Source organism: Thermobia domestica, chromosome 6, assembly GCF_964235325.1.
Source record: "Thermobia domestica chromosome 6, izTheDome1.hap1.1, whole genome shotgun sequence".
Lineage (NCBI taxonomy): Eukaryota > Metazoa > Arthropoda > Insecta > Zygentoma > Lepismatidae > Thermobia > Thermobia domestica.
This window is the reverse complement of record NC_137459.1, coordinates 189,154,900-189,299,078: the sequence shown is the minus strand read 5'-3', so window position 1 is coordinate 189,299,078 and position 144,179 is coordinate 189,154,900. Positions and strand designations below refer to the sequence as shown.

General features: G+C 36.5%; 1 protein-coding gene across 1 annotated transcript; it reads left to right on the top strand.

Annotated features, from left to right (window-relative positions):
- The first annotated feature begins 26,092 nt into the window (after positions 1-26,092).
- Positions 26,093-115,317, top strand: LOC145687746 (uncharacterized). Its single transcript, XM_081761194.1, has 3 exons — positions 26,093-26,285; positions 103,906-104,056; positions 112,705-115,317. The coding sequence occupies exons 1-3, from the start codon at positions 26,250-26,252 to the stop codon at positions 113,445-113,447; spliced, it is 930 nt and encodes a 309-aa protein (XP_081617320.1). The 5' UTR covers positions 26,093-26,249; the 3' UTR covers positions 113,448-115,317.
- The last annotated feature ends 28,862 nt before the right edge of the window (positions 115,318-144,179 follow it).

Below are 144,179 nucleotides of genomic sequence, written 5' to 3'. Positions count from 1 at the left end.
GCAGTAGCTGTGTAGCATATGGATAAAGTACGCTCCGTACAGATTTCCTTAGTAAACATAACGAATCCTTGTATTTGTACAATATACCGCTGTCCGGATAATGGATTTTTCCCAGTGTATTGTGGCAAAAGTTGAACAAAATTGGCAAATATGTAGTCATAACATCACCAATCACCTAAACATCTACCACCAAACAGTGTTAATCTATTTGGAGAAAGCTGATTACAAAAAAGCTCGACGTTTGGGTGCCACATGGTATGACTCAAAACCATTTGCTCGATCGAATTTCTATCTGCGAATCTCTACTAAAACGTAATGAATTCGAACCACTTCTGAAGAAGTTGATCACGAATGGTGAAAAGTGGATAACCTAAAACAGAAAAAGTGTTGAAAAAGATCGTGGTCGAAGCGAGGAGAAGCACCACAGTCTATGGCAAAGCCCACAGAGATGTCCAGGAAGGTTATGCTGCGCGTTTGGTAAGATTTGAAGGGCATCACGAATTGCCGTCGCCGTACAGAACGATGGACGCGGACTTGTACTATTGGCAATTAATGCACCTAACAATTAAAATCAAACGTCCGGTACCACGCTGACAACGCCATATTGCAGCGTTTCCCAACCGGTGTGCCGCGGCACACTAGTGTGCCGCGAGGAATCGAAACAAAATTATTAATTTTATAGTAATCAAATTGCAAAACGTAGGGAAAAATGTATATTTGTATTTCACATTACCATGAACATCTACTATGAATCTACACTTTTAAATTTCATACCAGGTTACTGTTCTGTATATTTCTAATGTTGAACAAAATGGTTATCATTGTTATTACCATTATTGCTTCTTCATTATTGCAGACTATTTCGTAACTTGAAAATTTAAAATATCATTCAATCCTTTCGACAAATTACCTACATTTGTGTTTTAAAAGTAAAAGAGATTTGTTTGTTCGTTCGTTATTTAGTGATCTCCCTTCTTAGTAAAAGGATGGATACAGTTTTTAAAAAGAGAGCGTATTTTTAAAAACCTGAGTCCAATATTTCATTGCAATTGTTTTCTATTTTTAAATTAGAATGAAAAATAAGCATAATAATCACGGGGAAAAACCAGTGATAGAGCTTTGTTCTCTGTGAGGAGATCAATAATCACAAAAAAATACCACTGTGTTTTATATTTACAAATAATAATATCTATAAGTGTGCCACGAGAATCCAAGTAACACCCATAGTGTGCCACAATTTGAAAAAGGTTGGGAAATGCTGCCATATTGCATACAACCCATAAGAAATTGAGAGAATCGCTAGAAGGCTTTTATGCATCAACCTATAACATGGAGCTCGCACCATCAGAATATCAGTTGTTTTGCCCTCTGTAGAACTCTCTAAATAGGGTTAAATTATTTTCAGTATGCAGAAAGCACATAAATTCTACCGACACGGGCTTATGGTGTTATCGGAAAAATGGAAGTATGTCATCAAACAAAGGGGTTCATATGTGGTTTCATAACGTTCTTTCAAATCATAATTCTATACATATATATTCTCAATTTTGATCTCCAAAGACTCAATACTTTCTAGACATCTTGGGGCTATGTGGTAGCGTAGAGTTGAAACAAAATTTGAGTTAGTAAATGAAGGGAAAAAATAATAAAAAATACTAAACGAAATCATTCCTACGAGATGCCCCAGCCTCACTCCATAAGCAAGAAACTATAGAGGTAAGGGACAGATAGAAAGTAACATGAAGAAATGAGAATAGAAATGGGGGAATACGTGTCTGCTAGTAAGTCGCCAAGGACAATGTAACGGCAACGAAGAGGCTTGTAAAAAGAGAATAAACATTTCTTCTGATAGGTTTCTGTGATTCACAGGAGTGAGGTACCGGCCCCCTCCTTATCCAAATATTTTAATTGCACCAATACTAATAATTACTTTGCACTTCTGGAATTTGAACTAAAAGATATGACTACGTTTTCTGATTATGTAGTGTACATGAGCTCCTTCGTGGTTATGTGGTTAGAATCATAGCTTTGGAGTGGGATATCAGAGGTCGATTACCAGTAAGGACTAGGGATAGTGCCAAGTGAAATTTCAAGAAGAGACAGAGATCGAGACAGACACTTGTAATTGGAGGCAACACTAAGCCCAGTCTCCAAAATCTCGGTCTGCTCTCGAATATTGACAAAAAAGTACTGGAAATACCTTCACTCAAAATTTGTTGCATTGTTAATGAAACAATTGCTTTTTGATGGCCGCAGTCATATGCGTATATTCTGGAGAAAATGGTTGCATATGTTTTAAACCTCACACAACCCTGAGTTGGAACTCAGTATATTTTATTCTCTTTCTTGTAATTTGAATTGCTTACTAGCTGAACCTGCGCTATTTATACAGCACACACTTCTAATATGAGCGTGAATCTCCTTCCCACTTTTCACTAAATATGTGCAAGTCCCTTTACGAACACCAGTAAAGAACAGGACGACTCACAATGTGATGGGGGGAGTTTGTGGTAAATTTGAATAAGAGATAGATGACACCAAATGCAAACATCTTTTTAATGATAATGTAAATAACTTTTCAGGATTTTGATTTTCCTTTATATCAAGTTTGAGTTATCATTTCGTTTGCTTGTAAAGATCTGTGATGGATATGCTAAAAGTTGTGATTATTTTCTTTATTCCCTCTTTTTCTTTTCTTTTCTTACTTTTTTGAGACAAAAGATGCAGCTATTAATCACTTCGGGTAAACTAGTAGTAATATCTTATTACCGAGACTAGCTTTGACTTCGAGTTCGGAGATAAAGATATCCGCATGGGAATTGTGCTTGGATTCTAAGATCTGTAATATATACTTAAGATAACTCTCAAAGCACATTTATTACGATCTTCAGAAGTGTAGTTTCGCATCGCATGTTCTCTAATGCTCAGCCAGACATTTGTTGTTTTTTAAACGGTAAAATTTACAACAGATTATATAAGTTTGTACAGTCGAAAACAAAAGTTGTTTCCTTCAAGTATAACATATAATATTCATTTCTATAGCTGTCAACTACTTGTAGTATTTCGTATAGCGGTCTCGAGCTACTATTTACTGTAATTTTGACGACTATTTTGGTAAATGCATTCGACTTTCGATCCTATACGAGTTTTCACATTTTACTTTCGAGCGGCGATATAAATGAAGGAATTCTCTCAATAATGAGAGAAAGAGAACTCGAGATTTTGAAAACTTTACACTATAAAATTGTCTTGCTAAGGTGGTAGGTAGAGCAATTAGTACACGGGATTTTTGAACTTTCTCCCACAACCCTCTGTTATCAAAAATCCTGTTATACACGAATATAGTACAAATCATTATAGCTGTGGGCCTGAGACCAAAACAATGTTCTCTATAGGCTTTACTAGTAAATTGATGGTCACTGGGCTTAGACAACCAAAGGAAAGGGTACTCCAGAGCTCCATGCAAACTAAGGAGTTGTGGTTAAGAATTCGCGGTGCTTCAGGCGAGCTAAGAGGCTAGGACTAGAGTAAGTCTCTTAGCACCAAGCAAGCTAAGAGAGAGGAGTGGCTAGTCGAAACTGATGCCGTTGGAGATCTTTTGTACGGTACCCTCTTTGTGGATGTAGGCGGTGCTGGTGTTCCTTTTCGGTTGCGTGTTCTCTCGGTGATGATGATATTTGTTGTTTGCTTGCTAGTGAAGGTAGTAGCGAAACAAACAGTAAAAAGGAGGTTGAGGTATAGGCTAGGGATAATCCTTTAAATACTAATGGTGCGTTCGTTTCACAGATAACGGAGGATGGTAAAACATGGATATTTAGGTAGAGAGCATACTAATTCCTGTGTAATTCCTTAAACCACTTGGTATGGGTCCTATAGTTTCTAAGTCAGGGATTTTTGAAATGTGATTTTTCGAATATTCGGCGGTTCATCTCTGAAAGGAGACGTTTTTCTACCCATGTTTATTTGAGACTTTTTTTCTTTAATTTCATATAAGGAATCACCTCCTAAAGTTTTTCGGTGGAGTTACCTTCCACCCTGTATAATTTCATGGGCGCTGAAATGAGATATGAAAATCAATAAGCTCTGAAAGTAACTTCAAATGGCAGTGAAATAATTGCTAATCGAAATCCCTCAAATCTAAATATTCCTTTTTGTGAAGACACAAAGTGCGAGAAGCGCATTAGACAGAATGAGATGGTAATTTTGAAGTTTCATAAACGTAAAACTGAGGACTTTAATACATTGCAAATATAATAAAGCTGAAGGTACTAAAAAGCGAAAATGACAGAAAAATATCATATGCGGGAATGCATAAACGGTGTAATATTGTATTTTTAAATGTTTACTTTAACTTACATGCAGTCTTTAATACATGTCAATGAACTTACAGCTAGGATGGGATTTTACTGTAAATTGAACATCTAATTCATGTTGAATTGTGGAGATAGCTACAGAACTATATTGTTTAACTACAACGAAATATGGACATTTCGTTGTATCATTTTCTTGTAATAAGCTTGTGATTTTTCTTGGGTGATATTTGATTTTTATATGCACTAGCCTGCTATTCCGATAGAAGAAGAAGACGATAAAAATATTTTTGTAATATAGATAATGGAATGTTTTTTTGTATCCATGACGACGAATTACTTGTTGATTCTTCTGATAAAGACATAAGTTATACTGCTTTAAGTTGTTCCACGTTAAATATTTGAAATATTTGGAATAAACGACATATTGCGTGAAATGGTAAGTGAATTATTTGATTTATTCTTAATGGCTCAATAACATTTTAAGGATCAGGAGTGATGTTATATAATATAAAAATGGTGCCGAAACGCCAGGAATTGTGATCTCGATTAGAAGTATAGTATAACGATTTCATTATTTGAGCCCAACGTGAATTATACCATATTGCGAAATGGGACTAAAATAAATAGAAACATTAAGATGAGTGTTCCAGGAGATGAAGTTAATGAAGGTAGGGAAGCTGTAATGGATACATCTGGAAGTATAGTGGAACTCATAAAACAGCAATTCAACCAGTTCCAACAGCGAAATGACGACAAATTCAACCAGTTTCAATATCAATTGGAGCTAGTGAATCAACAAATCAACAATAAATTGGACAGTAAATTCGATCAGCTACAACAGCAAAATGGTAACAAGTTGGATCAGCTACAACAGCGTTTGAACGAGTATATCAGCGCAAAATTCGAATAGAGTGACCGTAAGGTAAAACAGATATTGCGTAGGTTCACGGAAATACAGGAAACAGTGGAAGTCATTGAAACCGTTATCAATGAACATTCGAATTAAATTAGGAAGTTACAGGAAGATTTGTCAGTTCCCGAAGAAATTTCATCACAAGACAACATGAATGCGTAAAGTGAACCTGAACCTTCTATAGAAACTGCAGAGAATATAGATCCTAAATTTTCATCGACGAAGAAATATGACATTATTGATTTAAATGTACGGATGGAATTAGCTGAATGTTCGCAAAAGCATACTGCGTTATTGGTTGGATCAAATTTTCCCAACTTCTCTCTTCATTCTAATGTTTTTGATTGCCTTACTGATATTGCGTGTAATGAAGATTTTGGTGTGTATCAATGTGCGAAATGTTACGGTCATCTACGTCTAGCGAATGGTATTGACTGCATGTATTCAATATATATTCAACATGAAGATGAAGTAATGATAATAGAAACGTTTAATGATATGTACACGACATTGGTTCATGTAGCAGAAAGAAAGTTGATTCCAGTATTTGTGAAATTCAGAAAGAAAACGTGTATTCTCACCAATGTTTGTGGTGATTGGCAGATTGAGTTGGAGCTATTGAAATGTTTATTCAATGAAAAGACTAAAATGTTAGTAGCGAACAATCAGATGGCGCTTTTACAGAATGTGATGCAGTGCGTTGACTTCAATCGTCCAGGTATGACATTACAAAGTTTTGAAAATCCATCAATGGTGCAATACAGTACTAACCTGCACCAAACTAACCTTAATCGAAACCAAATTCGATACATTAATGTGAGATTAAAATGTGATCCTAATGTACAAAATGATGTTAAATTCACGTGTACCGGTAATGTAACCGAACCTAATTACAGTAGAAACAGAAATTGTGGTAGGACAGATTACCGTGAATATTGTAGAAAGAATAGGTACAGACACGACATCTTGTCACCAGTAAAACGAATGAAAACTGAACCTAATTTTACAGGTAAGATAACCGAACCTAACCTTTGTAGTAATAGTAATAGTAATCGCGTAACTGAACCTAATCCTCGTGTAGTACGATTACGTACACCTAAGAAGCATGTACTCATTAGATCTAATTTCGTTCGGATTGGATTTCGTAGAAATTTCATAGATGGTACAAATTCTCAAAATAAGTAACAAAGAACTGTAGAAGTAAGTAACATGCAAGACTGTATTCCGATTTGTGACTTTCAATGTAACTTGAATGAATTCGTTGGTCATGTAACTTAAGCTAAAGTTACATCGTCCGAGAAAACCATACTCAATTGATTTTTGCTTTATTTCCCTTGAAATATCATTATGATTTCGTTTGTTATTCGTACCTTATTTGAATTCTATAAAGATAATTTAATGAATCGACGAATGGAACAATTCGTACTTTTATGATTTTAATAAGAAGTTAATTATTATGTTATGTGCTGATTATTATCAATATTTCAATCTTAATCTATAGTTTGTATAACCATATCTTGAATGATATCGATCCGTTCTTGTACAAAAGAACAACCATATGGATATCATACATACATCTTTTTTTTTCAAAATCTTCTTCATTATGCCCAAGTAAATAATTATTAACTTGCAACAAGCATTTAATGGACCCGAAAAGGGACTTAGAATTAAATAATTTGTAAATCAAATTTAGAATGTGACTTATCGTCGTTGAAACGTATAAATAAATTAAATTAATGATAAAATTTAAAATAAATATGATAATAATATTGTATAAAATTAAATATGATATATATGTATATGTATATGAATTGTAATTTTCAAGCCCAGATAGCACGAGTACTTGCGGCAAATTTTTGCTTCGTTTAGTGGGGCAAACAATCTGAAAGTTTGCGAAGGCAAAATTTCTTAATATTTATTAAAAGCTTTCAATATGATCTGCAAATTTTCGCTGATAAATTCACCACTGCAATTAACTTGCATCTTTTTTGAAAATATAAAGTTGAAAGTTTGCCGTCGCAAACAGTTTGCTACTCTGTAAAAAAAACTTGTTTCGAAAAACTTACTGAAAGCAAATATGTGATGATATTACCGAGTGCACGCGCATCGTACCCAGAATTCACTGCGCTACATCAACTGTGACAAAACAAGCGGGAAGTGAGAATCGAGAAAAACTAATGCACCAGAGGACTCCAGAATAAACTCACTGGTCTCTTATCACATGTTTTTATTGACCCAGGCAGCCTGACGTTATTTTGTGAATGTGTGTGAGATATATGATCGTTGAGTAAGTAGATAAATTGAAATATCCTTTATCTGTGCGTTTATCGTTTGTAAGTTTCTTATCTTTGGCAAGTAGCTAAAGATGTTTAATGCTTGCCACTAAGAAAAGACGGATCCACATTATAAAAATTTTGATGTTTCATAAAGTTAGATTTCACTTTATAATTTTGTAGCAAACATTACCTGATACATTTGCAGCAAACATGATCTTCCGATCGTGAAAACACTTTCTGCAATGTTGCTGCAAACTATTTAATATTTTCACCAAATTTATCAGCTTATTTTCGGAAATTTTGTCAAAGAAAATTTGCACAAAATATTTGCAGCAAAGTCCTGGCAAACTTTCTTGCTGTGCAGTCGCAAACATTTGGTTTGTATTGGCAGGTGTTTTCATTTTCTGAGGCAACTTTGCTGCAAACTCAGCCAGCGTCAACTTCGTTATTTGCACTGAACTTTCGGCAAATTTTCTCATTTGAAAAGGGAAGTCTTTTGCAAACTTTTTAGTTTGCCTTTGCAAATTTTTAAACATTTTAAAAAAATTTCTGTTCTATCTGGGAGTATACGAGGTGCATTCGAAAACTCGAATGATTAACATGTAAAAGTTAACGCTCCAGGATTCTTTTTCTTTTAATTGGTAGCCCAAATAAAAGAAAAGTCCGTATGTTCATTGCGCCATTTACAACGAAATGTGGGCATTTCGTTATATCATTTTCTTGTAATAAGCTTGTGATTTTTCTTGGGCGATACTTGATTTTTATATGCACTAGCCTGCTATTCCGATAGAAGAAGAAGAGAATAAGAATATTTTTGTAATATAGATAATGGAATATTTTTGGTACCCATGACGACGAATTACTTGTTGATTCTTCTGATAAAGATGTAAGTTATACTGCTTTAAGTTGTTCCAGGTTAAATATTTGAAATATTTGGAATAAACGACATATTGCGTGAAATGGTAAGTGAATTATTTGATTTATTCTTAATGGCTCAATAACATTTTAAGGATCAGAGAGAAAATGTTGTTATATAACTGGAGGAAAGCAACGTAGTGTTTGTATCTTTGAGTTTACCGTCTTGTAATTATGCTTTTAAGGCACTTATTGAATAACTGTCGAATGAATAGAGATGTTTTCATGTACATCAGAGAAGTTGTGCTTTAGAAATAAAATTTAATTGGAGTGTGGTTTTTACCAGCTAGGCTATTGCACGCATGGACTTAATAGTAATGTGGAATCGTACCAGGAATTGAAATCGAGTTCCCAACGCCATGAGTCAGCGCTAACCATATAATTGGTGGACCTGAAATGTATTAAAATATGAATTGCATGAAGTTTATTCCTTTGTATGACAGCACCGAAGATAAACGAAACAGATCCCAATCACATGAGCTCCACCGAGATTCGAACTGAGGTTCTTCCACGCTGAAAGTACATACACCAAATGACTATAGATATACTTGATTACGACTTGTTTAGACTTTTAACGTCTCGTTTCAACACTGAAGTTATGCAAGAGAGAGGATTCCAATCACATGAACCCCACCGGGAATCCAAACCCGTATACTAAAGGCGCTCATAGGAGCCAGTAAATCAGCACAACAGATAAAACAGTATGAGAAACAGGAATTAGTACCGTGAATATAAACTTACATAAAAGCGTGAAGCACAAACTGAGAAGTGTTTTAAAATAACAATATTAATAAAAATAAGATTACTGTGCTTTTTGTATTATGTAAGAAAATATAGTGGCGGGGAAAAAGGACAGACAAAATGCTGCTTAATAGAAAACACAATATGGATGAAATGAAGACATTTCGTATTAAAATTGACTTATTTTAATGGTATCATTATTTTACCGTAGCACTAAATCATGGACAGGAATCAAATGAACTGTACGGGTAGAGAAAAATCGGAAACACTAATTTCAAGAAATTGGTATCTTAGTTTATTTTTTGATTATTCGTTTATTGACGTTTAGCGTCTTTTTCAGCTGCATAGCAATGGTAGACGCAAACTTATTTGTAAGATAGATCACAGAATAAACTTCAAGATTCGAAAATTGAAATTTAGAGAAGGAAAGATACAAGTGTTAACTACTAGACTGGCAGAGTTACATATATTTATGTTCAATTCATGTATTGTCCGCAAGCGAGCAATGTAGGTAACGACATCTAATAGTGTGATAGGTTATTATTACGATTAGGGTTATATACAGCTTAACTCATGCAGTGTGTTAACTAATACTTATGTTCAAAGTTTGTAGTTTGCTCGTAAACTGCACTAATAAAATTGCGTTCTCCGGACAGCGGCATAGCCTCCTCAGTCCTTGAAAATATGTTTTGTCTCAAATTTCTAATTTTCCTTTACATATATTTAGTATAGATCCTAAATGATCGTAAAATGACCCCAAAATTTTAATGCTTAAGGTGGGTTACGAGAAATAACATGTCCCCTCCTGTAGGGAACATTCAAGTTTACAGGTTTACTGTACTATCCACGAAAGCACAACTGACGTATTACTCTTACTATGTCTTCCATATTTTTTATGATTAATTAAACTTATCTTCAGTCTTCAAGGAACAACTCTAACTAAAAATAAAGGTACTTACCTACACCTGCTCGCTGAAATTCCATTCTTTTCGACTACGACATATTTTCAACACATTTAAGAAGAGACGTACAAAATTTTGGCGCGAAAAATACATCACATTACGTACTGACATCTATTAACAATATTTAGAGATGTTGCAAACTCAAATCATTGCTCACTAGACTTCTTTAAAAACACGGTTATTTCATGTCCCCTATAGGGGACGTTAGGACCGAAGAGAATATTGTACAAATATACGGAATCCTCTTGCTTACTACAGAAATCAGTACGAAGCATACGTTACCTGTATGCTACATGGACACTGCTCTTAAATGTTACATCATGCCATTGCAGGATGTCAATATCTAACAGTCTTCCTTATATTACATACATATATGTCTGTTACCTTCGTCAGCTATATGTTATATACTGTACGTCCATTTGTATGTGAGATCCTGACCGCCTATATTGTTTCATACAGAAAGTACGTACAGATGGAACACTTATATAGAACGTTTTATAAAACATGAGTTTTCAGTCATACGTTTGCTGTACGTTAAGTTCAAAAACTTCAGGATTTACAAATGTAGCATACGATCTTACGTACGCCACATACAGTTTTTCTCACAAGAGAACATCTTATATTGATAGTAGCATTGCCCAATGAAACAATGCGCAATCGATAGAGGTGTGAAGAAAAGTGACAAATCCAAAGTTTTACGGGCCAACACCCAGAAACGCAGGAGATACAGGGGAAAGAAGGATCTAGAATCGTGTTAAGCTGGATCGCTAGTCACATTTAGGGTAAAACTTTCTCACTAGATGGCAGAGCACATTACGACACATGCGATGTTGCCACATGAGTTACTAATAGAAAAGTGTTTAGACACGATCACATTTTATACATGATTTACTACGAAGAGAAGTGAAAATTTTCATTTCCATTTTACTCGATACTACCTGCTTTAAAATATGTATTAATTATATTCGCTCATCAAAAGTGATTTTTCAACTCACGAAACGTTATGCGTATATTTCTCTCAAACTAGATGTCTTTACGGTGCAGATTAAGAATACGTATACTAATACAAAATCATTACATAAATTTCATCTTTTGGACAAAGCAGACTCTAAGTATGCTCAAAAACGGTATTTTATAATCGTAGTTGCAATCCTTGGTGTAGTTCTACTTTAGTGGCTTAATTATCATGGCTAACATTCCAGCGTTTTCTGGTCAAAGTGCAACTCAATTTGCGTTTAGGGAAAAATTATATAATTTTTATGGTAACAGTTTCTCAGAAAACGGCAGTGAAACGTTATACATTTATTTATAACTAGATGCCTCTACGGTGCAGATTAAGAATACGTGTACAAATACAAAATCATTACCTAGGTAGATAACACAAAACAAATTCTTATTACGTTCAAAAATGTTATTTTATAAGCGAAGTTACAATCCTTGGAGCAGCTTTACTTTAGGGGCTGAAATATCATGGATAACATTCCAGCGTTTTCTGGGCAAAATTCAACTCAAACTGTATTTAGGAGTAACTAAAACTACTTTTATTGTAAAATTTTCTCAGCAAATGACAGATATATTATACGTTTATCTATAGCTAGATGTCTCATCTATCTATAGCTAGATAGAAGAATAAGCATACAAATAGAAAACTATTACACAAATCAGATCTTTTCAACAAGACAGACTTAGTTCCTTCAAGCGTGGTATTGTGTAAGTTGTATTCCCGTGCAGGTATTTTGTATGTTCCCCAGTGCATGTATTTTGTAAGTTGAATGTTTTAGTGCAACTTTACTTTAGATGGCGTAATCATTATGGCTAAAATTTCAGCGTTTTCTGGACCAAACACGACTGCGTTAAATGAAAACTATTAACAACTTTTTTAAGTTGCTTACTTACACAGAGATTTGTTCGACAATCCAGGTGAAATGAGGAATCTGAGATAGCAATGAAAATCGTACACTGACATAGAAAGAACTTCAAAATGATTAAAGTAATCAAAATGACATTTACACAACAGTACAGTAAGCAAACTTTGTACCCCCAGACATTCTTAATAACATCATATGTAATGCAGTGTTGCCAACTGAGCACAAAATGAAGTTTTGTTAGATGGCACGAAACACACATCTAGAAAATCTAATTATGAGTAGAACGTACTGTGCCGTCTTGATGTATGCCAACGTTTGAAGATAGACCAACTAAAACGAACTATTTGCAATTATGAAGAATATATATTTTGTTTATGATTTTGAAACTTATAACACGTAAATAATACAAAATTGTAATGAAAATCACAATATATTTAATGTATCTTTTGTTGTAAGAAAAAAATAATTACCACATTTCTTCGCTTACTATCCTACAGCAATATGTAATTGGGATATATAAAAAGCATGGTTGATTGCATAAAATTTGAAGAGCACTATTTCTGTTGATTTCTTTATTGTTTATTTACATTTTGTATATCGGTACTATCGGTTGTATTACAGATAACCCACTTTTGATACTTGTCCAGCAATGGTAGTGATAACGCGAAATAGAAAAAAGGCAAAGATAAGAATGACAAGGAAGGAATTAGCAGAAATAAAAGTCTATTTGCAGATCATTGAATAAAGAGTTGAGAAAGGATAATAAATTGCTTCGTGAGGGTAGATATATGAACGTTAAATAATTGCGATGCAAACTAATACAAGGTTGAAAATGTCGGTGTGGAGAATAATGGTTAGAATTAGATAGGTAGAACGAAAAAAGGAATCAAGAACTTTGGGAAATTGTAGGGAGAAAAAAGAACTTATATTTTATATGTGGAGGAGAAAATACTTGGGACATTGGTTCAGAAGAAATTGTATCGTGAAGAGGACGAATGAAAAAGAAAGGAATTTCATTTGACGACCTGTCTTAAAAATGAAGAGGATAGTTAGCTCAGAGCGGTAGCGCATGCAAAACTTCTATGACCTATAATAATGATAGAATAGTTATGATGACAGTAATATATTTTAGTATTATACCTTTCATACAACCCATGATTCTAGCTTCATCATGTCTGTCATGACCCATGCTGTAGTAAGGTTGGATACTATAGATATAGTGATATTATTATTATTATTATTATTATTATATGTACGTACTATGTACCGTGAGTTGTTAATGCATTAATATTAAAAAAGGACTTTCGTTTTGTATTTAATATGTTGAAAGTCAGCCCCAGAAAATAGTTTTGCGCCCCACCTACTACACTTGCTAATTACACCCCTAGTTCTAAGATACTAATATTGCTCCGAAGAAGGTCGAGTCGAATATTCCAACAATTTTACCTGCAGTTTGAGTTTTCAAAGACACGTCTACTTGATCTGTTTGTGATTAAGAGCGGAGTCTATAGGTAAAAGACTAATGAACAGGCTGAAGGTGAAATAGAAGGATAACAAAAGATCCGAGAGAAGTAGGTAATAACAATCCTGACTTAGTTGGCTTTATGCAAGACGGTCTAATGGCTGAATTTTGTTTCTGAGGCGTCGAACCTTAAGCTTTCTTTGGCCATAGATTTAGTTTAGCTCAAAGGTCTTGTAATGTATGCAATATTAATTAATTTATTTATTTAAGAAGAACACAACATGTAATTCTACCCAATTATAGTGTTCATTTCAGGGTTACATTGAACAGCTGTAATATATTTGCGAAATCTACCATGACTCATACCGTGTATATCCATAACATTTTTACATTTACTCAGTTTATTGTACACTGCACCCATCCTCCACATTGGTGACTGTTTTATTGGATTTGTTCGAGATTTCTAACAATGAAAGAAATTTCTATTGCCCACACGTATGTTTCCATTGGGTACCCTGAAAGGCAGAGACCAAATCCTTACTATTTAATTTGTTATTTAATATTTTGTATATACAATAATATTGTAAGGATTCTCAGTTTCAGTGCAAGCACATGTTACCACAACACGTACTATACTACTATTTACAAACAATACAAGCAGACGAGACACTACAACTAGGAGACACGAAACTAAGACGACGGAGCCCGAGGAGGAATGAGCCACCAAGAGTCCATCTATAAAAGCGAAGCCTGAAGAGGACACCTACCAGTTTGACCGCTGATCAAATAACCTACACCTGCTCCCGAGGTCCCCTTGGACTCAGGAGTTCATCTATACCTAAACCCGAGGTCGCTTTGGACTAGGGATCCTAACCACAACTAAACCTTGTGAAGCTGCTTTGGGGTGAGGAGGTTTTCCTGCAAGTATTCACCTAAAACCCTGCAGATGTTCTGGAGGCTGCTATGAGCAATCTGGGGATCGTGCAAAGCACCTTTCTCCTTCATCTTGGTCACTTATAAGGAAAGACATTATTAGATTGCTCTTTCTAAATTCAAAGATAACTGTATCTAGATTTTATAATAAAATTGGTGAAAGGAAAACACCCGGACCGTTATTAACTCTGCCTCAAAGACATTACAATATCATGTCATTTAACACTCTTCTGTAATTGAAATTGTTAAAATTTTCATTAAGAGAAGTACTATTCTCATAACTGGGGAAGATACATGTTCTCTTGTATGCCAGAAACCGCAGAAATTTATTCTTAACTCTTTCTATTCTAATGGAGACTTTCTTCGTGTGGGAGTTTCATATAATAGACGCATATTCTAATTTTGATCTAACAAATGAAAAATATAATTCCAGTAAAGCATTCGACTTATTAAATTCCTTTCCCATTCTCAAAATGAATCCAAGATATCTGTTTGCGTCATTTACAATTTGATTTATATGATGCTCGACCGATAGTTTGCTATCATATATTACACCTAGATCTTTGACAGTTTGTCCCCCCTTTAATTGCTTACCATCTATCTTATATAGAAATTTAACAACATTCCATTTCTTAGTGAAGGATACGGTTTTGCATTTATCTGTATTTAGGTTTAACAAATTGCGCTTGCACCATTCATTTACTCTGTTTAGATCTTCCTGCAAACTGACAAAATCCTGTGCTGTTACAATTCTCCTGCATAATTTTAGATCATCTGTATAGAGTAGTTTATGTGAAATTTTAATACAATTAGGAAGGTCATTAATGAATATTATAAACAGTAAAGGCCCTAAATTAGGTCGTTGTGGGACTCCAGAAAATTGAATGTATTCGAATGATCTACAGGATTTATAAACCACATACTGTTTTCTGTCCATCAAATATGACTTCTTAAGAGCAATTAACTGATCAGAAAAGTTGAGAAATTTAAGTTTATTCACCTGTGGTTTACCTTATCAAACGCTTTCGCAATATCTGTATAAACTACATCTTTTTTATTATTACTCTCCAATGTATCAACTAGATGATCAGTGAAGACAGTGAGGTTTGTTACGGTGGATCTGTCAGGAACAAATCCATGTTTATAATCCTATATTACTGGTATAATGTGATTTTCAATGCGCCTATAAACTTGATACTAGTAGGATGAGGATGACGAGGTTCATATGATACACTCAAACACTATTAAAACCATAGCAGGAGGTGTGAGTGTAGTTTAAAAAAAAACATTTTCAAAAATGAAACATATAAAAATGAAAAATCACATCAATTAAATTGTCCTTGTCCTCATTCTCACTTCCTGAGTTCAATTAACTTCTCTCGAACGTGTTCCTCAACTGATTCTCCGAGAGAAAAGAAGAAAAACTGCCTCCCAACTTCGGTTTAAGATCCTTCGCCTCCATCGCCTCTGCCTCCGTGATCTATCAGACAATTTATCCTAAACTTTCCTCCACTTTATCACTTGTGTGCCGGTGCTGTGTCATCAGTTATAGCTCAGAATATGAAATAAATAAATACAACCAAATGGGGATGGAACTGATGCACAACACGGTACTTAACTGTAAAATTGTGGTTGAATTTAAATAAAATTCAAATGCTTCTAATTTAGAAAATGACTAGTTGGGGGAAAGGGTGAGAGAAAGAAAAAGGTTATAATTAAGGAATAGGAATGAGCACTAGCCTGACATATCCAACGAAGCTGGTGTCGTCCTGGTCATCTGGAATGAATATCTGGAGAAGTCTGGATTAGCTGGTGACAGTCAACATCTGGATCTTAATCCTGTTGAACTGCAAGGGGCGTCGATGATGCGTCTTTGCGATGTTGTCCTCCTACACCTTCATTCTACTACTCTGGTGACAAACTTAAAGGTGTCTGCGGCGATGAACCGTCAGAATGGTACTCTTTGACTTGTGGAGTCGGTGGTCCTCCAATGGTGGGATCCGTTTCTCTCCGATGATCCTGCACCTCTCTTGATCGCGTGTCGAATACCCCTTGTTGTTCTGTTCCTCGTGGTTTTGATCAATTCAAGAATGATGACCTAATCGGGAAGTATCAGGCTGTGCTCGAAGGTATGCGGAAAGGAAAGAAGGAAGCTAGTCGAGTTTATTTAACAAATATGCATTTGCAACAAGTGTCTGAGAATGTACACTTCTAGTCAAAGTTTTCTTTCATATGTTTTCAAAAGTTCATGCTTCTTTATATCAAATACACAGTCATTTCATTTCCAATAGACAGATACTTCACACTTGGATCTCCTGTTCTCTCCAAAGTTAAAGGACTCCTTCTTGGTACAACTATTTTTCTGGACATCAAATAAACTTACCCGTGAATACAGAATATAATCATCCCCAAGATATCAAATTCTTTTGTGTCACAGAAGAAAAAAAACAAAATCTTTCCCGATCTTTTCTTCCCGATTGTATGTATTTGCAATTGGACTCTGTCTCTCTGGAAGAAAAAGCACTTTCTTCTTCTCGCCTGTTTTCTTACTCCTGAACTTAATTAGTACAGGACTTCTACTCTTATCTAGAAAAACCGGCATCCGCACAGCACACCGAACCACTGCTCAATACGACTCAATCTTTACAGCAATTACATTTGCCAGAGAATTAAACTTTTATGATGACGTAAGAGTGGTTCCTCAATTTCAGAGATTTCACCTTTCCTGGATCCAATCCGGGGACGTGTTAACTTATGTGATCAATATTTCTTTTTATATGTTGAGCGGATACATAAACGATAACAGACATTCGAATAATTGGCCGACTGTTTTCACTCTGATCTATGCTATTTATTCTGTTTTCGAAGAACTTTTGCTGATGAAGCTGTACAATGTTTCGACATTAGAGTACGGTAACATACATCAATATTGTGATGAAAGGATTCTCCAGTCACAGTTGATCTTCTTCCGTTATGCCGATGATGGATACTTTTATTTAGGTTTTTGAGATCAACGACATGATAGAGTTGGAATGATCGACTCGTATGGTATGGCAGATAACACATGCATCGAAAGATTGAAACAACTAATTCACAAATTGTGTCATAGAGCAAGACCTGGAGTACCTGTCCCTCAACTCAGTGAGCTCTTATACAAACGTAGATGGCAATATAACGCAATAGATTGTGGGATATATTGTGTCCTATTCGCAACTTTTTAAGGTACTGGTCGCAAAATACCTTTCTCACTAAATGATAACCAGATGTATCAGTATCGTCTCCAAATAATGACTCAAATTCGTAGTGGTACGATACAACTGTTAGAGTGATGCTTTTACATTAATTAGTGGTTATATATAATATTTGTTAACTTGAAATTCATCCATTGTCTTTATGCTGTTGTAAACCATTATTAATATTTGGCACTAAATAATAAATAAAAACTTTTTCGAGCACAAATAGTGATGTCCTACAAAAAATAATTTTCCTACGCTTCAATGTGACCCATCGGTGTTTCTATTTTGTGCAGGTAAGTGTTCGTCATCTGCTTACATAGGGGGTCTATCCTTTTGAAGTTCACTGGAATATATAATTCTCTTTCTACAGATTTTAGAAAAGTTTTCAATAATTTGACCTTTGACTTTGAGAGTGCCCTAGATGACTGGCTCGGTTATTGGATCTTGGTATCGACCTAAGGTACATATATACCAAATTTGATCCCCCTAGCTGTTACAAGTAAAAAGTTATCTTGTTTATAGAGAAACGTATTTCACCCCATTGGCGAATTTGTATAGCTCGTACCTCGCCATATTATGCTCTCAAATATGTTTGCAAACGAGGTAAGAACAGAAACCGACCTACAATTTTGAATTTTATTACTGTCATTATTCTTAGGAATAGGGCAAACTTTTGTAAGTTTCCATTTTGCTGGAAACGTGCTGGTTTGGAATATTAGGTTAACTAGCATGTGTAAAGGTAATAAGAAACTCTTGTTTACAACTTTTTATTATATATGACGGTACATCATCGATGCCTATCAAATACCTTGATTTTAGTTTCCTGATTGTCATTCGAATCTCGTCCACTTCTATTACCGCTATTAGTAACATATCATTTTTTTCATACATTTCAACTAATGCCGGATCATCTGTTTCAACTAGCAGTGGTGCTTCATCTGTATACACTGATTCAAAGTACAAGTTACAAATGCGTTTTCTGTATCTTTATCACATGTTAACTCTTTACCTTCATAACACAATACATTACCATTTAAACGCTTTGTTTTACTCTTAATAAAGTTCCAAAACGTAGATGGGTCAGCTTGGATTGAATATTCCGCTCCCTTAATGAAGTTTGTGTATGCGACTTGTATATCTTTATCGTTTTCGAAGTTTATTAAATTCGCGTTTGTGTAAATCTATATTTGATTTTCTGAGTCTTATCGCTTTGCCGTGAGGTGCTTTCATTTTATTTTTATTTAGAATGTCTAGCGTGAACCAACTAGGATAGTTTCCCGTGCTCTACTTCTTTTTCGGAATACATTTGTCAAATATATTACGTAGAGTAGAATAAAACTTTTCGACAGCGCCATGAACGTCAGTATAGTCACCCAGTACCTCCCACTCTGCCTTTCCCAATTCATGATATAGTTGATCGTAGTTTGCCTTACTGAAATTATAACCCATTACTTTACTTTGACTTTTTATCTTTATCTTATTGTTCTGTTTGATTTTAATTAATAACGCAGGGTGGTGTTTTATGTACGGGGTGTTCTTCTCTCTCAACCACTACATTATCTAAAGTTGTTACTACCAAATCTAATGCTCTACCTAAACTATTCTGAACAGCATTGAATGATTTCAAGTCGTATAATGACATGAAGTTATTAGGCATGTGTACTGCCCCGGGGCACTCATGAAATCGAAACCCGTACCTTTACTGTCTGATAAATTAAAGTCACCAAGTACAAGAAGGGTGCAGCCTGCTTGACATTTCGATTCAATGTACTGAAATATTTCCTCAAATTTACAATTGACAGAATTAGGAGGAAAATACACAACATATACATTGTTACCCTCTCCCCACTTACTTTTACCAAAAGACAATCTACGTCATTATTTAGGTCATCATTATATATCAAGCACACTTTATTTTTTAGTACTGCAAGCATTACCTCAGTACTCTTGCCGGTTTTTCTGTCACTGCGGATTAGTGAATATCTGGCATCAAAGAGTATATGCTTCGAAGGACAACCGTGTTTTTTTGTTATGATACCGAACATTAAACTTTATACATGCAGTTATTGTGAAAAGTATGAGCAAACTATTGGTTTTTCAGAATTTTCTAAATAAAAGACAATGGGCCTTATGCATAGTCGTTTTGACGTATGATTATCGTCATACTAAAGGCCTGACTACTGCAGACAACATGTTAGTCGAACTCTTTAGTATGGCACTAATCACGCGTCAGAACGAATCTGTATAAGACCCATTGTGTCCATACAAATTCATGTTTACTGGACTCGTTTTGAAGAGAAACGTTGTTCATATAAAGATACGACAATTCATGGTCTTTTTGACATCGAGATAAATTTATTGAGTAAAGCTGCTTGCTAATAAACAGATAAGCTAATGAACAGATATCTAACGTCACACTGTTTGATGATGCATCATTTCAACGACACTTAGTGGTGTGTGTATATGAATCATTGACAGTCGTTGTTTCTTTACTTCAACGGACAGCTCTATGTGCGCTATTCAACCGTGTCGTAATATGAGCAAAATTGAATGCAAATCTTAACATGCGATCTTACTGTTTTCATTCTCGTGAACCAGTTAAATAGTGTGGAGAACGTGCGAATACAATAAAATGTGTAAGAAAACTGTTAACTAACAGTCGAAGTAAGTGTCCAAGTGGTTATTTGGAGAGAAGAGAGTCATTCTCTGCGAAAAATCTCTCAGTGGTCGGCCGGAGCAATGGTTCGAACTCTTGAAAGATAGCCACAAAGTGGTGTAAATATTATCTGGAAAATCAATGATCTTCCAAAAATAACAACTTCTCTTAAGGACAAGTTCATTGAGTAAACAAGTAAACAGAATAGAGGTTAACCGTTCCGGAAGAACTTACAAATCTATAAAGAGCAATCTTCAATCGGTATCAAGTAGGACGGTGATCCAGTGCCTTCAGATCTGTGGTCTTTGGGGTAATCTTGCGGAACTATTCTTTCAAGCAGGAAACATTACAAAAAGGATACTTCTGGGACAATAAAATGAAATGAAATAAAGTCTGGAATGATGAACAACGGAAGAGGGCACTCTGGATCGATGAATCTAAATTCCAATATTTCGCCTTCCAATGTTAGAAGTTTGTGCATCGTCGTCCCGAAGAGCGCTTTCATCCCGACCATGTAATACCTATAGCAAGGCACGGATAAGGTAGCGTCACCGTTTAGGGATGCTTTAGAGAGCGCCAAGTTGATAATTTGGTTCAAATTAACGGAATAATGAAAAAAAAATGTGTTTCACAACATTTAATTGAGGCATGAGATTCCATGAGGAATATGGATTTGGGGCAGTAACTTTGTATTATAGCAGGATTACCATCCCAAATATTCTTCCAAGCTATGCAGTGATCATTTGCAATACAAAGAAGACGCTTACCTCACCAACAAATGGAGTATTCGCCCCAGTCACCGGATTTGCTACCCATCGAGCTCTAAGAAGGCAAACTTGACAGGATATTCCTTAAATAGATACCTGAAGGTCTCTTGAGTCGCGTAGCTTTACAGAAGTTGAATAAATTAATCAAACTAATGCCTGGAATCTCTAAAGATCTTACCAAGGTTAAGGGTTGGCATTTCATTAATCACAAACATACTCAAACATAAATTTGTCCCAGTGGAAACAGGATCATATGTTTTAATTTCATTATATGAGCAATGATGTTTATTTTACAGAACAAGTCAAACAACTTTTTTTTTTTTTTTTTGGTAAATTCTGAAAAATCATTAGTGTACTCAGACTTTTGGCAATATTTCGCAACATGTTATCACCTGCAGGTATACATTGTCTGCCATACCCTGTGATACTCCAAGGTAACATAACAGTGGTGCCAACCCAACATAAAGATGTAACTTTACAATGAGACTATCTCAGGCTATTACACATTTCAAATCTACATATTAAACGATAACTTACAATATTACCTTTATCACCCAGTCTCTCAAGCTAAGGACGCTCCAGTATCACAGACATCCAAAATTTCATGGCCTCTACAGAAGTAATAACGCAAATGAATTACGGACCAATGCACGTCCTAAGTACTGTGATTGTGATATGACGAGTTATGAATGAATACGAACAAAGTTACAAGGGGTTGGAAATTAGAATTTTTAGAAAGCCTTTGTTAAAAAAAAACGACTTAGACAAATACTTCACCAAATTACAGATGACTTTCAGTACATGTGAAGTTCATAATGCCATTTACAGCAATATAATGTTCTAGAGATATGATAAAAACTATTAAAATTTTCAACACTGCTTAAAAGCATGTAATTCCTGGCACTTATTGTAATTACAACTACCAAACAATTTGGGTACTTGTATAGAGGCAACATAAATAAAGAGATATTTTTTTCAAAAATCCCGCAAATACGCCATTTTAAGCAATATAGATCAAATTTTACATTTTTTATATGTAAAATTTCAAATATCAAATTGCTGTAAACGGCATTATAATATTTATATCTATTGAAAACCAGGTATGTAGTTCAATGTGATACCTACCTAAACACTTTTTCAAAACGAAGTCCTTTTAAAAAAATCAAGTTTTTAATTCCTTGTAATTCCTATCTAGTTGTTCAAAATAGGTCAAATGATTACCGTTGTATTCGACATTAAGTTATTTTGGATGCACATTACTCTATCCGTCTCAATTGCGTTATTACTGTTGTAGAACCCTCCAAACTTTTTTTTTTATGTTTGTGATAGTGTAGCGTTCTTAGTTTGCAACGCTACACTAGGACAAGTGTGGTACGGCAAGAAAACGATTTACAAACTTAATTAGCAAAGAGATTAATCTTTATATCCCTGTATTCAATATGTTGGGCCACCTTAGAAGGACTGCTTTAGTATTTGTTATGTTACTGATACTATTATTAATATTGATACATATTAGCAAAATGTATCAATTTTAAATATAAGTTTAGCTATGACAACATCGCGTCCCATCGACACCATACTCGTGCTGATTAGTGTTATTCATGAATGAGGTTAGGGTAAATTTTGTGCTAGAGTACAAAGGAAACCGCTATTTGAACGTGGCAAGTAGTCTATATCAGATGGTGTACCAAACATTGTCCCTCTGCCAATATTTGTATGGCACAAAATTTCATCTTTTTTTTTTTTTTTTTTTTTTTGTCTATTAGTTTAAAAGTTACAAGGATGGACTATTTACCTTGATACACCTTTGTAATTTTTAAACAAAGACAAACAACTTTGAAATCTTATACCATACAAATATCGGGAGGAGACGTTGTTTGACATACTCAGTGACACCATCAGGTTAATAGTGCTGCCAACGCAACATAAAGTTTATCTTTTTTCAAACAGCATTACGTCATATTATTACATATTTCAAATCTACATGCTAAACGAAAACTTACAATATAACATTTGTTATTCAGTGTTGCAAACTGAAGATGCTACAGTAGCACAAACATACAAACGTTGGGCCTCTACAACAGTAACAACGCAAATGAGACGGACGAGGTAATTTACACTCAAAGTACTTTAGTGTCTAATATTATGGTCATCATATGACGGATTTCAAATGAATAGGAGCAAAAATATAAGAGATTGAAAATTTGACTTATTTCAAAAGCCTTGTTCGCAAAACTGTCTAAATACGTACCTCATCCAATTGCATAGATGGCATTCAATAGAGGCGAAAATTATAATGCGTTTACAGCAACCTGATATATCAAACCGTTCTGAAGATATGGCAAATTCTAATAGTTTTCAACACTGCTTAAAATTATGTAATTCCGAGAACTTGTAATTATACCTCCAAAAAATATCGTTGTAATGTCATAGAAGCAAAATATATCAAAGAAATGTTTTAAAAAGTTCACATAAATACGCCATTTTAAGCAATACCTAAAATTTAAATAGGCTATATATACGCACACAGCAAGTTTAGTATGGAAGTCACTAGTTCAAATATTTTTGACTTTGCAAAACTCAAACCTTCAGCTACTCTCATGCTGAGATGGCAGTGACATTTAAGACAACTTTGTACATATCTGTATCCAGCCATCATTAAAGTATATTCTGAAAGATTTGAGATATCAAATTGCTGTAAACGGTATTAAGATCTTTCTATGCCTATTGGAAACCACCTCCGTAATTGGATGTATTTATCTAAAAGAAAAGCTTATTTTATAAAAAATAAAGTCATTCAAAATAAGACAAAACTTCAATTCCTTGTCACTTTGTTTCTACTTCACCGAAATGCGTCATATGATGACCATAATATTCGACGTTACTGTACTTTGAATGTGCGTTAAACCATGCGTGTTACTTGCACAATCACTATTGTAGAACCCTTCAAATTTGGTTGTTTTCGATGTTTGTAATATTATTGGAGCGTCCTTAGTTTGCAACACTGCATAACAAATATGGAATTGTAAGTTTTCATTTTACATGTAGATTTGAAATATGTAATAACTTGACACAGGGCTATTTGAAAAAGAAATACAATTTTGTGTTGAGTTTGCAACGCTGTTAATCTGGTGGTATTGAAGAGTGTGTCAGATAATATATCTTGCCGATATTTACATGGTAGAAAATTTCAACGGCTTTTGTCTCTTAGTTTAAAAGTTACAAAGGCATATCAAGATAAATGGTTCATCCCTTGTATATGTATACCGTACTGTACTTTTACACACTTAATCTGGGAAAAACTTTTGATACAAGAAAGATTGCGAAAACGATTTTTAGACGTTGAACAAGGACTAAATTTTGCTTTCGTTTATTAAAGAATAATTGAAAATACCTTGGTATGGAATCTTTTCAAAGTAAAATTTACTCTTTGTTCAAAGTAAAAAAAAAAAAAAAAAAAAAAAACGTTTGTCAGGATTCTCTCATAGTTGTTTTCCAGAAAACGTTAGCAATAATAAAAGTATTGACTAGTTGGTTGATTAAAAATTTAGTGTCCCTTTCAGCATCGAGGCTTGATGAGACGTGAACGTACAGGTTAAGTGGAATCTAAACCACATGAACTTACACCAAGAATGCAATCCCAGTCTCCCGCATCGCAGACGCGTACTCTAACAATATAGCCACAATCATCATTGATATTCTGCCATTATTGGCATATCACTGCTGCAACTGAGAGGCTAACACAGTCTTCAGTTTCCATCTCCATCTTCAGGTGTGATTTTCTCTTTTAATACCGTCCATCAACTGTAGTCTTCTTCGCTACCTCCCTCTTTTTCCTACTACCATATCCTATAGCACGTCCTTCATGACAGTTGTTTCTCAGCCAGTGTCCTAACCAGCTTCCATTCCTCTTTTCAATTACATTTTTTTCTCCCTAACTATTTATAATACCTTCTCCGTCGTTTTCTGTTTGACTCAGCTAATTCTCTCTATTCTTGTCCACACCCACATTTCAAAAAATTCAATTATTTCTAATAGCTTTTGCGTATTGTCTTGTTTCTGCTCCATATAGTACAATGTTTTCTATTCTTTTTTTAATCTATTTGTTCAAGGACCCATAAAAGAGGCACTTCTTTCTACTAAATGCTTCTTTTGCAATTCCTGTCCTTACTTTCATTCTACATAAGTATTTCAGCGAGAGGAAGTTGAATAAAAGCGTGTGTGTGTATATACTGTATAGGACTATACATTAATAATAATAATAATACCAGGTAGTGGTGTTTTCGGGGGGGGGATGTAGGTCGTAGATGTACATTGACCATTCGAAGAAGATTTATTTATTTATTAAATTTTAAACCTTCATATACATTTCAAAATGTATAGTTTATATGACAGAGAGGAATCAGGTCTAGTTGTAAACACTACGAGGTGTACTGTACTCTGTGGAGTAACACAGAAATAATAGATCACGAATTTGTTCCTATGAGTATCCGGGTACTGTACCTGATTTGTTTTGGGCATCATATAACATTTGCGAGAATTCATTGAGGAAATTAAGGTTGCAAAAACTATTCTGTTGACAGCTTCTGTTCGTGTGTGGAATTGTTCAATGTCAAAAGAAGGAAAACATGGCTATTAGGAAAGCCTCAATGCTGTGAAATTGTTGCTGACAGCTCTGTTTTTGGATCTGGAATCTTCCAACTTTTCCAACCCTTGACACGTGGAGCAATCTGAAGCAGAGGTAGTAAGCACACTCTTGGCAGGATACCGCCCACTCGCGCATGTTTCAATCATCTAGACCAAATAATTAGTAAGAATTTCCAGAGAGCTTTGCGCGATAAGCTGGTAATGAGATATCCCAAAGGAACGACATACGAGCCGGGAAAGGATCCCGGGGCTGACGCGTTTTGGTTTGAACTGAAAGTTTGTAGAAGACTGTCGGGGAGGGGGTTAGTTGGAGGTGGAGCTGAAAGAAATGGAGCAGCCAATGAGGCGATTGATACTAATCCATGTGTGTCGGGCAGTTTGTATATGTTGCGTGTATGTAAACATCAGAAAGTAACAAGTGGAAATAACTTGGCACTTGCAAAGCTGGACACGACTATTGGAGATAAGTGAGGCTCGATTATCTCCGTAGCAGGAAACTGCGTGGAAGGGTGAGAGGCGGGGGTGGCAGTGTTAGAATTATCCCTACCAACGACTATTCAATGGCAGCTCACTCAATAGAAGTATCGTTCTTTCAGGTAAGGAAAATTACACTATTTCGTTTTTTTTTTTATTTTTTATTTTTTTAATCAGTTGACCTTATTTTTACATTTGAAGACCAAGCGGAAGTCTTCCTTAAGCAGCGGTGGTACTGTTGAGATTTAGTCTTAGAAGATCAGAAAACATTATTAAAAAGACGTCAAAGTGACAGCAAAGCCACACACACCAATTAACTTTAACGCCCAGAATATGATCTTTCCTTTTAGATTCATCTCATGAATGAAGTGCCAGTAATTAAGTCTAACTTCTGAGATAGTAGAGAGAATTCAAATTAGATCTCAGCAAAATAATCACTCCAACATTTTGTTTTGGGTTATAGAAGATAAGTAGTGTTTTGTACAATATTACAAAAATATAACTCACATTACATTACATGAAAGTTCTGCCATTATATTAAAAGGGGTGGCAGTGATACCATTATATTATAATTGCACAAAATGAAGCTGGATGTTATTATAATGAAGCTGCATTTGTGATTTTTTTGTTGCATGATTGTGTCATTTAGACTAAAGGAGACGATAATAATAGAATAAATGCTGAAAGAACAACATAAACATCCAAGACCTGAGATGGTTTCGAGCCTGCGACAGTGAGGTTCCGCGAGCACTAGCCTCATTAATGACTTAGAGATCTCTCGACTGTCTGAAAGCTGATATTATTATTATTATTATTATTATTATTATTATTATTATTATTATTATTATTATTATTATTATTAATAATAATAATAATAATAATAATAATAATAATAATAATAATAATAATAATAATAATCAATACTTTAAAAGCTTTTGACAACGCTGAGTTTATAAATCTTGCTCGGAAGCTGTATTTAAACGTATCCTCATTATAAGAGGGAAACGTCTCAATATGTGAGTAATGCCAAATCCTAATAGTTAAGAGAGCGCTAATAGGTGTCGATATATGGCTATCTGGCTGATGGCAATAGATGGCTCTACTGTGCAGGTATTTTTTACATTTATAATTATTGGGACGATTTAATAGCAACTTAAAACAGCATTATTTCTATTTAATTACTTCAAAATAGGACAAGGACCGTAGCCATATTTAGATTTGACCACTACCATTTTTACATTTATACAGTATATTGTGACGATTTAATGGCAACGTAAACTGTATTCTTTCAATGTAATTATTTGAAACTGGTAGTGATGATTCTGAACGCTAACGTAATTTCTTGTTGATTATTAGAGCAAGGGCAGGGCCGGCTCTACCATATGTGCAACAGGTGCTTTTGCACAGGGTGACAAATTTCGATAGGCGGCAAAATCTGTCAAGACTAAATTATTAAAATAAGCATTTCTTGTTGGAAACAGGGTAGTTAAATTTACTAAGCTGACCTTCTACTTGAATACTAAATTGATAAACCATGTTTAGGTCGCACTAGTTTAAGGTCACATAAACAGTGCTAAAGCAAATGGTCAAATAAATCTCAGTATGAATTGCTTGATTGTTGTCAAATACAAGGACTCAATTCTAGAACAGTTGCGAACACCTGTACCATTTATTTAGTTATTACAACTTTGACATGAAAATTAGGCTTGGCTTTGTCACATACAAGCAAATGTAAAAGAAAAATCAAGAAATAAAGCTAAAAGAGCTAGTTGCACTGGAATTGCGAACTGATATATTGAGATTGAAGCTCAATATTGAATGCTATAAAAAGGATTATCATCTTTCTTCTACAGGTGTGTTTGCTTTATCTTCCACTAACGTAATAGATTATTATTATTATTTAAATAACAAACAGACATAACAAGGTTGTATTTGTAGTGTTAGGTCATTCTGGATGCGAGTGCTCTTTCCCACTCCTTCATTGTTCATGATGGAGTGAGTAGCATACTTAAAATCGTAGATTTTAAGATTTGTTCTTTCTGGGAAAAGGCAGCGAATGATGATGGCATTGCCCGGGGCGGCAAATTGTTTAGGGCCAGCCCTGGGTAAGTGTCATTGCATTGAATTACAATGGAGCATTGATCCTTCTATTCTAGTTTACTCAAAAGTTTTAATGACATCCCTCGTGGCTATGTGGATAATGTACGCGCCTTTGGAGTAGGAGACCCGAGTTCAACTCCTGACGGAAACTTGTGTGGCTCGGGTCACACGTTAAGCTGCAGGTCCACGTCCCGTGTAGCCTCGTTGCTGAACAGGACGCTAAACTCAAATTCAATCCAGTCCAGTCGAAACTTAGAAAATGTTACGTACCATTATGTTTCCCCGAGCCTGTTATTTCTGTAACCGCATGTTGATGGTAAGCAAAGTAAAAAGAAAAAGAAAAAAGAAAAAAGAAAAGAAAAGAAAAAGAGAAAAGAAATGATGAGATATGGCAAACAAATTAGAGCTTTTCATTAAGCATACATTTAGCCTAAAGCGTACAGCGGCCGAAGGCTTGAAAGAATAACTAAATATGTTTGTTAAAATCACCGAGATTTTATCAAGAACAAATCAATAAAAACGTTTCTATGTGTTAAAAAGTTCTCGTATCTGACATGTAAAATATGACTAACAATTGGAAATTTAAAGTAACTTGAACAAATAGTCGATTTTTTAAATCTTCTATTGGAGTGCATGTAAGAAAAACAAAATTATGCAAATGGGCATAAGCATAGAGTTCTTTCAAAACTCTATAATTATTTTGGTATTATAATTAACATAGAAAGGTGTGTTTATAGAGGAATAAAAATCAACTGCTGCAATGTTTGCCGTTTGAGCCCATTTCCTTGTTGTTGTGTTTTTAAACAATTAAAAATAATCAACGATTAGTTTTTGAATTTCGTTGCCAGTCATCCTGACTGAATTTCTCTTAGGATTAGGATTGTGCACACGACAAGGCGAGACAGAGTTCTTGTCACGAGATTCGAGATAAGACAGAGTACTTCCAATAGAAATACATAAAAGTTTCGAGACGAGACGTCACGTTCACGACATATTTTCGAGACGCGACCGGTTTTCAAAAATTCACTGTAGCTTTGTTATTGGATATATTAGCAAGAAACTTTGCAGACGTATTGAAAAAAACTCAAAACTCAGCCTTAACTCTTGTCTCGTGTACATCCATCCTCAGGATTTCTCTCCAATCTCGTCAAATGAATATCTAATGTAAAAGTTCTGCTAAAGTGATATCCGAACTTCGTTGTTAACGTTTTCAACCTAAAATCACTTTAAAAAAAAATATCATGTCATGGACTTAATAAATAAATAAACGTTACCGGACGCTTACATTTGATTTTTAATAACAATATGATTAATCATTCACAAAATTATACAGGGTTATTACAAGTGATTGACCGGTTTTCATAAATTCACTGTAGATTTGTTATTGGATATATTAGCAAGAAACTTTGCAGACGTATTGAAAAAAAAACTCAAAACTTTTTTAGTGACTTTCGCAAAAATGTCGCTTCATCACTGAAGATTAATTTCTTACAAAACCCATCTTCTTCCACAAGCTGTTCGAACTGTCCTGAAAATTCAGAGCGTCTGATTTTGTCATCAGGCGTCAGGGCTTGTAGCAATTATTGCAAGCGGTAAAACTTCTGCTTCAATCGTTTACGTAAGATCTTCCAAACGGTAGGTTGTGGAATATTCAGCTCTCTGCTTACTCTGTTCGTCGATATCTGTGGGCTTCTTGCAAAACTCGCTCACCGTGCTCAACCGAACTATAGGTCGACCAGTTGATTTCCCCTTACAGAGGCATCCTGAAGCTGTAAACTCTGCATACCATCGCCGAATGAACTGGACAGTTGAAGAATCTTTGCTGAACTTCGTTCCGAAGTGTCGTTGCACTGTTAGGACAAACTGATGTGCATGAAATTTTAGCACAAACTTTCTCTGCATCTGTCACCATCTTGAATAAATACTCACTTCGGCGCTCTTATGCCAGAAATCGGAAGTGAACTTGCAACACACATAAAAAACTTTGAGTTTTTCAATAGATTTGCAAAGTTTTGTGACAACATGGATAATAACAAAGCTCCAGTGAATTTATGAAATCGGGTCAATCATAGCCGGACATAAATGTGAAATTACACATATACTTGTGTTAGCACATATTCTATGTCCTTTGAATGACATTCAGACTTCATATTGTTTTCAGTTGACAGGAGTTTGTGTGAGAGTGAGATCGCAACGCCTTTAAAATCATTTCCTGGGCACAAAATGCATCTATATACACAAGTAGAAAAATTTTCTGTTTTGCATTTTGCCGACAGCACCGCCACTTTAGAGTCAACAACTAAGCGGCATCATGTAGGTATCTCAGAACGTGAGAAAACACAACCATATCAACCCCTGTTGATCAAAATTGAACTTTTCTAACCGAAAGAGATTACTCACCGCTCATTCTTCTAGGTTAAGAAGCAGAATCAGCGTATGTCTCATTTAGTAAATTTCTTTGTGATGGATAGGAACTGGACACTTTGATTTCCGTATTAGATATATGATTTACTTTTTAAATCTATAACCTCTCAATATTTTTGAGGTGAGCTGATCATATCGACACGTGTTTTTTTGGAAGACTTCGCTAACTCTAAACGTCACGTAACTATTACTTATAATACAAAATATGATTGCGGTATCTGATTCTCTTATTTGAAGTGATTTTGGTGATATACATTGTGTTATTTGAATGTGCGAGTATTGTCTCTAGTGTGTGTATTGATGTAGTGCGTATTTGAAACTTTCGTTTCTCTTATTTGAATACCACCATCACTTACGATTTCAAAATTGGAAGTTCATGTAGTGAAATTGTAATCTACATAAGGAAATGGCCAATAAATCGAACGATGAAATATTTTTAGAAGAATTACAAGTAAGTATATTTAAACTTACAGTGTTAAACGTGGTATTTGGAGAGAACCAATGTTTTCCTGTTTTATTTTTAATAAAACTATATTTACATAATGACTAACTTAAGCCAATAATATTTCAATTGGTGTTATCATAGTTTTATAATAAGAGAACTGCACAGTTTATCTTTTATCTTGCTTGCTTGTTTGTTTGGACTTCTATCAACATCAATCCTATGTTAGATATTAACTTATAGATTTATGTAGGATCCGAGCACATAATCCAGTATCAGAAATCGATGTCAGATTTTCCATACCAAATGCAAAAACGCTTTCGAAGTTCTGTGTGTTTTAGAAATATCGCATGGTAACTATATGTAAGTGTTTTCCGACGAAAGTCATCTCGCCTTTAGTCTCATGAAAGGATTCTATTTCTAAACCGAGACTTTTAACGTTAATTAGTGAAAAGTATATTCTTAATAAATTTTGTATGCACCAAATTGTATTATTGTTTCTTAGTGTAGGTAATAGCCTATATCGTTCGATAATGTATAGAAAAAAATAGTTAATACAATGAATTAAACATTTTAGCGTTGCCTCTACAAAGTAGAAATATTATACTTCCATCACTTTGTTGTATTCAGCTTGAAAGTAGCAATATACACATGTTTCTTTTTTTTATATACTAGCAAATTTAACGCTTTCGAGACTGAGCATATACTCACACTGCCGATCGTCTAGCTGAAGACAGGCGTGGTACATAAACACAACACCTTGACGGAGAGGACTGGTGTGGTTTATAAACCTCATATGCTGTTTACATTTGTCAAATGAATCATTCAATACTCAATCATAGGTTTATATGACTTTTAGGTCGTCATTTGTTTTCGTCTCTGAAGAAAGACTGATAGCGGTCTCTAAAAGGCCAATAACTTTTCTTTCCATTCAATAGCGTTTTTAGGAATTAAAAGATTCCTTAACATTCTTTGGAAAGACAATTTCAGCCTTGTACTCTTGTTTGGTTGGGTTGGAGCTTAACGTCTCTGGTCAGCACCAGGCTATTGATACTAAATTAACTAATTCTATAGCCTATGGAACCCGGAGATTCAATGCCACATTCACAAAAGATCCCCATCAACTTCTATCTTTAGCAACTGGATCCAGTTTCTACTTTGTATTCCTCTTTCTGTGAGATTCATCTTAATATTGTCCTCCTATCTGAGCCTAGGCCTTCCTAGATAGTTTTCCAATTGGACTTCCAATTAAAACTTTGAAAACATTCCTATTTTCTTCCATTCTGGCTACATGAGCTGGCCCTAACAATGTTCGGTAAACGGTATAAATTATGTAGTTCCCCGTTATGAAGTTTCCACCATTTCTCCTTCCCGTTTTACTTGGGTCCGAATATTCTCCTCAGGATCTTGTTCTCAAATACTTTCAGTCTACGTTCTTCTCTCAGACTAAGCAACCATGTTTCGCAACCATACAGTACAACTGGCATGATTATCGTTTTATATGTTTTAAGCTCTAAATTCCTCGGTAAGATTCGCTATGACAAAAGATTTCGAATTGAATAATAAACACGAATCCCCTGCTTTTGACCGACATTTAATTTCTTCAGGCTATCTGATACATAGACCTAAAACTTAACAGGAATCTGAGTCACATGAACTCTCACTGAGAATCGAACCTTGTCACCTGTGACCAAGTCACGTTTATAACCATATAGGCACGAGAGAACTATATCATGTACTCTTGTAGTACAAAAACGTGGTCACTACTCGAAAGCTATAAAAAGGATTATGTGAATCAGGTGAAGAGTGGAGAAAATTACGTTAGTGGAAATGATAAGGAATTGTTGGAAAAAGAAAAATGAAATCATTAAGTCTTACGTTCCACTGTTATGCCGGTTAGGCTAAAGGAGACGGTGATGATGAAAGATGAATGAAACGGTGGAATGAAGAATGTGGGAGGAAACGGGAGAGCCACGAGAAAACCCGTGCACGGTGTTTATCCACCACAAAGTTCACTTAGCGGAGCAGGGTTTGAACCCGGGACCCCAAGCAGCAGAGGTGAACGCTCTACTACTGAGTCACCGCGGCCCCTAATGTTGGAAAGTGAATAGTAAAGAAGAACAATATTAGGGATAAATAAAAAAGGAAAATATTGTGAATTTGAGAAGAAATTTGATAATTTGATCTTGATAAATGAGCTAAGATGTAGGGTGGAAGGAAAACGAGGGATGGGAAAATGATATGGGACAGCTGCATAATTTTAAATAGGACTACGAGAATTAGGACTTTAGTAAGCATCCTTTCCATAGCTTGTAGCGACAAAATTATATATATTTGTATATATTACCAATATGGCTTTCATTATGAGCCACCACTATGTCATCGGTGCTGTTCATGTGGTTGTGGTGCATGGAAACTTGATACTTTGACTGTATAGGAGTTACCAACAACACCAGAGGAATTAAAATTAAGATGTTAATAGGATAGTTCCAATGAACGAGAATACGAAGGACAGAATACCTCTCTTGTATTAAATTTACATCTGGCTCGTATGATAGAAGTAGCTGAGAGCTTATATTCCGTCTCATTTAAGCAAATTTGAGGCAATAGTATTACCAAATTCAAGTAGATAATTTTTCGTAAATGTCCTTACAAATTGTATACCTCACAAGAAAAAATGATTCGGTATAGTTTTTTTTTTTTTAAAAAAAAAAAGAGTGTTGTGTTAACCTATAAAACTCATTATGTAATTTTACATTATTTTTTTAGCGGTACAAAGTCCTGTTATGTAGGTCCGACTAGTGTAAATGAATACTAGAAAAACACTGCCACAAACAATGTCAGAATTTCAGCGAATAACCGTTAACAGAGTAAGTAAAGTATATATTTTTAAAATAAGTCTATGTCTTCCATCACTTAAAGTCTAAATAGAATACTGACTAGTAATTAATTGAGGAGCCTTTGAGTACTGTATTGTGTATATAGTTTTGAAGTGTAGAGACAACTAATAAATATAAATAAAATTACTGTGTTGAGCACCATCTAACGAGACCAATTGTAATGACCATATACTTGGCTAAGTTTAACCTGATATCTGAAAGACAAAGTTATGTGCGGTATCTTCAAAGTGGTTCAACTCGTTTCTTTTACCCTTGCTGCTTTTTTTTATTTATTTGCTTCCAAATGAACTCTCCCGGGATCAATCCTTCAAACGGATGACAAGGGATGGAGTGAAAAACACTAAATCACTAAAATGAGCATCAAAAGTTCAAATACTTTTGAACAATGATACTGAAAGGTATATTCTGGAGATTCCTCGTGGTTATATGATTAGCGTACGCGTCTTTGGCGCGGCAGTCCTGGGTTTAATTCCCAGCAGAAGTTCATTTGTTTCACAGGGTCGGACTTAACCCAATGGAACTGGTTGCTTTCAATGGGACTCTACGCCCAAGAAAGTTCCACGTTAGAGTGTAATATTCTCTCGGCTTGTAAGTACAAATAATACATTGCAAGTTGGCTGGGAATCTAAGTCCGACCAAACTAGTTCCAATTGGACCCAGCAGTCTAACAATAAGAACGACGCATTTGGTTTGTATTCCATATTAAGCTGTAGACCCACGTCTCATATAGACTCAGTGCTGAAATGGGATTAATTTGTACTAAGCGCTTAATTAAGAAAAAAGATAAATAGAGTTCGTTTTCTAAAAAGCTAAATTTATATTTGGAAGATATTTTGTTTTTAATTGAATTTTTGGTTACCTATCATCTTCCTCGTTGCTTAATGAAATTGTAATTTTTTTGAATCTGACAAGACAACAAGTACCGTAAAAATCTCTTGACTTGGCCGCCTGCTTACTTTGGTTTCATAAATGTAAAACCTTGTAGAAGCTGCAACGCGTGTTATTAGACTTCCAAACTATGTTATTCATAAGTGTCGGAGGTCTTATAGTACGGTTTTGTCTGTTCGTCCGTCCTTCTGTCTGCCTGTCGACAGGTATCAGAGCAGAGATATCCAGAACAGTAAGAGATACCGATTTAGGATTTAGGATTTAGCTTTCTGGGCTTTCGGGATCAATAGCCATTTAGCCCGTCACGTATGAGGGATGACGTCCCTCGGCGAGCACACAATCCGGAGAAAGGGAATGAAAGGAAAAGATTGGGGAAGGAAGGAAGCGACCTGGGACCTACATGTTAGGTACCATCCCGGCATTTGTCTGGTGTGAATGAGGAAAACCCAGGAAAACTTCACTCAGGATGGCTGGCCTGAAAAAGCTTTTTAAACTTTTTTGACCGAGTGCCCCCCCCCCCGGGAATCGAACCCGGGACCGCTCCGTAAGAGATATCGAGAGCTGGTTTCTTGCAAACCTTTCAAGTCCCAAAAATAGATTCCATCTCCTCCGTTTCAAAGAAACATGCTGTCATAACCAGTAACACTCGACCTAAACCAGAAGTGATTGAAATTTACCAATACTTCCGGTTCCAAAAAAATGGTAAAAGGTATCGAGAATCGTTTTTTGAAGTCGATTACCATTAACCATTTCCGATTTCAAGTTTTATCGCCATAGAACAAAAATGGTAAAATATATGGAGAAGCGGTTTTTCGCAGTCGATTCAGCGTCTCAAGGATATGTTCCATCTAATCCATTAATCCTTTATTCAAGACGAAAGTTGTAAAAATTTTCGGTTGGAACATTGATCACCACAGAAGAGAAACGGCAATAGATAGCGAAAAGTAATTTTTTGCAATCGATTCAGCACCTTAAGAAAACATACGATTGGTACTAAGGATGGCCAAACGGGTGCGGATCTCGGATATACGGATAATATAAGATCCGGATCTCGTATCCGGATATCCGGTTCCTGGATCCGGATCCGAAATTTCGGATCTTGAATCTGGACCCGTTTATCCGGATCTTGGATCCGGATCCGAAATTTCGGATATTGGATCCGGATCCGAAGTTTCGAATCTTGGGTCCGGATCCGGATATCCGGTTCCTGGATCTACATCCGGATATCCGGTTCCTGGATCCAGATCCGAAATTTCGAAGTTCAGATTAGGACTCCTGTTTTTAATATTTTAGGCCTTAGATTCAGACCCAGAACTAAAATATCCATATGTATAAAATATATAAAAAATTTACTAGGTGAATTTTATCTAACTCAGATAATGGGAAGACAATTCAATTTAAATGACAAGAGATGACATCAAAATCTCATTTTCACATTTTTCGTTGTTAGACCATTGTTGCACACACCTCATCATTTTGTCTTTAGTATATCTTTAAATGTACTACGAGTATGCCACTTTCATCTCAAGTCAGTAGTTGTATAGACCTGCCTTTTGTTATATATTAATCGAGTTAGGATTAAAATTCGATTGTTTGTGAGACCTATGATAATATTTTCATATTGAGTTATAACGTTGAAAAACTGCATAGTAATGCTGCATATTTTCTTTGTCCCACATTGGAATTTAATGTAGTCTATCTTATACAGTCGACTCTTATGATAAATCCAATGATCTGAACTCCTGCAGTATTACGCTAAAATAATGGATGCCTTTGAATTTTCGTCATCATTTCTATTTTTTTTTATTACGAGCAAAATAAATATCATAAGCGGTATTTTACATAATACACATAGATGAAGATCAGTTAGTTGATTGCTTAAAGTTTACCGCAAAACTATTACATCTCCAAGACACTGGTGGTCTAACAAGGAAGGTGTCCGAAGTGTAAATCTCAGATTTCAAAAAGGTTTATGCAGATTGTTAGGGGGGCTCATGGAATAAAGATCGGCACAACAAATTTCGGCGGAACCCCATATTTGGGTGGGGCAGTGCCCCATTTGTGATTTTCGGCTTTCGTAGGAAAAATCGGCCTTCTGATTTGAAAATTGACTTATTGTTGTCTACAATCGTTGTCATTTGTCTTCATTTGCCTGAAGATGCTTTAATTGTGGGGCTGTGATCCCTATGCGTGTGGGGCCCCCTCACAAGTTTAATACATGTTCCCCGTTCATTTTGACAAGCTGAATTCAAATATGTGATTAAAAGTACTTTGTGGAGCACATGTGCGGCACAGGTCTCTACCTAGTTTCTGGGATGCTAAATTACAAGTTGAAAGAGAACTGAAGGGCTTGAAATAGGAGTTTGGCAGAATCAGTGTTTACTGTATGGATTGTATGTTTTACAGAAATGGAACGCTCCCCCGGAATTAGGAGTAACAACGATATTACAATGTAGGTGATGCCATATTTACTTTAAATTGTGTTCATATTTGATATTTTGTAATTAACGATTAGCAAGTATGTACTGCAGAATCTTTTGATACGTGTACTAGAAAGCCCGTTTGTTACTTAGTGGCTAATAGAAATAGTATAGGGGACATAACGAACAAACAAAATACTAAAGAAAACGGCAGAGACGTCAGCTAATCCAATGGTTTTGGGTTACTCAGGGCGCGGGAGCGAGGACCTCTCTCCACTTGCTTACTAAACTGCTGCTTGAGCGAAGCCTGTCTGACTATAAGTAAATAAACTAATTTAGACATGGACAAACTTTGTATATGCATTTATTTGGTACTTATGAGTATTTTAAAATTATAAAATTAGTATTCAAAAATACAGCACATTCAATTCTATATTGTACAAACAAAGTTAAAAGGAACCCCAGAACGACGAAAAGATAGCGTGTACAATGTTAAATACACTCACAGTTCATTTGGCGCCATTTAAAGCATGCGCGACAAATCTATTTACTCCATTCGCGAAGTGAACGCGTCCTTGGACAGACGCTGTTTCGAGTTATCGTCTTATATAGAGATTGAATATCTGTTATTAGGAAGCCAGTGTCTTATGTCGCGTTATGAATTTCGTTTAGGTTCACTGTATTTACTTACGTATTATGTACTTACGTATTTACTACGTGTTAGTAAACTGAATACATTTTGAACACGTGAAGTCTCATAATGAATCCTGTGAATATCATTTCACTTCTACAAACTGCATTTCCTGCTGAAAAATATGTAGCAAAGATTATTACAGATAAGGAAAAAGAATTGGCATCATCTTTCATTGATATTTTAGAATGTGGTATGAAAGATCCCATTTTTGTTGTCGAAAAGACGGCAGAACTCGACATCGATAAATGCTTAACAGTGACAATAGCCGTAGACGATCCCGAATGCGAAGTTGTAGAAGATGACATCCCTAAAGGCGATGAAGTACCAACAGAGTACAAGAAAAAAAAAAGTCGTCAAGTTTTGGAAATCTAAATCAAGTCCTGCAGGTAAAAAAAAAAAAAAAAAAAAAAAAAAATCAAGTGTACAAACTAAATCTAAAAAGTAAAACATGCGTCGCAACTTTACCGGTGGGAAGCTTAAATTGATAATCAAGGAACACGCAATGACAAATGTTCGTCTATTTTCAATTTTGTGTATGCAAAGTTCATTGAAGCTAAAAGAGATTTCCTGCCTGTACATGACATGGCTCTCCGGAAATGAGCAATTAAAAACACGAAAGAAATTAATCTTGAAAACTTTAAGGTTTCCAAAAGTTGGTGCTCCCACTTGTGAGGGGACCCCCCCCCACAGGGATCCCCGACCCACAATTGAAGTATCTTTAGGCAAATGAAAACGAATGACAACGATTCTAGACAACACGTCAATTTTCAAATCAAAAGGCCGATTTTTACTACGAAAGCCGAAAATCGCAAATGGGGCACTGCCCCACCCAAATATAGGGTTCCGCCGAAATTTGTTGTGCCTATCTTTATTTCATGAGCCCCCCCTAACAATATGCACAAACCTTCTTGAAATCTGAGATTTACACTTCGGACACCCTCCTTGTAAGAACAAAATCCATGGCTTTCCCATAAAATCTTAAGTCTCTCTATATAAAAATGGCAAAGCCCTGAGTGAGTGACAGACCACCGTACAGGCCAAATCGCTTAAGCTAGAAACTTGAAATTTGTACAGTATATAGAATTTGTGACGAAGGGTACCACCAGGGAAGGATTTTGGGAAATTCGACGAGGAAGGGGAAAATGGGGTGGAAAATATTTCAATAAAATGGCCATATCTCCGAAATCCTTGACGTTAGATACTTCAAACTTGGTATTTGGGTTTCTCAATGAAAATAATATGATACTTATTTAAGTGTTTTTTGATATTTAAATTAGAAGGGGCAGGAAAGATGTAGAAATTAAAAAAAGGGGTGGAAATTGCAATTATTGCAATTAGTATAATAATATACCTATATCTCGGAAACTTAAAGGGTTAGAAACATGCACTGAGAAAAAAATGTAGGTGGCGTACTTAAAAAGATAGGTTACATGCGTAATTCCTGTAGTTTTTGGACTTAACGTACAGCAGACGTATAACTGAAAACACATGTTTTATAATACTTTCTGTATAAGTTTTCCGTCTATACATACTTTCCGTATGAAATCATGTAGGCGGTCAGGATCTCACATACAAATGGACGTATATGACATATAGCTGACGAAGGTAACATAAGTATATGCATGTGATATACGGAAAACTGTTAGATGTCAGACATCCTGCAACGGCATGATGTAATATCTAAGGGCAGTGCCTATGTAGCATACGGATAACGTATGCTCCATACTGATTTCTATAATAAGCAAGAGGATACTGTATATTTGTACGTACAATATACCGCTGGCCGGAGAACAGATTTTTCTCTGTGTGGAATTTGGTATCTGGATTCCTCACTTAAAATAATAAGATACATATTTCAACGTTTTTTGATATGTGACCCAGAAAGGAAGAAAAAGGGCGGGAAGAATATTAGGTAGGGATTACAAACATCTTCAATCCTTTAAGGTGAGAGACTTGAAATTTGGTATTTGGATTTCTCATTGAAAATAATTTGACATGTGTTTCAGTGTTTTTTGTTGTTTTAGTAAAAAGGTAAAGGAAAAATATGGAAAGGAGAGGGGGTGGGGATTGCAATTATTATAATAACATGTCGATATCTGGGAACCTCTGAAGGTTAGGAGCATAGAATTTGATATTTTGACTTTTCATTTGAAATAATTAGGTATGTATTTAAGCGTTTTTTTGATGTGTCCTAGAAGGGAAGAAAAGGGGCGGGAAGAAAAGATTTTTATATCTCGGAATCTTGGTATGTTAGAGAAATGAAACTTGTTATTTGAACAAAAATTCGTTATGTTTTCAGGCTTATGATGTGCGAGGCCGTAGACCGACCAAATGTGTGGGCTGGGGGGAAAGCCCCCACGTACTCGCACTGAAATTCGGTATATCTCGGGATACCGGAATGTTATTACATACAACTTGATATTTGAACTGAGATTCGGTATGGTTGTAGGTTTACGAGGTGCGAGGCCGTAGGCCGATCAAATGAGATATCAGAGGGTCTAAGGGCGAATCCCCAGATTTTTCTTTTTAAATTGATTATGATTAGAGGCTTTTGTGGTGCGAGGCCGTAGTAACGGGAGTCTAGTGGCGAAGCACCCAACTAGCCGCAGGCTAGTAAGTATATAAATGTATTTGCGTAATGACTGGAAATTGCATGTATGCCTGTGGATAAAATTGCATAAGTAGCCACGAGAAATGACAAACCTTTAAAATAAAAATTTTAAAAAGCCAACAAAATGTACTCTTGAATGAGTTGTACATTATGTTTGCGCAGGGGCGGATCCAGAACGAACTCTTGGAGGGAACGAATGGATTCTTAGGGGGGCGGTTGGGGATGCTAGCAGTGAAAAATTACTTAGATGATCTGAAATTGCCACAAATTTCTACTAAAGCACACTGTTAATGGTGCCGCTGGGTAGGGGCGAACGACTTTTCGCCCTCCTCCTGGATCCCCCTATGTGTTTGCATGAATGATATAGCGCCTTATACAGCTATATTATATAGACTTAATAGTAGTGGATTACTAATTATAAAAATACGTGTTACTGCTCGAGGCTGCATATGGCATTTTGTATCCACATACAGCTACATTAATACATTAATTTTGACACATTAATTGACATTTAGAACTTTATCTCTACTACAATTCTGGGGTGGTACGGTCACAGAGAAACGTATTGTTAAAGAAAGAAAAAAAGCTCACCAAGAACAAGAAAAGGAAGTTGCTCCTTCATTTGATTTGATCTATATTTTATGGGCTGTTCTATTAGCTATGGCCTAGCCCACCACGACTAGGAAATGGCCTCATTCAGTGACCACAATAACTCAGAAAGAATTAGAAAAGTAAGCAGCCTAAGCCTAATGAAGAAACTTGGGCTTGAGACTAAGGTTTCATACCAGCATTTGAGTAGTGTTACAGAAAACAGGACAAATTTCCATCAAGACGACCACTTTAAAAAAGATTTACTACCTTCTCGATCGAGTATTTCCACTAGAATCGAATCTGACAGTGAGATTGCTCTCACCAAAGTAGACAGTTTTAGTCAATCAAATTTGGAGTAATTGTGAAATATTAAGGCACAAAAACCAAATATCAACAGAATGAAGAGAACGCAAGGCTGTCACACGATCACATACTACAAGTGTCTTAAAATCTTATTTTAAGCATAGGATTGAAAATCACTTTGTCAATAATTTCGAAAACTTTGCTGATTCGGAACACCCGAATTTTCTGACACGAAGTTTCGGATTCGGATCCAAGATCCGGATTTTCGGATCCGGATTCAAGATGCGGTTTTTCAGATCCGGATCCAAAAAATCCGGGTCTGGCCATCCCTAATTGGTACCCATAACACTCTACGAAGCCGAAAATGATTGAAATTTATTAGTACTTCCGGTTTCAATATTGCTTTGCATAAGACAAAAACAGTAAGATTTGTCGAGTAATAGCTTTATGGTATGGATTGAGCGTTCAAGGAACAGCTTCTATCTTTGATCTTATTCTCCTACTACAGATGTACTACTTTAATTTTGAGTATTGAATTCACATTGTTTGGCTATCAGACTACCGTGATTTCACACTCTGAAACGAAACGCACTTGTTTCTTCATACATTAGCCACTTGTATTATTTGTTATTTTCTGTAGTACCAAAGTTGTCCTACTAAAATAGATTTTATTGTATTTTGCGTGGGAGGTAAACCGAACCGTGTATACAGCGGACCCAGATTCTAACGAAAACTTGTGTTAGGAGGGATTTCATTTTAGAGTTTTCTATGCAATAGTAAGAGGATATTTTAGAGTAGTAAGCGGAACCTCTATAACGCGGATACAGAAAGCCATTCTCATTGGGAAAATATATGCTGAACATTCAATACGCAGAACGTCCATTTCCGTAAGTTTTCTCACTAATAGTGATGAGCGCAAGAGTCTTGCATGCAAGACCAAGACCAAGACCAAGGGGTGCAAGACTGAGACCAAGACCAAGACCAAGACTCTTGCGCAAGAGTCTTGCATAACTACCGGTACTACTTGAATTTGTTTTATAGAATGTAAAAAAAAAAAAAAAAGAAAAATCACCACAGCTTTCACTTGAATTTCTTAGCTTCAGTAAAACTGTATACCCAGTAGTTTATGCAATCCGTGTTAGTCAATCTGCCCAAGTAGCATATAGCTACAATGTGTCGTTTTCTGAATCGGTTATTCGCGTTTTCTGTAGCTATTACTCGTTTTCAAGCCACACAGGTGCCATTGCAGTCAAAGCTTGTTACACGAAAAGAAATGTATCATTGCTGCTGGATTACAAAGCATTCCTGCGTTTTAAAACAACGAGGATTACTTATCGGGAAATCACACACTATTCTACAGGTGTTTGTTATTTGGAGTAAATTAATCCTTCGACCTTCAAGTTGGTAAAGTTTGGGGTCCTAGGATAAATACAGCAAAAGATGGGTTTGTTTTTCATCCTTCAGTTGCTTTACCTCAGGCAGTTTGCTGACGAAACGCCACAAACGTCCAGTAAGAAGAAATTTGCAAAATAAGAAACGCAAATGACGAGCACAAAAAGTCTTTCATGCGTACTTGGAAGTTGTTGCAGGAAGTGGGGAGCATCCCTATGGGTTAAGCAAACTATACAGAAAATCAAAGAAGAAAGTGGCAACTAAAATGAAAAACGAATACATTTCAGAACTGAAAAAACCTTTTATCGCTGCATAAGAACGAAGCACAGACATTATTTCCATTAAAGCACCAGCAAACTCGAAATATTGCAGATTTCTTCAAATCTGGCTTGGTTATATTCAATATTATTTTAATTTGTTCTCTCTTTATCTGGCCAATGTTGCTAAACACATCATCATCATCATAACTATTCTACCATTGTTGACAGATCACTTCCTGCAATTAAAAAGTTTCGATGTAAGGTGGCCCTCAGCTAGTCTCTTCGTCTTGACGTAGGAATTTTCTGTTTTAATACCATCCTTCAACGACATTCCTCCCTCTTTCTCTTTCCTTCCACCATAACCTCTAGCATATCCCTCACAATACAGTTTCCCAATGTCCCAACCAGTTCCTCTTCCTCCTCTTAATTACATCTAAAATTCTTTTTTTTCTTCCCTACTGGTACTATTTCTAAAACCTTCTCTTTCGTTTTTTTCATCGCTTTTGCGTAATGTTCATGTTTCTGTCCGATAAAAACTAACTAACTAGACTAACTCTACGGCCTTTGGAACCCGGAGGTTCAATGCCGCGTTCACAAAAGCTCTCCACTGACTTCTATCCTTAGCCAACTGGATCCAGTTTCTATTTTGTATTCCTATTTCTACCAGATCCATCTTCATATTGTCCTCCTAGGTCTTCCTAATGGTCGTTTTCCGATTGGTCTTCCAGTCAAGACTTTGAAAGTGTTTCTACTTTCTTCCATCCTAGCTACATGACCTGTCCCCTAAGCCTCCTAGACTCATGACCCTAACAATGTTTGGTAAACCGTATAAATTATGTAGTTCTTCGTTATGAAGTTTCCACCATTTTCCATTCCCGTTTCTCTTGGGTCCGAATATTCGTCTCAGGATCTTGTTCTCAAACACTTTCAATCTATGTTCTTCTCCCAGAGTAAGCGACCATGTTTCGCAACCATACTGTACAACAAGCATGATTATCGTCTTATATATTTTAAGCTTCAAATTCCTCGACAGAACTCGCGACGACTAGAATAATAACACGAATTCCCTGCTTTTAATCGATATTTAATTTCTTCGTGAATATGATTTTCGTCTGTTAATATTGATCTCAGATATTTGAAACTATCCACTATGTTTCTGTCTCATTGAGTACATATTGAAATCAGTAAATCAAAATCTCAATATTTAATTGGAAGTTTGTTCAATACAGTGGTGTACTTTTCTTTTGAGGTGTAATATTAAAATTCTGTTAGCCATAACGTCATTTGCAAATGTAAACAAATTATCTTGGCAAGAGCATTGGCTAACCAAAATGCCTGTCACTACTAAATAAGATACACTTTTAGTTAAATTATGGAAACGTGAATATTTAAATGATGTAAAATAGGGTTGCTAGTATATTTACAATGATTTATTGAAATATGATAAGACAAATTAAATGAAGTTACAAAATTAATAACTAATTAATTGTGGTAAAAGTGAAAGCTAATTAATTGAATATTACGAAAGTGAGATTTAGATGGGAGACATTTCCTATTACACTGTAAGAATCTTGAACATTTTCTATTGAAAAATCACAATTCAACATTTATCCATATTATAGGATAAGTAGAAGGATAGTCACTTACAATACTATTCGGCAGAAGAGACCAGAAGATCCAACCTTTGATGGGCAGGAGAGATCCATCTCTATGTTTCGAACGATGGAGACTTCTTTAAAACAATTGCCTTGCTCCTCCACTGTACCAACTGGACCCCGAAGCAAATTTACGGCAGTCTTTTATATCAATCGTGTAACTGTGGTTAAATTCCTCTTAACCTATTTCTGTTGTGACCTACTCACCTACAGAAGTCACGTAGTATAGAATAACATTTAGAATATTACTTCTGGTCTCTTCTAACTCAATGAACGTAGAGAAATAAATCAATCTCTGGTTTTTCAACCTGTATGAAAAATATTTAAAATATATAACTTTTTTTCAACTGTGATTTCTAGTACAATACAAAGATTAGCTAATCGCAGTTGAGAAAAAAATCTGACATCTTTAGAGTTTAAAAATAATTTTGTAATTCATGGTATTTCAGTAATCTATGCCGTCTTGGTTTTCTTTTTTGCATCTCAGGCGTAGCCTGCCTAGTCTGGGAACCAGTAGAGTATTGAGTCTGTTAAAGAAAGATTACGAAACGTTGTGATTTATAAGTAGTGAAGCGTGGGCACCCATTGAAAAAATAAAGGCCACCGCTTATGTTGTATACTATCATCATACTTACACGGAGGTGAACTATATTACATTTAGAAACATATATTGTATTACCATTACTATTGGCGCATTGTAGAATTTATTATCGATATATCCAAAGTAAAAATTACCTATGAAAAGCATAAGATTTCTTAAAAGCAAGACTTGCAAGACTCTTGCAAGCAAGACCAAGGCCAAGACCAAGACTGCGTGTGCAAGACCAAGACCGAGGGTTCCCGTGCAAGACCAAGACCAAGACTGGGTGTGCAAGACCAAGACCACCAGGGTCTTGGTCTTGGTCTTGCATTTGCTCATCACTAATTTAGAATTATCTAGATCCCAGCTCGCGCCAAGTAAACTTTGTGGTGGACAAACACCGTGTGCGTGGGTTTCCTCGGGGTTCTTCCGTTTCCTCCCACTTTCTTCATACCACCATTTCATTCATTTTCCATCATCACCGTCTCCTTTAGCCTAACCGACATGACCGTGGGACGTAAAACTTAAAGATTTACATTTAGAATTAGAAACACGTATGCTAGTAGTATCTTACAGATCCATAGAAAAAAGATAAATACTATCTGAAAGTGTTTGCTTTAACTGTGTATATTGAACTATGTAAACCTGATTTCGAATTGAGACTTCTCTTATGTTCTCCATTATAAGAACCTGTATTATCTATATATTAAAATGCTAGGTTTATATGTTAGTGGTCAATTGCGTTTATATGTTTGTGGCAATTCCTTTTGACAATGAGATCCTGGAAACCACAAGCTGTAAAAACGTGCTGTTTTCACTGGTATATTTCAAATTTTGTGTTCACCTGCCAGTTCTAATTCAATTATTTTTAAAGTGCTGTTATTGTCCTATTTAACATTTTAGGGTTCGTTTGAACCCATAAGATTAATATTGTCGCTAGGGCGAAACTAGAGTTCTTGTCCTTGTGTTAGGCAACCAGCAGAGGAGTTACGGATAGCGGGTTGACCGACATTGCAGGCGCTTTGCATCCACGGAAAATCTATTGCATGCTGGTAACTTCAAAGACCTCAAGAGCCGTCCTCAGACTGTTACTTAGTTTTTTTGTATCTGTTTCAAATTATACCGTTAATAAGTAGGTGTGTAAATAGGTATGTAACATAAAGATTTTTTTTTCCAGAATCGATTAAGAAATTAAAAATGAATAACTAGGTTGAGCAGGGTTGGCAACTTCAACTGCTTTCCATTCTTTGAATCATTTGAATTCTTTATGCTCGGCACTGTACTGCATTTAAAAATTAGCTTCAATAATTCTGGATATATGATTATGCAATCACAAATTAGTTTTTATTTCTTCTGTAATACTTGTATCTCACATCAGAATTTAAAGAATGCGTTTAAAGCAAAAGATCACTAGTCGTCCCAAATCCTGTATTACTCCGGAAAGGGGAGTTAAATCCGGTACACTGTTACTCCCGATGAGACTTTCCTTCTAAAGAATCCTCGAGATGCCATTAATAAATAGTCGAAATAAAAAAAATGTAGTGGTTTTCCAATTGGATAGTTAACTTAATCTTCTAATCCTTTTTTTTTTTCAGACAGCTGGGGTCAACTTTCCGGATAGCTATCTTCCACCTGTTTCTATCTTGTGTCATGTCCGCTGTTACACCACACTGTACCATATCGTTCTTAATACAATCTCCCCACTTCTTCCTTGGCCAGCCTCGGGCTTGTTTTCCATTCAGTTCTATAGATCTACTCGGTGAGCTACATATTCCAAAGATCTTCTTACATACCCAAACTATCTCAGTCTATTTTCTTGCAGCTTTGGTACTACTAGTCTCACTTATATTGTTCCCCGGGTCACTTCATTAATTCTGTCCCTCCACGTCACGCCACACATCTACCGTAGCACTTTTATCTCCGCAACATGCAACTTCTGTTCATCTCTCTTCTTGTCCTACAACATTCCGCTCCGTATAATATGAGAGGTATCACTACTGTTTTGTAAATTTTTCCTTTGAGGTGTTTTGTACCCTACAATAACTCTGCCGCTTCTCTCCATTTTGTCCAACCGCTGCTAATTCTGCTGTTTACATCTTCTATTCCTGCACTTTCCTGCAGTATTGATCCCAAGTACTTGAATTTCTTGTTATTACTACGTCTTCTTCATCCAGTCGTATTCTTGTATTCTCGATTACATTTTCTTTCAAAGGGCAAAGTAAATATTCTGTCTCCGTATTACTAATTCTACGCCCTTTACTCTCCAACTCCTCTCTAGACATGTAATTTCTCTTGCAGTGCTGCCTTGGTCTCACTCACCAGCACGATGTGTTCTGCAAATAGCATATTCCCTGGTGCCATCTCTTGGATATCCTTTCTAAGTTCGTCCATCACAATCTCAAAAAGGTATGGGCTAAGACTAGGTACCTGATGAAGCACCACTTTAACTGTGAACTCTTATTGTTATTCCACACGTGCTCCTCACTACTGTACTACATCCATCATCATATCTTGAATTATACACATGTATGTGTTCGAAACACACTTCTTCTTCAGTTCCCACCAAATAAGATCTCGTGGTACTCTATCATACGCTTTCTCTAGGTCGATGAAAAGTATATGGAGGTCTTTCTGGTATTCTTTATACTTTTCCAATAACATCTTAAGTGCTAATATTGTATCCGTTGTCGATCTTCCTGGCATGAAACAAATCAGTTATCTGTTATTTCGGTCAACTCCCTCAATCTTGCACCTATCATTCTCTCCAACAGCTTCATCACATGACTTATAGGTTTTATTCCCCCGTAGTTGTCAAATTCTTGCACATCTCCTTTGTTTCTAAAATCCGGCACAACGCAGCTGTTTCTCCATCCTTTGGCACATTTTGTGTTTTCAATATCCTATTTAAAAATTGAGTACACAACTGCAGTTCTTTATCTAAACTTTTCCATACTTCGTTAGGGAGATTATACTGTCTTAGAGCTCTAACACTTTTCGTCTTTTTTAATGACATTTTCTACCTTTATCGTGGTCACAGGCTGAACCAGTTCCTGATTCTTGGATAGATTTTCACAAGTTTCCCTCGGGATATCTTCGTTGAGAAGTTTCTTGAAATACTCCTCATCTTCATCTTCTCACTTCTCAGAACCTCGTTATTTTCATAGTTAATACAACACACATGTGAAATATTTTTCTTTTGCCTCTCTCTTTCCTTCGATAACTTGTATACCATCTCTTCTCCCTGTTTTGTTTTCAGATTGTTGCACAACTCATCATAAGCCTTGCCCCTTGCTACTAATTGTTTTGTTAGCGTTCTTCGTCGCTTCCTTGTAATTCATCAGACCTAGTCAATTGTCAGAGTTCTTCCATTTCTTCTGTCGTTCCTTCTTCTCCTTGACAGCTGCTTGAACTTAATTATTCCACCAGTATGCTTCCTTATCAATGAGGCCTCTTCCTTTTGTTTTTCCCACAAATTTTCTTGCTGTTTCCTTGAGTGTTCTTGATACTCTTCTTCACTCCTCTTCCACGAGCAACTATTCTTCCTTTATTCACAGTACTCGTGATGTGGGAATTTCCTTCCTTTCGAATCTTTTCAGCACTTGTCTCATCTAGTTTCTACCATTTCATTCGAACAGGAACATTTTGTCGTCTTCTTCCTTTTTTTCTTTGATGAAGATATCGGCTACTACGAGGTGTTCGAACAAAGTGGTGGAAACTAAATGGGAGAAGTGTTGAAAATATTTGAAACGAAATTACCAGATCCCAAATACTGCAAATAAAGGAAGAGGAGTGCTCGTGGAAGAGGAGTGGACCAGAGTATTAGTAACACTCAGAGAAACAACAAGAAAAGTTGTGGGAGAAACAAAAGGAAGAGGCTTCATTAGTGAAGTTAATTTAACACATTTTTCATATTAACTAGAATTATACTACCCGTTCAATTTTCGTATATTTTATTCATTTCTTCGATTTTGAAGTTTCCAAACACACCTACCATATTTTCCCAAGCAAAATGTAGTTAAATATGTTTCAGTCTAGTCAGTTACAGTACATTTTTTATAGCTTCTGAATTGTAATGTAGATCGAATTTAGGTAAAAAAAAAAAATAATAAAGTATATAGATATATAGATACAGAATCTGTGGAACAACATATATGACTTAAGCAGACTAGGCAACGATATTTAGAGGAAGTGTACTCAGCAGATTTAGAGTCCTATCATCATGGTTGCAATTTTCTTCAAGAGGAGCCTACTACTTTCATTCCAGTGTATTCACAATTGTTTTTGTTACTGCGTTAGGTGAACGCTGATTCAACATACTTGATTTTTTCTCATCAGTCACGACCAGACGCAGCGCAGCTAGGGAGTTGGTGTATACAGTGTTCGTTGAATTACGACCAATTTCGTTTTCTTTTTTTGTTGTTTCCTTTTATCTTTTCTTTTTTCTTTCCTTTTAGAAATTAGACCAGTCGAATTAGGTATCTCTCGTGAGCACAATTGGTAAAGAATTATTTTCTTCACAGGTTTGTTGTAATCGTGGTCCTAATCAACATACGAAAAGTCCTGAATGGTCTGCCTTGTGCTAACTCCGCCATCTTGGAAAAGCATATCTTCATTCAGTTTTCGGCTAAGTTCTAAAAAAAACGGTTAATTTTAGGAAGAAAATGAACTAGACTAATTTGAAAGAGAAGAAAATTTCCTGTTAGATAGAGCTTTTACATTTCTCTCAAAAGGTGAGCATTCTATCACCATCTTCACAGCACTTTTGGTGAGGTAATATGTGGTAATATGTAACATTGACACCCCTCGAGATATATTTGTGATTTTCTCCCTTGCTCGTACGTAATGATTTTTTTCTTCACAAGATTGTTGTAATTGTTGTCCTCATCAACATACTAAAAGTTCTGAATGATGCGACTTCTACTGACGCCGCCATCTTGGAAAAAATATGGCACAGATAGGTGGAGATATGGCACCTTCATTTGGTTTTTGACTAATTTCTCTAAAATGGCTAACTTTAGAAAGAAAATTTTGGACCATTTTGAAAAAGTAAAAAATATATTATTAAATAGAACTTCCGTATTTTCTTCAATACTCATGGTTCTCCAGAAATTGTGGTCAGTTTTCCTGTCTTGAAATTATAAGTCAGCCGAAAATTGTCTATGTTACCGGAATATTGTATTTTTAAAGGATAATTTACTATTATTCATCTCTAATTGATTTTTTTAATATAAAGGATAAAATGTAGAATATTTCTTGAGCATTTGAGCGCATCGCCTTTGCTAATAAATAGCAGATATTACTTACGATGTTTTTAAGGCTTATTTCCACATCACATTTGCCATATTGGGAGAAACGGCCAATTGGTGTTTTTTTTTTTTTTTTTTTTGGTGTCCCCTGTAGGCCTAATTCAGAAATGTAATATCATTCTAATTTTCATCTTCGTTCTTATCATCTATTATTTCTATTGCAGGTTGATTACTACTACATCCCATGCTTTTTTGCACAAGCAACCTTCACAGTTTTTTATGCAGAGGCATGAAATTAGTTTTATTGATTCGTCAGATGCCGGTGCTTGAGTCATTGGGATAGGTAGAAGAATGTTTCCATTAGCTTTCCATTCCCATTCTTCTGGATCAAATTGTTTCCTTCTCCATAATTGCACTTAATGGAAAATCCTCAACATGGGCTTGGAGGCTGCATCTGAAGTCGGAGAAAGACTATCCAACTTCACTTCGATCTTCCTTTTTGCAATATCTCTGTTAAAACACTTATGCCTGTAGTCATCAAGAAATTTATCTGATTTGTCAGCTCCGTATAATGCAAAGACGAACATTTCTCCTATTCACAAATCTCATTCGTGGTAGCATCAGGATTATTGAAGATACTTACAACATCTCGTATATCTTCTCACTTGTTAAGCAGTGCAATTGTCTTGGTCTTTCCTTTGTGAAAGAAGGCTGAAATCCTGTCAAAATCCGAACAACTTACAGCATGAGCGAACAGGAGTTTTCTTTTAGGTTAGGGTGCTTCTCCTTCAGTTGCGTGGCAGAGTACGTTTTAGTAGACACCTTTCCTCTTCCTGGCTTTACGAAGGTACGCACTGCCGAAGGTACCATCTGCATTAACCCTGTCGGTAAGGATAATAATTCCTTGCAAATGGACAGTGTATTTCAAGCCAGCTCACAAATATTTCAGTATCTTGGTCGTAGTTTTCTTATTCTTGCTTTTTCGAGACCAGCATGTTGGCTCACTGTGATCAGCCTTGCATTGCAAAATTCCTCGAAACTTTCAGCCGTCTCAGATGATACTGGCGCGCCTTGTATCTGCTTTGTCACAACGGTTTCTGACACTTCTCTTCCTAGACTGAGACCTCCAACAGTTTTCATGGTTCTTATAAGTGTCTGTTCAATAGTCATATCGGTCCATAGCCCAGCCCACAATTTGTCTCTTCTTCTGACTTCAAAACTTTTCATGAATGCTTCCGCTCCACTTCAGTTAACTTTGTATGAAGAATGCTTATATGGTGCAAGTACCTTTGACAAGATTTGGCATATGCTGAGTAGCCAGCAACGTGGAAGAACGGCATAATTTGTTTCGCACATATCAAATGTGGCTCCCAATCACTCATCCTTTCTACGTTTATGAAGTTCCTTAGAATAGTCACTATATGGAAGTATCGTATTCTAAGTTTTGCAGTTGGGCCTTTTTCAGCTGTCGATGTAAGGCAATCTTGAAATTTGTTTTAAAAAACCTTAACTACTGTAGATCCATTAATGGACTCGTAAGTACCTAATCCATTGATAGCTTCTTTGGCAGTGTTTGATATTTCTACTGTCATCTCATCAGAAATGTCTACGCTGTTCAGCAAAATATGTGCCAATACTCTTTGTGTTAACAAATAAGCTCGAACAGCCCTTGCGTAGTGATAATCAGATATCATTTTATCAATTGAATTTGTAGCATAAACAGTGACTTATAACTCCTTCAAACCGCTGTCTGACATGATGTGTTCGATGGCGCCCATGAAAGACATTAACATATGAAAAATATGGAAACTTTCAAGTTGCACCATGATAAATCTAAAGAGGAAGCTACGATATCGCATGCTTTTGCTTGTAGTAGCTGATCGAACGTCACAAAACAATGTTTTGCTTTGTTTCTTGGGACACTTTGTAAGCGTAGTGAAAAACACTGTTCATGGTGTTGTAATTGCTTGCCGGCATATAACAAATGGTAAATAATAATAGGACTTTGGTAACTTCATAAGGTATATGTTCCGTTATCTAAATATGGCAGCCCGGGAGTATTTAGCCACTTCTCAAACATTCAAAGCACGTCACTACAATCAGTCATCGGATTATTTAATTTAGTTGGTTGAAAAGCGTGTATATCTTGCACGAACATTGCTCATAATCCCTCGTCTATATCCCTGTGAAAATTCTTTATTGGTATACTTTGAGTAGATTCAAAGATTTCTAATGATAATGTAGGTTTTGATATCACCATGGTCTGCGGTGATCCTTCGGATCTCTAAACATATATACTTTAGTTTCAGAGTTAAATAATGATCAATTAATCCCCAAAACATTTCAATAATTCTGCAAAAGTGTCAATTTTTTAACGCAAATTTATAATTTGACCTGAAAAGTGGCCATATTTTTTTCTTTCTTTTTTTTAAAGAATGCTTACCTTTTGCGAGAAATGTAAAAGATCTATCTAATACGAAATTTTCTGCTTTTTCAAATTGGTCTAGTTCATTTTCTTTCTAAAATTAACCGTTTTTGAGAAATTAACCTAAATCCAAATGAAGATGTGTAATCTTCTGCCATTTTCCAAGATGGTAGAGTTAGCACAAGCAGGATTTTTAAGGACTTTTCGTATGTTGATTATTACCACTACTACAACAATTCTGTGAAGAGAAAAAAATTACTAATTATGTCCACTAACACCATATACGAGAATCCTAATGTGGAATGTGGAATTCAGTGGAATTCAGTGTTCCTCACCTTTAATTATACGTGACGCCAAATATCCAGGGTCACTCCTGATACTATCTTGTTCATAATATTTTATTCATCTTGTGCTAGTCCACTGAACGAGAGCCTACTCACGTCTCATTTACGTTTGATAACAATCGCATGCTTATAGATTGTTATTAAAATAATTTAAACATCTTAATACAGTTACTTGTAAATTTACCTTATTAATACATGTTGGATTATCTTTAGTATATAAAAAGCTATTAGGACAGGAAGATGCTCACTGAATATTTGTTTGGGAGTGTGATATATCTTGCTCACAGCCTGTCTTCGCGAAGATTGTTAATGGTTGTTGCCAGTGTGCGAATTAGATAATCTATATTGGGGGGGATAAAATTAGGCCAAAGGACATAGTCTGAAGGTTCAAATTTCAAAATGAGACAATAAATGCCTTACCCCCCATATATATATATATATATATATATATATATATATATATATATATATATATATATGTGTGTGTGTGTGTGTGTGTGTGTGTGTCTGTGTGACATCTGTAATAAATAAGAGATTTATTAATTTAATAAATCTACCGACAATAACTATGCACATATATATTGTCTGACATATACACACCCCACTAAACCTTTCTGAACGTGTTTTAATATTGTACTCACTCTTGTCCCCGTAGCTCTCTAAGGTTTATTTAGTTAATAATTTGGCTCGAGCGATAGCCATGATCACAAGCATATGTTAATTTTTCCACTCATATTGAAAGCTTCCACTTTGCATTAATACATACAGGTTGCGAAAAGAAACCTACTTCAGTCTTGTGAAAACCACTAAAATTATCAGTTAAACCGGACATTTTTTTTTAAAAGAAAATCTAGATATTAGCCTATCAAATAAGAAATGGATTGTTGCTGGTCCCGATTTCTCACATCAAGGTCAAATCGAAGGCCAAATATTTAAAATCTCTCAATTCAAATTTCGAGCTTGTGCTTCTACTTACCGCTAAAGCTGTGCTCATCACGACTTTTTTTTCTCCAAATATCGATTCCGTGATGGGCACGGAAAGTCAACATTTTAAAATTACTTTACTGTTAGGTTGAAGATGAGTTGATTCACTATGGGCTACGTTATTCAAATAAAGTAAAACATTACACTGAAGTTTTTCAGACAACATTAATTGCGTGGACAGCAAACTGTACAGCGAAAAGATGGAAAAATGAAGGGTTAACTTTTAAAAAAAACCGCTCCAGTTGAAATGCTTATACAGACACGGACAATGACACGGAGAACCAGTCGTATTAACAAATGCTGAAACAAATCTTGAATTATTCGCTTATTCACCTAAAAATCACCTTCATTAACATGTCTGCTCACTAGGAGCGTATCCCTCAGCGTGTACGTTAACATATACTTACGAGAGAATACCTATGTCTCAGATTTTGAGTACAGTTTCAAAAGTTCATTTGCGTAAACTGTAAAAGCAGTGATTACTATGCTAATTATCACAAATTAAATGCAACTTTTGAGTTTCATACACACAACCTACTAGGGAATGAAGACCATGTGCTAACAAAGAGTACACTGGAAAATGAAATAACATGTTATAACAAAAATTAAAATAAGATGATAATCGATACAAATATAGAGGATGAATATGACATATCCGAACTTCGCCAAGTATGGTAGAAGAAGCTATTTGTTTACTTCTTCTTGGCCTACCGCTAAGAATATTTATAAATCTATATGTGGCTTTGTTATACGCAATTAGTACATTCAAATTCACAAACGATGACGAACTGAAGGGTACGAAGGCACAGTTGCAAGTAACAACCGTAGTCATAATAATATAGTTCTACTAAACAACGTTGAAAATATTGGGTAATTAGGTGGTAAGTAGAAATGACCAAAACTGAACAGTTTACACCGATCATTTCGAAATACAGCTAGAAGATTAAATTTACAAGAAATAAAAAAAAATCAGTGAAATTTGGAGTTATACTAACAAGGGACATCACCCAATTGTCCGGCTCCGATTTTAATGAAATTTTTGTTGCTGATAGAGGATATGTATTCATGACTTGTGATGACAGAAATTTTTGCCATCGTGCATGTTTTCTATTTTTTAATAATTTTTAAAAGTTGTGATGTGATTAATAGAGATTACTGCAGAAGTCCCTTACTACCCTTTGTAAACGGAGTGTTAATGAAAGAACATCCATGTAGATACGTATAGGGCCTAGAGGGAAGTCGTATGGTACGTATGACCTTGACGGCAGCCATCTTGAAATCCGCAATTTTGAATTAAGGTCAAGTTTTTTAAATGGGAATAGGGTAATATGATACATAGTTTCGGGCTAGAATTTAATCAGAAAGACAATGGTGAAGCTAGTTTTAAGATGCGCTTATTTGGTGAAATGTTACAGGCATATTAATTGTTTATACTTACTATGTGCGTAAGTCCCTTATCTCCGCTTCTAACCCGCGTATTAATGACAATAAGTGGATAAAGGTTTCGGTAATACATATTATGCCTAGAGGGAAGTGGTACGATAAGGGTATAACTGACGGCAGCCATCTTAAAATCCGCCATTTTGAATTAAAGTGAAGTTTTGAAAACTGAAAACCATAGCATGTGGCACCAAATTTTAATAGTAAATTTTCCTCAAAAGCCAGTGGTATGCTTATTTTTGTTCTATAGTTAACCAGTATGAATTTATGACTTTTCTAATGTGCACGAAACGTCCATTATTCGATCTTCCAAATTGGCAACACTCCTAATTTTCATCACATGTTTTAAGATTCCAACTGGCACTTTGCAATTGTTTCCATGGCTCATGTTTTCTAAATTTATTACATTGTTTAAGAGTTGCGATTTGTCAGTTCATGAATAGCGTTGGGATAAGCATCCACCAATCTTTCTGAATTTTGAAGACTTGCCATGTAATTATTAATTCCCTAGGCAGTGTAGTTATTTATTTTATCCCAGAGTACATGAGGAACCTATGGACCTATGTGATGTAAAGAAATACAAATGAAATTATAAGAAATTTGTGTAACACGAACTCACAATTATCACGAAATATAGCCTATATGTTGCGGAAACGACAAACAGAATTTTTTTTTTAAATAAATACAACTTTACAACTTTAAAGGAACAGCAGCAATGATAGAAAAAATCAAACAGGCATAATATTACTGTTCCGAACACACTGTTTGTACCATGAACAAAATATGAAGACTGCTAACTTGTTTAAAAAAAGGTGTAACTTAATTGAGTTCCCGATCAATACTGATTATAAATCTTACAAACATGAACCATCGACAACAATCACTAGAAAACGAATGACTTTTTTGTCTGACTAGCTAAAATATTGCCATAGAAAATAAATAAATAAATAAATAAATAAATAAATAAATAAATAAATAAATATACAATAAACAAATAAATATAAAACCAAACAAAAGACCATTAATTTACACAACAATCATATTTCGTTTCCTTTTTCGAAGTGAATTTTCAACTTATTTCTCGTCTCATCTACTATCCATTATAAGCTACGTCTACGGTATTACCTGAATGCAAAGTTGGAGTTCTTTCGTTCTGTGATGATTCATGTCAGTAAACGAGTTTTTGAATTGCAGGTATAGGAAATAAATAATTACATTGCCTATGAAATTATTAATTACATGGCAAGTCTTCAAAATTCAGAAAGATTGCTGGATACTTATCCCAACACTATTCATGAGCTGACAAATCGCAACTCTTAAACAATGTAATAAATTTAGAAAACATGAGCCATGGAAACAATTGCAAAGTGCCAGTTGGAATCTTAAAACATTCGGTGAAAATTAGGAGTGTTGCCAGTTTGAAAGATCGAATAATGGACGTTTCGTGCACATTAGAAGAGTCATAAATTCATACTGGTTAACTATAGAACAAAAATAAGCATACCATTGGCTTTTGAGGAAAATTTACTATTAAAATTTGGTGCCACATGCTATGGTTTTCAGTTTTCAAAACTTCACTTTAATTCAAAATGGCGGATTTTAAGATGGCTGCCGTCAGTTATACCCTTATCGTACCACTTCCCTCTAGGCATAATATGTATTACCGAAACCTTTATCTACTTATTATCATTAATACGCGGGTTAGAAGCGGAGATAAGAGACTTACGCACATAGTAAGTATAAACAATTAATATGCCTGTAACTTTTCACCAAATGAGCGGATCTTAAAACTAACCTCATCATTGTCTTTCTTATTAAATTCTAGCCCGAAATTATGTATCATATTACCCTATTCCCATTTAAAAAACTTGACCTTAATTCAAAATTGCGGATTTCAAGATGGCTGCCGTCAAGGTCATACGTACCATACGACTTCCCCCTAGGCCCTATACGTATCTACATGGATGTTCTTTTATTAATACTCCGTTTACAAAGGGTAGTAAGGGACTTCTGCAGTAATCTCTATTAACCACATCACAGCCTTTTAAAAATTATTAAAAAATAGAAAACATGCACGATGGCAAAAATTTCTGTCATCACAAGTAATGCATACATGTCCCCTATCAGCAATAAAAATTTCATTGAAATCCGAGCCGGACAATTGGGTGATGTCCCTTGTAAGCATAGTTTGAGGGGGAAAGCGAGCATCCCCGGTGGGGATACTTCAGCTGACTTCTTTGGGGGGGACCAAATGTGATTGAGGGGGAAAATCCCCCTCATCCCCCCCCGGTAATTCGCACCCTGGTTGTTGCCGATATCAAATTGGAGGGTGCTGTCCCATCATGTCTCATACGTGCTTGATATGGGTTCGGTCCAGAAGCCGAGTAGGTCAAGGTAGAAGGCATATACAGAGTAAAGATTGGGTTGTCCTAAAAGAATGGAGACGCATGTTATTCTGCTGTAATATAGGATCCCACTAATTATCCACATAAGATCTGAGAACAGGAATGACGATACCACGAATGTATGACGCATTAATCGTAGTCCCTGAATGAAAACCAGTAGCGATCAAGTTATGTAGCTTAATACTCCCCCTATCAATATGCTAGCTGTGAGTCTTGTATAGTGAGTGCGAACACAGAATGGATTTTCCCTTTCGCCTGCACCAATACGGGCACGTTCACAACCATCACTGTCCGAGGCTCTTTTCGTCGAATACCAATACACTCCATGTATACACCCCTGGAGTCTCTTCCCACATTCCAAAGACATTCTTGGTGATAAGCAACAGAATTGACGGCGTGAGAGAGATGCTGGAATTAGATCTAACAATCCATTGTTTACTGTTTGTGTGTTGACATGAGATTTATAATGTATCTGTACTGGCACTTGGGCCGCGGTGGCTCAGTGGTAGAGCGTTCACCTCTGGTGCTTGGGGTCCCGGGTTCGATCCCAGCCCCCGCCAAGTGAATTTTGTGGTGGACAAACACCGCGTGCGTGGGTTTTCTCGGGGTTCTCCCGTTTCCTCCCACTTTCTTTATTCCACCATTTCATTCATTACTCATTATCACCGTCTCCTTTAGCCTAACCGGCATAATCGTGGGACGTAAAACTAAATATTTCATTTCATTTCATTTTTCATTTTGTACTGGCACTTGCTGTCCTGTCAGAATAACCAAAAAGGTCATTCTGTCTTGGTGCTAGCTGGTATGTCGTTGGGAAACTAGCTGGGATCCCTCTACTTCCCATCATGTAGATAGCCGTTGGATCACTGATGCATTCCACCCCTTTGTTAGATGACCACCCGGACTCTCACAGGTTGACTATACGCCCACACTCGAAGCCACTTATTGCTCAATAGACGTTCGCTGGTGTCATCCTCGCATCGTAGATACAGATTGTGATCAACACAACCTCACTTGTATTGTGCTGTGACCTTCAAAATACAGATAAAAACTCTGTGATGTGAATTTCGATCTAATGCTAGCCACACACTAATGAAGCAAAGAGATAGAAGCAAATGTTGCAAAAAAATAGTTTTTCCCGAAGCATTTTAGCTCTTTGCTCCCTCAGTGTGCGTGATAGGTTCATATTCACAGCAACACAATCTACAGTCAATCACAAACAACAGAAGACAGGCATTAGGTTACGATATGCGCAGGCGTGGTGTTAATGAACTACACCGACAAACTAAGAAAAAAATGTGAAATATGCCGCAAAAAAATACATCGCACCACGCGTTATTTCAAACACAAGGAACCGTGTAACTGTGGTTCACAACATTTCCGATGTCCCACCGAAGCATACCGCATCCACTGTTGTCAAGGATTACCTTTAGGCTACCTTGGACCCATCTTGAAATCAGAGCATATCTGAAAATCCTTTTGAGAGCACGTTTGGGAATTATACAATGTAGTTAATTCCTTACACACTCATTTTTCATTGATAAAATATGCATTAATGAATTGCGCATGTATGACTTCCTTTACACTGGTACGGACCTCCACTACTCGGTTTTTCGAATTCGAAATAGTGAGTGTTGAAATTTAGCTTTTCCACGATTTTGGACAGTTCTACCTCTGAAACTACTTTTTCTCTTATTGATGTAAGGAATCACCTCTTACAGTTTGTCAGTAAAGTTCATTAACACAATATATATATATAAACAAACTCATTTCCTGTCATGGCAATATTACTTGATACCGTCATCGGTATTTAACTCAGCGTTTCTCAACCCTTCTTTTAGGGGCCACCAAAGTACGTTTCAATCTTTCGCGACACCCCTGAATATCATTTTTTCCTAGATGCAAACGAGCAAACACACAAAAATATATACAATACAATCTTTTGTTATGGAAGGACTATGAGATACAAGTCTCACAAGTAAATTCACGGAAGACTCTTCAATAGAAACATATTAATATAAAAGAAACTTATGACTCTTAAGCAGGAGTATGGGAAAGAACTATTACTATGAGAAATATAAGCCGATTGGCAATAAATTTTTATTTTCTTCTAAAGGGATTTCTTTGCGGATGACCTTAGCAAACAAGATCTAGACAAGACCTAAGATCTTATTTAACAAGATCTTAGGTTTAACGGTAGTTGCTGAAACTAGTAGTAAATCTATCAGAATACTTCTCCCTGCGAATGTTTTTGGCTTGCTTTTCCTGTGTCATAAAGGGAATCACTAATGACATGTAGCCTGTGACTTCCACTGAAGTATAGAGCTACTGACCAAGTATAAAAACTTCATACAGACACTGTGGCTACTGTTCCACTGAGGTTATAGGTCTACTATCAATGAACTCCCTTCACCTTGCCTATTCAAAGCGCGTAAACACGAGTTTTCCCCCCTTTCGTGGTGTGACATCATCCTACTCAATCTTTGTGAAAAGATGGACATATTAATAAAGCGCAAGACATCACTATTGAACAGTGGCGAAGCGTGCTGTAAAAAACTGGGTAGACAGACACATACACATATTATATATATATATACGAGGGTCACTACAAAAGTTTTGAGATGTGAAATAACTTACACTCGGGTTTATGGCGTGTGAGACCCGAGTTCGATTCCCAACGGGAGCTCATGTGGTTCGAATTCCACGTTAATCACATGGTCCACGTCTCATATAGCCTCACTGCTGAAATAGACGTTAAACTCAAAATTAACTCAGCTTATAAACTTTGTGTTGGACTGGTATAAGATATTCTTGATTTTAGACCGATATATCTTCTTGAATATCTTATGAATCTTTGAAGTTGGCTGTAATTGTACTTTTACAAAATAACAATGATTGGTTACTTCTTCTCTGCATACAGGATCATGTTGCATGCGCGCCGACTACGTGGATGCCCCGGGACTCCTGCACCCACACAGATATCTTGTGGGTGCGGCGCACCCACAAGATTTTTAATGTGATAGAAACAAAATTTAAAAAAAAATATTTCTCACTTTCCATTATCAAAAAAATAATAACCAATTAAACATTGAGACAGAAATTTCTAACCTCTAAAACATAATTGTTTGTATCAAAGATGTTTGTGCAAAGGCAACCAAACAACACACTACCCCATTTCTTGCCTGGCTGTGGCCTAGTCAAAAGCAGTCCCCCCAAAAGAAAAACTATATTATGAATAGAATCCAGCACACAACTTTAAGACAGTGTTCATAAAAGATTTTAACGGAAAGGAAATCAATCAAAAAAGCATCGAGACTTCCCTGAAAACATATAGGCTAACACATCCCACCATTGGTATGCACACACACAAATTTTGGAAAGTCGGCGCCGTTGTTATGTTGTATCTACCAAACTTTATACTACTACTACTACTACTACTACTACTAATAATAATAATAATAATAATAATAAAAATAAACTTTATTTTTACTTGCTGAAAACAGCAAAAATACAACACTTTCTCTTATTTTACCACTATAATATAGTACAAGTGATAAATTATGATTACCTCTTTAACATAAATTATTAATAAAAACCAATGACAGTGTAGTCTATGTCAATTTCTAAAAACAATGGGATATCAGAAATTAAAGTAAAAATAGAAACTACTAACAAGCGAACCTTCCGAAAATGATAGTTGCAGTGAAAGATGTGACCTATGCCAATTGAAAGAGCTGTGACAGAGATGATCATTTCCAAAAAATTAGCTGCCCATGGCAATAGGTTCAAGAAATATAAGGGGTGGAATTTCGGGAAACAGCAAGGTTGGACAAGGGGGGAAAAGTGCAAATTCCGCAAAAAGGGGGCACGGCAAAATACAATGCTGACAAGTGATGTATAGAAAGAGACTAGCCACAATAGGGAACAAATGAAGGCCACCAGTAGGGTTAACAGTGTTGCCAACGGCAATGAAAAGTACATGGTTTGTAAAGAGCACTATATGAAGTGAGTGCAATATTCAGTGTCAACCTGTCATATAGGACATAAGATATGACTTGTATAATCAGTGGTACAATCTAACAAAAGAAAATAGAAAAAACAGAAGTGTGAAAAATACAGAAAAGACGGAGTTGGCCATAATGCGTCACATTTGATCACGAGTTGTGCATATTAGAATGAACAAAACAAGAAAGCACCAACTATGCAGGAAACCGACATACCTAGAGTCGAAAAGAAAAATGAGTTCCAAAGTTGGCAACACTGGCCATGAAAATCCAGACAATTCTAATATAGTTAGGCCACTCGCTTCACAAAAGAAAAATTTCGGCAACAGGCATTAGCCTTTCCATCATTTGTGCATGCTCGTCAGCATTGTATGTACAATTGTTCGATGAGACAATGGTCCAAACAGAATATACATTTGCAGTGAGCACAGCGGAATACTGCCAATCCATTACACATGGTACAATGAGGCCTGTGAATGTCTGGAAATAGTACTCTAGAGGTGTCGGAACCTTTGGTGGTCTTTCTATCACATATCCACACCTGTAGAAAGCAAACATAATCAAAGGCTTGAATAAACATGCCGTAAACTGGTAATGGGTTAAGGCTTGAAGTTTCAGAAAATTCTCGCGGGACCAAAGGGTAAAGTGAGTATCTGATAGCACAAGCTCTATAACGTAGCGCACAAAGTTCTTCTGTGGTCTAAAAGCATAAACATCAAGTGGTTGTATCAGTCCCGTACAACCAGGAGGGATCAGTTCAACCTTGAAATTCAGTCCGGATGGAACATGCTCGTAGAGCAAGTTGGTATCTTTGTTCGCTGTCCAAGAATCAATAATTTGCACAACATCAGATAGGTTTCTTTCTGCCAAACTTGGCTAAAACACGTTGGCATAAAACACGCTTAAATCACTCTTCCGCATGTTTGCGGTTGTATTTGGGAAGGCCTTAATATTCGAAAGAGTTGAAAAAAGTCTTTGGTCTTGTGGGGAAATGTTCCTTTGCCTTCTGCCACTTGCACATACATTGGTGACAAGAGAGTTCCATGAGCAGAGATGACAGGCATTATCATATACGAGTGTGATGAAGACGTGATGACGAAAGAAACCTAACTGATGTTGTGCAAATTATTGATTCTTGGACAGCGAACAAAGATACCAACTTGCTCTACGAGCATGTACCATCCGGACTGAATTTCAAGGTTGAACTGATCCCTCCTGGTTGTACGGGACTGATACAACCACTTGATGTTTATGCTTTTAGACCACAGAAGAACTTTGTGCGCTACGTTATAGAGCTTGTGCTATCAGATACTCACTTTACCCTTTGGTCCCGCGAGAATTTTCTGAAACTTCAAGCCTTAACCCATTACCAGTTTACGGCATGTTTATTCAAGCCTTTGATTATGTTTGCTTTCTACAGGTGTGGATATGTGATAGAAAGACCACCAAAGGTTCCGACACCTCTAGAGTACTATTTCCAGACATTCACAGGCCTCATTGTACCATATGTAATGGATTGGCAGTATTCCGCTGTGCTCACTGCAAATGTATATTCTGTTTGGACCATTGTCTCATCGAACAATTGTACATACAATGCTGACGAGCATGCACAAATGATGGAAAGGCTAATGCCTGTTGCCGAAATTTTTCTTTTGTGAAGCGAGTGGCCTAACTATATTAGAATTGTCTGGATTTTCATGGCCAGTGTTGCCAACTTTGGAACTCATTTTTCTTTTCGACTCTAGGTATGTCGGTTTCCTGCATAGTTGGTGCTTTCTTGTTTTGTTCATTCTAATATGCACAACTCGTGATCAAATGTGACGCATTATGGCCAACTCCGTCTTTTCTGTATTTTTCACACTTCTGTTTTTTCTATTTTCTTTTGTTAGATTGTACCACTGATTATACAAGTCATATCTTATGTCCTATATGACAGGTTGACACTGAATATTGCACTCACTTCATATAGTGCTCTTTACAAACCATGTACTTTTCATTGCAGTTGGCAACACTGTTAACCCCACTGGTGGCCTTCTTTGTTTCCTATTGTGGCTAGTCTCTTTCTATACATCATTTGTCAGCATTGTATTTTGCCGTGCCCCCTTTTTGCGGAATTTGCACTTTTCCCCCCTTGTCCAACCTTGCTGTTTCCCGAACTTCCACCCCTTATATTTCTTGAACCTATTGCCATGGGCAGCTAATTTTTTGGAAATGATCATCTCTGTTACAGCTCTTTCAATTGGCATAGGTCACATCTTTCACTGCAACTATCATTTTCGGAAGGTTCCCTTGTAAGTTATATTAAAAATACTAACATAAAGTCATATTTTAGGATATGCATTCATTACTGCTTGTTAACATCACAGATATTAAAATATGTTTCCTATTATGTGGTTGCAATAAAATTTTTCCCCATGTACCATATGTTGGAATTTTAAAATCCTCATTTAAAAAATATAGTACGAAGTACATCGATTGTCAAGTGTCTTTTCCTGAGTAATAATAATAATAATAATAATAATAATAATAATAATAATAATAATAATAATAATAATAATAATAATAATAATAATAATAATAATAATAATAAATCTGATCTCTGGATGAACTGGTTGTCAATCACGCATATTTTCTGTGTGAACCCGCGTTCGATCTTTCCTTCGCTTAATACTCGTATAAGTTACTTAGCTGTCATTAAATTACAAATAATGTAGTTCACATTTGTTTAAAGCTGATATGCATCATCCTCAGTTTGATGTGATTTCAGTTCAACCTCTGATATAGTTTCACTGTAGAAGAGGAACGTTAACTAACGCAAACAAACTGAAATACAATATACATTATATACTACTGTTAAAGAACACGATGTAGATCGGTACATTTTACTATGAATGTCTTGTGATAGGTCTCGTATAAATAATGAAATAAACACACTCATATTGACATACGTAAATAAACGTTGATAAACGTTGAATGTTATAAATGAAACATCAAGAAGGAGTGATCGGATTGACCCAACATTTGCAGAATGTGTAAAGGATGCGAAGATAGTACAGTGATTAACATTAGCAAGTATTCTGGGTGCTGTCTTGTTTTCGGTCAAACGCTAGATAGGTTAAACTTAGGGTTTGGTTTTGTTAATATTATTAGTTTGAGATCACGTTAGGCTAATGTTACTTTTAAATTATCAAGTTTCCGTAAAGAAAGAAATTAAAAAAAAAAACTTAAAACTTATTTGGACTGGATATATGTGTTTCGCCTTAAGCTTAGCCAGCATATCTACTTGTCTCAAAATGATAGAAATTTATAAGCCAATCAAGGTGCTTGCACCATTTAACCTTGTTCAAATAAAGTTAAACAAAAGCATGAGCTACGTATAGTAGAATGTTCATAGATACAACTTAAATAAACTAATTAAATATTGATATATTAAAAACAACTAAAACACTTCACTGTGTAAAGTTATTCATATTAACTTTCTTCGTTTTTCTTAACGAAAACGGTGAGCTTGAGCGGCTTTTTAAATGAAGGTTGTTTGACGTCTGAAAGAAACAATATTGTGTAATGTAATAGCTAACATATGCTCTAGAAAAGTGTTATCGAAATATCTTACTGCTCATTACAGCTTGACGTTCTATCAGCTGTGCCATGATGAAGAGGGAGCCGTTATCGCTCTGCTCTCTACCCACATGACATTTCTCGTTGGAAACTTTTTTATTGCAGACATGAATGAAATGGATCATTTCGTTGAAATCACGAAACAATTTAGGGTAAACAGAACTAATAATTTGGAACTGATTTTATATATGTGTGTGTACTTTGTTGTTTCTAAAGGAAAAGAAAATTTTAGGAACCCTTCCTACCACTGGAGTACGCATAATTGGAGATGGACGGAAAATAAGAAAAACACTTTTTAAAATCCTTCCATATCCTGTAGATCACAGCAATAAATGAGTTGTAAAAATGAAACACGCATTTTTTCAGTCGTTTGATAGTTCTGTGACGAATGGAGTCAGTAACACTGCAACATTTCTATGCATTGTATTGTTATCAAGTTATTTCTGGAGGAAGGATTTATTTAGCAATTTTTGTCTAGTATTCGTTCTATCATTATTCCAATCGATATTAGATAGGAAAGACACTTTTCTTTTTATACTGGAGGTAACTTCTAATACTACACATAGCACAGTCTTAAGCTCTGCGCCAAACTCAAAAGGTAAATATTGTATGCTTAGAGAAATTTGGAAATACAACTCAGTTTGGTTTCGAATCGTTACTTATGATTAGAAGTGTAAATATCTCTGTGAATGGAAACAAACTATTAACAATAAAAGTAGCACATAATCTAAACTAAAATATACTAAAATAGCACCTGATTTTTTGCCATAATTGTACGTAAAACATTATATGTAAATTAAATTACAAATTAGGAGAAATTTCATTTAGAATAATATATCTATGCACGTAGCATTGAATCCCGGTTAGCATTTTTGTTTTTAACTGACACTAGCTGAACCTGCACTATTTACACAGCACACAGTTTCGATATGAACGTGAATCTCCTTCCCACTTCTCACTATATTTGTGAAAGTCCCTTTATGAACACTAGTAAAGGACAGGAAGACTCACAAAGGGAGTGAAAAATGAAATGAAATCTTTGAGATTTACGTCCCACGGTTATGCCGGTTAGGCTAAAGGAGACGGTGATAATGAGTAATGAATGAAAAGGTGGAATGAAGAAAGTGGGAGGAAACGGGTGAACCCCGAGAAAACCCACGCACACGGTGTTTGTCCACCACAAAGTTCATTTGGCGGGGGCTGGGATCGAACCCGGGACCCCAAGCACCAGAGGTGAACGGTCTACCACTGAGCCACCGCGGTCCCTCACAAAGGGAGTGAATTGCTATATACAAATATATAAATGTTGTAACAAGGAGTTGGTGCTTGGGTTCGATTCCGGTTGCACCAAATTTTGTAAATGTAAATAAAGTTTAGAAAAGTCTCTGGTTCGGATCGCCAAATAGCATTACGAGGTGAGACTACGAATAACAAATGTTACGTGTTATTGAATTTACCATATTCCAAACTTTATAATTATTGTTAACGTAGTTTTACAGAAGAAAATTTCTATCAAACTGAATATTAATTAGCAACCTAACTTGTGATATGATTGTTTGTTTTCCCCCTAGACATGAACAATAATTATGTAAGTCGCTTATAATTAACACCTTTTTCAACAAGAAAAGAAAAGGAAATAAGTTCAATAAACGGATTGATGAATGAAAGAAATAATATTTTTGTTTGCTTGCAAGCCTAATGTGGGAGATATATTAAGTGAGAAGTGATAGAATGTTTTGCGAAAAATTAGTGCACTTGTCTCTAATTAACTCTTGTGTGGGTATGCTATTTTTAAAATATTAAAAGATTCATGGTTTCCTTTACACCAGAGTTTTTTTTTCTTTTTGAGAAAATCACCTGAAAGACACTCATCCCAAAAAACAAACTACCCCTCATATTTTTTTTCGGGACAAATCAGTTATGTCACATTGTCAATTCATTAATGAAATGTTTATTTATGAAATATGATAAAAATCACCTCAAGACTAAACTGCCCCTTTCCTATTTTTCTCAGAGATATGACTTATACCACACTGGAGGGCTGTTTTTGGAAATCTGACTTTTTGAAATATTAATAAAATCGTTAGAGCTGCTTTCGAGAAAATAGCATATCTTGATTTTCACATTTCAGTAAAGTACCCGTAATTTTATGAATAGGAAGTAAATTCGACCTCTCACCCTGAGAAATTTCATAAAAATCTTAAGTTTAAAATTTGTGCTCGATACGTTGAACGATATGGCCTCTAGGCGAATGTAGTACATCAGGGCTAACGGAGGAACGGATGGACAGATGTCAAAAAATGACTTTTATAGTATCTATGGGACAGGAAACGTGTAAATCTGTTGAAATCTCGAATTCGTTTTTTTTTTCACGACTGCTATACTTTTTTCGCTACTTTCGTCGCTCGAAAGTGATAAGTGCTTAGCGTATAAAAAGCAGTTTGAACAACATCGAGTAAAAAATGGATAAAACAAAAAATTAAATCCGTAAGAGTACATCATTAATAAATTGTTCCAATTACTGTCTGGATTGGATTAGATTTTGAATTTAACGTCCCTTTCTGCAGCGAGGCTATACGAGATTAACGTGGAATCCGAACCACATGAGCTCCCGCTGGAAATTGAACCCGGGTATCCCACGCCAAAGGCGCGTGCGCTAACCGCTTAGCCACGAAGGAGCTTCCAATTAGAGTCTGGCATCGGGTTTACTGTTCTGTACGAAAGAAGAATTTAAGTAAACATTAATAGTTTCATTCCGTAGCAAAGGACAGGTATAACGGTAGTAATAATATAGATTAAGCTCGTGTTTCGCAAACTGTGGTCCTCGATAATTGCACTTGTAGCCCTAGATGATTATGCTTGTTCTCTTACACTGAACATTAGCCCGAAAAAGACGAAAGAAATTAAATTGAAGTGAATTACGTATTACATATCATGACTACCTAGAACAGTCTACCGGAAACAAAAGTGGTATAAATGTACTATTACTTCCGGTTTCAGTATTGATTTCTGTAGGGAAAAACGGTAGATGCTATCAAGATGTGTTTTTTTTTATTTATTTTTATTTTTATTATTTTTATTTTATTTATTTATTTATTTATTTATTTATTTATTTATTTATTTATTTATTTATTTATTTATTTTTGCAATCTATTCAGCGTCCCAAGAATAGGTTTTCATCTCTTCCTTTAGCCCTCTATTCAAACAGGAAGTGGTTAAAATAAACGATATTTGGTTTCAACCGTTATCGTCATAGAGCCAAAACAGTAAGAGATAGCGAGTAATGGCTTATTGATATGGATTCAACGTCCGAGGAGCAGGTTATATCTTTGATCTTATTACTCTATTGCTAGCAGTAGCAATATAACTCTATTGCTAATAGATGCACTACTTCAAATTTAAGCATTGAATTCGCATAGTTTGAAATTCTGAGTTTCACACTGTGAAATGGTACTTATTATTATTATTATTATTATTATTATTATTATTATTATTATTATTATTATTATTATTATTATTATTATTTAACCTAAGTATATTGGTATAGTATAGTCATTTCCAACTCGACAATGTATGACGTAGGAGCGGGCTTTGACACTCAGAGACAGGAGAAAGAGAACAGGTTGAGCAAGACGGAGGAAAGAACAAGGTAGGCGAAATGGAATAAACAAAGTTGGCAGTGTTCGATTAGTTGTGAACCCACGAGCAGTATATCTTGAAAACCATTGAATACATCTCGTTTGCCTCTTACTACTGTCTTCTACAAAACTAGGTTTACTGGCTTCTCCTTCCCTGTGTAGGGGGTTTAATGAGTATTCGAGAAGCAAAATGTGACGTCGCGGTGTATCCAGTTGGGCATGACTAGCATAGTGGTATAAGCTCAAAAACACAGAAGAAAAATACAGTTTCGAACGAGATAAGAGGAGAAATATTATGACTAACAAAAGTGGTTTCTACTTGAAAAAAAGGGGAGCCCGAGCAGGGTAGTCGCTAACGCTTTCGCCTTTGGTGCGAGCTATCTCGGGTTTGATTCCCGGTGGGGGTACTCGGTCGGAAAAGTGTAAAAGCTTTTTCAGGTCAGCCATCCTGGGTGAGGTTTTTCCTAGGTATTCTCTCATTCACACCAGGCAAATGCCAGGATAGTACCTAACATATAGGTTCCAGGCCGCTTCCTTCCTTCCCTTTCCTCGGATAGTGTGATCGTCCTCCATCATACGTGACTGGCTAACATGACCATAGATGCCGAAAGCCCAGAAATCTAAATCCTAATCCTAATCCTTAAAAGAAGTTTGAGAAACGCTCGATTGAATTATTGCCCAAATATCTTCATTTGCAGGTGTATGTTTAAAGCTTTAAATTTTTAGATAACTCGTTGACTTTCCTGTGGAATTACCCAAAATTAATTACCCAATCCTGTGGAATTAACATTATTCTGCTAAAAGTAAAGAAATCTGTAATTAGATATAATTTATTTATCTAAAGAAGGTCGAGGGCTAAACCAAAATACAGTCTTGATTCAGTGTTCGAAGTGGAAACAAAACAGAGACGATTGTTTTATTACGATTTTGACTCGACATACCACCTATCTAAATGTTGCAATACAGTGAATGGATGTTGCCTAAAAGATTGCATTTCTTTTTATATAAAAACTGAAAACCATTGGAGAGTGGGTGCCAGTCACGGGGGAGGGAGATATGGAGAGACTTTAATCCCCTACAACAACTTTCTGAAAAAAAATATCAACTAATGTTGTATTATAGAAAATTACACAGTAAAATGCTAAAAAACCGAGTTTTTATATTAACAATTTCCTGCGGAAAACTCTCAGACTCCCACTCAACTGAGGGGTATTCCAAACCTGCGGAAGATCCACCCCCACAGCAGACAACCTCTAAATCTGCCCATCCTCAAAACACGACATTCATATGCATTAAGCAAGAAGACACACACCCATACATAAAAAAAAAAAAAGAATTAAATATGGGACATCAAACTATAAACTAGATGAATTTCTTTGAAAACACCTCATTTTAAAAAGAATAGGAAAAGATAACAAAAATGTCGGTGTTGACAAAAGGTACGAAAAGGATAACAAACATGTCGGTGTTGGAAACTTAGACAAGTTATTTCTACATAAGAAATAAAATCTTTTTAATTGCAAAGCGTCAATTGCTGTGTATAAAAATGGATTTATTAACGATATTTAGTATCTACTCTTCAGTGACGGTATGTTTTGATCACTGAAAAACCAAAGGCGGTATACCATCTCTACATGTCACTTCGACCACTGATTTTTTTTTTTTTTTTTCGGAAAGATTAACTCAAGGAAGCGGGAGAGAGATTCTATAATAAAGTTGCAAAGTCTTCGTATATTTCGGTAATATTTCTGCATTTTCTTGGTGGGATTGAGGGAAAGCATCCGTCAGAATGTCAAATCACTAGATTTGAACTTGGCAGTGATCCTCTATTGCAAAACAGAAACGTTAACCTTTCGTATATACTCGCTCGTTAATATCCAAGTTTAAATGCAAACTCGTAATTTAATAGAAGAAAATACAAATTTTACATAATGTTCATTGACACTATGACAGTTGCAACATGAGAACACGTTCTCTGTCAGATCTGGAAGTTGCTTCACATATCTTTAAAGTACTTTTCTACTTAAAAAAAAAAAACCGTTATCGTAACATCCGGTATTGATGACGCAGCGAAGTTTTCTTGCTTACAATTCTCTGATTCTTGCGGCTCCAACGTGAGTAAGATGGAAACTAATAATTCTCCTAGTGTAAGCCTCAGCCAGATGTGTGTCGTTATTGTGCTGAGTAATATTTTGGTGTTTAATACGTGAGAAACAGCGCTCTTTATGGGGAAGTTACGACATTTTTAGCTATATACGTCAAGGATGTTTTTTCTCAATCAATATTACAATACTCTCAACTCACTTTATCAGCTATTGAAGTATTACCACCTTGCGCATTCTTTAAAATCACTGAAATGAAAGCACACGTATAGCATTTTTGTATATGTCCACGATATGATTTGTGGATAGAAAAATGAAATTAAATTAAGTTTCTAATTTTACGTTTCACATATATGCTCCTCAGCTAATTAGTGAAACTGAATGATTATCATAGAATTGGTCAAATAGGAATGTGCGAGGAGACGGAAGAACCTCCAGAAAATCCATAAACATGTTGCCCACTACAAACTCACATGGCTCGGGACCGAACGAGGAACCCATTACACCAGACGTGAGAGCTCTGTTACTGAGCCACCATAACCACACCAGTGCAAACAAATACTCTTCTTAAATCATTTGTGTTCTGTTTGAACAAAATACAGTATCATACAGACCTTAAGAAGTAAGGTGTGTTAGAAAGTACTACTATGCCATTATCTATCTATGAATTATTAATTAATTTAATCTATCTATTAAAATGCTACAACAGCAATGAAAACGCTTTTGTTATTTTTTTATTTTTTTTACAATGCTAGCCTAAGCTAGCTACCTTTTACAGGGTTACGCTCTATTTTACGAAAGTGCTGTGAGGAGACTGAGGTTTAAAGGTTGGGAGGTGGTCTAACGAGGGAACCTATCCAAGTGCAACTCTGACTTCGAGTCGAGACTATGGTCGTTGGATACCTTGTCCCAAAAGAACATAACACGAAAAGTGATACATCCTCGATCGCAACCGTTGCAGAGATATAGGCGTGGAAAGTTCGAAATTGAGCTCCATACTATACATTACAAAGTCAGCTTCCGGGTCAGATTTTTCGGAAACGGTCAGGTAAGGAAACTTAGCGAATACATATCAAAGTAGTGTTGGGAGCCCACCACCTTTTGAATGAAAAAAAATGTTGCCCCCGGGGCACTCGCAGGGTCCCAGGCGGGGTCCAACTCAAAATTGGCAAATGGAACCGGGGGTCAAATAGCATATTGTATGAAAGCTAGGGTTAAATAAAAGAAGATAGAACAAATCTTAACTCTCTATGATGACCCTGTGCAAACGGGCAACTGGTCAAAATGTCAATACAACCTACATCAGAACATATATGGAAAACTGTGAGAGACTATGCAACAATTTGTTTAACTTCAATACCTTGCACTTTTAAACGTGTTTTTCTGTTTTGTTATTGTCACAACTTGACGGATTTAGAAGAGTGGCCATATATTTTCTGATGTAGGTTGTATTGACATTTTGACCAGTTGCCCGTTTGCACAGGGTCATCATAGAGAGTTGAGATTTGTTCTATCTTCTTTTATTTAACAATAGCTTTCATACAATATGCTACTTGACCCCCGGTTCCATTTGCCAATTTTGAGTTGAGCCCCGCCTGGGACCCTGCGAGTGCCCCGGGGGCAACATTTTTTTTCATTCAAAAGGTGGTGGGCTCCCAACACTACTTGATATGTATTCGCTGAGTTTCCTTACCTGACCGTTTCCGAAAAATCTGACCCGGAAGCTGACTTTGTAATGTATAGTATGGAGCTCAATTTCGAACTTTTCATGCTTATATCTCTGCAACGGTTGTGATCGAGGATGTATCAATTTTCGTGTTATGTTCTTTTGGGACAAGGTATCCAACGACCATAGTCTCGACTCGAAGTCAGAGTTGCACTTGGATAGGTTCCCTCGTAAGTGCTTTATCACATCTTTATTCGCTGAATTGCAGGACTTAAGGAACTTTGCGTTCCTTAATATTTGGCTTGGGAAAGAACGTTTACAGTTGACATATATTGATGCAGTGATGAATACATTCTACGAATGAAAGACATACATTCGTTAGGTGTTAGGAATTACAAAAATGACAATAATAAACAAAAATAGTAATAATGAAACGGAAAAGTGAGGTTTTCAATACTGAGAAAATGATGGAAATAGCATACATAATAAGAAAGAACTATAACATGGAGATAAAGGGGCATAATGTGAGATAACGAAATATAGAAACGATATGTAGTTTAAGATACAATTCTGTAGTTAGTTGATGATGGAGATGAAGAATGGAGTGAGGTGCAATGCACAAGACAACACAACGGGTTAAATGTTAACAGACGCATGAGGTTATCTTCTAGCCTAGGGGACTCTAGGCTATGATGAAAGACGGTAGGAACTCAAGTTAGTATCCAAAGGAAATCACTGTGCGTGAAATGATGGGAAAATGAGGGGAAGATGAGTATGAATGGTGTAATGATCTAGAAACAAAAGCGTGGGTTCATCGGGTGGAAGTGTGTAATGATATAGCGTGAAAAGAAGGGATAATGGAGTGTACACATGTCGTGAAGGCGTGGGATGTAGTGCTAAGTAATGCATTGTGTCAAACAGAAGAGGATGGTGAGCTTGAAAACGGCTACGGATGTAGGAGAGTCGGAGGGTTTCGAGGTGATATTGCAACGTTGGAAAAGAGATACGAGTGTATAGGTCACGTGTTGGGCTAGGCAATTTTATACGAAAGGCTATGCGGAAAGCGTGGCGTTGAACGGCAAGTAGCTTATGATAGAATTTGTCGGAAGCGGCTATCCAAGCTGTAAAACCATACGTTAAAGTAGGGCTAGGAAAGACCTTGTAAGTATTTAGGATAGTGTGCGGTGATAGACCCCAAGTTGTACCAGTGAGACTTTTAAGTAAATTAAATCTATTATAAGCTCTTGACGTAATTGCTTTAAGATGTTGCATCCATGTAAGATGAATATCGAAAGTGATGCCCAAGTAATTACTGTCCTGGTAGCTTGCAACGAAACCTGATCCACATGGAAAGAGAGACAACGTCTATTTCTGCGTACTTTAGATGTTTTCCTCTTCGGGAGAAATATGATGGCCTGTGTCTTCGTAGTATTAATTGAAAGTTTCCAGTGTCTACACCAGCGGCAGAAGTCATCTATGGCGAGTTGCAAAATACGGTTGATATGTTGAATAGATATGCCAAGAACAAGGAAAGCAGTGTCGTCTGCATACTGAAAGGCGTGGACGTGATCTGGGAGGCGTGGCATGTCAGCTACAAATAGAATGGATAGGAGAGGTGAAAGGGCGAAACCTTGCGGGACTCCTGATTATTAGAAAATCGGATGAGACAGGCTTTGGCGAATGGCAACATACGTAAGACTGCCAGAGAGAAAGTTAAAGATGAGACGTATTTATTCGGCTGGTAGCTGAAGACAAATGAGTTTATGAACTAGTCCGAGATGTCACACTTTGTTGAAAGCTTTTTCCAAATCGAAGGGAACCAAACATGATGGATTCACTGAATTATAGTGTGTACTGATTAGGCTGGTGAGGCGTAAAACCTGATCATTTATAGAAAACGAAGGGCGGAATCCTGCTTGGGTGAAAGGTAGGATTTTCTGCGAGTGAGATAACTATGGAGACGTTTACTAGAATACGTTCAAGTATCTTGCTGAATGTTGTTGTTAGTTGAATCGGTCTGTAGGAAGAGATTTCATGAGGTGGTATATCCGGCTTTGGGAACATAAGAGTTTTTGAAGTCTTCCAAGACATAGGAAAGTATCTAGTACGCAGGATGAAGGTGAATATATTTGCAAAAAGAAGTAGCAAGGTAGAAGAACACTCTCGGATTTGGCGATATGTGATGTTATCTAACAATGGTGCTCTATTTCGTTTGTACCGTATGGTATCGCTGAGCTCTGTGACTGTTATGGGTGCGGTGATGGGTTGATTTTGGTTGAGTACATGTAGATGACTAGGTTGTAAAAAAGGGGTAGATGGGTTTATTCGATCAGCTATGTGTGGCCGGCCCTCAGAGGGTGGGGATTTGAAGATTGTCTGGAGGTGATCGGCAAAAGCATTTGCTGTGTCTGTATCTGTGGGAGTAGCGGAGTTCCCAATCAATATGGGATATGAAGTGTTGCTGGACTTGCAGCATAAAGCGTTGAATCTTTTCCAGTATTTTGTTGGATGACTGGTGTTCACTAGGTTATTGCAGGTTTTGACCCAGCATCGTAATTTATATGTTTTAATGTTATTTTGCACTATGCGCTTGAATTGTTTATGATGATGTAAGGATTTGGGGTTTCTGGTGCAAAGGTAATCTCTGAAAAGTTGACGTGAACGCGTTATCATATTCAGATATTGTGGTGATAGGCGTTACTGATATGGAGTGCATTTACTAGTTGAAATATAAAGTTTACTGGCTTCCTGGATGGAAGTGGTAATAGAATCAATAGTAGTATATAGTTCCTCTTCGGTAGTGGGTGATGTAAGATGTGCTGTATAGTGCGTCAAGTAACTGTGATAATGGGTCCAGTTTGCCTTATCGAAGAGGTAACAAGTACAGGACGGCATCTGCGATCGAGGTGATGCAGTAGCTTGTAGTTGAAGCGTAAACTGGACAGGAGCATGATCGCTACATATTGTATTAAGAACATAAAGGATACTATGGGTGGAGAGATTTGCGGATGTGCTGACAATGTCAGGCGTTGTGTTAGGTTGTGGTATATCGGAGGCGTAAAGTATATAGAGAAGTGGGCTGAGTGCAGAACTCTGTGGAACTCCGGAGTATGGAAAATAGGATGAGAGATGACAGATCCTATGTAAACATATCCGATTCTATTAGTTGAGAAGGTATATAAAAGCGTAAATAACTAATCGAAAGATTAAGTTTCTGTAGCTTTCGTATGAGCCCATAATGCCAAACTTTGTCGAGAGCTTTTTCCAGATCCATTAAGACGCGTCATGATGGGAGACCTTCGTTATGTTGATTGGTAATAATCGTTGAAAGACGAAGTAACTGGTCATTAATCGAAAATGCGGGTCGAAATCCTGCTTGATGTGTAGGTAATAAATTATGTTCATGGATATATAGATGAAGCCTTTGTACCAGAACTTTTTCGAAGTTTACTAAAGACTGATTTGAGCTGGATAGGACGATAAGACGTTACATCATGTGCCGGTTTATGAGGTTTGAGAAACATGCACATTTTGGAAATTTTCCAATCCAGAGGATAAAAGCCAATGCGGAGAATAAAGTTGTAGACTGCAACAAGTAACGTAAGGAAAGAAAGCGGAGCGTCTTTTAGTAGCCGGTAGGAAATACGATTAATGCCAGGTGCAGTATTGCGTTTCTTATGGAGTTCACGTTGAAGTTCATGAGATTGGTGATGTAAGAGGGGCTTCCTCATCGATCATGTGTGAAAGTGACGGCTGTAGAGCGATAATAGTAGCCAAGTCGATACGGTTACGTGAATGACGTGATATTGCAGGTGTGAAAACTGTCTGCAATTGCGTAGCAAATGCGTTGGCCTTATCTAGGTCAGTAAAGAGAGGAACACCATTGTCCAAAAGTGGATACGAAATTTTAGTATTTCTGCCTGTGAGTCTGTGGAAAGATTTCCAATACCGGCTTGGAGATGCTTCGTCGTTTAATTTATTGCAGGCGCTGATCCAGCTTCGATGTTTATGTGCTATGAGATAATTAGTCACTTTGCGATACCATTGCCAGTGATGCCGAAGATATTCCTCGTTTCCAGTTTGTTTGTATTCACGGAAATTTTGGCGTGATTTTTGTACTAAAGACAATAATTGAGGAGGAAATTTAGGTATAGAAGGATAAAGTTTCTCCTCAGGGGTGGTTTGTTGAGCACTGCTATGTAAGATGTCTGTGATCTGGTTCACTGTGTAATACATTTCATTTTCAGAAGTTGGTGGATGAAGGGTTGAGACCTGGTTGTGTATGAACTGCCGGAATTGAGGCCAGTCGGCTTTATCATAACGAGGAATAATATGAGGTTTTAAATGTTTTACAGAGGAACGAGCCTGATTAATGGACAGTTTCATCGAACAATAATCACTCTCGATCGTGTCGAGAACCTGCAGCTCACAGTCATTTACAAGCGATAAAGAAGTGATTACTACATCTGGAGTTGTTTGACTGGCTGGTCGAGTGGGACCAGGAAGGTTGTGAATATAAAGTTGTAGGGTGGTTGATATAAATTCCGTAAATCGTTCTCTTTCCTTGGCATTTCTGTTATGAATATTTATGTCGGCCATGATAATTATGTTTTTAAAATTACGAGCTATGTAATCGAAAAAACACAATGGTATTGGATTCCCAGGGCGGATATATATAGTTGCTATATTTACTGTGAGAGAAGAATAATATATAGAGAAGAGATGTTCAGGTAGCTGTGCAAATGCAGGGGGATTGTATTGCCGATAAGAAAGTTTTGGAGAAAAACAAATCAATACTCCTCCCTGAGCGCGCGCACGTGCATCATAGTGATCATATTGTTGAAGTGGATACCCTGAAACTCACGCAGAAATTGTTGGTTTTAAAGCTGTTTCATTGAGAGCTAGAATATCTACTCTCTCTTCTAGCAGGAGTGGCTCTAGAAGTACTTTATGTTGATGAAATGATTGGATGTTAACAAAGAGTAAAGTCAAAGCCATTATGTATACTGCCATGTTGGTTTCAGACTGCCGTTTCCAGAGCTGTGATGTTGAAGTGGACAAAATTGCCTGATTATGTAGCTGTAAAGTTTAAATTGAACAAAGATTTTGCTGTTGAAATGGCAACCCGAAGAATGTGCTCGCGTTGGAAAAGCATTTTGGAGTACTATGGTGATGTAACGAAGGAGATCTTCGACAGTGAGAGGCTGAGTGAGAGACTGTGTAGGTGATGTGGATTTGTCGAAACTTTGTACTGGTACTGTGAGTTCTGGACGTTCAGGTTTTGCTTGGGGTTTACCCTTACAGCGATAACTATAGGTTGGATGATTTTCGTTACATGCAGAGGAAGTTGGTAGTTGCTGCTGATTTTTACAAGATTTTGTTTCATGAGGTCCACTACAGTACCCGCATTTAGATGCGTTTGGACATTGGTGTGTAAAGTGAGAATTATAAGTTTGACATTTCTTACACCGGATTGGTAGAGGCCCTGTTGTCGTGGAAGGTTCAACACGCTGGAGTTTCTTATACATATGAGCTCCACGTGTTAATAGATAGTCTAACGAAGTTTGATTTTGAGAAAGAACGCGAACCATGTATATGGAGCCATTGTTATTTTTAATGCGAATGCACTTGTTAAATTCGATTGCCTCTTGTTTGAGTTCTTCAAGAACCTCGTCATCGCTTATTTCGGGTATCACTCCTGTGATAACGACAGAAAACATGGGTGGTTTTCGAGGAGGTGGTGGTTGTTTTGTTCTTCTATTTGTTTGTTTTGTTAGTTTCGCAGTTTTGCCGAGATCTCGTAAGGTGCTTTATTTCTGAGTGTTGTACCGAAATTCGGGTCCTTAGAACGAATGATAAATCCATTCCGAGTTTTAACAATATTTTCCATGCTGGCTCGTGGTAGATACTTGATGATTTGTAGAAACACCATCTTAGAATGGGTGTATTTTGTGTCGAAATCAGTAAGTAGAAATGACTAGATTGGTTCCTTGGTGTTCTAGAAATTGGAAGATGAAGCAGAAGCAGTGTCCATTGCAGAGTCTAAGTTAGTAGTCAGAACAGGAGACCGAGATCTATCGCGAGGCCGTTTACTGGAGTGTGCAGAGTCACCAGAATCAGTGCGATCTCTGGATCTAGTTATTCGCGAACTGGTTTGACTACCCCATGAGAGGTGCCTGGTGCAACCGGAGCGAGACACATTGTCACGGTCTACTGTAGAAGAGCCAGGAGCCGGTGGCCCCATGTACGGGGACAGGTTCTTGTGCATTGGTCCAAGGACCAGCACTACCTATCCGTGCGATTTAACTAGAGTGAGAAATGAAGTGAAAACAATAATGACGAATGATAATGATGAAATTTGAAAAATACAAGCGACCCTCCGAAAGTGTCGACTTTCGTCAATCCTTTAAATAGCGTATGTCTGTGGTGCTCACAACTGCTTTATCGAGACGTCTTCCACTTGTGTCTGTAAAGGGACATGTAAAGATGTTGTGAGGAAAGAGAAGGATATTTATGCTCATATGCGAATGATGCGCTGTGTAGAGAGCGCAGGTAAAGCTAGTCTATATATTAAAATGTTAAGTTTACATGTTTGTCTCCAATCCTTTCGACAATGAGATATCGAAAACCACAAGTACTAGAAAGGTGCCGTTTTCATTGGTTGATTCCAAATTTTGTGTACATTGTCCAGTTTGCATTCAAATTTTCAAAACCCGTACTGTTATTGTTCTATTCAACATTTTAGAAGTCGTTTTGAACCCTTAAGTTTAACATTGTTGCAGGTTCAGACTGTCATGTTAGGCAACCAGTAGGGAAGTTACGTATGGCGGGTTGACGGACTTTGCAGGCGTTTTGCTTAAATCTGAATGGCAAAACCTATTGTATGCTGGCAGATTCAAAGGTCTCAAGAGACGCAATGAAGTGTACCGTACTTAGACGGATATGGATTTATTAGAAAAAAATATTTCCATTTGATATCGTGTTACTTCTACAAATTTGCTACAAACTCACTGCAACATCTATACATAGCAATTCACTTTCTTTGTGAGTCTCCTATTCTTTACTTGTGTGAGTAAGAAGACATGCACAGTAGGAAGGAGATACGTGGTAATAACAGAACGATGCGCTGAGTAGACAGCGCAGGTTCAGCTAGTATTGTTTTAATTTGCTTTCATAGTCGTTATCTTAGAACTTTATTGGGGCTGTAGCTAACACTTAACATCGCCTTCTATTGAGTTGTACTAATGAACAATAACTTCAATGATCGTTTAATAAAATCTATTGCTTTTATACAATATTCATCTACACTGCATGACTTCCAGATCACTTGCTTAGATAGTTGTAAAATTTGTCGATAGGAACAGTCTAATTTAATAATGTAAAGCTTTATTTCTTGAGTGTCGCGAGAATTTTATTTATTTATTTATTTTTGCTTTCTTGGTCGTAGGAAGTTATTACAACGTAATTGCTGCTAATTACTCCCTCTGATAAATATTCCTAATTATAATTGACCATATTACTGGCAGCATTGCTCACTAGTAACACATGATGAGCTATTTTAGGGTAATGTTGCTTGGAAGTAAATACACAATACATGTTATCCAAAATACTTTAAAAAAATATTATATCATGATTAGAGAGACGTGTTTCAACCATAAAAAGAAACAAAAAAATATTTAGCCGAACCTTTCATTCCTTGTCAATAAAAAGGATTGAAGGTGTAGCAAAGTTTACTTTGAAATAAGGGCCCTGATCGAAGTTTAGATTGACCTAAAAAAAATCATTCACCTTAAAAAAAATAGCGGAAACATTATGGTTGACATTTTAATATTGACACAAAAATGAAGTTTTTAAGTCAGAATATGATATTATCTTTTTGTTTTACTAAGAGTGCGTACAACATCCTTTGAGACAGATGCAGTTTGAATATACGAATTGAAAATATACTAAAATTCACACAGAAAGAAGCTTGGGACTTCAAGCAATCTGAAAAGAAAAGGATATTACAAGCATTTAAATATAAATGAGTCAAGTAGTTTTGTCACTTTCGGTGACAACAAATGTGTAAGTCTCGAAAGTTGCATTTCAGCTGGAAACAGTTTCGAAGAGCCTTAGCCTAACAGGACGTAACGTGGGACGTTAAGCTGAAAGATTTCATTTTTCATTACTGAAAATAAGAGCAGTGAAGTGTTCAATCACTCTATATATATATATATATATATATATATATATATATATATATATATATATATATATATATAGTGGCGGATCCAGGATATGATCAAGGGAGGGGCTAAACCATAGTTTGCCGCTTTATCCAGTATTAAGTAGGACTATATTCCTGACCGTCAAGGGGGCTATAGCACCTATAGCCCCCCTGCCCTCTCGGATTCGCCCCTGTATAGTGATTGAACACTTCACTGCTCTTATCTATATATAAAATTGAAAATCACTACGTTTGTGACTCTAAATCTCCTGAACCGCCAGACCGATTACGATCAAATTTGTAACATAGTTGAGGTTCAAGGATGGCTGGTTTTAGGCTTTTCACTTTGATGGTAGAACTGAGGGGCTGGGGGAGGGGAAGGGGGTATAAAATAAATAAAACATAATAATTCCTGAACCACTCGAGCGATCTTCATCAAATTTTCAACATAGATGAGGTTCAGGCCTAGGATTGTTTTTATGATTTAAATTTGACGGAGCAACATAGGGGAGGACAAGGAGATGGCTGAAAGTGACTGAAAGTATCTATTTTGTAAGTTAATAACTCTTGAACCATCCGACCGATCTCAATCAAATTTTCAATATACATGAGGGTCGGGACTTTGGTGTTTTTATCATTTCACTTTGATGTGCCAACGTAGGGGAGGGGAGGGAGGAGATATATGTAAAAAAATAAAATGACTGCCTTTGTGATTTCATAACTCTTGAACTACACGACCGATCTCTATCAAATTTTCAATATACATTAGTTTGGGGGCAGGGATTACTTTAGGCTATTCGCTTTGACGATGCAACGTAGGGGAGGGGAAGGGGAGAGAAATTTAAAAATGATCAAAAATGATCGATATTAGTGTTAAATCCATAGTTTTCGGGGTCGACAAGAGATACAGCGACACTTTCGATGCTATTTCAATTCAAGTTCAGCCTTGATAGTTTGGGAGGGGGAAGGTACAAAGGGGGATAAACATTTATAAATGATCAAAAATGACTAATATTTGTGTCGAATCCATAGTTTTAGAGTAGCGAGATTAACAGTGACAATTCTGATGCCATGTGCCGCAGCACGGAGGAAAGAGAGGAGGATCTATATATAATAATGATCGAAAATGACCAATATTAGTGTCTAATCCATAGTTTTCGGGATCATTCAGATGAACAGTTACATTTCCGATCCCGTTTAAATTCAAATTCAAACCCGCAACTTAAGGGAGGGCGAGGAAGAGATATTTAAAAATGATCGAAAATAACAAATATTAGTGTTGTATCTATAGTTCTTGGGGCCGCTGAGATGACCGGTGACACTTCCAATGCCATGCCGCGCAACATGGAAGAGGGGGATATATATATATATATATATATATATATATATATATATATATATATATATAAATGAGCAAAAATGGCCGACATTAGTGTCGAATTCATGGTTTTCGGTGTCGCCGAGATGATCAATGATCTTTCCGATACCGTTTAAATCGATGCATTAAAAACGAAAACAGCATATTTCGCGGGTATTAAACACATGAGATACGGAGTTGTGCATTTAAATTTTCATTTGAACTCAGCGAAGCGGGTAATATATGCTAGTTTTATATATATTGGAGATTACGGCTTTAAAGTATCTTATTTCCGAATCTTAGATATGAAATACGTCTCTCATTTTCATTATAATGTTTATAGCTCAACACAAAACATATTCATTGTAACTCCCATATGTATCAGATTTCTTTGGAATCCACCAGGAAATAGCGACAAAAGAATGTTCTACTTCACCCGTGCATTCTGCATTTCAAATGGCTTTGAGTTGAAACAGATAATTTTCGACGAATCTGGTGGTATAAGTGAAAAAGTTTGTAAACAGAACGCTGCAGCCTAGCTGTAGCGCACCTACTCCTACATTTCCCCACTCCCTTCTCCGCGACGATGATGTTTTGCAGTGTTGCAATCTGGAGGGAGCGGAATGGTCTGAGGATTTTCTACGACATTTGAGTGTAAATGCTGTATATTGACTGCACTAAATTTTTAATGCATTTTAATATTTTCTCTTTGAATATTAAATGAATTAAGTATGATTAGGGGTATTCCTTACCAACGTAATATATGAATTAAAAGGTGAAAAAGTTCGCAATGAATCTTAATGAAAAATAAATAAATAAATGATAACAGAAATCACCTTCTAAATGTTTTCCATTTCTCCTTCAGTTTCACTCTCCCACTCATCTGAGTCTGTATCGGCCAATGAATCTGAGTCTGTATCGGTTTCACCAAATCTAATTATCAGTTCATCTACACGCTCACCCATAAGCCCGTCTCTTTCAAAGTAAGAATCTTCAATTTTTTTCACGTGTTCACAACATTTTACCCATTTCTGTGGTGAATATTCATTAAATAACTTTCTTTTCATCCAGTGAATCGGAAGTGCATTGCCTTGCTTTGCTCTTGATCCCCCCCCCCACAAGTTCAATAGGATTTAAGTCTGCGTGGTAAAGTGGAAGTCTTATTATAGTGTGCCTCGTGTTTATAAATTTCTTGTCAATCGCGTATTGTTTCACGTAAGGTACATTTTGAATTCTTAAGAAAAATTGTCTTTTGTTCATTCTCCACAATGTATTTACTCTATTCTCCGCTTCAATTTCGGTTTCGTTTATAGGTTTGTCTGTCGCTGATAGCCACTGTATCATGTCGCTTTTAAGTGAAGACATAGATAGTCTTTTATTGATTTGAACATTGTGATAACTGGCATTATCAACGACAACAACGCTGTTTTCGGGAAGATTAGGAAGTAGTTTTTCACCGATCCATTTCGAAAAATTTCTACTGTTCATGTCATCATGATAATCTCCACTTTTTTGCTTAGATTTGAAGAATAATAGAGCATTATCAACAAATCCAAATTCCCCTCCTGCATGGACAATAATAAGACGTTGCCCTTTTCCAACAGTTTCTGTTGCACCTATTTCACTCTTACTTTGCCAACACGCCGGTACTGAATGTGATGCGTGAATGTAGGTTTCATCTCAGGCCGGGCCCGTGAATTAATAATGTGAGGCCCGACTCGAGTTAGAAATATGTGAGACCCGACTTGAGTTAGCATTTAGGCCCGACCCAAGGGCGCCGATTTCTCTGTAAAGTTGGGGGGGGTGGCATTCAGATGCAGAAGGTATATACATGAGGATTTTAAGACAAATTGCATTCAAATTATGCCAAATAATGTATATTCATAAATACAATAGGGAGCCCATATGACCTTTGGGACCTCGAACGTATAACTAGGGTGATAATTAAGTCAAATATTTTAATTGCAACTATGCCAAATATTTTGATCCGCACTTCTGGAAGAGGAACTAGCTGAAATAAAAGAAATCGTTGAACAAAGTTTTCTCTACTAGTTATCAGTTGTTATAGTTTTTTTTTTTTTAACACAAGTTGTATCTTCGGCCTTGGAAGTTGAATAATTATTCATTCTTACTCAGAAGGATGGGGGGCGCAAAATGTTAAACATTATAACACTTGAGACATAGTTTGTACTAACAATAGACTGAAAGCAGCTTATTTGTTGTCTTATATTGACAAAAATACTTTTGTCAACTCGTCTCATTGAAGTAAGACAGAAATATTTCCCTTTCAGAAAGATGCGCCCCCCGTTCTGTATTTGCCCCTGGTTCAGTATCGTAATGTTCTAGTAGGCTCGGCTGTCAGTTCAGTCTTTAATGTGGAATCCAGAAAATTAAGTCATTCGCCTTTTGGTTTCTCTTCGTTATAAAGCTTAATAACGAACATACGCAGAATATACTACCGTAGAATGCGAAGAGCTACCACCGCAACGCATTTTCAAAAGCGGGATTAAATGAAATGGACCACTGATATGAGAATTACGAGTCGATACTGTAGGTATAAGGCTACACGGTAATATTTGTCATTTATTTTAGCAGGTGATATTTGTTGAAGCATAAGTTTGCTGAGTTAGTATCACTGGTACTTTCAAGGCCAGATCAGTGGATGGAAGAGTAGTGGGGAGGGTGGTGGAATACGAAGTGCTCCGCAGCGATCTGCGCATCTTGGTTTGAAACTTGTCGAGTTATAGTTTAAAGGATCAATTACAACTAGGCATGTAGCAATTCTATACTGTAAACGTAGTCAACTGTCTTTAGCACACACACACTACGAAAGGTCAAAATTGGACTATCTTGTCTCACAAAGAGTTTCTTTCTCATTGAACACGGAAAAATAATAAAGTCGTTTCAGATGCTGAAGATTGTTCCCAGACACACACACACAAAAAAAAAATCTATATGTTAGTCAGGGATTAGGATTAGGAATTATATTTCTGGGCTTTCGGGATCTATGTCCATATTGAAATTAAATATTTCAGCTTAACGTCCCACGATTATGCCCTTTTAGACTAAGAGAGACGGATGATTAAGGCAAGTGAATGATGGTGGAATAAGAATGTGAGAGGAAACGGGAATTCCCCGAGAAAACCCAACGACACGATGTTTTCCACCACAATCTTACTGGCCGGAGATCGAACCAGGGACCCCACGCACCAGAAGTAAGCGCTCTAAACTATGACCATGTTAACCGGGACCGGTTGATTTCCGTGGGCGATCACACTGACCATTAAAACGAGAGGAAGGAAGAAAGCGACCTGGTACCATTATGTTAGGTACCATCCCGGCATTTGCCTTGTGTGAATTGAAGAAAGCCCAGAAAAACCTCACTCAGAATGACTGTCCTAAAAAAGTTATACCTTTCCAGTCGATGTCCCCAAAGGAAATCAAACCCGGGACCGCGCGCACTTATAAGGTACTAAAAAGTTTAGGCAAAGGACTTAGACTTTGAGATTAAGTATTCTGTTTAAAATCTTTGTAATAGGACAGAATGGAGCTGCTCCGCTGCATAACTATTAATTTGTTTTACGTTCTGTAGATCACACATTGCAATCAAAGGAGATACTCTCTGATTTAAGGAATACGAAATTCTTTTGCAGCAGAAATAAAAATTTCTTCATTGGATTCTATTCTATTGTGGAATTTTTTTCTTGGTTGTTATTACCTGTTTCCCTAAGAATCTGCTTTATATTTTCTCTCTACTAGTTCTGTTAAAATACGAATAATTCATTTTCGAGTATTCTAACTATGAATTCTTCGGGTATTCATTATTCAAATGTTCAAATAACGAATATAATAATGAATATTTGAATAATTATTCGAATAATTTTGACATTACTACTTTACCTTTTACCCAATAAAAGCGTCTTTCTCGTTGGTTTTCCAATGAGGACTCTGCTCATCCTACGGGCACAGAAGGTGCAAATTACATGTCCTGCTCACCTTAGACGTCTTGATATCACTATCCTTGAGATGTTAGGTAACCTGGATAAATATTTGCGTAATACTAATATGATTTTAAGATGCCTCCTTTGTATTTTTATTTTAATTCATCTATTTACTTTTAATTTGTCTAGTCTCCACGTATGGTTCTTATTTTGTTCTAGCTCTACATGCATTACACATTAGTCACCATTAGAGACCAGATGTTAGGCAAAATGAGTATTTTTTAATATTAAAGATATGATCAAAAATAAAGTTTTAGAGTTTATACCGGGAGTTATAGTTTCAATTTAATCCAATTTTATTTTGCCTATTTTCCCTATTTCGGCCGTCCCTGCCTAAATAATTGCTTTAGTGCCTAATGTCGCCTATTCTATGTATTTTCTTCAAAATAAGATTTTATTCGAAACAATATATAATTAAATATTTCAAGAATGAATTTTGCCTCTTCCGAGAAAAAGTGCTGTTTATACTAATAAGATGCAGTAAAACTTCGGACTGTTATATGTACTGATAAAGTGCTGAAAAACTTTGAATTGCTGTGTGTACTGATAAATGTATAAAATTTGGATAGTTATGTGCAACGATAAAGTGCTTTATAGAATGTATTTACCAAATATACATGGACAACATGTCAATCTTCAGTTTTCCACGTGAACAAACATTTTCTATATCCTTTGAACACTATTATGAATTGAATTAATTTTTAAATTGTATTGAGTATTTATCTTCATTATTTTGAATAATTGTTGTGCCTATTTGCCCGCATATTTTCTAGGGTTTTTAATGTCTAAACATCCGGTATATACTCATCACTGTTCTAATTTATTACTGAATGTAAACGTATGTGCAACCCTTTTTAGAAAAGAAAAAATCATATTAATGTAATGGGTTGTGCCTGTAACAATAAAATAATTTTATAACATAAAAGGAATAAAGTAGCTATCAAATTTGAAGGTTAGAGTCATTGGACCCCGTGTGACTTTTCGGGCTTGAGGCTCTTTCAGTGGTATTGCCAATGAAAAATATAGTTCCACAAACTAGAAACGAAAGGATTTCAGTTTCCCCGTGAAACAAATGGTCAACAAAGATTAAAGTTTTAGATGTGAACTAAGGATTTAAAGCAAGCTAGGACCAAGTATACATAATAAATTAAAGTTTAAACAAGTATTGGAATACTCAAAACATACATAAATTCTCGATAAATAGAAAAGAAGCGGTTAAAAATTATCCGATAGCTAAAGGTAGCAAAGAACTTAAGGTAACTGATTTGACTAACAAGTTTGTTTAACCTTGAGCAAAATTATTACTTAATTTTTAAATTATGCATTTATAGGTTAGTCTTCCCTTTTTCAAAACGTGATCAAATTCAAGTGAAATTTGTAAAAGAATTTTCTTTTGCTTTTGAGCAGATATAGCTTAATTAAATATTTGACAGGCATTCGATTTACAGCACATTCATTTGAGATTGTGAACATGTTTGGGCTAAATTCCTGCTAAAAAATTCTTTAACAATAATAATGTTTCCTAAGATACTACAACCTCAAGACACAGAAACACCAAGTTATTGTTATTATTATTATTATTATTAAAGACCAGATGTTTAGACATTATAAACCTGGAAAATAGGCAGGCAAATAAACACTTAAAATTTAAAAAAGGCAGTAAAATAGGCACTAAAATGTAACTTGAAGTAATGGAGATAAATACTCAATACAAAAAAAAAATAAGTCATAGATAATATTCAAAGAATATAGAAACATTCTTGTTTCTTAATATTTTATTTTACTGTATATGTTAAAATGAAGTTTGCCATGTATTCCATTTATGTTTGGTAAATACATTTCATACAGCACTTTATCACTACACATAAGAGTTCAAATTTCATACACTTTATCAGTACACACATCAGTCCAAAGTTTTGCAGCACTTTATCTGTGCACATAGCAGTCCAAAGTTTTATAGCATCTCACCACAAACTGCACTTATATTTCTCGGAAGAGGCAGAATCCTTTCTTGAAATACTAAATTATATATTTTCCCAATAAAGTTTTATTTTAAAGAAAATGCACAGAATAGGCAACATTAGGCACCAAAGCAATAATTTAGGCAGGAAGGGGCGAAATAGGCAAAATAGGCAAACAATTGGCATAAATTGAATCTATAACCCCCATATAAACTTTAAAACGTTGTTTTTGATCATATCTTTAATATTAAAGAATAGGCATTTTGCCTAACATCCCATCTCAAAGTATTATTATTATTATTATTATTATTATTATTATTATTATTATTATTATTAATATAATCTTTGTGGTGAAGAAAACAACCAACCTACTGTGGTTCTTGCTGACAGCTGAAGAAGAGTATGCAGCATAAAGTACATTCCAGTATTCTGTTGTATGAAATGGTGTACAGTCAGTGACAAATGTTCTTTCTGTTTGACGAAATTAGTTTCGTAAATAAATTCCGAATGTAAGAAGAGTTTGTGTACAGTTTTCGGCAAATTAAAAAGAATGTACCTTTCTGTACGTTCCAGCTTTGAAAATTGGTGAAACGGTGTAGGTTCCACCGTTATTCCCAAAATAAATTTTACCAAACGGAAAAAAACTTTTGTCACTGACTGTACAAGAGGTAATTGATTTCATAGAGTAGTTTAGTATATTATTTCAATACAAAGCCATTAAAGGTCGGTTATACAGTCTTATGGTGTTCGTTAAAACATGAGCAGCGGAACAAATATGCATATGTGTTTTATCGTTCGATACTAATACAGTAATGAAAGATACAGCTCTTAGACAATGATGTCTTCTGTTAGTAATCTGAAAGTTTATAAGAAGATCGTGAAACGAGCCCTAAGTCAATTATATAACTTACATAAGTGTTAGAATTTATTTAGTATTTTAATACTGACTATTATTAGCTTTGGCTAAACTCTAGTGTTGAATTCAATTGCATCTTTTAAAAAAAATAATAAAAGTACCACAAAATTCTTGTAATAAAACCTGTTTCACACCTGTTTCTCTACACAATGAACAGAAGTCACTGACTTTCGCGCCCATTAGAGAGGCAAATAAAGAAACGCGTCAATCCTGATTTTATTACAGGGTTGGAAATTTGCAAATTAAAAAAAAAATTCTAAAATATATTTCCGGCTCAATGTATTTCACAAAACTACAGTTTTTGAAGTCGTGTAGTCATAACTGCAATGATGAAGAACTGTTTAATTAGAAAGAAAGTTTTCGATTTATTTATCATTTTCGTCGTTTTCTTTCATACTTGCTAAGTCAGGTGCGGGTACCGTAGATACTTATATTTTATGAATTTATGGTTATGGTTCAACAAATTAGGTATAATGTGTTTGATCCGACAGATATGAGGTATAAACGAAATTCTCTTTAAAATCACCCTGCCTTACAACATTTTTTTTTTTTTGGGGTAAAATTAAAAATGTTGGATTTTCACCACCAAACATTTGGATGGTGGATTTTCTATATAATATTTTCTATGATGTTCTGCATGATTTCAAATTGAAATAATTTATATTCCAATTAAATTAGTTACATAATTACAGGCTGAACCGCTACTGTCGAAATTCACAAAAACAAACGACAAACCTTTTTGGCGAAAATTTCTATGCCTAAGTATTTCAAGTAAATCAACCATTCTTTTTATATGTTTGAGAAAATTATGGTTCAAATAACTTTCAATAGTTTTGAACCTCTCGTAGCCATAATCACAGTGTTGCCAGCCCTGATTACTGAAAAATTTGTTTCCGAATTTCAATTTTTTCCACTTCCGTTGTCGTTTTCTTCCACATTTAGTGGAGCAGATACATTTGTTATACATAATCATAAGTTTATAATTGATGCGCTTACAAATGAGGTATAACACGTTACGATCCGACAATTAGAAGCTGAGAAATAAAATATTTTTAAAAATCCCTCTCCGCCAGTAGCTTCCCGCCAAAAATCCAAGATGGCGGCTTTTCCCCAAACATTTGGATGGCGGATTTTGGATGTGTTACTTTCTACGTCGTTCTCCATAATTTCGCACTAAAATCATTTATGTTGCAATTAATTTCGAATCAGCCAAAAATTTGGCCTTCGTTTACTTTACTAATAAGTAGCTTACCGAGTGGATGTTATAGAACTGAATTAGAAACAAACATGAAGTAGGTCAAAGAAGAAATAGGGAGATTGTGTGAAGAAGTTTAGTGTGGTGTCACAGTGGATATGGCGGATGATAGAAACAGGTGAAGGACAGAGATCCGAAAAGCTTATCTCAGCTAACTGGGATAAATACTTATAAGAAGAGGAAAAAGAAAGTTTTCCAAGTACAGATGAAATTTTCCTATGTATACAGTAGAATGTCTTAGTCGTTGTTCTAAAAATTCAATCTGCGAGCATTAGTTTCTTGTTGTTATGAGTATGAGAATAACTAAATTCTTCCCTTTTACCTTTGTGCCCCAACATACAAAATTATAAATTTCTAAGAATAATTAATATTTCACATTGAAATTTTGAAACCTAGATTATGACAATTACTTTGCATTCGCAAAGCTTCAGACCCAGTGGAACCATTTACACTGTAATTCAATTAAATGAAAGTTTTTTCACTAGCCGTGTCGTATAGCTAGCGCTGGTGATTTTAATAGAAGTAACCCCCGAGTGTGGTTTTTGATAGAAGGAGCGATTGAGAAGCCACCTAAATTCTGTAGCGAATTTCGATCTCAAAGCCAGAAGTAATAACATATTATTTAACTAAAAGCCACTCGAATAGCCGTAACCGTAGTCGATGAACACCTGCAAGGGAAGTTTAGTCTATTCATTAATAATGATGTAGTCCCATAGCGAACAGTCAAGGCTTGAAAACTTCCCTTGAAGTTTACTTAGTCCCCTTTCTTTACGCCACTGGATTTATATTTAACTAATAATCCCATAATCATAACTTTCCGTAATTATTGCAATAATGCCATATAGGGCTACTTTACTTGGAAGAAAATTAGAATACATTTTACAATTTTCGTTTGCATCTTATTGAGGCTCTTGTAAGTCATAAGCATGAACTTTGTGATTCATGTAATATTTTCTTCTCCTTCTTCTCGGAGTAACGTCAATCTAAACCAAAGGTGGAAAGGTCGATATTAGGTCAGGGGTGAGTCACAGCTCAAACATGACGAAATGGTAATTGAAACCCTATACAATTCACCACAAAAAGCGCTTGCAGCTACTCTTGATATGACAAGTAACATTTAAATGCTTGATTAAATTTTTTAAAAGCAAGTTTTAGGCTCGCTTTGTGTAGTTGTTTATAGCCTTTAATGCATTTCTCCGAAAGAATGTTGGTTATAATATCTACAGCATGCTAAAGTGGATATGTCTTGTCTTGAAATGAATTGTATTTATTTTTCTAAAGAAAAATCTTTGAATATACAGTATATTTATATAGCTGACTGAGATACAAGTTTATAACAAATCTAATCAATCAGTGGTGCTAGGGGTCTCGGGTTCAAACCCTGCTCCCGCCACGTGAACTTTGTGGTGGACAAACACCGTGTGCGTGGGTTTTCTCGGGGTTCTCCCGTTTCCTCCCACTTTCTTCATTCCACCATTTCATTCATTACTCATTATCACCGTCTCCTTTAGCCTAACCGGCATAACCGTGGGACGTAAAACTCAAAATTTCATTTCATTTTCTAATCAATCAGAACGATAATTTACAGTCATACACTGTACTTCTTTAAGCAATTTTACAATTACTAAAGTGTATTAATTAATATAATACTGACTCGTGCAACGTTTGTAGCAGAGTAGTAATTAGGCAACATTTTCCAATTAATTATAAACATTATTCTGTTGAAATATTATTTATTGTATTTGCTCTACCTTATTCATTTGATGCATAAAACATTTTCGAGTTTTTTAACCTCGTCAATTACAAACTTTAAATAATTCTTGAAATTCAATCTTTGTCACTACCATCTGAATCGCCTGCCTGTTCAAGAGTATGATTAAAATAATTATTTGAGTTATAAGCGGAGTTCACGTGGGAGATCCAGGTTCAGCTTCCAGCGGAATCACATGTGGTTCGAGCCCACGTTAAGACGTAGGACTATGTTTCATATAGCCTTGCTACTAAATGGAATGAAAACCCCAAACTGAAACTCATACTAAAATAAGGTGAGGTAAAATAATTTCCCATCCTGCTGGGGGCCGCAGTGGCTCAGTTGTAGAGCGCTCACTCCTGTTGCATGGGCTCCTTGGTTCGATTCCAGCTTGCGCCAAGTGAGTTTTGTGTAGGTAGGTTTTCTCGGGGTTCACCCATATCCTCCCACTTTCTTCATGCGTTTATTAAGGAAATTTTTGTTTTCTAAAATTTTATTTTATTTGCCATGCTCTGCCATAACTAATCTGCATCGGAAATTACAATTCACCTATATTTATCTGTAGTCGAAAAGGCAGTGTTGTGGCACCATTAACTTAAATAAAATGTGAAAGTAAACAAATAAGAAAATGAAATATATATTTTGGAGATTGATTTTCAACGACCCAGAATTAGCTTCTGTAATTTTGAGCTTTCGAGTAAAATAAACTCTACCATATATATATATATATATATATATATATATATATATATATATATATATATATAAATCAGTAGCTAACATCTCAAGGTAAACTCCCAAATATAAGAAGATAGTAATTTAGATGTTTATTAGCCTGAATTACGTAAGAACTATGTATCCTTGAAACAAAAACAACTCAGAAGAGGCAACAACTCTATTCTAAAACGTTTGTCACTGCAATTTGGAAATGCAATAATCCAGTAAATAAATAATTTGAAAATCTGCCATAACAAATTTATTGTCAATAGTTCTTACGGTACATTTTGAAACAAAATCACAAACGTAAAATAGCCTACGCTGTTGTTCAATTGTCTACTATATCTGTTTTAGGATTTAGGATTTACATTTCTGAGCTTTCGGCATCTATGGCCATTAAGTCCGTCATGTATGAGGGATGACTTCCCTCAGTGAGCACACAATCCGGGGAAAGGGAAGGAAGAAAGCGGCCTGGGACCTATAAGTTAGGCACCACCCTGGCATTAGCCTGGTGTGAATGAAGAAAACCCATGAAAACCTCATTCAGGATGGCTTGCCTGAAAAAGCTTCTTACACTTTTCCGATCGAGTGCCCCTACGGGAAACCGAACCCGTGACCGCTCGCCCCGAAGTCGAGAGCGTTAGCGACTACGCTACTCGGAGCCTTTCTACTATATTTGTATATATTCTTCTGAAACGTTGCTACTGCATTTAAGTACCTATATTAAGAAAGTCAGAGTAATAAGATACATTTTATCTTGTAGTACATTATTTTATCCTCAACGTAAACTTTTGAACTTAACTAACTAAACTAATTCTAACTCTATGGCGTATCCTAACAGCACAATTACATAGCAGGCATATGCCTATCATGTTCCCTCTAGTACATGGGAATGTGTCTAGTATGTAAAACTGGAGGTAGCTGAAGTACATACTTAGCACATGAATATCATATGTGCCAAGTGTCGGATACTTAAAAAGTAGCTGTTACACCTAAATTGCGTATGCCTAGCACATCTTGTGCTGTTAGGGTATGGAACCCGAAGGTTCAAGGCCGCGTTCACAAAAACTCTTCACTGAATTCTATCCTTAGCCATTGGATTCTATCCTTAGCCAATAGTTTCCAGTTTCCACTTTGTATTCCTATCTCTGCGAGATCCATCTTCATATTGTCCTCCTATCTGCGCCTAGGTCTTCCTAATGGTCGTTTTCCGATTGGTCTTCCAGTCAAGACTTTGAAAGTGTTTCTACTTTCTTCCATCCTAGCTACATGACCTGCCCAGCTAAGCGTCCTAGACTTGATGACCCTAACAATGTTGGGTAAACCATATAAATTATGTAGTTCCTCGTTATTAAGTTTCCACCATTCCCCATTCCCGTTCCTCTTGGGTCCGAATATTCGTCTCAGGATCTTGTTCTCAAATACCTTCAGTCTAAGTTCTTCCCTCAGAGTAAGCGACCATTTTTCTCAACCATACAGAACAACAGGCATGATTATCCTTTTATATATTTTAAGCTTCAGATTCCTCGACAGAATTCGCGACGACAAGAGATTTTGAACCGAATAGTAACACGAATTCCCTGCTTTTAGTAGACATTTAATTTCTTCGTGAATATGATTTTCTTCTGTTAATACTGATCCTAGATATTTGAAAGTATCCACTTTATCAAAAGTATTATTTAATATTTTAACGTATCCATAATTTGCTGTATTACGATCCAGACGCACTTCCATGTATTTAGTTTTCTCTGCATTTACTTCTAAACCCATGTCCCTACAAGCGTTTAATAAGATATCTGTATTTCTTTCTATTGTTCTCCTATCATTCCCTATTAAATTTACATCATCAGCATATGCCATAACCTGGTGAATACCGTTCAACTCTAGACCCTGATTGCTATCTTTGATTTTCCTTATAGCGTATTCCAGAACAAAGTTGAATAGTAATGGCGACCACGCATCTCCTTGTTTCAGGCCATTCTCGACGCGAAGGCTCGTAGACAAAAATTTTCCTATCTGGACTTTACTTTGGGATTCATTTAAACATATCTTAATTAATCTAATTAGCTTTCTCGGTGTTCCAAGTTCTGTAAGAACGTTGTATAATGTTTATTTCCTAACCGAGTGGTAGTCCTTCCTAAAATCAATAAATAGTTGATGTACCGGGGTACTGTATTCCCACTTCTTTTCGAGTATTTGTCGAGTGGTAAATATTTTGTCGATAGTTGATCGATTTCGTCTAAATCCGCACTGATAATCTCCAATAATTTCATCTGTGTATGGGGTCAATTTTGCTAATAGAATATTTGAAAGGATTTTATAGGATGTTGACAGAAGGGAAATGCCTCGATAATATTACAGTCAGTTTTGTCGCCTTTCTTGTGAATTGGAACAATGATTAATTCTTTCTACTCTTGTGGTAATTCTTCCTTGTTCCAGATAAGGAGAATGAGTTTGTGTATCTTATTCCACAATTTTTTGCCTCCAGGTAAAATTAACTCAGCCGGAATTTCGTCTAAACCCGGAAATTTGTGTTTCTTTAATTTCTTTACAGCGGTTTCTGCTTCTATTCGGTTGGGTTCTGGAATATACGGTTCTGCGGTGTGTATCTCCTTTTCTCTACGCACATTAGTTTTTGGCTGCGTGTTCAGCAAATCGTCAAAGAAATCTTTCCGTCTATTTAAGATGCTATCCGTATCAGTGAGAACTGTTCCGTCAGCTTTCCTTAATATATAAGCACGAGGTTGATAGCCATTCTTAAATTCGTTGATCCCCTTAGTATACATGTCCCGAATGTTTTTATTTTTACTGTTATCTTCAAGTTCCTTAATTTTAGCTTTCAAAAAATCGCGTTTCTTTGTTCTAAAAGTTTTGGAAGTTTTCCGCCTGATCTCTGCGAAATTTTGTGTAGTTATTGCATTCGGATTCTGTAGCCACGGTAATTTTGCCTGTTTTCTCTTCTTTGCTAGTTTAATGCATTCCTGGTCGAACCATGGTTTGTTCCTACCCGCGTGTCCCAGTTTCTATTTCCTGAAATTTTAATGCTATCTCTAATTTCAATCTAAGTATCCTCAACACTAGTGTACTCCGAATCTTCTAAAACCGAAAGTCTATTCGAAACTTCAATCTGGTATCCTCTCTTACCTGGCTCTCTTCTAATCTCTTTAAATTAAATCTCTCAGTTTTCGGACATTGAATATTTCCTTTATTCAACGATAATATCTCTCTTATTATCGCTGCTACCAGGTAGTGATCAGTGTCACAATCAGCTCCTCTAAATGACCGGATATCAATTATGCTAGATTGCCTTCTTCAATCTACTAAAACGTGATCAATTTGATTATGTGTTTTTTTTTTTTTTTTTCGTCTGGTGAGGTCCAAGTGTATTTATGAACGTCGCGATGTGGGAATTTTGTACTCTTCACGATTAGGTTTTGGGATGTTGCAAAGTTCACGAGTCTAACACCGTTGTCTAAGTATCCTCAACACTAGTGTACTCCGAATCTTCTAAAACCGAAAATCTATTCGAAACTTCAATCTGGTATCCTCTCTTACCTGGCTCTCTTCTAATCTCTTTAAATTAAATCTCTCAGTTTTCGGACATTGAATATTTCCTTTATTCAACGATAATATCTCTCTTATTATCGCTGCTACCAGGTAGTGGTCAGTGTCACAATCAGCCCCTCTAAATGACCGGATATCAATTATGCTAGATTGCCTTCTTCTATGTACTAAAACGTGATCAATTTGATTATTTTTTTTTTTTCGTCTGGTGAGGTCTAAGTGTATTTATGAACGTCGCGATGTGGGAATTTTGTACTCTTCACGATTAGGCTTTGGGATGTCGCAAAGTTCACGAGTCTAACACCGTTGTCATTTTTTTCTTATGCAGACTTTCGTCCCCTATAACTGGTTTGAAAATATCCACTCGTCCTACCTTCGCATTGAAATCCCCTAATAGAATTTTCATATGGCATCGCGGGAGTTGGTCAAATATCCGTTCCACTTCTTCGTAAAAACTGTCTTTTATATCGTCATCCTTATCTTCTGTTGGGGCATGTACATTTAAAACAATGATATCACACCACCGACCCTTAAGAGTAATAAAAGAAAGTCTGTCAGTAACAAATTAAAACTGCATAATTCCTGATAATATTCGTTTGTGAATATAAACTTTTGCATTTACAATTTTTAAACATAAACAACAGGCAGTAGTCGTTTGATGCATAATAGAAGTAGTATAAACATAATATGCTCTCTGTTGTCATGTGTCTTATTTCTCTATATAAAATATGTGTTTTGTTAGTGAATTGTTGCATGTGCAAACAATATATAAAAGCAGCTTGAACGCCGCTCACGTCGTATATCAAACGCAACAGTCCATCCATCAGTCAGACACTTTTTACTCTTACTAAAGCGCTCTTTGATATCGGTCATTTTCGATCATTTCTTTATATATATATATATTTATATCCCCCTCCCACAAGTTGTGGGGCTGAATTTGTATTTAAACGACATCAAAGTGTCCCTGTTCATCTCAGGGACCTGGAAGTCTATAGATTCTACACTAATATCGGTCATTTTCGATCATTTTAAAATCTCCTCCCCCCCACTCTTAAGTTACACCGTCAAAATAATACGACGAAAACCATCTCAGGTTTGAAGTTCATATAGATTAAAAATTTGATCGAGATCGGTATGGTGGTTCAAGAGTTATTAAGTTTTATTTATTTTTATGTATAAATCTCCCCCTCTCCTCGCCCGCCCTAAGGCCTACCGTCAAAGTGATATAATAAAAACCACCTCAGATCCGAATCTCATCTAGGAGGGGGCACGGTGGCTCAGTGGTAGAGCATTCACCTTTGGTGCTTGGAGTCTCTGGTTCGATTCCAGCTCGCGCCGTGTGGACTTCGTGGTGGACAAACACCGCGTTCGTGGGTTTTCTCGGGATTCTCCCGTTTCCACCCACCTTCTTCATTCCACCATTGTCATTCATTTCTCATCTTCACCGTCCCCTTTAGCCTAACCGGCATAACCGTGGGACGTAAAACTTTAAGATTGCATTTAATTTTTTCCGAATCTCATTTATGTTGAAAATTTAAGATCGGTCAGGTAGTTTAAGCGTGATGAAATCACAAAGACAAGAACTTTTATTTTTATTTTATATATGCACTGGTGTTCAAAAATATAGCATAATTACGAAAAATGGGAAAGCGTGGGAATACACAATGGAAACAGCGGCATACATCCGTCATAGAACAGTGCGATCAGAACTGCCCTTGCCACACAGAAGAAAGCGTATTGAAGGTCATTCAAGGATCTGCTGGAAGGAGGGAAGAAAATGCCCGAAGAAGATACCACACCACAGTCAATTGATTGCTGACTCGTGTGCATAGCAGACGTGTTGACAATAGTGTTAGTGCGTCGTGAAGGCTTCAGCATGCCACGAGGAACCACATTAGACCCTGTCTTGCGGGTAGGATAATCGAACGGCAGGAAGCTGGGCAAACACAAACGGAGGTGTCCAGAAGACTGAATGTACCACAAAGTGTGATCTCACGGCTGTGTCACAGATTTCAAACCACCGGCAACTTCGCATGTTCACCAATTCCGGGTCGCCCAAGAGTCACAACTCCTCGACAGGACCGGTATCTGTCAGTAAAAGCACGTCGGAATCTTTCGATGTCAGCACAGCAACTGTCATCAGAGCTTGCAGCTGCTACAGAAGCACGTGTTTCAAGACAAACGGTGTACCGGCGACTGCATGAGGTTGGTCTTTACGCAAGATGCCCCGTCATGTGTGTCCCTCTCTCTCGTGTGCATCGCAGAGCCCGCTTGAGGTGGAGCCAAGAACACAGACACTGGACCATGGAACAGTGGGGTCACGTTCTGTTCTCGGATGAGTCGCGATTCAGCTTGCAGTCAGATTCTCGACGGACACTGATATGGAGAGAACATGGGACACGCTGCAACCCGCAGAACACCATTGAAAGGGACCAATTTGGTGGTGGGGGTGTGATGTTTTGGGAGGGCATCATGCTGAATGGCCGTACTAACCTATGCCTTTCAGGGCGGGACTTTGACTGGCCAGAAGTACCGTGATGAGGTGCTGGAACCGTATGTAAGACTGTTTCCGGGTGTAGTTGGGCCATCATTGATATTCATGGATGACAACTCACGTTGTGATCGGGCAGGTGTGGTGGATGATTTTTTTGAGGAGTAAGATATTCGACGCATGTCATGGCCTGCACGGTCCCCAGACATGGCCCCATATAACATGTCTAGGATGCATTGGGAAGGCGGATTGCAGCCCGACAGCTCCCACCACGAACGATTCCAGACCTGTGTACTGCCCTTTGAGCGGAGTGGCCAAGGATACCGATGGACCTCATCAACGAAGTGATCGGAAGCATGGAACGACGTTGTGCAGCCTGTGTAGCCACGCGGGGTGACCACACGCCTTACTGATGCTCTTGATCCACCATAAACTCATTTGTCTTCTCGCCACACACATTGGATCATTTTCAACTATGGTGCGTTTTTTCAAATAAAGGTGTTGGGACTGTGTATTGTGTGTTTTCTTCTTCCCTTGCACATTTTTTTTTTCACGCAGATGTCCACGTCTTGGATGCCTAGGATCAGTCAGGTGACTTTGGTCCATGTGGACTAGGATTATGCTATCTTTTTGGACACCAGTGCATATATATATATATATATATATATATATATATATATATATATATATATATCCTCCCCTGCCCTACGTTGCACCGTAAAAGTGAAACGACAAAAACATTCCAGGCCTAAGCCTTATATATGTTGAAAATTTGATCGAGATTGGTCGTTTGGTTCAAGTGTTATTTAAATATTAAGTTTAATTATTTTTTTTTATATATATAATTCTCCCCTTCCTCCACTAAGTAATCAAAGTGAAATTACAAAAACACTCCCAGGCCCAAACCTCATGAATGTTGAAACTTCGATCGAGATCAGTCGGGTGGTTGAAGAGATTAAGAGTCATAAATATAATCACTTTCAATTTTATAATATAGATTGATGGATATTTTGGAATCATATGTATAGGAAAAGGAATACATACTATAACAACTGCTATTTTTATAAATGGTATGTGAATGATGACTTGAAACAATATATTAGTAAATTAATTTAAAGAGAGATAAGATTTAAAATACGCTTAACAACTATAATATATTCTATAGCAGCTACATTTGAAATAGCCTAACCTAAAATAAGAATATTTCGAGATAACCTAACTATGTATGAATAAAATAATAAAATATAATAAACTTATCTACTTGACCAACAGTGGAAGGTTAAAAGAAAATTCAGAAAATCCTGAAGGCACCACAGAGAATGAAACATATAGAGCATACCACCATGTTACAGTACACAATTACAGGGTTGAAGACGAATACCATGTTACATGCCATAAACGCTGGTCCGGAAGGTAAACAGACGCATCTATTATGCCACGACCTAAACACTAAGGTTCGAATAAATTAAGATATTCGAGCACCTCGCTAATCGAACATGTAGAAATTTTGGGGCGTTCCACCACTTGTTAAGGCAAGACATTTATGAATTGAATTTCAAGGAAGGAATTATACTAAGAGTGTAAATAGGTAGACCTTAAGATGGTATGATTTCAATAATAAAGTGAACTCATTTCAAAAATAAAGTAACAGGTAGCAGCTAATAAAGGTTATATGGTATAACTTGGTATTGCAACTATAACTACGGTTCCATCTCACCAGATTAAGTCCACTCTATCTGTCTGTCTATTCTCTTTACGGCTTTCAAACACTAGATGTATGGAAATTTATCGAATGAAAATCTTATCCCGAATCTCTCTAATAGCTCTACTCCAACGATTTTGTTCTCGTCTCATGTGTGACGTCAGATAGGAAACATCGGATGATTTGCACGTGTGGCCAAAATGTCACCGTGGAAGTTTACCAAATACAAACTCAGCTTTGCCCGTTTTCCCCCCAATTTTATCGTCCCACCATTTCATTTATTCTTATCATCACCGTCTCCTTTAGCTTACCTGGCATAATCAGGGGACGTAAAACTCAAAGATTTCATTTCGTTTCATATCATAGTTGCTGACAAAGAATGTAAATACAAAACAATCAATTTCTACTAATTCCGAATAATGATAATTTCAATAATCATCCTTCTGTTAGTCACCAATCATCCTTCTGTTTGCCGGTGTTAATTTTGAACATCAAAACAGATGTACTATGTTCGACCGTACTGTATACAAGCTCTAACTTGCATCAAGAAACCTATCAATGGTGGAAGAATATTTACGATGGTGACGATGTGTGAATATAAAATCATAAAGCTAAGCAAATACAGCGTTGGAATCAAAAATGGAACGTCAAGAGAAGAAGTAGCGGTACTGAATATAGGATATAGATAGCTTCACTCCTTTCATCGAGGACAGTCTTTACAGGCAGTCCGAAGTCAGCTCTGAATTGCAGAGAGTATCTACAGAGGTGCCTAATAAAAAGAATTCTTCGCCCTAGGCGAGAGCGTCTACAGAAACAATATTTTGGGTCTACGTTCGGCTCGGCCTCCAATCCCTTCAATAAATAAATAAATAAATAAATAAATAAAAATATTGGGAAGTAACTATTGAACACAACGCTCCCATTAATGAAGTTAAGCTACAAGTGTGATGCATGACAGCACCGGGAAAGCTCTGTAGTAGATCCAGTCGTCAGTAGTGCGCGGATTCACAAACATGTTATAAGGGGACACAACAAGGGACAGAGAGGGTGAGATCTTAAATGTCCTTGTGGGGCATGGAAGCCGTGTGTCTGCACATGCTACCAAAGCTCGTCAGCAGTAGTGGGATGTTCTCTGGATGCAAGGCGTTGTTTAATCATGGACCAGATGTGTTGAAACGGCAAAATAACAGGTGAACGCAGAGGCCAAGAAAGCATTGCAACGTTGTGTTCATGCCGGAAGCATAGGAAGTTGAATTCACATCCACTTGCTCGTTATTCTATTGAAAAATGACTGTGCAGGACTTGAAGTAGAGGTACTACAACGATTCCAACAATTCATCAATGTGCCGTCAGATCTGTTACCTCATATTAGACACGAACGTGTACGGAATCCAATGGCACCTAATACTATAACGTCTAGTGATATTTCCAGGAGGCATAATCGGAGCACATGATGCGTTATGGAGCTACGCTGGTAATGATATTACTCTCCTTCCATTATCTACACACTCTACAAATGTGGAATCAATTCGATGACTCCTTCTTGATTTTGCACTTTTGTCCAGCAGTGCACACAAGTAGTGTATGCAGTGAAACCTGGTCAATTTTCCACTTCTATAACTTAGGCGTTTGCGAATTTGGTCTTACTGTATGAAATCATGTGACACAGTATTGCTCAAGAAAATTTGGTCACCCATTTATGTTTAAAGGCCACGTTTTTGCAAAACCCGTGAGAAATTATGATCCTTCATATTTGAAAATACCTTAGTTAGTCAAAGAAAATTCTAATTTGTTCGATGTAATTCTATTTTGGGATAATCAAGTAAGGTTTTACTAAAGAAGTGTGGATAGACAATTTTGTTTTGTACTACACTGTACGTGGACATTCAAATATATTATTTCTTACATTGTTCATCTACTTGAATTGTACATTTTCTTTGGAATTAGAAGTAGTACACGTAAACAATTTCCATTGCATATTATGTTGCATGAATTCTATGAAGCTGTCAGCTAGTTCAGTAAGAGATTTGCAGAATACATGGGAGCTGCCAACATTTAGTGATTTTGCCCAAACCAACTCTGCAACCAGAGTGGTAACTTACACTGTATATTTGAAAACTAAAAGATTATATTAAACTTATAATGATCGTTCTCTTAGGATTTAAATTGTTTCTTAGTTTCGAAGATTGGTATTATCTATTGCAGTGAAGTTTGGCGCTCACTAAACTGCCTCGTGCTTCCTCATTCTAAACCTGAAGTGATGCTACAGCTACTCCTTCGGAAATATCGCTGAACAGCTTCAGTATTTCAAGGCATAGACAATGAATGAGAATTACTAGTTTATAACTTTCGTTTTCAAAGGAACACATACATTAATTTTTTGTACAATGTTTTAATGATTGGTGTTTCTATAACAAATTGACATTAACAGAGCAAACTGACGGGGATATTATTATTAAAGTTTGAATTGTTTAACCAAAAACTGTCAATGTTTAGCATATTTGCTTAGCTTCAAAGACATTGAGTGCAAAAATGAAACTTTCTCTACAAAAAACTGCGAGTTAGTATTGTGAAGCTTTGCATCGAAACAAAATCTACTTAAGTATTCATGTTTTTGGTCCTCATTAAACAAATTTAAGATGGATCCTTATAAATACCTGATTAACCAAGGCCCTATGATTCTCTTTCAGGCAATTGATGATATGTTAATCAGTGCCACTAACTGGAATCAAGATGTTGAAACACAGCAAGAGATGGAAACACTTACCTTAGACAACTGGAGTGAATGGTCGACCAGCCCTTGTCCAAACGATCCATCAACATGGCCTAACAACTCATGTGGTAAGTCTCAGTAATGTATACACTTCGAAATAGAATAAAGTACCCAGTGGCGGAGCCAAGGGAGAGCCTGGGGGCAGGCCCCCTTGCTCAAATTCTTGGCCCTCCCAGTGACCCCCCCATACAGATTGATACTGCTATAGGTCAAAAAACGGTGAGTTGATAGTGGCCACAAGTGAAACTACTATCGTAACATCTCTCGGAAACAGAGTTACCAACTGCAGAATACCGTATGTTGCAATAGTCTGCGTTCCAAGTAAAACCTCCAGGCTCGTTTTTGTTTGTAGTACAGCAAGATCTAATTAATCGAAATCTGTAAGGTGCATACATTGACCTCACTATCTGAACGTTCCTTTTAACCTCTGTCTCTTATCTGGTTATCTTCTTTGTTTTTGACAAAGAACCAGAAAAAAAGCACAATCAGTTGGCATTCTTATTCGCTTCGATTTTGAAAGTCATACTAAAATAAGATATGCTTACTTACAAATAGCATACACTTCTGTAAAATATTACACTTGTGTTGGACGAAACAAGTCTTCGTAAACTAAGTAATTAATTTCCATTGATTACGGCGACATAGAACAAATGCATACCATCCATTAAATAATTTGGTATTATTATTATTATTATTATTATTATTATTATTATTATTATTATTATTATTATTATTATTATTATTATTATTATTATTATTATTATTATTATTGTTAAATAATCTTAATATCGAGCCGTCTTGTTTAATATACAGTAAACGAAGAGAGCAAAAGTTTTTATTATTTCTGACATTCTCTCTGTTGTTCGTATCCCAATCATTCGAGAAAATTAAGATATTAAATACTACCAACACCTACTCTTTGCTACTGATACTGGTTCTCCTTCTCTTTCCTAACGCTCTTGGCCGTTGACAGCTCTGTAGAAACCTTCTGCAGCGATGTTAACAAGTGATACTAGCGATATCCAAGGAAAACGGAGTTAGCACTTGGTGAACCTATACTACTAACTAAAGCCTGGGGAAATGAGGGTAACAAAAACCAGTGATTATAAATAAATCGTTCAGAAATATTTTCTTTTAATCGATTTTAATTGTAGCTTAATCCCAAAACTGTTAGTACTAGAGAAACTCTGAAGTTCATCACAGAGCAGTGCTATAATCTCCTGATTACTAAGCATAAGTTAAGATACCGAGATGATACAAGTTGGTCGCAGCAGTAATGCTATTTTGTGCAAAAGTGGTAGTTACTCCCGTAACCAGATTGTATCATCCCCTTGTCTGATGTTTAGTAGACCCTAATCAGAGAGATATCAGGAGTTTGTGGGACTGGTCCATATACAAGTTCCACATGTTTCAGATATTCCATTCAGTAAGTTCAGTCAGTGAATATCCACTTTATCACATATTTATATTTGTTCTTTGTCAAAATATGCATATCTGAGAAAATTAAGCATTTCTGAGAAAATTACATTGTAGTAATTATTCAGAACAGTAAATCAATTATGACATGAATTTTCGACAGGATACAATAATTAATGCGCCTCCTTCAAATCTAATCTCAAAACTAACAATATTAATTTAGCATCGACTGCAGGATAGAAACGGTAAGGCAGATTTGAATTTATTTTAAAGTTTTGAAGCATCCGAGGCTCAGGGGATAGAAATTAGGGAAATATGAGTCAATAGAGCTATAAAAATTTCCATAGTGACACCGAACAAGAATCTTGACAAACTCCTCAGTCGAAATATTTACCAACGAGGGATTGATCACGCCATCTTCCTAATCTTAAGCTGATGTTCTACCGCTGAGCTTTGGTCATTCGGTGTGAGTATGAAGTGTTCATGTATTTGAATTCACGTCAAATTAAAAGAAAAAGTAACTAGTCAACGTAAACAAACGAAAGAAAGAAAAAGGCCACATATACTTATTTTGCTGTAAGGAGTTCGCATTGAAATGTCTGTTCTGATATTGCTTGATATTAGGGAAAGAAAAACATTTCCTCTTCTTGCTTCAAAGAGTATTCACTTCATCATTTTAATGAAGAAAAGGCAAATTCATTACTCACTTTTAGAGCTCAAGGATGAAAGTAACCAAAACTAATTGAACTATGGCCAGATCAAAACAAGAGGCTGCAACCGGGGCAGTTGCCCCGTGCGCCAGCAAACTAATCTTTGTGTTTATTGGTGTAGATGTAGATGAAAGGGGTGCTAATTGCAATCTGGTTTGTGAAATCTGGAGTGTGGAGTGTGAAATCGGGATATATATATATATATATATATATATATATATATATATATATATATATATATATATATATATATATATATATATATATATATATACTAACAATACATGATAATTATTGGCAATTTACTTTCAAGTGGAACTTAAGTTTCGAGAGCAACGCTTAACATTTAAAGTGGGCTGGGACGGCAAATCAGTGTCCTGTTAGAGTTCAGTTCCTGTGTCTATGCGATGTTTGTCTCTTAAGAAAGTTTGTCCTTGTCCATCACTTTTTACTTTATTATTATTATTATTAATACAGTTTATATACCAAACAACTATTTATATTATGATGTGGTATTAAACCAAATCTGAAACTTGTGATATTTATTTACTTCCATCATTCCATCCGATAAATTAGAGTAATCTACACAAAAGGGAATGTTTTTGGGCTGGTAAAATTTGAAATGACTGCTGTCATGCTATAACTTTGAGCTTCGCCTTATCTCAAGTAGATGAAGATATGTCGGAAAGTTTGATTCTTGTGGATTCACTAGTTCAAACGCTGTCGAAGTTGACTCTTAACGAACAACATTCGAACAAATTTATCAAGAACGTTTGGAAATATGCAAAGAAAATGGTCTTGAAATTCCAGAGCCGGAAACAGACAGACAATAGGGGTTCCTCGTGAAAACGAACTAGACATTCGCCATCGAAATATCACAAATTCATTTTGGATTAATCTCTTGCTTCATTGGAGGAAGAATACTAATTCTCTAAAGATAATATTAAAAAAAAAACTTTTTTCTGCTTACTATTTATAAGGCAATCACTGAGATGGAAAACAGCTTTGGATCATGTAGCAAAATCATTAGATCAATTACCGCTCTACATCCAAAAAGTGAAAACTTTCTAAATTACAACATCGTGGAGCCTGTGGCCCAGCATTATGGAAGTGATTTGGAAATATTCAAATGTGAAATCAAAATCCTCCCAAACACAATTAAATTGTATGAAGACGAGAGAAAACCAAAGTTGACTTCTTGATGAATTTCATTTATCTTTTTTGTGTCTACAAAAACGTATTACTAGAAACCTACAAGCTACGTATCATCTCTGTGGCTATATCAGTTTTTAGTGCTGCATGTGAAAGGTTATTCTCATGTTTGAAAGATTAAAGACATATACGCAATTCAATGACTGATGATAGGTTAAAGAACTTAATATTACTTTATATTGTGAAAAAATTGCTAAATCGTTAGATCTTGGAAAAATTGTTGATAAGTTTGCTGCTGCCCACAAAAATACCTAGGTAGAAAGATCCTCTTAAGTAGAGGCATGAATCTATAAGTTATTTTCTTTACCTGTAAAAGTGTATATCTCTGCTTCCACAAAGATGAAAAAATTCACCTTGAACACACACATTCACACATTATATATATATATATATATATATATATATATATATATATATATATATATATATATATATATATATATATATATATATATATATAATGTGTGTGTGTGTGTCTGAATAAAATTTTTCATTAATTGGAGATGGCCCCCTCAAAATTTTCTTGGGCCCTTCATTGCCCTCCCTGAAAAGAATTCTAGCTATGCTGCTGAAAGTACCTCTAATTTGCACACTACGAAAATTATGATATTAAAATAATATAAATACCGGGAGCATCAAAAATTTTATATACATTTTGAAAGTCTTCGTATGGAAAGTCTTCCTAGAAGGGGCAAGGTTTTACTATAGAGCGTGGCGGCCCTGTCATACTGATCCCATCCCAGCAGTAGATGTGTCCGAACCGAGGGGTGACTGGTGATTAATGGCAAGGTAGTGTACACTTAAGAAGACGGACTCCGGGAACCTAAGCCTGTACATTGCATCAAAGAAACCAGAGTACTAACTCATCAACTTATCATAGTTCTTATTGACAAAAAAAGGGAAAAAAACTTATGTGGTATTCTAATCTGCACATTAATAATAATAATAATAATAATAATAATAATAATAATAATAATAATAATAATAATAATAATAATAATAATAAATATACAGTCAAAATGTGTCATACGATGCACATCGATACATAACATTCCCACTTGATACACTTCTTATTTTGTATGCGTGTATGAAATAATGCATCTATAGGCCTACATATTACAAGAAAAAATTTCCAAGTGCCACACTCCGATTTGCTTGAAACTCCTGGAGTGAATAAAGGAATCAAAAGTAAGACATACGTGTTTTTATGTCGGCCAACGTGGGGGATGAAAGGGGTAAACACCCCACTGAAGTGCGAACATAAGGCAATATAACACTTTTTAGCAAAGCCATAACTAACTATGCACAGCACGGATTTGCTTGAAATTCGTAAAGTGAATAAAGGAATCAAAAGTAGGACGAACGTGTTTTTTTATATCGGCCAACGTGCGGGACGAAGGGGAAAACACCCCCCTAAAGTGTGAACATAAGGCCATAACAGCAACGCACAATGGGAATTTGCTTGAAATTCCTGGAGTGAATAAACGAATCAAAAATAGGTCATACGTGATTTTTATATCGGCCAACGTAGAAGTTGAAGGGGTAAACAGCCGCCTAAGCTGCGAACGTACGCAATACTACATTGTTAAGAAAGGCATAACTAGTTACGCTGATAGAGATACACATTGGCTAATGTTGAAAAACATATAAAGTTTAGCAATATGTGTGTTATGGTGATACAATATTGTACGCCCGCTTAAATTCCCACAGCCACGTTTTTGAGGCCGTAAATGAACTGAGGTTATGCTCGTGACTTGCCTGGAAAGCCCACCGCTGCAGTCTACATCACGCAGCGGTAAATGTTCACCTACTGCGGTCTGAAAATTTCTGTAGCACGACCAGCGACACCTCACGCAATTTTTCTTTGCGTGTTCACCTGAAGAAACTTGCCTTTCCCAACGGTACGACTGTTTTCGGGACGTTACTTTCTTGTACCGTTGTACTCTGTCGCACAACGAACTGTAACGACAATCTCTTTCGTTTTCCACTTTTCCATAATTCAACTGGTTTCCTCTTGTATTCCATGTTCACAGACTCACTACTCATATCACAGCAGGTCCCCGATGTTCTCCGTTGCACATATTCCTCGTAAATTTCATCCACTTCTTCAGAGTCGGTGATGGCATTTAGTCCATGACATCCTCATCCCAATCGAAGTGTACAGTAACGTCTTCGTAATATATTGGCATGGCTCCATCTGCAGTGTCATTGATCAATTCTCGGAAGTAATTTGCAAGGCGTGTCTCTGCCCTGTTTGGAGGTGATTCTGGAATGTTTACAATAGCAAAATAGGCTGCAATTAGGCGAATGATATTTAATGAGTTTACACCCATTTTGGATAGGGCAATATAGGTTTGACTTATTTCGGCCCAAACCGTTGAGTGCACGTCATCTATGATAGATAGGGCACAAAACATACGATTAAAACATTGACCATTGTTCACTGATAATTTATCGGCGCACTTGTACTTGAACATATTGCTTTGATAGACGCTTTACTCTGGCGTGATTGTCTTTTTATTAATGCGAGATAACATTCCACTTGTAACACAGTTACCAAGGATAAAACGAATTAAATTCAGTGTACAATTGTCTTATGAATTGTTCGTAATTATTATCTAATTTCTAGTATCTTGTGATGTAACCATGCTCTAAACACTCAGTGTATTGCTTTCTAAAACATTTACAAACAACGATTCAAACTGTAGTAACGAATTAAAATCTTATCTCTCACCTTGGCCAATATTTACAGGAGATTCATATATTCTTTTCTTTAAATTTCTCTATAGCAACAGTTTCAAGACAATCAGACGTAAGTATTTATCGTTCAGGAATTCATAGCAATTCTCATATTGAATGCAGATGATTATACAATATTTGTAATTGATTTGCCATTTGCCAGACGTATCGACTACTACTACAATGTTTTCCCCTTATTGTATCTTCCTCTACGAATTTCAAAGGCGTCTAGCGAATTGACAGAGTGTGTTGCTCATTATAGCCTTGCTACAAGGTGTCATAGTGTCCTATGTTCGCAATTAAGGTTGGTGTTTACTATTTTCATTCCACACGTTAGCCGATATGAAAATACACGTATGTCCTACGTTTGATTCCTTTATTCACTCCAGGAGTTTCAAGCAAATCCCCATTAGGCGTTGCTAGTTATGGCCTTGCTAAAAAAATGTTGTGTGTTCTATGTTCGCACTTTAGGAGGTGTTTACCCCATCATCTCCCACGTTAGAAGACCAAACCCCGTTGTGTATTGCTAGTTATGGGCTTGCTAAAAGGTGTCATATTGCCCTATGTTCGCACTTTACGAGGTGTTTACGCCCTTCATCCCCATGTTGGCTGATATAAAAAAAACACATATGTCCTACTTTTGATTCCTTTATTCACTCCATGAATTTCAAGCAAATCCGTGTTGTGCAATGCTAGTTAAGGCCTTGCTAAAAGTGTCATATTGCCTTATGTTCGCATTTTACGGGGGTGTTTACCACCCTTACCCACCACTTGGCCGATATGAAAATACAGGTACGTCCTAGGTTTAATTCTTTTCTTCAATGCGGAGGCCGCTGGGGCTCAGTTGTAGAGCGTTCACCTCTGGTGCATGGGGTGGGTTCGATCCCAGGTCGCACCAAGTGAACTTTGTGGTGGACAAACACCGTGTGCGTGGCTTTCCTCGGGGTTCTCCCGTTTCCTCCCACTTTCTTCATTCCACCATTTCATTCTTTACTCATCATCACCGTCTCCTTTATCCTAGCCGTCATAAGCGTGCGTACGTAAAACTCAAGTTTTAATTTCATTTATTTTGATCACTGCAGGAGTTTCAAGCAAATCCGCGTTGTGCATTGCTAGTTATGACCTTGCTAAAAAGTGTCATATTGCCTTATGTTCGCACTTTAAGGGGGTGTTTACCCCTTTATACCCCCGTTGGCCGATGTAAAAAAACATTTTGATTCCTGTATTCACTTCAGGAGTTTCAAACAAATCGGAGTGTGACACTTGGAAAACCTTACTTGTTAGAAGGATGTCTAACATCAAAGGATTAGCTCTGTGAGCATCTAAATATTAAACTGATGAGGAGTAAATTGATCATATTAAACAATTTGTTAGCAAAAATTAAGAAAATACTTGGACATTCCATACTACTACTCCTGGAACTTTTAGACACGATCACCGGTCCAACACTTTTTTTTTTTTTTTAAATTTCAATGTACAATTCAATATACACGTTTCAATATACTGAATCGCTCTGTACATTTTTTTTTTTTTGTGAGAGATCATTAAACGTATTCATCTTGTTGGCATAAAAAATCACAAGTAGAGGAACCTAGAAAAGGCGGTGACCATAAATCATTCTTAGTTTTTCATTGAGCTCATTGTGAATTCTCGCGAGACGTCTTTGGCGTGTGGCGTGTTTCTTATTTCTGAAATCCCTACCACAACTCCCATGTAGGGGGGCCTTGCCACGCTACATGAATCTTGTAGCTGTCATAAAGAAAAATCTTGAAACCCTATCACATTTCTCCATGTTAACATAGTCTTGAAAGGGACATATAACATTTCTTTCCATCTTGCAAGCTTTTAAACCATGTGCAACTTTCTGGGTCGTCTTGCTTGCTACCTGCTATCGCCCTCCCGCTGACATAAAGGAAAAACCAGTTTCGCCGCTTCCAAAACAACGTATCCTTTTAGACAGGGAGGGAAAGTGCGCGAACATACACGTTTTTAATGAGGAGATTCACTATTTGTCCACTAGAGTGCAGTGCTGCATGGGTGGATATACCTTTTTTGCTTTCAAGAAGTTGTAATATCTAAACAGTAAATAGAAAGTTCGGGTTGCAAGGTTTGTTTTATGACAGCTACAAGATTCATTTAGCGTGACAATGTACTTTAAGAATTGGACTGTATAGAAAGAGAAAAGCAAAAAGAAAAGACCCATTAGGATAGTCCCTCTACGAGAAAGTTAGATATCAACCATAATCTGCATGCCTCTCTAACATGCTTTAAACTACTATCGGGTGTTTCCTATAGTATCGATTTTAACGAAGACATTTACTATCAATGAAAAGAAAAGCGTAAATAAAAAATAGAAAAGCACAAGAGAATTTATTTTGTAGAGAGGGAAATAAAATCAATAATATATATATATATATATATATATATATATATATATATATATATATATATATATATATATATATATATAAATCATACTTTCCTTTAAAATAGTATAAATCGTATTAAAAATAAAACAAATCCTAGTAAAAAGTAAAAATCTATTCTTAAGGAAAGTACTTTTAAAGAAATCTATTCATGCATGGATAGAAAGAAAAGCATATGGAGCGCTCTCATATAAATATTGTTTTTCTTTTCAGGTAGCTCAAATGAATTGCAAGATTTGGGAACAGATCCCTACTTGGATTATTTATTCCAACAAGGAATAGGCGATAGTGCAGGTACTGGAGGAGCTCTTCCAGAGAGAACAGCCTACTGTAACGAGAGATGTATGACATTTCTACAAGAAAGTGCACAAAACTTACAATATCAACCGGATGAAACGATGGTAGTTTTGGGTGTCAATCTGTGCTCTTTATCAGCTGCTGAGAATCAAGACTCACAATATGAGAATTATAGAGAAACTACAGTGGACAATTCCCATCTCGCTGTGCATGATTATACGAACAAAGTGCAAGAGACTCCACGTGAACGAACGAAGGACGAAGATAAAAGTTTCCAGTGCACTTACGGTGGCTGTAATAAAGTGTACGCAAAAGCTTCTCACCTTAAGGCCCATCTACGACGCCACACAGGCGAGAAACCATTCGTGTGTACCTGGAGTGGGTGTGAATGGAGGTTCTCCCGATCTGACGAACTATCTCGACACACTCGCTCACACTCTGGTGTGAAACCATACGCTTGTCAGTTATGCGAAAAACGATTCTCTCGCTCAGATCATCTAGCAAAGCATATCAAAGTCCATCGGCGTAATCACTGGATGAATTGTATGGCTTCAATGACGGTGGATAAAACATCAGGAAGACGAGGACGTCCCGAAGCAACTGGCCGTCACCACCACAACCTTCGACCTCCAGATTATTCTAGAAGAATGCACACATGACAAAGTGTAGTATATATTACCCATGCATGTGAAAACGAACCACAAGTGCCAAATTTAATATCAATCATATTTTATTTTGTTTGTATTACTTTTAATTTCAAACTACTGGTACTGCATTGTTCTTTTCTGGCAATATAAATGCCTAAGTGAACTTTTTTTTAAAACTCCAAAGAACCTATGTTAAACATCAAACAAACTTATCAGTTGTATAGGATTTTCTCATTGCCATATTGTTAATGTAATAAATAAGGTAGCTCGACTTTAAGCTAATGTTTTGTACTTGTAATTTAGCCGAAGAAGAACAAAGGAATAATGTTTCAACTTGTGCGCAAGCAAATGTTTCTTTTTATATGTGAAGTACCACTTTTAACAAGATAGAATTGGAAATTATATATATATATATATATTGTTTCCTGATATAAGTGGTATCTTAAATGTTAATAAAATAAAAGAAGATATCATACGAATTTAAATACTATTTTCCTGTAATTACATTGGTTTATTTTGTATAAACACTTTGTAAAACAACCAAAAACTATCTTACGTTAAGCTCTTACTCAAGCTTTTTTAGAACTGCATTATTGAGGTATAATACAAACAAAAAAAATGCATACCAATTTATCTTATGTTATTTATTATTACCATTACCCAGTAATATTTATATTAGCTTTGTAAACCAAACTGAACATTAGAATACTTCCATGTCCTTTCAACGTTACTAAACCAGTCACAATTCTAAGTTTCTCAGTGTATCTACACAATGTTTCATTTCTTACTTCAGAGATATTGTGAGGCTCTGGAAAACTAGTGACAAAGATAAAGCAAATCAATGAATCTGTCTTGGCCTTAAACTTTCAGTAAAGAAGATAAAAATGTATAAACCAGAGAAAAGGCAGACTATTTTACTTTTATTTTTTTTTCAGTGTATGTAAGAGTTGTAGGTACAATGTTAGAATGATTCACTCGATACTATCTGGTACCAAAAGAGAACAAGAAGCCTGAAAAAAGAAATTTAGTTTAGCTTCTTGTAAGTACTTCTATTGAACAATAATTCACTAACGTTCTCACAGATACTGTTGAAACTAGCCTGTGAGTGAAACATTTTTCTTTCTCTTGCTGCAAGTTTAGTTAACCAGATTGTGGTAAAATTATGACATGAAAATAAAACAAATTATTTAAAAAAAATCTTTGAAACAAAAAACAAATAATACAAAATAAATCTTATTAAAAAGCAAAAAAAAAAAATCTGCTTTCATGAAAATTACTTTAGAACATTCTATTTATACCTGATTAAAAATGAAAGCATGAGAAGTGCTCTCATGCACTATCACTTAATTTACATGAGAATTGAAAAATGTATAAAATGATTATATATGAAAGTGCTCCCTAAGCTTTTCCTTTTTACTCATGGATAAATATTTTTTCAAAAATAAATTTTCTGAGTACGAATACATTTTTTTACTTTCTGGCACGATTTCTTTCATTTTGCTTGTTATTTTTCTATGACGGCGTTCTTTATTGTTTTATATTTTTTGCTATTTAGTACAATTTCTTTCATTTTTTTGTTTAAAGAAGTAAAAATTTGAAATTGTATTCTAACTTATGAATATTGACCTCTACTAGATAATCCCGCTCATATATATTACAAAGATATGAAAGTAACAATCGAACATTGCATTGCCACATGACTTATATAGCTATGAAAAATGTCATTGTTGTATGACGCCGAGAAGTAAGTGAAACTAACCCTCAGGCTACCAACGGGAGGGGGAGGTACTTTGTGACCACCACAGTATATGTTATGTAATTACTTCTCTAATTGTTTCTTTAAAATTGTAAGAAAATACGTTACTGCTCAACATGGTTAGCTAAAGCGAATACCTTACAGTGATTCAAACTGAACGTTAGTGTGTCTCTTACGAAGTTGGTAAGAGATATGACTGTCATTTAGTAGTGTTACTACTAGATGGCAGTATAATAAGTAGTAGTATCCCTCCTTTTCTGAATTCGGCGGTTAGTCTTATCCCGTGTACTGTTAATTTTGAGACTTTCACTTAGTGTCCCTCATAAATTTTCTAATTTTAAGTTTGTGGGCACAAAGTACCCCCGTTGGTAGGAAATGTGACTAACATTTAGAAGTGCCACTAGCTGTTAGTGTTACCCTGTGTATTGTTCACTTCAGTCTCTGTAAATTTTTGTGAGAGTTTATATTTATTTATTTATTTATTTATTTATTTTTCCGAGATATATTTAAGGTTAACAGGTGGACACAAAATGCCCCCCCCCCTTGGTAGTCCGCGTTACAGAATATACCTAGGTAGTGCGAGGGTTAAGGTTGCAAGATTTGAGGATAGGTTGAACCATTGTAAATTTAAAAAAGCATGTAATAAAAAGTCTTTATTTGTGACAAGTTTAATCATAAAGACATACCAGAAGATATGAGCTTGACTTCACACTGTGAAACCATAGTACACTTCCAAAATATAGGGATTCAATTTTGTAGCTAGAGTTGATATATATCTATCATTATGGTTTCAATATAAGGTTAATGGTGGATATTGAACGTATCCTTGAGACACTGAATCCATATGAGAGAACAATTACTGGCTACCACTTACTGTTTTAACTCTATGGGAATCTAATATTGAAACTAAAAATGTTAAAATCTGTAAGTTCTGGCTCCAACAGAGGATGGCAGAGCTGGAAAGGCAGATATGAAACGTTTTATTACAACGGTGTTTCTATGAGGACCCAGTGTTGAAGGCGGAAGTGATAGAAGGATAAGGATACAGATTAAGCCAACCTTTCGGAAGCTGATTCCATACTTTAAAAATCTAGCTATCTCTTACATTTCTTGTTCTAATATCTGTGGATAAACAGACAGATAGTGTTGGTAGGAAGTGTCACAGAATAAGGCACATGCTGTGTAGTCTAAAGTTAGATAGTCTGTGGTTGTCAAGATAACCAAGATGCATTGAAAATTCAGATTATATGTCGTAAGGACAAAGATTAGAAAGAATATGTAAGTATATGAATTGGAAAGATTCAAAGTATAATATTCTTAACTAGCATATATTACCCGCTTCGCTGGGTTGAAACAAATAATTTAAATACGCATATTTGTACCTCATGTATTTTATTGTCATTTTTCTTACCTTTATATATTTATATCTTATGATACGAACCATGCAGCTTCCAAATTCCGAAGATCATATAATACGATGTTGTAGATTGATAATAACTTACATTTTATGGTGAAGTATGATGTCCCCCTTCCCCAATCCCCCAAGTTGTATGGTTGAATTTCATAGGCGAAACTAGAGGGGGCCAGGGGGCGGCCCTCCCCAGAAACAGACCTGGCCCCTCGTAGAATTTTTCTACTGGACGAAAATAATGTTATTAATTTATCTCAATTTACACATAATAATTTTAGTGATGCTAGCGTTCGACATATTTAATAGTGTCCATATTCGTCCTCCCATTGTTTTTTTTAATATGGTCTGGTGTCTGGATGTAATAAAATACCTGGACCAATGTGATAGTGGGCAATATAGCAATCTCTCAATTTGCACAATAAGCGTTTTCTTTATTTGATAGCTTCATTACTTTTGTATTGTCTCAAGTAATTAACAATATTGATGTAGTAAGTTTTTTTTCTTGTTTATTTGTTATTATTTTATTTATAGCATAGTAATGTTTGAATAATTAAGATTTTCAGAGCAAATTATTAAGGTACAGTAAAAAACAGAAAAGAAAGAAAGAAGCCGAATTTTTGAACTGCTAAACTCAAGCGATTGTTGCCTTCTACATACATGCATATAATACCCATTCATAAGTCACTATTCAATATCGCTTGTTGCTTTTCCTTATTATTATTATTATTATTATTATTATTATTATTATTATTATTATTATTATTATTATTATTATTATTATTATTATTATTATTATTATTATTATTATTAATGAACTGAAGCTTGTGTTTACATTCTTAAAGTATAAACTGTAACCAGGCGTGCACCCAGAAATTATGTAAGGTGTCGAAAGTTGGGAGGAGTACAATATTGCAAGATACACGACGCTATTCTGCAACCGAGTAAACGATAAATAATTTCCAATAGCGGAAGTAGTGCACACCGCGAATACTTTTTTATTTTTTGCTTTTGAGAAGTGAGTATATTTGTGCTCTGGTAAAGAAAAAAAAATATATTCCTGATAACCTGATATTTTAGTTTCATACTGTAAAAGTTGCATGGATATCGCAGCAATAACAAAAGGCAGAGCAATTTTAACCGAGTAAGTCATGCCATCTCTTTGTACGAGGTGGGCATATACAAAGGGACTTAAATTATTATACCTAGGGATAACCATAAATGTGATGACTGTTAAATTAAACAATGATAAGTACAGTCCGCAGCAAAAAAACCTGCAACATGAGCATGTAAGTTTATTGTGAAACTACACCTAACAACCCAGGGAATAAACATAACGTCTAAGTGGCACGAATCACGCAGGAGAAACCTCGGCGTCCTTCCCTGCACACTTATTTTGCAGCAAAAGACTTCGTCGTTTCACAATAAACTTACATCCTCATGTTGCAGGTTTTCTTGCTGCGTACTTTCCAAAACAAAAACCATAGCTTGCTTCCTTATTCTCAAAATCAATGTCACTGTTTATCTAAATGCTCCCGAAAACTATGGATTAGTAACTTATATTAGCCATTTTTATCATTATTACATATAGCTCCCCCTCCTCCGTGCTACGGCACACGGCATCAGAATTGTCACTGTTAATCTCAGCTACTCCTATAACTATGGATTCGACACTAATATTAGTCATTATCGATCATCTTTAAATGTTTATCCTCCTCCTCTACGTTGTAACCTTCCCTCACCAATTATCAGGGCTGAACTTGAATTGAAACAGCATCAGAAGTGTCACTGTTTCACTCATTGACCCCGAAAACTATGGATTCAATAGTAATAGCGCTCATTTTTTTTTATCATTTTTGAATTTCTCTAATCCCCCCCTCCTCTACGTTACATCGTCAAAGTAAATAGCCTAAAGCAATCCCTTCCACTAAACTCATCTATGTTGAAAATTTGATTGAGAACGGTCGGGTGGTTCAAGAGTGATGAATTCAAAAAGACTGTCATTTTTATTTTTATTTTTTACATATATCTCCCCCCTCCCCCTCCCCTACGTTGGCTTGTCAAAGTGAAATGATAAAAAACACCCGAGGCCTGACCCTGATACATGTTGAAAATTTGATCAAGATTAGTTGGGTGGTTGAAAGGTTATTAGGTTTTATTTGTTTTTATTTATACGTCCCCCTCCCCTCCCCCTCCCCTAGGATCTACCGTCAAAGTGAAATTACAAAAATGTTTCCAGATCTGAACCTCATGTACCATGAAAATTTTATTGAGATCGGTCGGATAGTTCAAGAATTATTAAGTTACAAAAATAGTCATTTTAGCCTTATATAAATTGATTTTTATATATCTACCCATCCTTCTTCTCCCCTACGTTGTTCCGGCAAATTTAAATCATAAAAACAATCCCAGGCCTGAATCTCATCTATGTTGAAAATTTGATCAAGATCGGTCGAGTGGTTCAGGAGTTATTAAGTTTTATTTATTTTTATACCCCCTTCCCCAACCCTTAATTTCTACCATCAAAGTGAATAGCCTAAAACCAGTCCAGCCACGAACCTCATCCATGTGACGATGTGACAAATTTGATCGAGATCGGTCTGGCGGTTCAGGAGATTTAGAGTAACCAACATAGTGATTTTCGATTATATATATATATATAGATAGATAAGATTAAAGAACAAAGGTACGATTTAAAGAATAAAGTTTACAGATCATTATAAAAGTGAACAGAACAGTTTGGTTACTGGTGTCATACGATTACGGATAGTTTAAGTATAACTGAAAGCTAGCAGTAATCAAAATCCCCTTTTAGAAAGTAACACCTTATAATTTTAAAGTAAAAGACAGATAAACTCATCCTGTAAGGCTTCCAAGAATTATGTGTAGCATAAATTAAAAGTGTAAAAAGCAAGACAAATGAATGTATATTTTCGTACATTATTAGAAATTATTTTAAATAAATGATTTCCGAAATGTTTGATTCTAATAAGCCTAAAATGCTAATATAAAAGAGTGAAGAATATCAAATGAATGCATCCAGCTATGATATATGTATGGCAAGTGATTGCATGAACAGCAACAACTCGTGCTCTTGATAGTAATTAATAAGTTACAGGAAACATATTTTGCTTCAACATTCCGCGACTGGAAACTGATGAATTAAAATGTATTGCTCTAAATGAGAGACGAAATTATGAGTAGTAATATTCATAGTAGTTGTAATAATATATTGCTACCCAGGGATCTAGGATTTAGATATCTGGTTTTTCGGTGTCTATGGCCATGTTAGCCTGTCGCCTGTGAGTGATGACGTCCTTCAGCGAGCGCACTATCCAGGGAAACGGAAGGAAGAAAGGATTGGGGAGGAAGGAAGCGGTCTGGAACCAATAAGTTAGGAACCACCCCAGCATTTGCCTGGTGTGAATGAGGAAAACCTCACTCAGGATGGCTGGCCTGAGAACGCTTTACACTTTTTGACTGAGTGCCCCCACCAGGAATCGAACCCGGGACCGCTCACACCGAAGGCAAAAGCATTAGCGACTACGCTACGCGGGGCCACAATATTGCTACTACAGTATTATTACTACAATTGCTTGTCTTAAAAACTACTATTAGAATAATGACCCCTAATTCCTTAACTTAATTTACCTTTAAAAAAATACAACTCAAAACAAGATTTGGTTTAAAAAGTTACTCCGAATATGCCATTTACAGCAGTATAAGGTACTTTAACAATATTTTCCAATCTCCGAAACGGATTGAGATATCAAACTCTTGTAAATGGCATTATGATCTTTATTTCTATTGAAAACCATTTATGTAATTGAATGTTATACTTATGTAAGTATTTTAATTTACATAAAATCCCTTTTAAAAAGTCAAATTTTCAATTCCTTGTAACTTTCTTTCTACTTGTTCAAAGTATCGTAGTATTTGACACTAAGGCGCTTTAAGTGTGTCCATCTCACTTCCGATATTACTGTTGTAGAAGGCTCCACAGTTTGGTTGCTATTTTGTGTTTGTGATGTTATAGTATCCTTACTTTGTAGTTAGTGTATGTATTAACACATAAGTATCATATTGTACGTTTTCCATTAGCATGTATATTTGTGACATGTATAATGTGACATGTGTAATGTTATTTCAAAATCTATAACTTTATGTTTCTTGGAAATACTATTAATCTGGCGGTATTGCAGAGTGTTGCAGATAATGTCTCCTGGTCGATGTTTGCACGGTAGGAAATTTAAGCGTTTCTAACCTATTAGTTAAAATAGTTTAAAAGATACAAGGAAGTGTCAAGGTAAATGCCCCACTGAATGAAGACGGCCCTGCTGGAATTGCTCAAGGCCTGTGACTCGTGGTCACAGCACTTGGCATGCGCATGAAAGGGTACAAAGTCTTGAGTAAATATATGTGAAAGTTGCATCGGAAAAAGAATCTGCTTTTGTTCAGGCCTGTTTACAAAGCTAAGTTATTCTTATTTTGGTGTCTATAATTTTCGAGAGTGAAACGTAATGATGCTCTTGATGGTAGTTAATTAGAAGTATATGAATAAAACATAATTGCTTAAGAACTTCAGTCTTTTACAAACGCTAATATGCTTTATTGTGTTTCTTCGTCCATGTGTATGTCACATGATCGACTGGGGCATCTTTGCCTCAAAATTGGGAAAGTTGCCACAGTGAAATTGAAGCAAAGATGTCCCACTTTATAACATTAAAGGTTCAAGATTTCTGTTCGAGACAACCAGTTTATGACGTGTGCAAGGATTTGTACGTTTGTTATATTTTAAACAATGTTTGGTTTGAATATAAAACACTAATTGTTCCGAAATAACCTGTAATTAACTGTTCATCCAGAAGCAAACGGGAAATTCCCGTTTGGAGCAAGGGCTTCGTGTCCTGGCTGGGTTGCTGCTTTCAATGATGTAATATTCTATTATTTTTCTTTTCGCTTCGTGCGTGATCAATATTGGACTGAATGAACTTTACATAATGTATATGACACTAGTTGGTTAGCAAGTTGAATCAAAAGAATGTGCTTGGATTGAGTTTTAAGCCATTTACGCGAGTTGAATATGTATGAGGGTTGTTCAAAATACTAAAAAAAATCCTTGGGGGAGAGGTACTGCGACACACTTAATTTGTCACAACTTCCTTTATGTGGTTGAATTATTTTGAAAAGGTAAATCTCTAGGTGAATCAAATATCCCTTCATTGCAAAATGAAGAGCATTTCCACTAATTCATCAGATATCATCAGAGGTGTACCAGTGTTGTAGCTAGCAAGTTGTTTTAAGGGGAGGCATTACTTTTCTCAGGGAGCAGGTTTGTAATTAATAAAAGAAAGCTATCATCCCCTCTGGTCTAGTGGCTAGTACGTGCCCTTTTCGTGCATAAAGTCACGGGTTCGATTTCCGGTGTGAATGCCTTGGAAAATTTGAACGGTTATGGGGCGTTTACACTTGGTCGATTTAGTCGCACGGCTAAATCGACTCGTTGCATTTGCGACTAAATCGAAGCAACTAGGCCGAATCAGATCGATGGATGTGTTCAATTGTTTCAACCGAAATTGAATGCTGCTTGTCGATTCGCTCTCCTCTGGTCGATTCGAAATCGACTGGCAATTTTAAAGATGTCCAAGCAAGCAGTAATTGGTACAATTTGCGGTGTTATAGCAGAAGAAAATAGAACGTCTTTCAATTCAGTTGCCAGTCGATTAGTCGCCTTCGATCAACAAGCGATTAAATTGAAGTCCCGTTTAGACGGTCGATTAAGTTGAAAGTGACGTCAATTCAACTGAATCGAACGCAAATCGACTAAGTGTAAACGCCCCATTACGGTGGTTTGGATTTAAACTGTAAACTCAGTGCATTAATTCTGGTCGCAAGAATCCAAGTTTAAAAAATGAACAAATGATAATAGTATGTAAGGTCCACAATTCCTTTTTCTCTTTTATTTTTATCCATTGTTTACAAACGGATTTAGAAAATATACGTGGTGAATATTTGTCATTTTATTTAAAATTTTCTTTATAATTAGATAGATACTTAGTAGAAATTAAAGTTAGCAATATTAGCGGTACAAAAGCATCATTGCCTGTTTCTATGACGTTTGTCAACACATTTTGAAAAATTGTGAAACTGGGGCATCTTTTCCGTACATGCATGCCGAAGATGCCCCACTTGAAGGTTTTCGTAAATGTTTTATTTTAAGTTCTTAAATTTACTGAAATAAAATTGTCTTTCGAGATATACAAAAATACATCAATCTTCCAATTGATCATAGATTCAACAACCTCACCTCAATTGCAGGAGTGGAAAATGGATAATAATGAAAAAGTGGGGCATCTTTACCAAGGTCACTCGATATGTATGTATGTATGTATGTATGTATGTATGCATGTATCTATTTATGTATGTATGTATATATCTATGTATGTATGTATGTATGTATCTCTCTCTCTCTCTCTCTCTCTATATATATATATATATATATATATAGCTATATATATATATATATATATATATATATATATATATATATATATATATATATATATATATATATACTGTATATATATATACACATAGATAGATAGATAAATAGATAGATAGATAGATAGATAGACAGATATATATTGTTTTTTTCTAATAATAAAGGTGTCAGTACGCGTGGCCTCAAGTTTACAATGGTTAAATAATTGGAAAGTTGGTTGCATACATTTCAGGCTAATAATAATAATAATAATAATAATAATAATAATAATAATAATAATAATAATAATAATAATAATAATAATAATAATAATAATAATAATGAGCACAATTATCTCCCATTGTTCAGACTTCAAACCCTACACTTTTGAGTAGAACAGCATTTTCATAAAAGATAATTGAAGTATAAGCACGTACGCAGGAATTTATTTCGGAAGGGTCAAAGGTATTTGGGGAGGTTCAAATTCAATTTGAGGATAAATTATATTAAAATTTGTAAACTAGCTCCTAGAATTAGACTAAATTTGCACAAAAATCGGGATTTCGGGGATCCGGACTCCGAAATCGCACCCCCTGTGTACGTCCCTGTTGAAATATCTACGTTTTACAGCCTATTCCAGACAGCAACGTAAACTACGAAAAGACAGCATAATATTTTAAAACATGGTTCATAGGATAACAAATGTACTTACTCACATAGTCCTTGGCACTTTTTAAAAAGCGACTATATTTTTTGTCATATCTGGAGATAACTACTCGACGTTCCTCTACACACTACACACTTATACGTACTTTTAAGATTCAATTAAAATGTTCATAATTCGGAAATATTTACACAGGGGTGTAGCCAAGGGGGGGGCCAAGGGGGCCAGGCCCCCCCAAATGACCAGCTTTTAAAACATCATAGTAAAGTTATATCGCTTCATTCATTTAAAAGTAACAAAGTTTATTGACAATTAATAATTTATGGTAAAATAGTATGGAGAAATATTGTTTTTCAATACCAATCGAAAAATATTATAGTATCTCTTCCTTATACCGATGGAAAAATAGGATACTTTTTTTGTGACAGCAGATTACACAATTTACTGCGATTTATATTTGACAGTTTGAAGACAAACGTTTTAACAAGGTACTACAAACACAGCCATAAAACAAAGGTACTAAACTGATTTGTAAGTACAGTATATTTTTCTAGAAAGAAATATGCTTTAACAAGTGTTTTAAAAGACATACAGGATGGAAAATTTGGTGAGAAACATTGCCTTTATTCAATTTGGATTTCATTCGCTCTCTCTTGTATTTCTACTCAGTGTAATAAAATAATTATGTTTTTTTAGTCACGAATAATAAATAAATATTTTTGTCAGGAAACCGTAAAGAAATTAAGTGAAATTTCAAAGAAAATCAATCTTGTATAGATAAGTTCTGTATACAAGGCCTTAAATTTAAATATAAAGGTAACCAAGAAATGTTTTGTTGCTTTTTCACCTACCACCTTCGAACATCGATATGTCACCTAACCTGGAAGATCAAAAAATAGTCCCCATCAGCATTGACGACCTTCTGAAAACGTTCTGGAAGGCCATGGAATCCATCGCAGTAGAACTTGGTGGGCCGTGAAACGAAGAAAGTATCAGGTGCATTTTGGACTTTTACTAGGAATTTGAACTGGCGTCCTCTAAGGTGATTGTCCAAAGAATGGAACAGGTGATAATCTGACGATGCAATACCCGGGGAATACAGTGGTTGCAATATTGTTTCCCATCCAAGGCGGAAAATGGTGTCCTGAGTCATCCTAGCCACGCAGGACTTAGCGTTGTCCCGTAAACGAGGATCCATTTGCAATTCAGAAGTAATGGCTCCAGAGTTTTGAGTTTTTGTTGAGCACAGCTCAACTGCTGACACTACACAGTTGCATTGATACTCTGACCAGCTGGTAGCAGTTCCCGATGCACGATGCACCAAATACACAGAAGGACCTTCTTCTGGTACAGTGCTGGTTTCGGCTGTTTTAAAATCCGTTCATGGGATGCTAACCAATGATGACGGCGACGTAGAGCTTCGTATAGGACACACTTTTTATCACATGTCAACGCCCTGTCCAGAAATGGCTCCGAAACAGTAAATAAACACAGGCGACTACCGCGTTGCCTTCTGGCCCGGAGTCAAAATATGTGAGACCCATCGACCCAACTTGTAGTGCTTCACAAGTTGATGGATGTGCTGCCGAATGGTTTCTCCACACACTGAATTGAAGTTCCAGTTCCTCTTTGTACATGTGTTGATATTCTGGCACGTGGTGTTTTCGGGTGTTTCGTCATCGTCCTTAAACTTGTTAAACCATCGCTGCAATGTCCGCGTCGTCACGACACCCTCACCAAAAGCCTGGCATATCTTCTGTCCCGCTACAGCGGCGTTTGACCTCCATTTGAACTCGTTCAGCATGCATGCTCATATGAGCTCTGTGGATGTCCCATGTTCCCTCTGTCTTTACGCAAGTTCACGGTGTGCCTGAATTGCCACAACCAGGTAGTATATTGGATGTACCCACACCAACAACTGACGTCCGCCTTATCTCCACTCGCATTCAACTCACGGTGTGAGGTCCAATTGAACACAGACCTCCAGGGAAAGGGACAGAACTTTCTTGGTTACCTTTATAGTTATGCACAAAAGTATAGCGTTTGGTCCCGGGCAGTAGTTCTTGATTAAGCATAATAAAAAGTATTTTGAATATAATTTATGGATAATAATAATAATAATAATAATAATAATAATAATAATAATAATAATAATAATAAGAAGAAGAAGAAGAAGAAGAAGAAGAAGAAGGAGCTAAAATATTGTTTTTAGTTTTCCAGAAGAAAACCAAAATTTTCCTTTCTTTCAGGCCTCAAAAACACTAGCAGCAACACATTTTTTTGGCTTTGTACATTGTAGCTGCCCCCCCCCCTCAAAAACGACGGCCCCCCCCTACACAAACCTGCTGGCTACACCCCTGTATTTACAGCTTTCTTGTCTGCCACGCCACCCAACAAATTACACGACGAAGTAAACGAAAGATTACTTAATTGTTGAAAATCCATCCCAAGACGTTTCAGTGTCCTCGAAACCGAAGCCGCTTGCAAAATGTTCAGATTCATAGGGTCTCTTCAGCCGCCGTGGTCGGAACTTCAGTCCTTTCCACATGTAATTCAGCTCAAACTCGAGAGCGGGGTGCTTCTCAGTGCGAAAAAAAAGCACTAAGATTTTAGACACAAAGCTTGGTTTACTAAATTGCTTTTTCAACGTGTCCACAAGTAAGAAAACTAAAGGGGCGTCGATATCTAAAGAGGTTTCTGACAAAGCATACAAATAAACAATAGCACAATAGTTATGATAACATCTGCCTCGTCCTTCGGTAAGCTACACTTCCAGTAAGCTCAATCCTAAATTGTAAAATTGGTAGGAGGAAAGGGTAGTTCGGACTGCACCCGTGGCCAAAACAAAAGACTCGTTGCCAACTAGTACAGATAATTGAATTGATATTTTCAAGTATTTCTGCATCTTGGATGCACATTTCCATTTACTGTTCCCCATGATATGTATGCATATGTGTGTGTGTGTGAAAGAGAGAGAGAGAAAAGACTGACTTTAGCTCACTGTCCACTTTTGCCTTATTGCTTTATTTGTCTCAGGTAGTGATGAGCGCAAGAGTCTTGGTCTTGCAATTTTTGCAAGAGTCTTGCATGCAAGACCAAGACCAAGACCAGGAATCTCGATGCAAGACCAAGACCAAGGCCAAGGGGTGCAAGACCAAGACCAATACTCTTCCGCAAGAGTCTTCCACAAGTACCGGCACTACTTAAATTTTTTATATAATGTAAAAAAAGGAGATGGATTTCTTGGCTTCAGTAAAAATGCTGCTGGAGTGAGTGTTCCCAGTAGATTATGCAGTCCGTGTGAGTCGATTTGAACTTGTAGCATATAGCTACAGCATGTCCTTTTCTAAATTGGTTGTTCGCCTTTTTTGAGATATTACTCGTTTTAAAGCCACATAGGCGTCATCTCGCACCATGTGAGCTTTTTTGATAGACAAACACCGTGTGCGTGGGTTTTCTCGGTATTTTTTCGTTTCCTCCTACTTTCTTCAGTTCAACATATCAGTCATTTCTCATCATCACTGTCTCTCTTAGCCTTGGTGCACAATCGTGGGACGTTAAACTAGATACTTCAATTCATTTTAAAGCATGTTAGTGTTCTTCTTCCAAAACTAAAGAGAAATGTAGTATTGAACATCGGTAATACCGTACACCATAGGTGTCGACTACATGGTTATGGCCTTGGCTCCGAGACTCAAGCATCCGTTGGAAATTTTCAATGTGTGCTCTTAAAACTAATATCGAAATAACAGTTTCCTGACATTGACAAACACTTAGTGCATGTGACTGCAAGTTTGATTTCATGGGCGGATGTTTATACCTAGGTACATTGAATAGTTGTTTATTAATATAACTTTTAGCCTCCTTAGGTATACGGCACATCGAGGATTGAACGATATAACATTATACTACAACAATAAATTTATATTATAAAATTGAAAGTGACTATTTTTGTGAGTCCAAATCCCTTGAACCAGCCGACCCATCTAGATCAAATTTTCAACATGGATGAGGTTTGGGCCTGGGAGTGTTTTCATCATTTCACTTTGATGGTAAAACGTGGGAGAGGGGAAAGGGGAGTTAAAAAATAATAAATAAAACTTAATAACTCTTGAACCAAACGATCAATTTCGTTCAAATTTTGAACATAGATGATGTTCAAGCCTGAATATTATCTGTCAGTTCGTTTTGACGGAGCAATGTAGGGGAGGAGGAGGAGGGGGAGATGTACAAAAATCAATATAAATAAAAATGACTAAGTTTGTGACTTAATAACTCTTGAATTGATCTCAATCAAATTTTTAGCATGTATGAGGTTCGGTCCTGGAAAGTTTTTTTTTCTTGCACTTTGTTGGTGGAACCTAAAGGAGGAGGAAGGGAGGGGATATATATATATATATATATATATATATATATATATATATATATATATATAAAACCTAATAACTTTTGAAACACCCGACCGATCTTGATCAAATTTTCAACATAGATGAAGTTCAGGCCTGGAGCGATTTTTATAATTTTGCTTTGACGGTGCAACGTAGGAGAGCGGGAGGAGGGATATATATATATATATATATATATATATATATATATATATATATATATGTATGTGTGTGTGTGTGTGTGTGTGTGTGTATGTATGTAAAAATTACAAATATAAGGGCTGTCTTTGTGACTTCATCACTCCTTAACCAGCCAATCGATCTCAATTAAATTTTCAACATGGATGAGGTTCTGACTTGGGGTGTTTTTTTTAACAAATCACTTTGACTGTAGGAAGTGGGGATGAAAAATGTACAAAAATAAATAAAATTTAATAAGTGTTAAACCACGCAACCGAACTCGCTCTCATTTTCAACATAGATGAGGATTGAACCTGAAATGGTTTCTGTCATATCACTTTGACGATGCAGTTTAGGGGAGGGGGAATGAAAGATATTTAAAAATGATCGAAAATGACCGATATTAAAATGGAGTCTATAGTTTTAGAGGTCGCTGAGATAAACAGTGACACTTCCCATGCTATTTAAATCCAAGTTTAGCCTGTGCACGCCGATTTGATTGATTGTGATAATTTGGAAAATTATCCAATCAATAAAACCAGGGAAACACAAATCCTGAACAATAAACAAGTTTATTGTCGGTCTCGATAGCAACAGAGGTTACGCGCGATGGCAGAGAGAAATACCACACAGAGACATAGGCCGTGAAGCGGCTACCTAGACATAAAAGGCACACTGTTTCAATAACTAAACAAGAGAACTGTTTAGGTATTATGAACTATTTATTTGAACTAAGGTAAGTTAGACACAAGTGGAAGTTAAATTCTGTCTGCAATACTGATGTCGGCTGACTTAATGAAATAATAAAATGGACAGAATGCAAAGAGAATGGAGGGTGATAAAATTATGAATGAATTTAAGAAAGAAAAAAAAAAGGTAATTTAAGGTATTCGTCCACCGTTCCCAAGAAATCGTTTTACTTAACTTATAGTTGCTGGAAGACGCTCAAGGACCGCAATTATGACTGCCCCTTCTTAACCCACGTGGTGGATTCCTTCTTGGAAGCTGTCTTCTCCTGGATAGTTTCCTCAGCTTCTTCTTCGAATGATTGGCTCTTCAACTGGAGACTGCGTTGGACTAATTAAAATAATGACTTTATATATCACTGATGCTATGAAGAATTGGAGCTCCTCACTGGTTTCTGAGAGACGAATCCAAGTCGAAATGGGAGTCGAATGACCTGAATCGCAAATGAGAGCGAGGCGTGGGTGTCTTCTCTTTTTCTTTCCGCTGAGTGGCTCGCTCTTAGGCTTCGTCGCGCTAGGCTCGCCAACTTCCAACTGGCCTTCCAGTTACCCTCAAGTGAGTTGATGAGTTAAGGACATCATCCTGATCCTTCTGTGAGCGTGGACGCTCACAGATTGGTGCTCCGAGAGGAAGAACTCACGATGAAGATGATCATATGATCCTGGTATACTTGACAAAATGTGGGTGAAGATTTCTTGGTCACAGTGTACGGTTTGAAATTAATGAATTGAAATATTACAATGAATTTGAATGTAAAGAAAAAGTTAATTACAAAGGTCACCCTCTTACAAATTGAATTTTGGTTAATGGGCACCACCCTTACATAATGGCTTGAGAGCCTTCAAAAAATATTTTACTTTATATGATTTTTAATTTAATTGGTGTTGGTTGTGGACATCTGTGGATGCTGGCTCGTTTCTTGTCTTGTGTGATGGATGATCTTGTTCTCTTGATGGAGTTGAAGCTGTGAATAAGATCAGAACGAAAACGAAGTTTTGAGTTCGATGCACTGTACACTGATGGGGGGGGGGGTAAAAACAGGTGATTATTTACACTTATACATATAGATTTACACACTTTACAATATATATATGTTGTATGCTGCAGTGCATTTTGGAGAATAAATTATGTGATTCCTCTCCAGTTACACATTATTTCATACATTCATAAATATGTAGTTAATATAGTATGCAGTTTATGAATGGAATTCAATGAAATGATTATATAGTAATATACGATAAACTTGGAGATAGAAACAACACTAATTAGATCTACTCTTATAATTTTTGTTATTTATGCACGTAGATGCAGGTTTGTCCTTCTCTTTCTATCGTGTTTTTTTTTTTTTTTTTTTTTTTTTTTTCACTGACAGCTGGCACCGTTTCTGACGCACTAACATGATGCACTATTGGGAATGTTTGTGCTGTAGTTCCGTGACAAAATGTGAGTTCGACAAAACTCGACGCACTTTGAACTGGATACGCTTACGGTTGTTGCAGAGTAGCGTATGAAGCACTGTTCGGAGTGACATGACGATGCACTGAGGAGTTCTGACCACATTGGCAGTTTGTGTTGCACGACACTTTAGTGAAAGATGACACTGATGTTTTGTTGAGCACAGTTCGAGGCACTGTATTACACTTTTGTTGGGTCGGTTTGGACGTTATACAAAGGACCAGTGGAGGAGAATGGGGGGTATGCGCTTAAAATTAGTTATTAAATGTGAATGTTATATACTACAAGGGAAGGTGACAGAGGTGGAAAATTGAAGGAGGAGGGGGGGTTGAGTTTACTATCTAACCTCGCTCAAACAAAACTGCGTGGTAATAAGCTTTCGATTGTTAGACTTAAGAGATGGTTCCTTGCATGCACTCATCTCTGTTGACAATCTGAAGCTTTCCAAAGCTTCAGATTGTCAACAGAGTGAGTGCCATGCAAGGAACCATCTCTTAAGTCTAACAACTCGAAAGCCTTATTTCCCACGCGTTTGTAACAGAGGAGGGGCCCCAGATACACGTCGAAAAATTTGTAAATTTGTTTATTAATGGCGCTACTCGCTGGATGTGAGCGTAAGAAAACGAGATCCTGTTTGTATTCGGATGGGACATGGGAAGATTCAACCGCTTGAAGTATTTCAGCATCAGTAGCAAATAATTCTGGATGCTGTTCTGGAGACATACCCCGTCCATTAAAAATGTTATTACTTTCTTCTACGCAAGTACGACCTAATGCTACTAACTTCTGGGAATTTACATTCAAAAAAGTTTCGTCACCCTCAAGAGTGACATCGTCAGGATCGTAATGCAACTCGTAGCTCTCGTCAAAACGGTGTTCGTGGTTAGAATTTGACTGAGAGTCAACAGACGTACTGACACATATGTTGTTACTATAAAACTGAGTATTATCACTACTTTTGTGTTTTTCTTTCGCACTGGCCACCGGCAAAATATTTAAAATAGCGCAAAAGTCGGAATGATGAAAAGTAGCCGTGCAATTACCATAATCAAGTATAGTACGCAGTTGTGAAAGTGCATCTAGTCCGAGAATAATTTGTTCGTTAATATTAGGCACTACAAGAAATGGTATGATAATTTCTAGTTGACCAAGCTTCACGGGAATAGAAATTCTACCCTTTACATGGGCGCGTTTGCCTCCGTGGAATCCGACGAGTGATACGTGAGGAACTGGTTCGAGTCGCGGTGACGAGACAATAGTGCTTATTTTAGACCACATGTCTTTGCTTATGAGGGAGCATTCACTTCCTCCGTCCAACAAGCACGTATATTCTTTACCAAGAATATTTACTACGACTTTCGAACTGCACGTGCATTCGAGAAAGTCTAACTGCTTATTCGAAAGGGCCTGTATTTCATCCTCGCTTTCGTTGTCATCGTCACTAAGATTAACAAACTGAGAAGTATCACTTCGTGGGTCTACACATAGCAATGACTGCCTGACGTAAAAGGTCTTATATTCAGTTTTACACTGGAAACTAGTTCCTTCACTGGAGGATTCACTACCACGGTTCACGGTGTCTAAGCTATTCTTGACCTCCGTACCAAGAAAGCTGCGAGTCAGTTTAAATGCTGCTCTTCTTGGTAGTACATTTCATCGTCACTTATAGGGCGTCGTGGGGATGGCCTGCGATTCTCGTACTGGGAATCGTTTTCCGGTTCCGATGCAGGAGACTGAAATCGAACCTGCGAACGGGAAGATTCCTGTGTATCACGTGGTTGTAAGCTATGGTTACGGTTACGGCGTCTATTACGTGCAGCCCGTGCTGGACGTCTGAGGGAAGTACGAGAAGGCTGTGATTCAATTAAGTGATCACGGTTCCTGCGAGAGGTTTCGTCATTCTCAAGCGCAACGTGATTAACTTGCCTCTGGAACGTGCGGGAAGGAACGTGACTATTTGATGCTGGAAAATTCTGTATGTTATTATTACGGGGAAATTGAGACGAATATGCAGGACGAGGGTTGTTGCTGAGGCGAGGCGCTGAATATCTACTGGAACCGGGCGCCGCGGAACGGGTGTCTGTCACTGATCCCTGTAACGCTTCAAGCCTCTGAACACAGGAAACAAAGTCATGAAACCTCTCGTGTTGTGTTGCCACCAGGTAGGTCTGAAATCGCGTAGGCAACAAAGGAATCAGAGTGGAAATGATTTCCGTGTCAGAAATAGAAGGACACAAAGCTCTAATGTCTTGCAAACGACTCACTACGAACGATTCGACGGAGGTGTGACGAGATGGCGAAAAATGTTGCGTTCGCAATGAAGTCAGTTTATTTGCGACTATGAAGCTATTCTGATAGTGTGCTCTTAACTCAGTTCGGAATTCCTGGTAGTTTCGAATGTTCGTTCTGTTTAACTGAAACCATGAAAGGGCGTCACCTTCGAGGCAGAACTGCAACAATTCTAGATACTGTGAACGAGGAACTCGAAGAAATGACATCTCGCTCTCAAATTTGGCCAAAAACGTGTCAGGTAATAGAGAAGCACCAGTTCCCGAAAACTTCGTGAGGTGGGCCAAATCAGAAAAACGGACATTGACGCGAGGTGTAGGGTGACGGTAACTTTCACTTTCTGACCCTGAGGATTCACTTTCATAGGCCTCATCCTGAAATTTTGGGCTAAGGTCACCTTCGCATGCGGATGTCGCCTGTGAAAACTGGGCGGATCGAGAGGGTGTGCGACGTTGCCTGGCACCGAACAAGGGCACAGTGGCGGGTTCCCTTACATTCAGAAGATGCTGGTTTTGGGAAAAGTTGTCCCCTTGACCCTGCAGTTGAACGTGTTCCGAAGAACGATAGTGCCGTTCTTGTCTATTTTCTAGAGCTAGTAAACGCTGATGCAGCTCGAATTGACCGGTAAAAGTTTCCTGGCGTAGTGCCTGGACTTGTGCTAGCACAGATTGAGATTGGCGGGTGCTAGCATCACGGTTTCTCTCCATCTCGCTTGTAAGATTCGATATGCAGTCGTTAAAGTTCTGGGCGAAATTTGTAAGGGAATGGTCAACTTCAATAACTCTGGAAGAGATATGACTGTAGGCGTTCGCGCAGTCAGATTGTACTGATTGTGTGGCTTTAAAAATGACACCCGTTTTGTGCTCCAAATTAAGAATAGCACTTTTATTGTTAGCAACTACAGTTTCTAGGCTAGAACACCGGTTATCAAGGGATTGGATACTCTTCCGCGTTTCTTCCAGAGCTTGCTCAGTGTGTTGCATGATTGAAATGACGACGTCGCACATCGTCGATAGTTCGCTTTTAATTTCCTCATTCGCGTCACTAAATTCTGAGCGCATATGGTTCTCAATAGCTGTCATTGTTCCGGAAAGTTTTCGTTCTGTGGCTTGTAGCTGTTCATTGAATTCTTCCGTGAGCTCTTTCTTGTTTTCGTTGAGCTGGTCAACGAGCTCTTCCTTATTGGATTGCAATTTTTTCGTCAATTCTTTTGACTGATCATCCATAAGGGACTTCATTGCTTCTTTAAAAGTGTCGATGTTCATCGCCATTTTCCCACAACGTAATATCATACACTAATGAATGAGAACGATCTTTCTCTATTTGGGAGGGCTACTCGAAGAATTATGAAATGACTTAGTAATACCACGAAAATAACACTGTTTGAGAAAAATGAATTAGGAATGAAATGAACTTATGAACGTGATGCTTGTGGAAACAAACAAGGCGATGATGCTGGCCACGTGGTCGAAAACTTTCCTTAACAAAAACTAACTCTGTGCCTAAATCAGCGGACATAGAATGCACTTCACTCACGACTCTAACATATTCCATACACATACATACATTTGACTTCTGAATAAAACACCATAACATGAAAATAATGCTCTACAACTACTAAAATGGATGGAAAAATGGACGAATGTGAATGAATTACCTGAAATACGGAAACAAAATGCAGAAAACAGTATAGAAATTTTGAGATGTTCGCAGTAAATATAGAAGGTGAATCAAAAGACGTTAAAACTATACTGTATCGGTTCCCTCTCTCTATAACGAAGCGTGAAATTGTTGTTCTCTTTATCTGATGGGTCCCTGCAAAATCCCACACTGTGTGCCAAATTAAAGCTTTTTTTTTTTTTTATCGAGCACGGCCCTAAACCTGCCTCCTTATAGTAAAACTGCACCTAAGTCTCATAATCTTCATATTTGTGCACGCCGATTTGATTGATTGTGATAATTTGGAAAATTATCCAATCAATAAAACCAGGGAAACACAAATCCTGAACAATAAACAAGTTTATTGTCGGTCTCGATAGCAACAGAGGTTACGCGCGATGGCAGAGAGAAATACCACACAGAGACATAGGCCGTGAAGCGGCTACCTAGACATAAAAGGCACACTGTTTCAATAACTAAACAAGAGAACTGTTTAGGTATTATGAACTATTTATTTGAACTAAGGTAAGTTAGACACAAGTGGAAGTTAAATTCTGTCTGCAATACTGATGTCGGCTGACTTAATGAAATAATAAAATGGACAGAATGCAAAGAGAATGGAGGGTGATAAAATTATGAATGAATTTAAGAAAGAAAAAAAAAGGTAATTTAAGGTATTCGTCCACCGTTCCCAAGAAATCGTTTTACTTAACTTATAGTTGCTGGAAGACGCTCAAGGACCGCAATTATGACTGCCCCTTCTTAACCCACGTGGTGGATTCCTTCTTGGAAGCTGTCTTCTCCTGGATAGTTTCCTCAGCTTCTTCTTCGAATGATTGGCTCTTCAACTGGAGACTGCGTTGGACTAATTAAAATAATGACTTTATATATCACTGATGCTATGAAGAATTGGAGCTCCTCACTGGTTTCTGAGAGACGAATCCAAGTCGAAATGGGAGTCGAATGACCTGAATCGCAAATGAGAGCGAGGCGTGGGTGTCTTCTCTTTTTCTTTCCGCTGAGTGGCTCGCTCTTAGGCTTCGTCGCGCTAGGCTCGCCAACTTCCAACTGGCCTTCCAGTTACCCTCAAGTGAGTTGATGAGTTAAGGACATCATCCTGATCCTTCTGTGAGCGTGGACGCTCACAAGCCCCGTAGCTTGCTGGAGGGAAAAGAAGATATATATATATATATATATATATATATATATATATATATATATATATATATATATATATATATATAGTGGACTCTTTTTAATTCGAAGTCCAAGGGGACACGAAAAAACTTCGAATTATCCAAAATTCGAATTATCTAACAACATTCATTTTCACATATAGAACAACAAATAAACTAAAGTACTGTGCATCAAAAACATATTCATATGGTGTAGACTATACCTTTAAAGCAGCTTATTATTTGCGTGATCGAATACCGCAAACTAACAAACGACATTGACTCCACATAATTCAAACTACGTGTACAATGGAAAATATATTTACGTACAACATACATTGAATAGCCCAAACAATTAAAAAGCAGTAACAATTTGAATATTCTGTTTTCACTTTTAAGAAGACATAAACCTCATTTGCTTAAATTTGATTATTTTTGTACGGTCAATAAATCTTGAATTTCATGTATTGCGTGGAATATGATATTCATAACATTTGGTTGACTTTATCAATAATACATCTTAAATTTTCAACCAATTCTGAAACAAGATGTGATTGGCACACGTTCTCTATCTTTACTTCTTCCCCAACTCACCTTCATCTTTATCATTACATAGATTTTCTATTTATACTTTTGTATTGCCCTTCCCTATGGCTGCATCTGGATAACTGAAAACACGTTGAAACTGTATTTCTCTGTTTACATCTGACCAACATTAAAAATTTTCAACTGTATTTACTTCGATTTATCCAGAACATAGGTTTAAGAGTTCGATTAATCCACGATTTTTTACTATTGTTTTCAATACAGTTTTCAAGGGGAATGAACTTCTGTTCGAATTATCCAATATTTCGAATTATCCATGTTCGAATTAACGAGACTCCACTGTATATAAAAACGATCGAAAATGACAAATATTATTGTCGAATCCATAGTTTTCCATTTCTTCCGGCAATCTTTCAACACTAGTTCAGACATACTTGTACTTTGTCCAGCCCACACAGTTCGCTGCCTGCCCTGTTTTACCAGTCTGCCAGGCCTACGGAGTCTCACATCTGTAATGAGGTGGGGGCTCCCAATGTGAAGTGCAGGTAGCGATAGATATATAATCTATGCACACCAGCCAAAACACCAACACAACATTACAATTAAAAGGTGGTAGAGTGGCGAGGGATATTTAAATTTATGTAAATAAACCCAAAATGCTAATGAAAATGCATTTGCATATGTAAATCCTTTTCCGGAGAATAAATGTGATCTCCTGATGGAGCCGCCACTGCTACACTTAATACGGTAGAGCATAAAGAAAAAGTAAAAAAAAATAGGGTTTTATGATGACAGCTATGGTTTTAGCAGCTACTTGTAAAGGATTTTAAAACTTTTAATAAGGTTAAAAAAAATGATTCCAAAACAACAGGTAGCAGCCTGTTACCTAGCCTTTACACTCATAGCTGTGTTTTAGATGTTCTCTGGGCGTATGCCTTCCTGGGCCCCAATCAGGAAGGTGGTCAGAAGTACAAGAGAAAGGAATAATCTTTCCTTAACTCTTAATTCTGAAATAAAGACATATGGATTAGCTTTTGGGTACTTACCAATTAGGAAAATAGACACCCTCACTATATTCGTTGAAGATAGATATTTATTTTTCAGTGTAATGCATTTGTTGACTGAAGACAACACTCACCAATATTATATTACAGATACACTTTTTGAAGAAATTACTTTTCCTGGTGCACTAATTGCACTAAATATTCATATATACATATATCTCACTTGATAGATTACAGATAATTTTATTTACACTAGAGATCTGTTTGACCTCTTAAAAAAAACAAATGATAACTCCTCATGTGTATGAGTTTATAGTCTCTGACCGTCTTTGCTCAGAGAGGAGGAAAAGAAAAAAAAAACAAATATAGTTAAAATTCAATTTTAAAATAGGTGATGCAGCTTCATGGTGGTAAATGGTGTTTTAATGTTCACTTCATGGAAAGTCTTTGCTAACACTAGGGACTGGAAAGTGTCTTTGATGAAATCACACGCAGGATGCAATTTCCAACATTCTCATTCCACTGGAATGTGAATGTTCTTGATGGTGATGAGAGAAAATATAAAATTGTGACGTTAAACAAGGTCACAACTGACCCAACGATGTTGGCCTAAATTTAGTATTTTTTTTATTTTTGGTGGTTTCCTTGATTAAAAGTTCAGAAGGGCACTGTCGTTTAGCAAGACAGGCCTAGTGATCTCACTTGAGATCTGTAATATTGATGCTAATATGCCATAACAGGGTGTTATGATAGTGCCACTGCACTATACAAAATTTATGTTTATAAATAGACTGCTCACTTCTAAAATATTGGAACAGGCATGGCCAAAATAGCCACTGTTTTGATGTATGGGTTGAAAAGTTTTGTTAATTTAAAAATTTTAATGCGAAGTGTTTAGTATTTGATGAAATTTCACTGTTTATTAGCACATAAAGGGATATATATCAACACTTTCTGATGAGAACCACAATAATTTTATATGTATGTACACTGTCCACTAACACACCCGTGGCGCAATACATGGGTGTCCATGTATAAAATTATCAGGGCTCCTAGGGAAGAATGAACGACTTCACATTACCCTGGGTTATAACATCTAACCACTTTTGAATTTTAGAAACAAACTAAACTGCACACTGACTACCAAAGGGTAGTAACCTCTGTCACTTCCCGGAAAAGCAGGGACTCGCTTTTCCTAGAATCCACTACAAAGAATTTTGATGCCTCAGGCTACAACTGTGTGTGGTCTCTTTACAAAACAGCACTTCGAAACACCAGCCTGCTGATGCAACGACCAGATACTTCGTGACAGGTGGTGCCATCACCGTTGGGAGCGGCAGTTTTGAAAGCTTCTGTCTAAACAGAAGTCCATAACAAGAACTACATAAACATTACTCGTTTTACTGATATTATAAATACACAGAATATTCACACTTGATTATACACACATAAAGTTAGTAAAATATACAAAGAATGCAATTATATCATTATATACAGGTGACAACACTCATAATATGTGTAGGAACTCTCTTTTTTACTGGCTTTCCTAGAAACGTCTGCTAGATCCAGCAGCCATTATTTCAAGAGAGAGAGAGATAGAAACATTTGATGTTTTGATTAAATTTTGATTATAACATAAGATTTAAATGTTTTGCACGATGGGAAACACGATGACAAATACAGTCATGAATTTTGAACGGTCTTTCCAAGAACTTGTGAGCGTAATTACGGTATTTTTAATAATTTACACATTAAATAAGTTAACATAAAATACAAGTTTTCAAAAGTGCAGTGCATCATGGGAGAAAAGCGCTAGGTCGGTTTGCTGACGGTAACGAACTTTCTTCAAGCCACGCTATGAGCTTGGGACTCGTGAGATTCTTTTCAGAGGTGTGAATTTAACACGTATAGAAATTTGAAAACTATCGTGTTGACGCTAAAATTTTTATGACTTTTGAAACAAAGCCTGGAGAGCGTCTGTAAGCAATGTTTCCACCTAGACATTGCTATACGGAGGAAGTTACCTGTATTTTTTTATATATATAGTGTTTTATCCTTTTCTGTTTATTTTGGGATTTTTCCACCCACTAGTAGTCAAAGACCTCACACAAACTCTCAGCTCAGACAGCTGTCGCCAAGAAAAAAACATTTTTTGTCCAAGCTCTCTCTGTAACAACGAAGCTAAAACTTCTGTACATGAAGTAAATGAATATAAGATGATTTCTTCTTTATTCTATTATATGTAGAGTATGTATGCAGGATATGTAAATCCAATAACGCATGAAAAATAATACATTTTAAATTCCCATTAATGAGATGCACGCAAACTTTAATGATGTTCATAGCCTATAAAGGAATAAAATATATACATGAATACAATATACATCAAAAGAGTATTAATAATATTGTATTACGCTCGGTGTTTACCCAATAATATTCATTAAAGTTACATAATAAGTAAAATGAATGCTAATTAATCAGCAATTAATTTTGTTACAAATTAACAAAAATTTACATTTTGATAGGGAAATGTGCACTCATCTGCATTTTGATATGCAGATGAAGGAGAAGGCACACTGCCTTCTACAATATTCCCCCTTTGATTCTAGGTGCTGTATTAACTAATACAGGACGTAGATCAACAGGGTGCACATTTCATATTCCTGTAAACAAAACAAAGATATTACATGTATTACACAATAATAATAAAAAAAACATAATTACAAGCAACAATAAGCAAGATAACTAACTATAGAGAATCTAGGTAGCCCTAACTTACATATACCTGAATACAAAGTTTCCCAATAAAATACAATACACACAATACACTAGAACTAAACACAATAACCCTAACACTATATACACTAAAGTGTCACAATTAGGTGGTGGATGCTTCTGGTGTGATTTTGTTGTGCGGCTCCTCTGTACCAGTACCACCCAAGAACTACGGTGTGTTTTGAAATGTACTTTGAATGTTTGTTGTGTCTATGATTCTTGATTTATCCTCCATACATATTCTACATATGATAGAATAAAGAAGAAATCATCTTATATTCAGTTACTTCATGTACAGAAGTTGTTTAACTTCGTTGTTACAGAGAGAGCTTGGACAGAGAATTTTTTTTCTCTTGGCGACAGCAGTCTGAGCTGAGAGTTTGTGTGATTGCGCCAATATTTGTGGCGCCTACAGAGTGAAGGGGGAATAAGTATTTCTTTTACAGATGATAGTGGCCGACAGAAGCTTCAGAGAACATCTGGAACACTTGGACAAAGTGTTGGGTTTACTCACTGCAGGTGGCCTAACCCTTAGGCTGAAGAAATGCAATTTTGCGAGAAAGTAACTTAACATACTTGGTTTCGAGCTTTCTTAACACGGAATTGGCAAAGATCCGGAGAAAGTGAAGTCGGTGATAGATTTCAGAACACCTAAAAATGTAAAGGAACTTCGATCATTTATAGGTTACTGCCAATATTACCGGTGCTTCAGCAGAAAGTACTCGGAAGTTCTATATCCGCTGTTCAGTCTGCTGAAGAAAAATGTGAGGTTCAAATGGGAACCAGAACATCAGGCAGCGATGGAGAAGATCAAGGAGATCTTCCAGGAAGAAGTTGTTCTCAAGAGCGTCCTGCCTGACAAACAACTGATTTTAGAGTCAGATGCGTGTGATTTCGCGTGCTCCTCTTTGTTGTATCAGCGTGATGATAATGATATTAGGGTTATCGGTTTCGCATCACGTGTGTTTAATGCAGCGCAGAAGAATTACTCAGTCACTGAAAAAGAGTTCTAAACGACAGTGCCCTCCTGAACTTTTAATCAAGGAGACCACCAAAATGAAGAAATACTGAATTTAGACTGACATCGTTGGGTCAGTTGTGACCTAGCTTAACGTCACAAGTTTATATTTTCTCTCATCACCATCCGGGAACAGTCACAAAACCACAATAATTTTATATGTATGTACACAGTCCACTAACACACCCGTGGCGCGATACATGGGTGTCCATGTATATAATCATCAGGGCTCCTAGGGAAGAACAAACGACTTCACACTACCCTGGGTTATAACCTCCAACCACCCTCGAATTTCAGAACCAACTCAAACTGCACACTCACTACCAAAGGTTAGTAACCTCTGTCACTTCCCGGAAAAGCAGGGACTCGCTCTACCTAGAATGCACTACAAAGAATTTTGATGCCTCAGGCTATAACTGTGTGTGGTCTCTTCACAAAACAGCACTTCGAAACTCCAGCCTGCTGGTGCAACGACCAGATAGTTCGTGACAGGTGGTGCCATCACCGTTGTGGGCGGCAGTTTTGAAAGCTCCTGTCTAAACAGAAGTCCATCACAAGAACTACATAAACATTACTAGTTTCACTGATATTATAACTACACAGAATATTCACACTTGATTATACACACATAAAGTTAGTAAAATATACACAGAATGCAATCCACATGATGTAGAAGTAGCATTTAGATCGGTAGATTGCGAGACTGAAGATCTAGTAGTTCGATGTTTAGAGTGGAATGGTGAGTGCTGCAAACCATTTTCTATAATGGATGAGATTGAAAATGTAAATTTTGATTTTTTCCCGTCAGACGAAAGACGGAAGGACATAAGGGTGAATGCAGCAGAGGAGTGTAAGACCTCAAGAGAGAAGGCAACTCGTGCAACAAACTTGGATGATGGACGTTTCCCAAGTACCCAAGAATTGGCAAATCACGAAGCTTCTTTCGGCCACTATCAGGTCGTCAACATAAGCGCCGCAGTACTCTCGTGCTTCAGTTCCAATGATCATATCGAGTGCACGAACACATGAAGCAAGGCTTTGCTTAGTCCTAAAAGGTAATTTTTGAAAAACGTAGGAAATTCCTTCGTGTAAAAATCCAAGATATTTTTGATCGCTCTCTTTTACTTTAATTTGTAAGAACATCTCTGTTGCATCTACGCAACTGAACCGAGAGTTGTCGCAGATGTCTTGGAGAACAGACAAGGGAGGCATGGGCCGGTCGGATAAATCCCCAGAAATAGTGAAACTAGTAATGTTTATGTAGTTCTTGTTATGGACTTCTGTTTAGACAGGAGCTTTCAAAACTGCCGCTCACAACGGTGATGGCACCACCTGTCACGAAGTATCTGGTCGTTGCACCAGCAGACTGGAGTTTCGAAGTGCTGGTTTCTGAAGAGACCACACACAGTTCTAGCCTGAGGCATCAAAATTCTTTGTAGTGGATTCCTGCCGTTTAAAATTCATGATTTTTATTGTCCTCGTGTTTAACATCGTGCAAGACATTTAGATCTTGTGTTATTGTCGAAATTTAATCAAAACATCAAATGTTTCTATCTCTCTCTCTCTTGAGATAATGGCTGCTGGATCTAGCAGACGTTTCCAGGGAAGCCAGTGGAAAACACACGTGATGTGAAACCGATAATCCTAATATCATCATTATCATCACGCTGGTACAACAAAGAGGAGCACGCGAAATCACACGCATCTGACTCTAAAATCAGTTGTTTGTCAGGCAGGACGCTCTTGAGAACAACTTCTTCCTGGAAGATCCCCTTGATCTTCTCCATCGCTGCCTGATGTTCTGGTTCCCATTTGAACCTCACATTTTTCTTCAGCAGACTGAACAGCGGATATAGAACTTCCGAGTACTTTCTGCTGAAACACCGGTAATATTGGCAGTAACCTATAAATGATCGAAGTTCTTTTGCATTTCTAGGTGTTCTGAAATCTAACACCGACTTCACTTTCTCCGGATCTTTTCCAATTCCGTGTTGAGAAAGCTCGAAACCAAGTATGCTAAGTTTCTTTCTCGCAAAGTTGCATTTCTTCAGCCTGAGAGTTAGGCCACCTGCAGTGAGTAAACCCAACACTGTCTAAGTGTTCTAGATGTTCACTGAAGCTTCTGTCGGCCACTATCAGGTCGTCAACATAAGCGCCGCAGTACTCTCGTGCTTCAGTCCCAATGATCATATCGAGTGCACGAACACATGAAGCAAGGCTTTGCTTAGTTCCAAAAGGTAATTTTTGAAAAACGTAGGAAATTCCTTCGTGTAAAAACCCAAGGTATTTTTGATCGCTCTCTTTTACTTTAATTTGTAAGTTCTGCAAGCTCTTTTCTCCAGCGCTCAGACTGGAAAGGTGACCCTCTGTTTGTTAAGACGAGTTCCACACTAGGATTAATTTTCAAGTATTTTTTTAACTATCTTACTGCGGTGGTAGTGTTAGCCTGTCTACATGCATACAATCCCACTAGTTTTGAGAATGCATCGTAGAATACAAGAACATAATGGACTCCCCCAATTTCTTTTGTCATTGGCCCAAGCCAATCGACGCATACCAAGTAGCCTGGCTTCTGCACGACGACGGGATTTAGTGATTCCGGACGATAACAGTGGGGTGGGTGCTTTTTTGACACAATTCGCAGAAAGCACAGTATTTCCTCACGCTTGCTCGCATTTTAGGCCATACAAAAAATTCAGTCAGAAGTGGAAGTAACCTACTAGCCGACATGTGCCCTTGATGTGAATGATAATAATTGAGCAAGGGAGTTACTAACACTTCTGGGATGCAGATTCGAACTCCTTTCCGGTCACGTTTACACAAACGTCCGTTCAGTACTTCGAAACGGTGACAAGCACCGTTCACTCGTGGTGAGTTCGCCTTTTTTTGACCTCTCTTTTTATTTTTCTATATATTGGATCTGAAGACTGCATCTCTGGCAGTATGGCTATTATTTTTCTTAACTCACATGGTATTTTCGTAAGGACGGTCATTAGTGACTCCTGGAGGATAGGCTTCCATGCAGCACTGAGGTCTTCTTTTGTGTGAGGAAGGTACCTTGAGTGATAGTCACTTAAATATTTGTTTGACTTAACAAACTCAAATTCAAAATTAAAATTCGACAGCAGCATCGCCCACCGGGTGATGCGCTGGTTTGTAAGCCTGCAATAAAGAATGAACTTCAGAGCAAGGTGGTTGCTGC

Excerpts from the sequence above, each read along its gene's own strand:
- LOC145687746 (XM_081761194.1), top strand. The coding sequence starts at position 26,250 with ATGGCAGCTCACTCAATAGAAGTATCGTTCTTTCAG. Across the intron at positions 26,286-103,905 it reads TAGAAGTATCGTTCTTTCAG|GCAATTGATGATATGTTAAT; the intron begins GTAAGGAAAATT and ends ATTCTCTTTCAG. Across the intron at positions 104,057-112,704 it reads ATGGCCTAACAACTCATGTG|GTAGCTCAAATGAATTGCAA; the intron begins GTAAGTCTCAGT and ends TTTTCTTTTCAG.